Here is a 144,179-nt window from a genome sequence, read left to right on the forward strand (position 1 = left end):
AAGTTATGACTTTTACCAGCTTATTTTTGTGTCTGCTAAGCAGAAATTATTGCAGCATTTCCTAAGATGCCTGGAATGGTAAATATTCTTTTTGAACTCATGCTGCCAGCCATACCTTTCTTTCTCTTCAGCTACCATGGAATCAGAGTTCTAAATAAAGAGCTTACATGTGTTTTCAAACAGCCAAATTCACCTCTGTTTATTTCACCTCCAGGAATATTCTTTGGTTGGAAGCTCTGTGAGTTTCATTTACTGGTTTCTCAGTTAAGTCAGACAACGACATACTTCCAAGGTGGCCTTTGGGAAGAATTCAAATAGAGCTGCTTCAAATTCTTTTCAGAAGTAGACGGCATAAATACATATATTTTTGATAACAACTATGGAAGAGTTGTGGTATTATATCATTTTTGGAATGAAGTGGGATATAAATAAACAGATAGCTATGCAGAGTTCCATCCCAGATATTTGTTTACAAGGAAAAGGGTGGATCCCTCCAATTCATCCTCTTTATTGTAACCAGTGTTACTTTCCTAAAGTGAGAAACTGATCCTGTCTCTGCTCTGCCTCCCATTCTTCCAAGCCTCTCTTCCTCTACCAGTCCACACTTCTTACATCCATTTACAAAGCCTGGGGTCCTCTATAACTTCCCAGACTCTCCTCTCACCAGTCACATGCACCTTCTATTCCTACGTAGTGACATGGATTGATAGTGCAAATGACCTCAGTTCCCCACCCCTCTACACCATTTGCAATGTGACTGTGCAGCAGTGACTTATTTTCCCCCTCTGTGAATCTGCACTGGCTTACTGACTTGCTTTGCCTTATGGAAGGTGATGGTGTGCTGGTTCTAAATCAAGTCCTCAGGGGGCCTTATGCTGTCTCTTAGAACCCTGCCTCCACCATGAAAACAAGTCCAGTCCAACTTGGTGGAGGAGGAGAGTTCACACAGAGCAGTGACAAGTCATCCTGACTGAGGCCATCTTAAACCCGCCAGCTCCCAGCTTCAGGCCAGTTGATCACAGATTCAAGAGAGAACTCAGCTTAGATCAGCAGACTACAACCAGATCAGCAGAAGCATCCAGCCTATTCACAGATACATGAGAAAGAATGAATGATTGTTGTTCAGCAGCCGGATTTGAGATGGTTTTTTACACAACTTTTTGTGGCAAAAAGATAACTGATACATACACCAAACTACCTATAGTTCCTGAACAAAAATATTCTTTCACCCTATCACTCCTTTTAAAGATGCTATTATCTCTACATGGAATAAGTCTCAATTCAGTCCATAGTCATTAATATGTCACCCATATTCCCCAGTGTTTTTCTCCTGGGGAATTTATCTGCCAGGGACAACCCTACTTGGATATCAAGATCTTGCAGCTTGGAATCCCCCTTCAAACCAGCAATAGTGTGGAGAACTGAAATCGCCCTTATTCCTCCTCCTCCTCTCTCTCACCTCACAGCTACTCACTCTCTCCTCTATGCTGCTTAGTACTTTGCACCTATATGCATTCTGGCAGTTGTCACATTATTTTGCATTTATTTTACATCTTTGTCTCTTCCACTGACAGTAAGCTCTTTGAGAGGAGAGACCATACCATGTATTTTGGAGTAGTCAGGGCCTGAGACAGGCACTGCTCACATTTGCATGACTGCATTAATTTTCTACTCACTGTGAGTTTGTTTCTTATCAATGAATCTCTGTACTCATAAATAAATGGAATATAACTCTACATAAGTGAAGACAATATTTAAGTTTATTTTCAATCAGGTGCCAGGTACTATGGTAGCACGAAGGAAATAAAAAATAAATAATAATTAAGTCCTTTATTAAAAGGATGGGTTAAGGTCATCATAAAGATTTGCAGGTTTGGGCCAGGTACAGTGGCTCATACCTGTAATCCCAGCACTTTGGGAGGCCAAGGCAGGAGGATTGTTTGAGCCCAGGAGTTTGAGCCCACACTGTCTCTACAAAAAAATTTAAAAATTTATCCTGGTAGGGCGTGGTGATGTGCTCCTGTATTCCCAGCTACTCAGGAGGCTGAGATGGGAGGATCACTTGAGCTCAGAAGGTTGAGGCTGCAGTGAACCATGATCATGCCACTGCACTCAGCCTGGGTGTCAGACAGAGACCCTGTTTCAAAAATGAAAAGGAAGATTTGTGGGTTAGGTAACCCCCCACATGATTTGGTTTATCCAATTCTTACTTCATTCAGAAACCAAAAGGTATATTCTATTTGGAACTCATACATTTAAGAAGGAGGATATGAGGCAGAAAGATTCAGGCAATTCTGTCTTGGCAAAAATGTTTGATTCCTATATAGAATTCCTCTCAAAGAACAGATCTTATGACCAGGAGAGATGACTTGCTAAATTCATAAAGTGGATTAAATTTACTTCAATATTACAATGTACTGTCTTCTTTTTTATAATAACCATGCTAGGCAGGTTATTTTGGATGTGTGGAATAAAGACTATCAGGATAGTTCAAGTGACAGGGGAATTATAAGAATTCTCAGTCTAAGGCTGACAGGACCTTATTTGAATAAATCTGAGGAAAGGAACCATAGGACAGATGTATCACAGGGAAGGGAACTGGAAAGGTGACAGCTTATATGATTTGTCATCAGCAACAGGAATTCACATGCCATTAACTCAGCTCCGATCCACCCTCGTGGTTCCACCCACCATTACTTCCTCTCTTCCTCCCTGCCTCAAGGTCTCTGCTTACACCTAAATTAGAAGTCTCATGACTTTGGCCCAGCCTGCCTCATGGCCTCTCTCACTATGGCTGATCAGCTTCTGCTCTTGTGTTAGAGTACTGATTCCTTGCATGTTTCTAAATTCTAATTGCTAAGAGAAATAACATGACGGCATAACTATTTCACATTGGGCTAAGGCTTCCCGCATCAGGTATCCTAACAAGCTATGGGCCAGCCATGAGATTGGCTACCTTCCTCCTCTGGAAGGGAACACTGTGTCAGCACAAGACTGAAGAGTGAAATTTACACTTTCTCTGGGGCCTTTAATACACACCATTAGCTTAGCCTTTGTTTCAAAGACAAGAACTGTAACAAAAATTTTTAAGATCCTGATTGGTTGGCTTTTTCTGAAATAGACTCTTTATACCAGTAGTTTTAGTTCACAGTGAAATTGAGCAGAAAGTATTATAAAAAGTCCTTGTATGCCCTCTCCCCCTACACGTGCACAGGTCCCCAACTGTCAGCCTCCTTCACCAGAGTGATTCATCTGTTAAAATCAATGAATGCACATTGACACACTATTATCATCCAAAATCCATAATTTACATTAGGGTTCACTCCTGCAATTGCACGTTCTATGGGTTTTGACAAATGTGTGACATGTATCTACCATTATAGTACCTTACAGAGTAGTTTTACTGCCCTAAAAATCCCCTGTGCCCTGCCAATTCACCCTTCTCTTCTGCCAACCCCTGGCAACCATTGATCTTTTTACCATTTCAATAGTTTTTCCTTTTCCAGACTGTTGTATGGTTGGTAGTTGGATCATACAGTATGTAGCCCTTTATATTGGTTTCTTTCACTTAGTAATATGAATTTAAATTTCCTCTGTGTCTTTTTATGCCTTGATAGCTCATTTCTTTTTAGTGCTAAATAATAGACCCTTGTCAGGATGTTCCACAATTTATGCATCCACCTGCTAAAGGCACATCTTGGTTGCTTCCAAGTTTGGGCAATTATGACAAAACTGCTATAAATGTTCATGTACAGATTTTTGTGTAGACACAAGTTTTCAACAAATTTGGGTAAATACCAAGGAGCACAACTGTCAGGTCATATCGTAAGAGTTTATTTAATTTTGTAAGAAACTGCCAAACTGTCTTCCAAATTGTTGACTTCAAAACGTTCTGCTCTCAAACACTAATACTTTCTTCTCTGAATGTTAGAATTGGCAATCACATAAAATAATTTGGCTATGTTCTAATCAGACACAAAAATCCTCTTCTATTGCCTTTCTTACCTCTTCTTGTTCTTCACCACAATCTTCCCAATCTCTATACCTTACCTACCACTCATTTACCATCCAAGATTGGGATTGTAGAGAAAATGAGGCTACAGGCTTGAGCCTCTTCAACTGCTTAACATCTCCTAGATGCAAAATTACTTGTCTCTTTGCCTCTTTGCATTATCTCCTTTCACTTTGTCACACACACACACACACACACACACACACACACACACACTCCACAGCTCTTCTCCAACCAAACATAATCCATCCATCTGAACTCTGAACCTCAATCTTACACACATATTTTTCTACAGTTTACTTTTCATGTCTTAACAATTTCCTTTTCATCTATTTCCTCTCAGCATGTAAACAAGCTTACTTCACTTACATCTGAAAACAAGAAGCCAAACAAAGGCCTCCTATCACCCTGCCATAACTCTCTCTTCCCTTCTCTCTTCTTTCCTTTATAGCAGCAGTGGGTCTATCCTGTTAACTTGCTCCCTTACCATCCAGTTTCCTGCACCCGTTTTTGACTTTTTTACACTTTTGCACCCCTACTCCTCTGAATTTGTGTTCTGTAAGGTCAACAGTTATCTACTAAAAGCATAGCCTAATGAATACTTTTCAGCTTTGCTCTGGCTCTCTTCCCATTATTTCGAGTGCTTATTTTGACTTATTTCCCAATTTTTACCCACTCCTACCCTTTGATCTCATCTATTGATTTGGCTCTCCTGGCTCTCCTGGTTCCTATATATTTATGTTACAGACTCTTCTTCTCTTGCTCTTTCTTCTCCTCGAGGGTTCAAGACAGCTGCTTAGACCTAGCTATGATCCTACAGGATTGACCCGCATTGCTGACACTCCAGCCTAGCACACCCAAGCCCCACTGATGGGTGGTAGGACACCTCAACTCTCTATTATCTCATCAGATTACTTCAACTCCCACTTACATACTGAAGAATCACAAATTTATGTCTCTAGATGTCTCTTAGAAACATCCACCAGTATGTCTCACAAGAACTTCAAATTTCACACGTCCCAAACTGATCACCTCATCTTAACTCCATATGTGTGTGCCTCCTCCAATATTCTCTTTCTTTATAAACGGATTTCTTGTCATTCAAACCAGTTATGTTTTTGCTTCAGTAGTGCTATAGTCTGAATGTATCCACTCAAAATTCCTGTTGCAATTTAATTGCCAATGTGATAGTATTAAGAGGTGGGGCCTTCAGGAGGTGATTAAGGTATGAAGGTAGATCCTTCATGAATGGGATTAATGACCTTATAAAAGAGGTACAAAGAAACTGTTAGCCTTTTCAGTCATGAGAGGACACAGAAAAGGCACTCTCCGTGAGGAACAGGCCCTCACAAGACATTAAATCTGCTGGTACCTTGATCTTGGACTTTCTAGCCTCTGGAACTATAAGAAAATACACTTCTATTATTTTTATTACCTGGTCTAAGATATTTTGTTATAGTAGCAGGAACAGCCTAAGGCAAATAGTGTTAGTGCTATTACAATTGTCTCCTATGATTTTCTCTAAACTTAACCCTCCCCAATTCATCCCCTAATGCACTGCCAGTTGTACACTAACAAACAAACCTGATCGACACTTTCTTATTCAGAAATCTTTGCTAGCCCTCTGCTACCCAAAGAATAAAGCATACGCTGCTTGAAGGAAAGTGAGTCCTCCATTATCTGGCCCTTCTCTGCCTCTCCAGCTTCATCACTTGCCAAGGTCACTTTCACACTTTATGCTCCAGAAATATTAAATTATTTATAAACATGTGCTGTGGATGACATTTGTCATTTTGGAAGCTATATTATTCAAGCTCTAATATTATGAAACCTTACTAATTTTTTTAACAGGAAAAATGTAACATAAGAATTAGTTAAATGGGTGCTGGGTTCTAAAGAAGAAAAAGGTGACAACTGAGGTGACACAGAGATAATAACTGTGGGAGCATTTGCCACCTCTGTGCTTGGAGCAGCAAATGGAAGAGGTTGGCCTTATGAGAACCTGAAAGCTTAGGGAGAAAGCCCTGTAGAGTTGGAACCCAAACATCTTAGGAGAAAGGACAGCCCCCTTGGTGTGTTAGTAGCTCATAAGGGAGTCACCACTGAGCTAAGGCCCAGGTCACTGAAGATGGAGCACGGGCTGTTTGGAGTTAGCCTCTCAAGGTAGGATGTGGGGAATTATGAGGTTGGTTCTTGGAATATGGGAAGAAACTCCAGACTGGAATCGACTGCCCCAGACAGGGTGAATAGTCATTCCTGGGGAGAGCCTGACAGGCACATGGAGCAAATGAAGAAGGAACAAGTTTCTCCCCTCTCCCCTAGCCTTCTCATCTCCTTCTAGTGGCCCCCTATTGGCAGAATCTGACAGCGGGCCAATTGGCAATGGAGGAATGTGGTTCCCACAGTCCCAGCCCCAGTGCCACTAAGCAGAGAGCAAAGAGACAATTGCTTAATGACCAGCATCCAGACAACTTTTGTATGTGAAGAAACATCAAGACTAGTAGAAAGTGGAGCCCTGCATCTCATCCTGAAAGACGAAGGAGGTGGGAGGCTGCTACTCCCTTTCTGAGCTCCCTGTAGCTAGAGGACCTATGTTCAGCCAGAGAAAGGTCTCCTCTGAGACATTATTCCTAGAGTGAATGATGCAGTCAAGAGGGGACAGTGCAGAATTCATTTCAGTTGTGACTCTGGCAGCAGAAGAGTCTAATATTAAGGGGGAGTGGTCTCAGAACAGGCAGTAATGGTGACCAGCAACAGAGGGCCACTCATGGCAGGATTGCAAGTGGCGGCAGCCAGGGTCCATCTCTACCAGCTCTGGCCATCCAGTCTGTCCTGGTTCTTCCTTTATTATGAGTATGATTCTTTAGACTTCCAGAGGGTTTGGGAGCTACACAATATTCCTTCAATATATCACCTTTCTGCTTAACTAGCATCATTTTCTAGTGCTTGAATATACATAGATATAAGTAATAATAGAGGGATCTGAAATGACTTTTTCCTTTTTCATGAGCCTCTATAATCCCAGGGTAGAGAAAAGAGTCTGTTCGCAGGCCATTTATGGACACTCTTCTGTGTAATTGGCTGATCTCTCTCTTCCCCTCCTAACCCTCATAGTGCTATTATTGAATGCCCAGTACAGGCTTTGGCAGCCAACTGTGGGTGGCTCTGGAACCTGTCCAGGGCTGGCAGCTTCCTTCTCTTTTTTACAAATCTGATTTCTCGAATCTCTATGACACCCCATGCGGGAGGCTTCCTAGAGTACAAAGCTGGTCTCTGTGCCAGAACATGTGAGCATGCTCTGCAGGCTACTTCAGAACAGAGCTTAAACCTCTGCGCATTGACACTCCTAAGCCAGTGGGTTAAGAAGACTGATAGCCTTTTAAACTCAGGAGAGAGTTCTAAGGGGCAAATGCCATAAGGTCATTCACTGACCAAGCGCTTATTAAACATTTACTATGGGCCCAGAACTCTGTCCCCCGCTCCCTATTTGACTGTGAATATGCTTAATGGATTCACCACCCTCTTCTTACTATGCTAGTGCTCTCTGCTTCTGGTTTCTCTAGGAAGAGCAGAGCCATCTATAAAGACTGGTCAGAAGTGAGTTAGAGTTCATTTTTGCCCCTTCCAATTATGGAATCTATATCTAAGCTTACTGACCTTTGAGACTTGTTGAGAGTTTACCAGTCACAAAGAGACTCCAGAGGACTGAAACTAGAGAAATTAAGAAATTGTACAGGTTTTGGCAGGTCTTCTAGTACTAATTTTGTAATTTTGTGAACAATAGTCAAAATCCTTCCAATATTATACTTTGGTGAATTTACATGGGATCCCATATAAATAGATGGTTATAGTCACTTTATAAGTCATTCGCATCAAAAATATTTCTTGTGTCCCAACCTAAAATGAAGCATAGAGTTACAGGAAAAGTAGAGTTGACAACTTCTTTATTTGTTCCCTTTGCTGTCTCTAGAGCAGAGCTCCACAATAAATTTTTCCATAACTGAATTATAATAATGTATTTGCATTCTTGTCCCTTCCACTTCTCTGCACCTCACTGAGGACCAACTCAGGGTCTGATTCACCTTCATGTATCAAGCACTTGGACCGGTGCCTGAGACAATAAATGGTTTGTGAACACATAAATAAAAACATCTTGAGAAACAAAAGAGGTAAAGAGAGAACTACAGAAAGCTCACACATGGTGCAATTGGGAAACTACTGTAAGGTGAGTAGTAATGTATGAGATGATAGTCTGGATTTTTGAGCATGAGGGTTGGGAGAATTTCAGGTAAGAAAAAAAAAAACATTTAAGGTTAAAATGGTCTATGCAGGGTTTCATGGAAGAAAGCATTGAGGTGGACCTTAAGGGATAGGATTTGAAATGACAGAATAAAAGCATTTTTCGTAGAAAGGCAAATAAGACTATAGAATGGAAATTTATAGAAGATATCAATGATTGTATTATAAGTTTGCTGAGTAGAGTAGTGAATGAAAGCGGCTTTCTGTTGCTTGAAATCTCCCTCCACATTTTTTTTGTAAATAGTCCACCTGTTCTTCAAAGTAATGTGTGTAACTCACTCTCCTTCCTCAGCTGACCCAGACTGACTCTTGTTACCTCCCATAAAATTATTCCTGCACATTATTTTCTTGTCCCATTTGATACTTAAAATATACTACAGTGAAATGGTGAAAAGAAAGTCCCCAAAATTGACATTTCAATATTAGCTCTTCAACTGACTGGTTTGGTGACTTTGACTAATCGTTAAGCCTCCCGGGGACTCTGTCTGCTAGACAATTTCTAAGATCCTTTGCAAAATAAGAGTCTAAAATTTGTCTTTTTGGCCCTTTGGCATCAAAAGGAGAAAATATCAGACAGAGCCTTCAGTCTGACCAGTTTCAGAAACTCATATGCATTTTCTAACCCAATCCATGTCTTGTCCTGGTTGAGGAGGTCTTCTGTGGCCTTCTCTAGCTACACAAAGTATTCATATAGAAATTGAATCTCAAGTCAGACTGCCTTGCTTTGAATTCAATGCTATTACTTTCTAAGTGTTTAAATTGATCAAACTGCTTAACCTTTCTATGCACAAAATAGGGCTATCAGAGTACCTATTCCATAAGTTTGTTGCAAAGATTAAAAGAGATAATCCATAAAGAATTTAGCACAAGTATTCTCAAAGGACAAGCAGAATGAAGTTATTTTCTCCCTCTCTTCCAGTTTGCTGAAACACTGCTGCAAGAATCATGACTGCCCCTAGCAGCCATTTGAGCCATTAACATTGCTGTACCTGGCGTAGTATAAGCTGATCTTGCCCACATTCTCGGTCCTTCAACTTCCAAGCTAATTTCTAGGTGTCATTCAATAAGAAATGTTTAGCTTCCTCCACAGGTAGTGATGGTCAGAAGAAATAAGATTAACATATATATATTCAACCCTAGGTTCAAGTTCTCCCATCACTAAATGTAGCAGTGTTCCTGACATGTACTAACGTTGTATTGCTCTATCTCTAAAGATCTTTGAGTTAATCAGTTACTAATCAACGAGGCTGAGGAGTGGATGACTTAATTTTGTAGGCAAAGAAAAAACTATACATTTCTTCAGAGACTAATGAACAAGGAAGTGATACTTTAGGACAAGCGAACAGGCATTGTGGTACAAGAGGTACTGAATCTGGGGAAAGAAGAGATTTTTGTTCCCAAATGTGTGTGTTCCTTATGGAATTTAGATGTATTATATTTAGAAACACTTTGGAAAAATAAGATCTCATCCAGGTGTCAAAATCTAATTAATAGAGTTCTGCTCTCAGAAACAATTCAAAAGGAAGGGAGGAATATATAGAAGGAGGGAGTTTCAGAGGGAGGGAAAGACCCAAGAGATGCTTGGTTTGTTTTTTTAATTTTTTAATAATTGCCTGAATAGAAGTTATAAACAGAAATGCTAGTTTCTGACCTAAACATATTTTAAATAATAAGATTTTCATGTATGCCTAGGTTCTAGAATCCACAATAGTATTTTAAAATCTGTAGAGTGAATTTTCAAATGACTGTTTTAATGGCATCTCACTTAAAGAGGAGCAAACAGACTGAAATTTTGAACTAGTATGTTTCATCTTCAGTAACTTGTCAAGGAGGCACCCAGTAGGTAATGTGCATTCTGGAAACTAAAGCCAAAACAGTTGAATTTGGTAAGGAAATACGTTCTTAGCAACTATCCAAAATGAGCAAAGCAAAGTTTCATTTTCCTCAACCAATAATGGGAAAATGAATAAAAATAAACTATTATGCAAAAAAGTTCTGGAAAATAATAAAGTCATTTTTCCCAAATATAGCACATTTTAAAAAAATTGAATTCACCCTTTGAAAAAACACACAGGCTGAATGCAGTGGCTCACACCTGTAATATCAGCACTATGAGGGGCTGGGGTGGGTGGATCACTTGAGCCCAAGAGCTTGAGACAAGTCTGGGCAACATGGTGAAACCCCATCTCTATGAAAAATGCAAAAAATTGGCCAGGCATGGTGACGTGCACCTGTGGTCCCAGCTACTCGGGAGGATGAGGCAGGAGGATCACCTGAGCCCCGGAGACTGAGATTGCAGTCAGCCAAGATCACATCACTGCCCTTGAGCCAGAGCAACAGAAAGAGACTCTGTCTCAAAAAAATAAAAAAATAAAGAAAACACACAACTTTAATTCCTGAAACTTCCCTAATCGCCCTTCAATTAAATTTCTATTCAACTGATCAAAGAATACAAGTTTTATTATTCATAAATTCAAGAATATATGTTGCTTTATTGTGGTTGTTTTCTCATAATTATAGTGAACTAAATGAGGAAATATAGCTCCAGTGTTAAATATAAAATATTATTTTCATATTATATAGGAAACATAAACTTAATTCAATTCAGAATGAAGTACACACTTAAATATGTATGATTTCACATATGATCATTTAATTTTTAATAAGAATTTATATTCATATTTTACTTTTTTATATCTAAAAGTAATATGAAGCTGTTTATATCATCTCATAACTCAATATATGCATATTTATCTTATAAATTATATTCCTTATTCACGCTCATCTTTTCTTCTTCCCCCTGAGGAGAGACTGTATGAGAAGAAAGCATTCAAAAGAGAGAAGGAACAATGGCTTTTCAGGAAGAAGAGAAAGAAACCTGATTGGTAAGAAAAAAGCCCAGGGTGGGCTGGTGCTCTCAGCTTCCTATTGGAGAGGCACAGCACTGATTTCTAAGAAGATTTTGAGAGAGGGCAATTGTCAGACAGAAATTCCTACAGACCTATAAAATAACCTGACATACAAATGCTGCAAGCATGTGTCAGAGTAATTATGTTGAGGTGAGCCAAACTTAAGACAAAAGATTCTGAAGAGGTGGTAGGTACACTAAATAAAATAAGAATTTGCTTCCATAATTTCCCACTCAAGTTGCTTTATTTTTATTGACATCCGTATTTCTCCCAGTTTGCTATTTGGTTTTTGTACAATTAACTTAAGGTGTTTTTGCCTTGACAGAATTTTTATGCAGTCGACTTCATCAATCTTTTCTTTTGAATATGGATTCTTAATCATAGTTTAAAAGTGTTTTCCTATACCTAGATTATAGAAGAATTCATCCATCCTTTAGTACTTTCATGGATTCTTTCTTTTTTTCTGTTGTTCATGTGTGAGAGGTGAGAAAATGATCTGATTGTATCTTTTGTCAAATGACTTAACTCTTTTTTTAAAATTTATTTTATTTATTTTATTTTTTTTGAGACAAGGTCTCACTCTGTAGCCCAGGCTGGAGTTCAGTGGCATGATCTCGGCTCAGTGCAACCTCAACCTTTTGGCTCTAGCGATCCTCCCACCCTTGCCTCCATAGTAGATGGGACTACAGGCGCATGTCACCACACCCAGCTAACTCTTTGTATTTTTTGTAAAGACAGGGCTTCCTCATGTTGCCCAAACTTGCTGGTCTCAAACTTCTGGGCTCAGGTGATCTGCCTGCCTTGCCTCTCAAAGTGCTGGGATTACAGGCATGAGCAACTGCACCTAGCCAACTTTCTTCTTTTCCCAGCAATTTATTTAAAAGTCTATCCTTAGTCCAGTAATTTGAGACATTACTTTCATTAATATTAAATTTCCATGTTTACTTTGATCTATTTCTAGACTTTTTATTGTATTTCACTAGTCTGTCTGCCTACTCATGTGACAGACCCTACAGTGCTAATTACAGAGGCTTTCTAGCACGTTTTAATAGATGGTAAAGAAAGTCTCCTCATAGCTTTTTTTTTTTTTTCCAGTATTTTACGGGTTATTCTGGTTTTAAGATTCCATTAAAGTTACAAACTAACGTAGAGAGAAATGACATCTTTATGATTGAGTCATCTTACCCAAAATTAATGGATATCTCTTCTTTTTTTAATTTTTTTGAGACGGAGTCTCACTTTGTTGCCCAGGCTGGAGTGCCGTGGCGCGATCTTGGCTCACTGCAAGCTCCGCCTCCTGGGTTCACGCCATTCTCTTGCCTCAGCCTCCCGAGTAGCTGGGACAACAAGCAGGCACCCGCCACCATGCCCGGCTAATTTCTTTTTGTATTTTTAGTACAGACACGGTTTCACCATGTTAGCCAAGATGGCCATGATCTCCTGACCTCGTGATCCGCCCGCCTCGGCCTTCCAAAGTGCTGGAATTACAGGCGTGAACCACCGCACCCGGCCTCTGTTCAGTTTTAAATATTTATCTTCTTTTGCTATGTAAATGAAGTTTTCTGTATCATTTTATCTTTTAGCTTGCTATTTTTATTTTGTATATAAATGCTATTTCTACATATTAATTTTAAATCCTGCTACATTACTGAATTGTTTTATTATCTGAATCCATGGACATTCATTTGAAAGCTACATACTACAGACATTGTGACAGATGACATTGCCTAATTGAGGATGCTGTACTTTGGTAAAGGGTATGTGATGTTATTTAGAGTTGAAGGAAAATAATCTACAACAATGTTGAGCCTTAAAAATCTGTTTGTTTCAAGAAGAAATCAGCGTACTTCCTGATTTTAAAACGGTCTATGAAGAAATGGTAATGAAACCAGTGTGATACTGCTAAAAGAATAGACATCTATACCAAATAAATAGAATTGAGAGTCTAGGTATAAAACCATACATTTACAGAATGGACAAATGGAAGCCAGGGCCAGAAAGGAAATTATGATCTGCTGCATAGTTCTGACTTTCAGAAAGGGGCGACCAAGTTGGCCGGGTGCAGTGGCCCACACCTGTAATCTTAACACTCTGGGAGGCCGAGGGTGGTGGTGGATTACCTCAAGTCAGGAGTTCAAGACCAGCGTGGCCAACAGGGCAAAACCCCATCTCTACTAAAAAATACAAATAATTAGCCAGGTGTGGTGGCCAGCGCTTGTAATCCCAGCTACTGGGGAGGCTGAGGCAGGAGAATCACTTGAACCCACGAGGCAGGCTGCAGTGAGCCAAGATGGTGCCACTGCACTCCAGCTAGGCAACAGGGCAAGACTCCAACTCAAAAATAAAAATAAAAAAGGAAAGAGCAAGTTGATCAGTTCCCAACTACATAATCTTTTTATCTGCCACTAAACTCTTGAAAGTCTAAAAGAAATTTTATAAAAAGAGCTATTGAAGAATATAACATGAATATTCCATAATATGCATATTTATGGTAATAGTTACAATTATAATTCTCCCAAATTACTTAAACTTGAAATATACAGTGTCTTATTAACTTGTATTACATCAGATTTCAGGAGATTGTTGAAGGTAAGGAAAGAATTATGTGAGAATCACTAAATTTATGAACAAAATGAAAATTTGTAGGAGTTGTTTAATCTCTAAATGGACTCTGGCCTCAAAATTGTGATTGTGAAAAACTGCCATTCTTCATCAAATATTTGAGACAGAAAAACTAGTGAAGCACAAAAGTCATGCATGCAAACGTACAGTCTTTATATTTAAAAAAAAAATAGTAGCCACAGTTTATTGAGAACTTGCTAGGTTCTAAATGTTGTGTTAGTACTTTAAAACGTATATTACTGAAGCCTCACAAGCACCTAATGCAGTTGCTGTTTATAGTCACTACTTTACAGATAAGGAAACTAAATGTGAGAAGCAGTGGGAGTTTTGTCAATGGTCCACAACGACAGCTAGTCCATGGTTGAGCTTGTTACTTTAGCAGATGACTTGCTTTCACAAAGCAGGGCTCCCAATAATTAATATTTCTCGACATGTTACCAAAGAATGAAATAACTGAAAATGTAAAATTGTGTATATAAAAGAGGAACATTTTCACCATATTGCTTATCTTAGATTGCTTTAATTTATTATTTATCTTCTAAAAGATTTGGCTGACCCTTTTTCACCTGTCTCTCTTTTGTCAGAAGTAAACTCAGTGTTATATAAAAATATGATCACATTTCCCAAAAGGCAAGGTAGTCAGAAAAAGCCAGTGATGATGACATGATACTGGACCTTAAATATAGCCTTAAGCCAGACTTAAATTTCAGGTGGAGTCACTTGTCTGCCGAGAGAAATGCCATCATTGCTGATAAAGATTTTTAGACCCTAGCTTCAGAGTCCTGAGTTCTGAGTGATAGTTCCAAATGGGCAGTTAAAATCTGAGATCAGAGCCTAGTGTGAATTCTATCAAGTCATGGCACTGAGTCCACGAGCAAGATTGATTGTACATTTGCAGACCTGGCAGCTTTTGAGATGATGATTTGGGGTAATCAACTTTCACCTCTTCCTTTCCTCTGAGATTTGTGGAGAACATATTTAGTTTTGGAGGTGTTTCTGTTTTGTTTTGTTTTGTTTTTTGTTTTCTTACAGAAGAAGGATGCTTAGGTTTAGTGACACTCTAACTTCAGAACTAATTCAGAAAATCACACTAAAGTCTTTAATATGTTTGCATAATAACATATATTTAAAGCATTATAATTACAAAAAAAGTAGGATAAATCACCTTCTGGGTATTTATAACCAACTTTAGACTAAAGTAAAAGCTCAACATACAGTGTGCAAATTATTTAGATTCTCTGTTTCTTCTCCTGTGGTTTCTACCTGGCTTTCGGCTTGTTGTTAAATGCTGCATAGAGTAGAAGAAAATAGCTTTGCAGGTATTATTTTTAAAAAGAAGAGAACTTGAAGTTAACTTGATTGCATTCTAAGTATTTATGGATTAAATTTTCTATGTGCTGGTTGCCTATTCCTGTTAACCTCTGAAGAAGTTTAGAGAGACTTCATTAAGCATATATCTAAACTTGTGTTCTAAAATATAAATAAATTTATATAAAGATGTATTTTACTGAACACACACATTCCCTTTAAGAAATCAACAGGGAAGTCACTAAAATATATGGAAAAAAATCATTGGATTGAGTCAGAGTCCTTTTTTATTTTTGGTGAAAAAGGGATCAGTAATCTCCAACATCAAGACTCCTACTGTCTTGATATTGAAACTTTTCCTGTCCTTTGAATGTCTGCCTCAGTCCTAGACCAATGCATTGTCATTACCCCTAACAAGTGCAGTTGTCTACGGCTCTCAAATATTGCCCAGGTCAAATTGTCTCAGCCTAGCTTATGTCCCCTCTAGTGACCTTCAGCCAGCCTGGTCCTGGCATTTACATAAGAACAGGATATTAAAACATTCCCTGTGCATGTTTGAAGTTGATACTCACTGCACAGTTATTTCAGAAACTTTTTAGAACAACTGCTCTATCTTTAAAGTGTCTGCAGACAGGTGTTATAAATGGGCCATCCAAGAATGTCAGAAACCATCAAAGCATTATTTGCAAAGTCAAATCACTCTAGTGATGTTATTCATTTAACACAGTCTTAAAGTTTGCAGGTCGTCTAGTCCAGCTCTCTATCTAATTCAATAATTTCTTTCTCCAGCATTCGTGGAAGGGGGCCTGAGGGGAAAGAGCACACGATATTTGTGAAGTCAGAAGGCCTGGGCCTGAGTCCAACTCCAGTTCATTCTACCTCTGTGTAAGCAAAATACAAACCCTCTGAACCTCAATTGAACATGTTAAGTACTTGGGTACATAGTAAGTGCTTAATACATAATTTTGAATGAATAAATATGACAACAACATCAGTCTCTCGAAGTTGTACTTGTAATTTTCCAAATCATTCTCTTCCTCTCAACTGTGCATTTGCATATCCTATATTCTGCCTGGGATTGCCTTTGCACCATTTCACCTGGTTAACTAGTACCTGTCCGGAGAAATCTCTCCTGACAAGAGCCTCCTACCCCAGGCACCTGAAGCCTGTCTAAGGTACCCTCTTTAAACATTCTGTGCTTATCGAATTAATCATGTGTTACAATCACTTGTCTCTACCTATGTCTGCCTCCCAAGCTGTGAGTTTCTTGAGGACAGGGACTATGTTTTATTCCTTTATTTATGTACTTTCTGCAGGTGCAGAAGGTCAAGTTAATCACATCTCTCAGTTCAGGGGAAATTGCCATTATTCCTGGGAAAGTCCCTTTCTTCTTTTCCCCCTTTGTTATATTACTTTTTAACTTATTCTTTTTTGTATCCCCATAACCATCTCCCATTTTTCTCCCCTACACAAGCATCCATTATAATGCAATTATATGTATCTTTTTGTTTGCATGTATTTTCTAAATGAGCTATGTTGTTCTATATAGCTATGTCTTCCTTGATTTTAATGAATTGACATATTTTTGTACCAACACTTGTTTCCTGACTGGCACATCTTTAATTTTCAATAAATGTCTGTGGAATTACAAAGGAATAAGTTTAAAATGTGGTCACTGAATTTACTGTGAATCTGGCTTAGAAAGAAAAGTGTGAAATAAAGTATGTGAAATTGATGTACAAATAGTATATTACATTACAAGAGTTACTAGTAACTAGTAATCTTTTAGCTTTTTCTAATGTAATTTGAATGGCCGGAAACTCACTAGTTCACAAGAGAGTACATGGTAATCTAAAACAGGGATCCTCAACCTTTTTGGCACCAGGGACAAGTTTCATGTAAGATAATTTTTCCACAGACCGACGTGGGGGCGGAAATAATTTTGGGATGATTCAAGCAGATTACATGTATTGTGCACTTTATTTCTATTGTTATTACATTATAATATATAATGAAATAATTGTACAACTCACTGTAATGTAGAATCAGTAGGAGCCCTGAGCTTGATTTCCTGCAACTAGAAGTTTCCATCTGGTGGTGCGGAGAGACAGTGACAGATCATCAGGCATTAGATTCTCATAAGGAGCACACAAACTAGATCTCTTGCTTGCACAGTTCTCAATAGGGTTCATACTCCTATGAGAACGTAATGCCACTGCTGATCTGACATGAAGTAGAGCTCAGGCATTAATGTGAGTGATGGGGAGCAGCTGTAAATACAGATGAAGCTTCCCTCGCTGGCCTGCCACTCACCCCCTGCTGTACAGCCCTGTTCCTAACAGGCTAGGGACCTGTACTGTGACCTGTTAGATCAGGGGACTCCTGATCTAAAACACAAAATTTGTATCATTCATTCTTAGTGAACCAATGCTGGCTATTGGTGATTACCTCCATCTTTTGGTTTGTAATGTTTATGAGGGTATTTATGCACAGAAATAGTCTCTTAGTCTACAATATAGGGTTTTCTTTTCTTTCTTATTCTGTTTTTCTTTTTTTTTTCTTTTTTTTTTTTCCTGTAATTGTGCTGTCTTGACCCAGTTTGAAGCCCTGGCTGAAGGCTGATAAATTCCCTTTCTCCAGCAGCTGAGTAATTCCACACCTTGAAGACTTTCCTTATCATGCTCTCACACTCACATCTGCCCTAATCTGCCCTGGGACCTAGCACCAAACAACTAGGGACAGTCCCTAAACCCCAGGGCCCACCAAAATTATTTAAATCATCCAATCCACAGAGAGCCTATGAAACCAAGCTAGCCCCACCCTGTGTGCCATACGTAACCTGCCTCCTGTAGCTTGCAGTTACTCAGTTACTCGGTCCCCGACACAACTCCTGTAAGTGTCCACCATCAAAAGTCTTCAAATCTTATAAACAATTGGTACTGTGAGCAGGAAGGTGTGGCCATGATTGTGGACTCTTGGGTAGCTCCTTGCGGGGGCAGGGTGCAGGGTGTGAGGGTCTGCTCTTGGCTTACTCATTGGCTCCAGACCTGCACCAGCACAACTAGGGATGCAACTGCTGCCTGTTGGTGAGCTGCACTTTAGCTGGTGCTGCTGTGCCTGCCGGTGGTTTCCAAGTCTCTCCTTATCCACATTCCTGTGTTGGAACATTAAAAATGATCAGTGCTGAGTGGCTAAACTCCAAAGCTATACACTAGTACAGCGGGGGCCCACCTTAGACCATTAGGAGTGATGAGCCACTTGAGCTGCCCTTTGCAGGGTCTGCATTCCCCATGCTTCTGCTCATAGCCTGTGTTTGGCAGAAGCCTATTCCAGGAGTCTGTAACTTCTTTGGAAGCAGTGTTTCTTTATTATTATGTAGGGCAGAATCCTGTTTGTCTGAGTGTTTCAGGTAAACTCTTGTGGAGGAAAGTGTTGTTTGGGCCCTCCCACAATACAGAAATGGCACCCCGGTCTCATTGTCAACTGGACCAATTTAACCAATTACTATAAAGGAACTATAAAGGAACATAGAAATTGGTTAAATTGGAGGGCTTCCTACAGACTAATACTGGAGTTACAGCCTCAGCCATAGATATATTAATTGGCAAACAACCCAACACCCTATTAACCATATGCACTCAAATCAGGCCATATGATTTAAAACCTGTGTACAGCAGAACCCCTCTCATCACATGTCTAGAAAAACCAGGGACTGTTGAAGCTTTTATATTCAGCTTCCTTTATTTTTATTAATTTCATTTTATTTTAAGTTCTGGGACACAGGTGTAGGATATGCAGGTTTGTTACATAGGCAAACCTGTGCCATGGTGGTTTGCTGCACCTATCAACCCATCACCTAGGTATTAAGCCCCACATTCATTAGCTATTTATCCTTATGCTCTCCCTCCCCCTGCCATCACCCCTGAGAAAGGCCCCAGTGTGTGCTGTTCCCCTCCCTGTGTCCACGTGTTCTCATTGTTCAGCTCCCACTTGTAAGTGAGAGCATGAGGTGTTTGGTTTTCTGTTCCTGTATTAGTTTGCTGAGGATAATGGCTTTGAGCTCCAGGATGCAAAATCAATGTACAAAAATCACAAGCATTCCTATACACCAACAGTAGACAAGCAGAGAGTCAAATCATGAATGAACTCTCATTCACAATTGCTGCAAAGAGAATAAAATACCTAGGAATACAGCTAACAAGGAAAGTGAAGGACCTCTTCAAAGAGAACTAAAAACCACTGCTCAATGAAATCTGAGAGGACACAAACAAATGGGAAATCATTCCATGCTCATGGATGGGAAGAATCAATACCATGAAAATGGCCAAAATGCCCAAAATGATTTACAGATTTAATGCTATTCCCATCAAGCTACCATTGACTTTCTTCACAAAACTAGAAAAAACTACTTTAAAAGTAATGTGGAACCAAAAAAGAGCCCATATAGCCAAGACAATCCTAAGCAAAAAGAACAAAGATGGAGGCATTACATTACCCTACTTCAAACTATACTACAAGTTTACAGTAACCAAAGCAGCATGGTACTGGTACAAAGACAGATACATAGACCAATGGAATAGAATAGCAATCTCAGGAATAAGACTGCACATCTACAACCATCTGATCTTTGACAAACCTGACAAAAACAAGTAATGGGGAAATGATTCCTTATTTAGTAAGTGGTGCTGGGAGAACTGGCTAGCCATATGCAGAAAATTGAAACTGAACCCCTTCCTCACATCTTACACAAAAATTAACTCAAGATGAATTAAAGACTTCGATGTAAAACGCAAAAGTAAAAAAAAAAAAAAAAACCAGAAGAAAATCCAGGCAATACTATTCATAACATAGACATAGGCAAAGATTTCATGACAAAAATGTCAAAAGCAATTGCAACAAAAGCAAAAATTGACAAATGGGATCTAATTAAACTAAAGAGCTTCTGCACAGCAAAAGGAGCTATCATTAGAGCAAACAGGCAACCTACAGAGTGGAAGAAAATTTTTGCAATCTATCTATCTGACAAAGGTCTAGTATCCAGAATCTTCAAGGAACTCAAACAAGTTTATAAGAAAAAAAATGAAGAACCCCATTAAAAAGTGGGCAAAGCCCATTAACAAACACTTCTCAAAAGAAGACATATATGTGGTCAAGAAACATAAAAAAAGCTCAACATCACTGATCATTACAGGAATGCACATCAAAACCACAATGAGATATGATCTCACAACTGTCAGAATGGTGATTATTAAAAAGTCAAGAAACAACAGATGCTGGCGAGGCTATGGAGAAATAGGAGTGCTTTTCCACTGTTGGTGAGAATGTAAATTAGTTCCACTATTGTGGAAGACATTGTAGCAATGCCTTAAAGACCTAGAACCAGAAATAGCATTTGACACAGCAATCTCATTACTGGGTATATACACCCAAAAGAATATAAATTATTCTATTATAAAGATACATGCTTATGTATGTTCATTGCAGCACTATTCACAATAACAAAGATGTGGAATCAACCCAAATGCCCATCAATGATAGACTATAAAGAAAATGTGGTACATATACACCATGGAATACTATGCCGCCATAAAAAGGAACAAGATCCTGTCCTTTGTAGGGACATTTAGCTGCCTTTAATTGAGACTTTGATTGTACCATTCAGATTCTGGCACTTTGGTCCAATTATAGCAGTATTCTGGATGTCAGCATCTTTGCTAGCTGTGCACCCACAAAGCCTTTGACTTAAAAGACATTTGCGAATCAAGCTCCCAGGACCCAACAATGTATTCAAATTCTACAAATGACTCAGCCTCATTATAACACCACAGAGCCACAAAAATATGGCCCACATCAACCCTAGTGGGTATCCATTTGGGAAGGATACCCTAGTCCGACACTGCCCTAGCTCAAGACCACGCCATTAAAGATGACATGCCCCTGCCTCCCAACCAACTATGAGCAGTGCCAACTACACCAGCATATGGAATGTCTTGCCATTCACAGGAGACCAGAGGGTCTTGGTTTTCCAGTAGCTGGTTACACTGCTGACTTCTGTTTTAAAAAAGCAAGACCCACAAAACTGGAGTAATTTTCCAGACTTTACAGACACCTATAAAACTCTAAGTTCTGCTCCCTGTGATTGTAATTCCACTCTATACCAGGTTAAGCCCTTATGAGACCAAGTCCAATGCCTCCTTAATGCTTCTAAGATTCGGGTTCCTGCTAATCCCACCCACTTCTCCTGTCTAAAGGGTAACCTAACTGAAGTATCTACCCTGTGTGCTCTCCTAGGATTAAAAGGAGCATCTGCTGGTCTCCCACTGTCAAACCATTTATTCCCTTCCATCCTCTTCCCCTTCCCTTTCCCATTGTCAGTACCCCGACTCCCACCCGCATCTCTTCCATCCTAACAGCATCTTCACCTCTTGCCCTCTAAAAGACTACATAAGTAAAATTCAAACCCACTGCCCCAGCTTCTCTGATATTTATACGGACATCCAAAATACAAACACATTTGACTGAAGTAGACTCTTCTGCACTGACTATCCATAACTCATCACCCTGCTTCCACATATCCCACACCACACATTTACCCAACTGATAATTTCCCCAGAGATGAAAAATACTGAGAAATGAAAACCACTTCCAAACGGCCTTTTCTCCTGTATTGTGGTGCCCCCTCATGGCAAGTGGCAATTGCACTCATATTTCCTCAATACATACCACAGATGGGCTACCCAATGAACAACTGCATATTCTCACCTTATGCCCAACAAAAGCCACTGTCTTCCTCCAGTCCCATTCTTTAGTAATTTCCCTTTACCTAAATCAAAGTACAATTTTCCAATCTAAAGGTAATGCCACAAAACTATATTGTGTCCCAACAAACAAGGGTGTTTATCCCCTCTCCTTTGCCCTTCCATTACTCTGAAACTGGAAGCCACGAGATGCATTCTGGCCTCTCTTGGCATTCCTATTTATATAAATGTTAATTATTCTTTCCCCACCCAGCCAAATGTCATTGATGTGCCACATTCGTACCTATAATACTGGGACTCACCACTGCTCTGAGACTTGCTGCAATGGCCACAAGGACCATTGCTTTAGCATAACAGTCAAAAATAATTGACGCTACCCTACAAATGTCCAAAATTCTAGTATATCATATTTCTAAATTACAGCAAATATTAGTTCTGCTAGACCAGGGAGCTTTGGCAAAAATGTTTTTTGACAGTAAATTTGTCCTTGATTATATATTAACTAGTCAAAGAGGTGTTCGTAACATTATTAGAGCTTCTGGTTGTAGGTGGGTTAACACCACCAGTCAAGAGGTCATTCTAACAGAAAGCCTGGATCACAAAACCATCACCCTGAAAAAACATGCCTTACATATTTAACACACTCTGAAATCCAGTCAAAATATGACTAAAGGCCCTTGCCATGACTGATGTATTCTCCCGGCCAACACCAAACAAATGGGAGCCTGGTTACAAGTCAGCCTTCAGGGACTTGTCACATTTCTACTTGGTTTCTTCCTTGTTATTGTCATAATAAAATGTTTTCTATGCTGTTTGGTGCAACTTAGGCCTTATTCTGTAGAAGTCTCCTCTACTATTCAGGCCACTCAAATACCCCAAATAATTGAGTTCAAAATCGACATCAAGATATAAAGGAGTCAGTGACTAAATATATTTTATATATGGTATTTTTATTGATTATTGTGCTGTCTTGACCTAGTATGGAGGCCTCTGCTAGAGGCTGGTCAGTTTCCTCTCTTGAGCAGCTGATTAAATCCACACCCCAACCACTTCCCTTATCAGGTTCTCACACTCCGGGGCCACTATGTACCCACTCTAATCACCACAGGGCCAGATATCAGACAATTAAGGACAGCACCCATGCCCCAAAGCCTGCCAAAATTATGCAAATTATTCAACCTAGCTAACCCCACCCTTTTTGCTGTACATAAGCTGCCCTTTCCCCCTCCAGCTTGTGGGTTCCTCAGGTGCAACCCCCTCCGTGGTCCTCTGTGGCAGCCTTCTCTCATTTGGAGCTGTAAGTAACAAAGACTTCTGCCTTTCATCTAGCTGAGCATGGAAGTGTTTTGTCCGACTGTCAAAAGAATCTTTAAATCTTATAAAATACAGTCCTACCTACATCTTAATTACTATTCAATGAATGAAAGCTGTAAAGTTTAAAAAGCCTTTATAGTTTTTCTAAGCCTTTTTTATTTATCAAGCAGATATCTGTAAATCTGAAAAGGATAATATAAATTACCTTTTTTTTTTTTTTGAGACAGAGTCTTACTTGGCAGCCTAGGCTGGAGCACGGTGGCACCATCTCTGTTAACTGTAACCTCTGCATCCCAGGTTCAAGTGATTCTCCTGCCTCAGCCTCCCGAGTAGCTGGGATTACAGGCACATGCCACCACACCTGGCTAATTATTGTATTTTTAGTCGAGGGGATTTCACCGTGTTTGCAAGGCTGGTCTCGAACTACTGACCTCAGGTGATCTGCCCTCCTCAGCCTCCCAAAGTGCTGGGACTACTGCAGGCATGACCCACTGCACCCGGCCAATATAAATTACCATTTAAACTTATTCCATGACTAATGTTCAATTTGACGTTAATTCCCCTAAACAATTAATGCAACTGATAGACTTGGTTAATTAAGTTCCTTTAAATATTATATATTATATCAATTACAAATTTATTCTACCTGAATCTCTCAAACATTTCAAATGCCTGACACATTAGTATCTTTTATACATCTTGCAAGTTTACAAAAGGAGGGAGGGGGTTCTAATAATTAAAGCAATTCCAGTAAAAGTAATAAACCAAATGTATGCAGTAGTAAGTTATGTTCTCTTGAACATTCAAACACTGTGTATAGACTGAAGAAAATGCTCTTGTACTTTAAAATTGAAATTATATGGCTCATATATCTGATTTTCTATTATATCAGGTTATATTAAATGCTTCAAGTAACTTAACAAACAATCTTTCATAGGTTATCTCAAGGATTAAATAATTAAATTTCTAAAGTTAATACAAATGTGTTAATACTGTGGATTTGACTAACTTCAACATTCTTATAGTTATTTCTCTCTTCTCCCAGTATTGTAAAGCCACTTATGCAAATAAAGAGAATAGAAAGATGTATGATCTGATTGGGCTGAGGATACTGTATCAGAGAATCAAGGCCAGGGTTGAAGTGTCAGTTAAAGAACTTGAGAGAGGGTCAGGGACCTAATTAGGTACCACACATGCCCAGGGTGCCTCTACACAACCCAAAAGTCAATCTGCTGGACATCTCCTTGAGGTAACAGAGCTTTCCAAACTCACAATGTTTCATGCAGTCTAGTATATCATGTGTATCCTTACCTAGTTTTATTTTATTTATTTATTTATTTATTTATTTATTTATTTATTTTTGAGACAGTGTCTCTGTCGCCAGGCTGGAGTGCAGTGGTGTGATCTCGGCTCACTGTAACCTCTGCCTCCTGGGTTCAAGCGATTCTCTTGCCTCAGTCTCCCGAGTAGCTGGGACTACAGGCATGTGACACCACGCCTGTCTAATTTTTGTATTTTTAGTAGAGACAGGGTTTCACTATGTTGGCCAGGATTGTCTCAATCTCTTGACCTCTGATGATCCGCCTGCCTCGGCCTCCCAAAGTGCTAGGATTATAGGTGTGAGGCACCGTGCCCGGCCCCCTTACCCAATTTTTAAAGTTACCTCTTTTATAACTTTTTTGTTTTTTTGAGACAGAATCTCACTCTGTCAACCAGGTTGGAGTGTAGTGGCACGATCTCTGCTCACTGCAACCTCTGCCTCCCGGTTCAAGCAATTCTCATGTCTCAGCCTCCCAAGTAGCTGGGATTACAAGTATGCACCACCACGCCCAGCCAATTTTTGTATTTTTAGTAGAGATGGGGTTTCACCATGTTGGCCAGGCTGGTCCCAAACTCCTGACCTCAAGCGATCCACCAGCCTGGACCTCCCAAAGTACTGGGATTAAAGGCATGAGCCACCATGCCCAGCTTCTTTTATAACTTATAACTGTGTAATCTGATAGTTGAAATTCCCTCTGTAGGATATTATTCAGTACTGGACTGAATTTAATCTCTTTATTGCCTGATTGGAGTCAACTTGCGTTTTACATGTTATATATCCAGTTCAATATCAAGAATCCTTTTGTCATTTTATTGACCATTCCCTACGTGATTAACAGTATTTACTGAATACTGTATCTTAGAATATTACCCACATTTGCATCAAGCTCATGATCTATAGCTCACCTACATCGACCATTCTATTTTTGAAATTTGGGATAGCAATTGCCAGGATACAGTTGTTCTGCCTGAGTCTTCACTGCACCTCAAGTTATTTTGAGGTTCATCCATCTTATCTGAACTTTCTCTGTGCTCTGGATTTTATTTCTCTCCAAGAGACACAAACTCATTTAGAGCATGTAGATCTTCAGTTGGGATGTTTCTGCCTATTTTATTCCTTGTTTCTATCATGCCAACATTTGTTCTAATCTTTCTATTTGTTCTATATTTTTTTTTCAAAAGAAAAGGAAAAAAACAGGTATTTTAGGCACCACTGGTCAGTGTAGGGCCGGTGGGTGGGACATGGCATTAGATGTGCTAGTTGAGCAGAGCTGTGCTGTTAATTTTCTGAAAGTGGTAACAAAATACATAAAATAAAACAGTGCAATGCCAGGACAGGCCAGCATGAGATAGGTGAGTTCTTCCCTCCGAAGCCTTCCTTCCAGGCTGTTTTATGTGTCTTTCCTTAGTGTGTCCTTCCTGTCTAATTAGGTTTCTCTCGTTGCCCTTGTCCTAATGTTTTACAGTTATCTAAGGTGGAATAGCACAGTGGAGAGAACCAAAAATGTTGGAGTGAGACAGACTTAGGCAGAGGTGGCAATATTGTAAAAATAATGATGCTTAAGATGTAAGACTATTCATTGCTTGATTTACTTCCAAGATCCCAGAAGGGCACAAGAAATGTGTTCACACAATCATATGTTTTAAATAAAATTTGCAAAAGATATTTAACCACAATCAGTCAACCCCATTATCATTTTACTCTGACTGTCCGGCATCATATTTCCTGTATCAGGTGGTATTGGAGGGTCTGTGGGCATTTTTGAGACCCAAATGGGGGAAGTTGAGTTGAGAATAATTTCAGTTTGGCTTTAGTGGGACATATTTATGTGGGTGTCAGTCATATCTGTATATTGATAATTTATTGCTAGCCATTCAGGGTAGCATCCACTATGCCAAAACAAATATGCAGGGCCAGAAGTCATATCAAAAAGTGAAAGTGTGCTTCCTAATGGCTCCCAGGTTCAGAAATTTGTAGGTTATTGAAGAGAAGCAGACGGTGAAATGCACAGAGAAAAAGCTAATCCAGGGAAATTAATTTCAATCATCCAGTGTGTAAAGCTGCAGACAGAGAATTTGGTTTTAGAATTTGACCAGAAAACCTAGTTAAGACAGGTTCTGTCAGGAATGTATCTGATAATGTCTTATGCACAATTAAAACCACATCATACGTTACAAAATTTTTTTGATGAAAATAGTACAAAATTAAAGAATCCTGTGTATTAAGACGCAAACCTATAGCAGTACTTCAAATGTGTGTGAAATTTTATGAATCCCAGTATTAATAAGAACAAACAAATTTTAATCAACTGTGCTTGAAATAAGACTGAAATATCTTTCTATTCTCTCTACAGAAAATAATATAAAATTTTTGTTATATGAAGAGATAATCCAGAATTATAAAATTAAAATATAGATAAAAGCTATTAGAGAATTGTGTCTGGCAGTGGCTGAATATAAAATATTGTTTTTTTGATTATGTGATATTTTTGATATTTAACTTTGTAAAATATTTGATTTATTATAAATCATTTTCTTGTTCTAAATAGATATTCACTTTTGTCACTAATTTTATTATTAATTTTGTATTCTTTTTGTGGTAAAATTAAATTTACTACTTTAAACATTTTAAGGTATACAGGTCTGTGGCATTAAGTACATTGATGTTGCTGTGCAACACACATCGTGCATCATCTCCATAACTTTTTCATCTTTCCAAATGGAAACTCCATATTCATTAAACAATAAACCCCACTCCTTCCTTCCCCGAGCTCTGGCAGCAATTACTCTATTTTCTAGCTCGATAAATTTGACTATTCTAGTTATCACATATAAGTGGAATCACACAGTATTTGCCCTTTCGTATATGGCTTATTTCACTTAGCATAGTGTCTTCAATCTTCATCCATATTGCAGCATGTATCATTTCTTTTTAAGGCTGAATAATATTCCCTTGTATATACAGTAGTCCCCCTTATCTGTGAGGATACGTTGCAAGACAATACATGAAACCATGGCTAGTACCGAACCCTATAAACACTATGTTTTTTTTCCTTATACAAACACACCTATGATAAAGTTTAAATTATAAATTAGGAATAGGAAGAGATTAACAACAATAACTAAAAATAAAATAGAACAACTATAACAATATATCATAATAAAAGTTATGTGAATGTAGTCTCTCTCTCTCAAAATATTGCATTGTACCGTACTTACCTTTCTTGTGATGGGAGATGCTGTGATGTCTCTGTGATGAGATGACAGGAGGTGAATGATGTAAGCATTGTGATGTAGCCATAGGCTACTACTGATCTTCCTTATTCCTGAATCTGTGTAACCAGCCCTTTTCGGTGTGGTGTCACTCATTTCTTGCTTGCTGAAGTCTTCGCAGATGCTCAGTGCTTTCTGGTGCAACAGGTTGTTATCAAAACATGTTTTCTATTCATGTCTTCCACCCACCCATTTAATGTCTTTTCCATCTTAACGAAACACCCATCTTCCACTGTAGCTGTAACTTTTACAGTTTGAGTTGCAACAGCAACACTAGCATGAATTTCTTTTTCCTCCTTCACAATTGCCTGGATAGAAGATTTGTTCTTACCATAGATCTTAGCAACCTCAGTATATGACTTTTTTCCTTTCCTTATTAAGCCAAGAGCTTTCAAATTTTCACTTAAAGGAAGGACTGATGGCTTCTCTTTGGCCTATCCAAATTACCAGCATCACAAGTCTTGGGCTTTGGGACCATTATGAAGTAAAATAAAGGTTACTTGAACACAAGCACTGCAACATGGCAACAGCAAATCTGATAACTGAGAAGGCTACTAAGTGACTAAGGGGAGGGCAGTGTGTACAGAGGCGATACGATGGACAAAGGGAAGATTCACGGCCCCATCAGGATGGAGTGGGATGCTGTGAGATGTCATCACAATACTCAGAATGGCATGCAATTGAAAACGTATTAATTATTTCTGGAGGTTTCCATTTAATAATTTTGGACGGTGGTGGATCATACATAACTGAAACAGAGGAAAGCAAAGCTTTGGTTAAGGGGGAAACTACTGTATATATAGTACCACATTTTGTTTATTCATTCATCTGACGATAAATACTGGGTTTGTTTCCACCTTTGGACTATTGTGAATAACGCTGCTATGAATACAGGTGTACAAATATCTGTAGAAGCCCCTGTTCTCAGTTCTTTCAGATATATACTCAGAAGTGGAATGCTGGACCATAAGGTAGTTCTGTGTTTAATTCTTTGAGGAATCACTATACTGCTTTCCACAATGGCGACAGCTCTTTACATTCCCACCAGAAATGCACAAGGGTTCTCATTTCTCCACATCATCACCAACACTAGTTTTCTGCTGTATTTTTGTCTGGCTGGTTTTCTTTTTGTTTCGTAGTAGCCATCTGATGAGTACAAAGTGCATTCTTTTTTAAAGAGGGCCTCCCAAAAACCTGGGTCTTCTCTGTACTCACGTCTGAATTTTAGTTCTACATGGCATATGGTCCATCGTCCATGATTTTGTTTCCTCGCTTGTAAAATGAGGATAAAAATAAACATGACTCTAGGATTGTTTTAAAGATTTGGTGAAATAATATATGTGAAACCATTAGCACGTAGTCTACACTTAAAAAGTAGCAATCCCTTTCATTATTATTTACTTACTTGTCTTTCTCCTGTACAACATTATGAGCTCCTCACTCATTTTCTATCCTCAACACCCAGCATAGGACCTGACATATACTTGGTGTTTAATGGATGTTTGATGGTTGAGCTTAAAATCATCCATAGAAGACAGGCCACAATTCTTTTAGTCACAATGCATATAGAAGTTCAAAAGTTCCTCAGTGAAGAGGAACTGAAAGTAAATATCAGAACCTTGCTGCTCTGTGATTCACTGAGTGCAATCAAGTCTTTATCAACACAGTAAAACCTTTACTGTTCTCATTCTCTAAAGTAGCTTCACTCACGCTCAGCAAATGATTTTATTTTTCTCATTAAGTTGTAAATCATATTACCTCTCTGGGTATTGCTTTAGACAAATATTTGTATTGGGTGGACCCTACCTGACTACTGCTGACAAGATTCTGGTGCACCAAAGGGCAAGAAAGTTTCAATGGCATGTGATTTAGGATGCTGCCCCAGCAGGGCTGATTTCTGCTTAGGTGTACTACACATGGCATTAAAGCCTGCAATATTCAGAGACCCCATTCTTTGGGGGTTGCCTTAGGATTCATGAAAGCCCAGAAACTGTATGCAAAATTGTGAGCATGTGTGTATACGCACACACACCTGAGAATATGTGCACTTTCAAAGGAAACAAACCTAACTTTTGTCATAATTTCAAAGGAATGCATGACCAAAAGAATTAAGACTAACAGACCTAGAAAGCCTAGGGTGGCAGAATCATTATCAAGCCAGAGGCTTACCTTTAGGAAAAGAAACAGGTCTTGAAAAAATTTGTGGTATGAGTTCAGATCTTTAGGGGAGCTAGAACCCTCAATTACTAGGACCAAGGCACAGAATCAGCTAACCAAACTCCAAGGATGAAGAGTCATTGGAGTTGGCAGGGCAATTTAAATCTCCTTTAAACTCCCTCTACCTGCACATAAGTTAGATCCAGAATCTGTGGATCCATCCTAAAGATGGCAGTAGTCATTATAGCTGGGAGCTATTCAGAGAGGCATTCAAATATCACAGTGTGTCATATGTTAAATGCAGACAACCAAAGGTGATAGAATTATGACATCAAATTTAAAATTCTTAGAAGTATCCAGAATAGTATGAAAATGTAAATTTAGCACTTCTAAGATCCATTTAAACACAATGGCAAATTATATTTTAACCTATTTTGTGTCTTAATCTGATAAGAAGAAATTTGAAATTGTGCATCTTTTAATACAGGACTGAATAAAATAATTTCTGAGAAAAGTCAATAAAAATAAATATTAGCTGAGAAAAGAAAATCTAAGACATAAATTTAAAATGGTGTATCCATACATACTTATACTACAGGTTGTCATACATTTTGACAGTACTTGTAATTTTTAGAAAATTGAAATTACTTTGTATTTACTCTCTGTAAATAAAAAGCATCTCTACTGAGACATGGTTACTGAGTTCCATATTTACAGAAATGAGCTAGAATGTTTTACTCTCTAACTACAATAAAATCACCCAAGGTGATCATAAAGTTCCCATATCTCTTTCTAAAAAATAAAAATAAAATAGAACAAAGCTAAAAGATTTTAAAACTTTAAAAAAAAATCCAAGGTCTTAGTACTATTAAAAAATGCCTAAGTTTAGAGAGTTTTGATTCAATTTCCTCTTAATTTCACTCTTCCCATGATAACCAGTCACTACCATTTGTATCCCCAGAGGTTTGAATGAAGTCTGACAAAAGTTTACTTCAATTGATTTCCTGCCATTCTGAGATAGGCTGAGACTGTCAAAGTGAAGGAAAAACAGTACAAATAAACATATAAAATACAAGAAGCATAAATCTTTATGGGCTTATAAATTACAGGTATTAATATACAACAATCACTAGTTCTCTAGAACAGTCCTAACCTATTCTATGGCTGTGCCATCTAGCCCTTAATGACAGGGTTCAGCTTCAAAGAGAGCTGGTTCAACATCCCCCCATTTCAGTTCCTGGCCTGATTCCGAAAGGTTTGGTGTCATGTTATTTCTCACTACAGAGGAAAAAGTTTGCTGGACACATTAAACCCTACGTAGCCAAATTCCAGGGATCTTATTTGGTCATATATTACTTGGCTACTTGTTGAACTGTAATCCTATCCTCTACATACAAGTCCAGGACTATAACAGTTTCTTAATCATAAGTAAAAGTAATTTCCAATTAATAAGAAACAGACTAACATGGGTAACAGGCATAAGGGATGAATGGAGAACATCAAGATTAACCCACCATAGTGCCAGGGTTCCCATTCATTTCCCCTTCAGGTAGCCATTTGGAGTACACTTTTAAAAGAGAACCCTGTTCACATGCTTTCTCTTAAGTAATGTTAAGAAATGTTCCTAGGTGTCCTGATCTGCCACTGAGCTACAGCCTTCAAACTCAAACTGCAAGGGAAGCTTTTTTTGAGCCTCCCTGGAAGAAACCCATGACCCCAAAATCCTTCCCTCGAAACTCTGTCCAGAGGCTTGGTACTGCTTCAAGTAGAAAATCTGATTTGGTTTCTGGGAAGGAGGACCTGTTGGAAAGTTACAAGATTGACATGACAGTGACAAGTCTGGAACCTCCTGGCTCTGATGCACAGTGCTTGAACTTCTTTAGAAATGAAGCATTGCCCCCAAGATAGTATAAAGTTACAGTTATCTAAAGTTTTCTCTCTTTTTTTTTTACCTGTTTCTCTTTCTCCAAAAAAAAGTTTAATTTTAAGAACAATGAAAAATCAATCTTGAACAATTATAGGGAAACTCAAAAGAGCACACTGTGCATTTCAGCTACTTCAGTCACAATGAAACAATCATTAAAAAGATATTATGTTTCACACAAAGAAAATGTGAAAAAAAAACCCTCCATATTGTTAAAGCAATCATGTACCACAACTAAAGACAGGTAGAATTTTTAAATTTTAAATTTGGCCAGGTGCGGTGGCTCACACCTGTAATCTCAGCACTTTGGGAGGCAGAGAAAGGCAGATCACGAGGTCAGGAGTTCAAGACCAGCCTAGCCAACATGGTGAAACCTCATCTCTACTAAAAATACAAAAAAATTACCGGGGCATGGTGGCACACTCCTCTAGTCCCAGCTACTCAGGAGACTGAGGCATGAGAATCGCTTGAACCTGGGAGGCAGAGTTTGTGGTGAGCCGAGATTGTGCCACTGCACTCCAGCCTGGCAACAGAGTGAGATTCTGCCTCAAAATAATAATTATTATTATTTTATTTTATTTTTTAATTTTAAAATTACAAATGATTCGTAAACATTCTGTCCTCTCTTCTTTCAATATTTTATTTATATTCTAATATGTATAACTAGCTGGAAAATTGTACAGTTCATATTCTTTTATAAGTAATGAAAAGAAAATAAGTGAGATTTAATATATATAAATAATTTTCTTTATTCTTTAATGCTTTTTATTTATTTAGTGCTTTTGTTTTATACAACATACAAAATACTACCGCAGCACATGTAGTGTAATAGACAGCTTAGTCGTAATCTTACTTTTCAAAAAATTGTATATAATACATAATCTCAACCCCAGTATCAGATATCACTTGTGTACATCTTACCTTTATTCCTATTCTTGCTTCTGGAAATCTTAGCCATTTCTGGCAAAGGGTATACAAGGAATATTTCTAAAGCAGTGGCTCTCTAAGTGTGTTCCTCAGAGCAGCAGTATCAGCATCACCTGGGACTTGCTAGAAATGCAGATTCTCAGCTTCCATCCCAGACCTACTGAATCAGAAACTCTGAAGGTGAGGCTGGGCAATCTGTGTTTTAACAAAGCCCTCTGATGCACAGAAATGTTTCAGAACCACTCAATTAAAGGAACCACAAGGCAAAGATTTTTTACATGCTTCAGAACTTATCCCTAGCTTTGTTTTTCTCTTTTCAATCATTTAATTTAGATGTTTTCTCTTATGCCACAGAGTTGAGTGAGATTCCCCTGACTCCCTTGGTTTTTTTCAAACAAGTACATTTCTTTTCCTCTTAGGAGTATAATCATCACGTAGATCGTACAAAATAAAATAACTTCTCCATGTGTTCATCTGCTTAGGAGATTTCCAATTTTATAAGGCAATAAAATAGTATTCAAAAGGGGGCACAATAGCTATATTGACATGTCAGTAGACATGTAGAAACTACAGAAATGGTTCTTTTCCTCTTATAAACTTTTTTTATTGGTTAAAACAAGATTTTATTAAAATATTGGCTTATTCTTAGGCAAGAAATTTTTAATTTTTAAATTCTATAATCTGTCTCTTGGAAATTCTTCAGATTAATATCTCAAAATCTTATAAACTTTTAAATATGAGGTTAAGAAAAAATTTAAATAATTTTATTACAAAAATGATATATGTTCTTTGCAACTATCAAACAATACAGATGTAAATCAAGTAACAATTAACAATCTGTCATCTTTTATAGTCATAGTCTCTTCAAGGCAACAAATGTTACCAGATTGGTGTTTCTTTCTAATCTCTCTTCACTGAATGCATAAGTGTGTAGATGCAAAACAATTTTATATGTAAAATCAGGATCATATTATGCCATTGCTCTTCAATTCACTTTTTACACTTAAAGTATCACAAATGCACTTGTCTAGTATCACTATTTAATTCCATTCCCCTTTAGGTTATTTTGAAATGCCTGCTCTTATAAACATTGATTCAGTTAGCATCCTTGCACATTTATTTCCAATTACTCTTGTTAATTTTTCAATTTCACAGACTCCTAAACGGGGAATATTTGAATCTAACTCTATGTCCATTTATAATTTAATTAAGTGATGCAAATGAATTATTGGAGTACTTCATGTTTCTACAGGAATATTATCAATCTTTTGAATTTTGCCTCCCATTCCCATGGTCTCTCATTGTTTTGATCTACGTTTCTCTAAACAGTGGTCACATAGATGATCTTTTCTCACACTGTTGGCCATTGGCTATTTTGTGAGCAAAAGGTTAAAAGTCTTCCTTGGAGGCTAAGGGGGAAAAGTGACATTTTGAAGCTCAGGGTGAGAAACAGCATGATGGGTAGCACACAGTAACTCACACCTGTAATCCTAACACTTTGGGAGGCTGAAGTGGGAGGATCACTTGAGCTCAGGAGTTTGAAACCAGCCTGGGCAACATAGCGGGACCTCATCTCTACAAAAAAATCGTAAAAAAAAAAAAAAAAGAAAGAGCATGGTGGGGCTTCTCTCCTCCTTAACTGTGTGGATTAACCATAGTTCTTCTCAAAGTTGCAGTTCCTCTCCAGGGCTGCTAATGTTAGCCTGCAGAAGCAAGCTGTACATAGGACATTGGCAAAGGCAATTTTTCTCCAAAGACCGAGAGACATCTACTGGGTTTCACTGACTGCACTCACTCAGGGAGCCAAGGGTTCTGAGTTCCTTATCCCAGGGCAAAACATCAACACTGTACCTAGAGGAGACACTGCCCTCTGCCTGGGTCTATAAAAGCCTTCATTATTTTGGAGGTCCCTAGGCCTTGCTTATTCTACTGATTGACTCTCGCCAGCAGGGCACTAGCAAAAAGAGGGGGGTCATGGATATGCAAGGAAATTGTCATCTGTCCCAATATTTTGTATTTTCTTCATGTGTATGGCCACAGTTGTTCTCCCTGAACTTAAAAATAAATTAACAAGCCCAGGCTATACTGAAGGTGAGGAGGAGATGATTTTAAAATAAGTTTTAAAGGGAATCAACCATTTATAAATTTATTTAGAATATAACACAAGCAAAGTGCATAAAATGATTTACCAGTTCTTCCAAATGCTCATTTTAAAGCAAAAGCCCTGTGTACGAACGAGTGCAGAACACTGTGGCACAAAGTCCGTCTTTGGCTTCCCCAGCCTGCAATGTGAGAGATTCCTTTTACCATAATAATATTAGGGAGGCTCTGTCCAGCCAAGCAGTGCTCACTTTCTTAAGTCATAGAGGTTTATCATGTCAGGCAAAGTCCAGAATCATTTAATCTCACCTTTCATCATCCATTATGGTAGAGACGGAGCTACCTACTTCTAGATTTATGTGCCTGTAATTTTTTCATGTTGTTCTGAAATGAAGTGCCTGTTAAGTTTACTCCCCAGATAATCCTTTGTTTCTGGAAGTTCATGGAAGTCACCCTTTGTCATCATTAATGTAATATTGTCTCACAAGCAGGTATTATAACTCAATTCTGAGATTCCCTCACCCTTTTATATACCGGTGAAGCCATAACTAATTACTCTGCTTCATATAGCTCAGCTGTATCTCCAACCAGGGCCTGAGGCCTCCTCTTAAGCCCCTACCCCATCTGACCACCCACCTCCCCATCTCATCCTGGACCTCTTGCCCACAGAGGGAGAGCAGAGGGCTGCCTCCAGAGCCAAGAGACAGCTGTTGCTGCCAGTACCGTCTAGAAGCTGAACACCCACACCCACCCTCAGCACCTTTCTCTCCACATGCCCCTCGGCTGGCACTGCAGGGTGGATAATGCTCAAGTTAATTTGATACTCCCAGCCCTGTCAGAGTTATGAGCTATTAAAAATTGAAACTTATTTATTCTCCAGGTAGGTTTCACATTTCTGGTACTAAGACGAGGTCATGTCTTAGGGAAAGAAATGGTATCTCTTTCCTGAAAATAGTGTACTAAGATTCTGGCACCTTTTCCAGCATGAGATTTTTCATAGCTCAGTGGGTATTATAGCAGTGTAGCTTGATTAAAAATTCTGTTACTCTAGTTCCAGATGGTTTTTATTTTGGATGTGTTCAAAGTGTTTGTTCACCACATCACTAATGTTCCCTAGAAATAAATTAACAAAATCAATTCACTTGCTTATTCATTCCAATATTTAACAAAAGTTTTTGATTATCTACTGAAGAGGATGGAAGATTCCTAGGATTGATAAAATTCAGACTCTGATTTTAAGAGTCTTACTACCCATCTGGTGGAGAGACAAGTATACACATAAATACAACCAAGGTTTCAACGTGTGAGTGCTGTCATAAGAAAGATGTAAAACAAACTCTATGGCAATGCAAAGATGAAAGACTTTATTCAAGAAACACCTATCATCTGAGATGTATTTTTGATGATAGGTTAGATTTTCACAAGTGGATATGTGTGTTTGGGACAAGAGATGGGCATTTCACATTAAAGAACAGCACATCACAAAGTGTGAAGGTAAAGAGAGAAAGACACAGAATAAATTTGTGGTTAATAGCCAGGTGCAGTGGCTCACGCCTGTAATTCCAGCATTTTGGGAGGCCAAGGTGGGCAGATCGCTTGAGCCCAGGAGCTCAAGACCAGCCTGGGCAACATGGTGAGACCCTGTCTCTATTTAAAAAAAAAAGAAAAGAAAAAAGAAAAGAAAGGAAAGGAAAGGAAAGGAATTTGGGGACAACATATAGTCCTGCTTTACTGAAAAATAAACAGCATAAAGGAAACTATTGAAATAAAAATCTGGAAAAGTAGATCTGAGGCCCTTGCCTGCTAGGTGGTGGTGTTTGACTTTTATGCAAAGCACTGTGAAGCTGTTGAAAATTCCCTGACCATGAATGAGCTGACTGGAACAGGGCTTCAGGGCTATCATTCTTGCAGTAGGTCTTTAGCTGGATATGAGGGAGCAAAGGCTTAGACAATGAGATCAGTTAGGATGTGATTTGATGTCAGCAGGTAAGAGGCAATGGTGATGAAAGGAGAAGGAAGGAAAGAACACCAGAGGGGTTGTGAAGATAGAATTGGCAGCATTTACCACGAGAGCCTAAGGAAAGGGAAGGAGACACAGATAACTCCAAACAAGTGGGCCTAGACCCTTACCTTTGATAAGGATGGCAACAGTAACCAACACACTGGAGGCAGGAAGGGAACAATCACCAATTCATTTGGAGGCAGGAAGAGCTCAGAGTGTGGGCAAGTCACTCAGGTGGTGCTCCCTTCAGCAGAAAGGCTGTATAGATGAGTGTTTAGTTAAAGAACTGACATTTTCACAGATATGCCTTGAAAATATGTAAATCTGTATTTCTTAAATGGTTAGCAAGCGGAGCCCTCAACAGCATTTATCACCTGCATGAACAGAATTATTTATTGTGCTGTGCTCCTGTGAATGGTATTCCAGGAATTGGAAAGATGCGGACAATGTTTTGTTTTAAAATTAACTCTTAAAGAACTGGAATTTCTCTCATTAGTAGTAAAAGCAACAAGAGGTTGCCAAAAGCAAAAGTGTTGAGAAAGAAACATGTTTCCTTTACTTTTTCTTTAAATTATAAGTGAATGGACATGACACAAAACAGCAACCATGATGACTGAGCAAACCTATGTAGACTTAACAGCCCTTATAAAACTCACATCACCCTGACTTGTTTTCGTGCTATTGTGCCACAAGGGAATTGCAGGCAAACAGTTCACATAGATGACTATATTGATAATCATTCTGCCAAACTACACATCTTTAGTTCTTTTTAATTGCTTCTTCTCATGTATCTATTGCTAATATCAGCACTGATATTTTCATCAAAATAATATATGATAAGTTATCTGCCTAAAAATTTCAATAGAATCAATAGAATCGATGGATGACTCTTTTCTGCTACATCAACTACAGCCAATTGAATGATATCCATCAATATCCAGAGAATGATAAGCTTTAGTAATGAAACTATTTGTACATTTTATTATTTCAACCATCACTAACTCCCCTTGCTCTCCCCCTACACACCACAATTATACTCCCAATTTTGCTTTTTAGAAAGCAAAATCCCTGAATCTTTTTCAGCTCTCAGTGAAGCTAATTTCCTTGAATCCCAAACCCTCAAAACATGCCAATTCAATTACACCCAGGGCCAAAAATCATCTTTTATTTCCTGTTTGGCCTGTTTCCTCCTCAATACCCCAACCACCACCACCTTCAAACGCCACCATCACTAAACGAGTCCTTGAGAAGTTTCCCCTTGCTTTCTACCTGTAGTAGGCTAAATAACTGGCCCCAGTGATGTCCACATCTTAATCCCCAGAATCTTTGAAAATGTCTTACACAACACAAGGGACTTCACCGACGTGATTAAATGAAGGATCTGGAGATGGGAGATTATTCTGATTCATCCAGATGGGCCTGATATAATCACAAAGATTCTTATAAGAAGGAGGAAGAAAAGAGGAAGGAGAGAAGATTTTACACTGCTTCCTTTGAGGATGGAGAAGGGATCATAAGCCAAGGACTGTAGGAGGCATATAGAAACTGGAAAAGACAACAAAACAAATTCTCCCCTAGAGACTGCAGAAGGAATGCAACCTTGCCAACCCCTTGATTTTAGCCCCAAAAACATATTTTGCATTTGTGACTGCCAGAAGTGTCAGGAGAATAAATTTGTATTGTAAGAGGCTAAACTTTTGGTGATTTGTTTCAGCAGCAGTAGAAAACTACTATATTACCTCTCTGTATGGTCTGCCATAAACTCAATACCATAAAGTTGTGGATTGCCTGCCCAGAGAAGGTAACTTGCATGATCGATGTGTACCTTCAGATGATAGTAGCTGGTGAATTGGTGCTAATAGCACTGGTCCAGTGAAGAAAGGATGAGGTGCAATCCACATGGAGTTTCCACATAGTAAGCCCCACTGAGTGTTAGACATCAAGCTCAATACTTCACGTCTGTTATTTTATTTTATTTTATTTTATTTTATTTATTTTATTTTTTGACAGAGTCTTGCTCTGAGTCTTGCTCTGTCACCTAGAGGGCATCTCACATTGCACCTAGGGAATGCAGTGGTGTGATGGCTCACTGCAACCTCTGCCTCCTGGGTTCAAGTGATTCTCATGTCTCGGCTTCCCATGTAGGTGAGATTACAGGTGCCTGCCACCATGCCCAGCTAACTTGTGTGTTTTTAGTAGAGAGAGGGTTTCGTCGTGTTGGCCAGGCTGTTCTCAAACTCCTGGCATTAAGCAATCATTCTGCTTCGGCTTCCTAAAGTGCTGAGATTACAGGTGTGAGCCATGGTGCCTGGCCACATCTGATATCTCTTTAACATTTTCTTCTTTATTATCTTTTCAAATGTATTTGACACATACAGTGCTTATCTTCTTGGGTATCTGGTGGTCTTCATAAACTCATTATTTGATGATTTGGGGGAGTCCTAAATTCCTAAACTGGACAATCTTTCCTTAAAGAGATCAGTAGCCAGTGGTCATCAGCAACCATGGACCAGTTCAGCTCCCTTGAGAGTGTCTGAGCAGAAGAGTCACAGATTCAGATTTCCCCTCCCAGTGGCCTGAGCCTCAGAGTTATTATTGGCATCCACTCTCAGGATGGGACACCATGTGCCTCTAAGGTCCAGTTCTCAGTTTTGGGGGGGTTTGCTTTGTGTTTAGAGGGAAAAGGTGCATTTCCTGAAAGGATCAATTACTTCTTGCAGAACCCACATTCTCTCCAGGAGTGTGGTCTCCCCAGGGCCTGGTGGTTCTGCAAGAGAGAAATGGTTGATGGCAGATGGTGGTGCAAAAGTAGATGATTTAAATTACGTTTAGGAGAAAGAAGCTATTAAACTTGCTGCTGATTTGATAAATAGATTTTGTGAAAGGAAATATTCAAAGAGGACTCCTAGGTTTCTTCCTTAAGAAATAGGGATGGTATAATGCCATTTACAGTTACCAGAGATGAGAAACAAGAGTTATGCTTGTATCATTTTTAATTGTTTATTCATATATTTATTTATTTATTTAGAGACAGGGGGTGTCGCCCAGGCTGGAGTGCAGTGCTGTGAACACAGCTTACTGCAGCTTTGACCTCCCAGGCTCAAGCAATCCTTCTGCCTCAGTCCCCCAAGTAGCTGGGACTACAGGCACATGCCACCACGCCTGGCTAATTTTTGCGTTTTTTAGTAGAGATGGGGTTTTGCCATGTTGCCCAGGCTGGTCTGGAATTCCTGAGCTCAAGTGATACTCCTGCCTTGACCTCCCAAAGTGCTAGGATTATGGGCCTGAGCCACTACACCCAGCCAATGCTTGTGTTGTTTTCTAAAAAGGTTTTACTGTTGAGTGCCCAGGCCATTTTAAAAATTTTTTACCTTTTAGATTGACAAGGAAAGGTCAGCAGTGTCTTTAGTTTCACATTTAGGCCTACTTTCAGGGAAAACTGGTATTTCATCTTCTCATAAATAAAATCTGGCTGGCTTGATTTTTCTATTTCAGATATGAAAAATTACTAGATATTTCAAGCAAGTTAGGGTTAGAGGAGGTAAAAGACTACAAAATCTCATATTTTATCTTTCTAGAAGGATTTATGGAAGAAGGGCTATGGAATTTGTTCCCAAAGACTGGCTAACAAAGATTCAATGGGACTTGAACCGTTCTTTCTATATGTTCATAGCTTTCTTTTTCAGTGTCTTCTTTTTAACCAAATGCTACAACCAGAAAACATAATTTGTCTGGAACATCAGCACATGTTTTCCATGGTCTTCCAGGGAATTTAGTCTCCTTATTGGTAAATCATACACAATACCAATAAGTGGGTTTTAAGCTCCGGGACTCAGGTATCAGGGTATCTGGATGTCCCAGAGTATATCAAAGAGGCCAGTGCACAGAGATAAGATACATGCCTACATTTTTAGGTGCATTAGTGGAATAAGCCTTTGTTATAACACCTACCAAGTTATCAACAATATGTGAAAGACTGTTGCAAGCAGCTTCTTCTGTGCTCTTGCACAAACAAAGATAAACAGAAAATAACCGTTGATGAAATTAGTCTTTTGTTTCTCCAGCTGCCCTGTCCTGTCTCATGTCATTTCCATGCAGGGCTTCCTTTTTATTCAAGGTTCAGTGTCTCTTCTTCCAAACCCTCTCCACCAATTAACACAAGAAGGGTCCTGATATCATCATTTACAAGTGGTTGAATCTTATTTTTCATTCGTTAGCAGTTCCAGGTCTTTCTATTTTTAAGAGTTACTTGAATTTCCCTAGGACTCATCCACCAAACGAAGTCACTGACTCATAGATCTGGCCTGCAGGAATAGATTCTCCCCATACTCCACTCCAGTCAAAACCCACCATGTTAATTCTTGGATGTTTCATGTGCTCAGAAACAAGTCTGCTCATGTTCTTCCATCTGGCCTTCCAGTTATGGCCTTTCTTGTCTCAAAAGCTATTTTTAAAGGGCACTTCCTCTCTACCTTGGCTTCTGAAAACCATTAAGAGAATATGGCTTTGCTGAGTAGGGTACAGTGTGTGGGTGCCTTCCCAACTGCACAGCATCAAGGTACAGAGCGACACTTCATTTCTTTCAGTTCTCACTGTGTTCAACGTCCTATGTTGTACTTGGTGAACTAATGGGCTAAAATTTTTGCAAATTACCACCTAAGCCTTCACACAACTTTGCTTTGGCCTTTGATCTCACCAAAATCACCTTGAAAAGAGTTCCTTTTGTTTCTCCCTGCCATATTTGCTTCATTTAAAAATAATAATAATAAATTATTGATACCATTAAAGCTTTAATCTAGGTTTCCCATTTTCTTGCTTTATTTTTTCCTTCCTGGAGGCAACTATGATCACCTGAACAGGTAGTTATTTTTCTCGAGTGTATTGTTCATGTGATTGCTACGTAGTCTGAATTTGTAAGTTACATGTTGCATTGCTATGCATATTTTTAAACATTATAAAATTGGTATTATGCTATATACATTGTTCTCCAATTTAACTTTTCTTGATTATGTTTTTGAGAATTATGTATGTTGAGCATATAGTTCTGTTTATACTCTACTGTATAACAATGCCACAGTGTACTTGTCTATTTTCCTGTTGCTGATATGTAAGCGGTTTCTAGTTTTTAGCTACTAATGACTATGCTTCAATAAGTATTTTTCCTTTTAAATGGATTTGAAGCAATAGTAAGTGTGGAAAACTTATTAGGTTGGTGCAAAAGGGTAATTATGGTTTCTGCCATTATGTTCAATGGCAATTACCCTTGTACACCAACCAGATAGAATAAGGATGTGTTGTTCTTCAGAGCTCATACTTAGTTATGGTTGTGGCAGAGGGTCATCTACAATTTGGCAGAAGAGTAGTAAGAAGAAAAAGTTGCTTTCCTGGAATATCGCTTTCTTTCCTTTTATCTTCTCCCTAACTCTAACACAACTTTTCACCTCCTCTCTTTCTGCCACCAAAACTCTCATATATTGCCAACCCAGAGCCCATCCAGATCTTATATTGGAAATAGCTTGCTTTTGGAATTAGGAAGACCTAAGTTAAAATGCCGCCTCCACTTCTGTGAAAGTTTGGACAAAGCTATATAGATCATTTAAACTTCATTTTTCTCATCTGTAAAAATTTGAGTGATATTAATTACATTATACTGGTATTGTGAGGATTAAGAGACAATATCCAGGAACTTATGGTGGACTGCACTCTTCCCATAGAAAGATAAGGTATATCTCCTCCTCTTGAATTTCAGGGCAGAGCCCGGTAAATGGGCCTCTCCATGTAATTGCTCCAGCAGAATAATTAGCTTTCTAAACAGATGCTCAGGCCTCCCAGAGAGTGTTCCTAAAGAAGGGAAGTAGAGGCTACCAGTCTGATAAGGCCTAAGCCTGGGAACTGGTGCCGGGTCTCTTCCACCATATCCCATTACTCAAAGCAGCAAAAGATATCTGGAATAGCCTCCTAACTGATCTTTTCAGTAATAAGTCTTCCCTTCCTTCAAACCTGTTAATTTCCATTGTGTTTAACATACAGTAACTTGACGTGTGTAAGGTTCTGAATGATTGTTTTGCTTTCTAAACCATCTAATACTACCTTCGCCTGCTCTCTATGCCTCGGCTCTGTTTCAGGTTTTTTGCACATAGCAGACCACCCAAAAACTCAGTGGCTTAGAGTGACAACTTTTTTTTCTTCTCACTGTTACGGGGTTGATGGGTGGATATTTCTATTTGTTTTACCTGGACTTACTCACTGAGCGCATTTCAGCTGGGTGGCTGAATTTCAGCTGGGACAGCTGGAATGCCAGCACCTTGCTCTCCAAGTGGTATTTCCTCTTGAAGGAGACCAGACCAAGCAGGACTTTCTCACATGGCTCATCTGTGTTCTGAACAAGCACGTATCAAGCCTTCGCTTGTGTTGTTCGCTGATGTCCCATTGGCCAAATAAGTCATGTGGCCGTGCCCTGAGTGAGTAAGGGAGGAGACTACATAAGGGCATGGATAACAGAAGGCAGGATTCATTGGAGGCCATTAGCATCAACAAGACCCAAATGCCTCATTTTATTTCCTAGAATGCACCGGGCCCTTTTTTGCTGTTGCTCCTTGTTTAAGTCCCTCATAAACTATAATGCTAATGAAGATAGAGTTGTTTCTGTATGTTTCTTGGATATTTTCATAGATCTATACTTAGTTGACATTCAAAAACAATTGCTAAATGAATAAATAAATGAATTCACATAGTCACTAGCGCAGGTCATGAACACATGACCACAGATGCTCAGGGTGAGACAGGTTCCTATGTCCAGTTCCTCATGGGCCCAGACTACATTTGCCTGTCTCTCAGTTGGGACCAACCCACTGTGCAAGTTCTTTCTACCCTCCTGGGGGTTTCATTTCAAGGGTTCCTTGGACTCTTTGGAGCTTCCCTGACTCTGAGCTGAGAACAGTTGCTATCCTGTCCAGCCTAATAGGTTTCAATAAATGTTAAGTCCCAGAGACAAAGCTTTGGGGCCTTGCCCCTTTTCCTTTTAGGAAGTCTGCTGGAATTCATATACAAAATTTCTACCCGTTTTCCCTGCTACTTTCAAATTTGAAATAATAAAAGAAGAGATTTTATTCTATTTCATTAGATACCACCTCTCATGAACAATGATAGCAGCTATCAATCATAGTGTAAGTACCAGGTAACTAGACACCTGGCCTATATTATCATTAACCCTCACCACAATCCTGCAAGATAGGATTCTTTTCCCCATTTTCAGATAAGGAAACAGAGGCTTATAGAGGTGAAATAATTTCCACAATAAATCCGAGGATTAAAAGGTAGATCAGGTGTTCAGGCCTACTTGAGTCCAGATCTGATGATCTTCCTACCAGACATGTTGCCTTTGTGTTGACCCGCTCCACAGTGGGGATAAAAATACAGCTCCACTGTCTCTTATCTCCAGCTCTGAAATCCAAAAATTTCTGAAAACCAAAACTGTTCCTGAAAACACATGACCTGATGTGACCTGAACTCATCTGTGGGCCTAACCTGACCTGACACGAAGCTATTTTTAGTCTTTATTTATTCCATGTACTATGACTATTCATACATTTGCTCCAAAAATAGTAACGTGTTCAATTACAGGGTACTCCCCCAGACCCTGATAAGGGCATTCATATATAGTGTTTGTGTTGTATTGCTTTCCAAAAATCTGAGAAATTCTGAATTCTGAAACACATGTGGCCCCAGGGTTTTCAGGTGTGCAACTGGGATTCTGTAATAATAAATTATGTTTGTGAATGGTTTTAGAGCTCACAGAGTTTTTAAGGGTTGAGGAAATTTTATTTTGTTTTCCTCTAGAACACAAAGAGTACTTTAGGAGATTTATCTGCACCTTATTTTCTTATTCTTCCATAAAGCAGCTTTATTCCTGATTTCAGGCTATTAATCATACTTGATCCCAACAGAAGTCTCAAGTTATTTCTTCTTGCAGAAAGACATTTAGTTTTAAGGTTAAGTGAAATGAAAAAAAAGGAAAGCACTTTTCAGAAGCACTGGTATTCACTTCAGTTAAAATAACTAAATTTTTAATTTCCTAAAATAATGGCTTAGAATAGCACTAAAGTGAATACACTAAATGGATCCAACCATTAAAACGTATTCTAAAAATAGTGAATAAATATTTTTAAATGTAAGAAAACAATTATAATAAGAGTACCTTGCATTTATTAATTTGCAATTTATAAAACATTTTCACCTACCTGATCTCCTATACAATAATTATTATTATTATCATTATAGGAAAGTTGCCATTCACTGAGTGCTATCTTTTCATGAGACACTTTATATATACTATTTACTTATCCTCACAACTGTTTAAGGTTGTTATTATTATTTCTACCTCACAAACAAGAAAATTGAAGCTCAATGAGGCTGACATATTTGCTTCCAATTGCACAAATAGAAGGTTAGAGTGAGTACATGAGAAAAGCTGTGTGTAGAAGGCATTTACTTCTTGGTATTTTATTCTTACCAACATATGACAACATTCAATGTGTTTTTAATTTCAAGGTTCCTGATTGTCATGGAAAAAACTCTTGGGCTGGAGGCACAAAAAGTAGGATCAAATATCAACACTGCCACCCTGACTTCTGGCAAGTGACAAAATATTTCAACTTCAATCTCCTCATTTGTGAAATGAAGGACATTATATTCAGTCCGCACGTTGTCATGGGAATTATGTCAAATACTAGAAGGAATAAATGCTAGTAAAGGAAGCCAAGAAAGTCATGGCAGGCTGAGGTTCTTGATCTTTCAATAAGAAGAAGAAAAAAAAACTAGACCTGCCATTTATCACTGATCAAAATGGCTTGGTTCACACAGTAAGTTTAGCTTCAAGTTACATTAAAACAAAATAAATAAAATACACTTAATCACTTTTTTAAAATAAAAAATATATACTTTTAAAGTAAAAATTTAAATCTGGGCCAAGCACAGTGGCTCATGCCTATAATGCCCCTACTTTGAGAGGCCAAGACAAGAGGATTCCTGGAGCCCAGGAGTTCAAGACCAGCCTGAGCAACATAGCAAGACTCTGTCTCTACTGAAAGTAAAAAAAAAAAAAAAAGGAACTAGACATAGTGGCATGCACCTGTAGTCCCAGCTGCTGGGGAGGCTGAGGCGGGAGGATCGCTAGAGCCCAGGACCTGGATGCTGCAGTGATCTGCACCCAGCCTGGATGACAGAGCAAGACCCTGTCTTTTAAAAATTTGTTTTTAATTTTTAAATGAAAAAATAACTGCACAGGTAAATTTGGTTGCTTTCTCACTAAGCTTTAAAGTTTCTTTCTTTGTATATTCACCTTCATACCTCAGTTAGAGAAAAACAATTTTGGGGTGATGTTTCTCAGTGTTCATGTGTACCATTTCTTCCTTTGCAGCTACAGTTTTTCTCGCACAGCAGTCAGTGATCTCAGTGCTCTGATTGGCTGCATTTCTCTCAACCTCTGGTTCAAGCAGTCACTTGACCCTGCACTCAACTAGTGGTCAGTATCAGGCCATGAAAAAGGGTGAGATAAGAGGGTCCTGGAGTAGAAGCTGGGCTGAGCTGGGAGGAAGGGGGTGGGCAGAGCAGGGACATGCATCCTGACACAGGCAGCAGTCAGTGGCTGTGAAATAAGACCAACCGCAGGTCAAAGGCAAGGTCACAGTCTAGATTGGAAAACTGGGGCTAAGGTCCAGAGAGCTGAGTTGCTCCAGATGGCACAGGACAGAACGGAAAGCAGGCATACAGGTACAGGTTGGACATTCAAGCTAACCTAAATCTAGCTTCCAGAAAAGACAGGCTCATACATATCTATTCCAGGATGTAACTAAGGTATGCTCCCTTGGTTTTAAGACTGTGCTCACAAACTTGTTTTCTCTCTTTATATCAAACACAAAAGTTGTCCTGTAGAGCTATTTATAAGGACAATGAGACTGCTCCTGCCTCCCCACCACCACACACACCTTTCAATCAGAAGCTGGTTCGCCACCTTGAAAGATCTCTCTTCTCTGTTGTGTCAGTGACTTCCACTGGTGACTCCATCTTGAATCTGCTATCAATCATGTAAAAGTCATCCTTGTTCTATGAGCTATTTGTTTTCCTTTACTTTGTATATGTATGAGGAAACAGATATTTTTTAAAGCACTCTAAAAATAGATCATCCCAACAAGATTTTGTCTTAGCACTTTTTCTGGAAGGAAGAATGGACTTCTCTGTTAAAAAGTGGTACTCTGGGGTGTATCTAAGAGATGAATTTCCTTCCATTCAACTTTCCCTTTAAAGAAAGCTGTTACCTTTGCCTCTCTCTAGATATGTTTTTCCTTATGTTAAAAAAAAAAAAAAGAAAAAAAGAAAGAAAAATGGGCCAGGCACAGTAGTTCACACCTATAATCCAAGCATTTTGGGAGGCCAAGGTGGGCGGATCACTTGAGGTCAGGAGTTTGAGACCAGCCTGGCCAACATGGTGAAACCCCATCCCTACTAAAAATACAAAAAAAAAAAAAAAAATAGCTGGATGTGTTGGCACGGGCCTGTAATCCCAGCTACTTGGGAGGCTGAGCTGGGAGGATCTCTTGAACCCAGGAGGCAGAGGTTGCAGTGAGCCGAGATCCAAGTCACTGCACTCCAGCCTGGGTGACAGAGTAAGACTCTGTCTCAAAAAAAGAAAAGAAATAAAAAAGTATGTATTACCTTTCCCTCCCTGTCAGGATAGTTATTAGAATCTAAGCAGTGAGAAGTCATTGAGAAGAACAAAAATCTGTGTATTTATTTATAAGGTATTCATATTACTAGGCCCCTTTTCCTGTATCCAGGGCAAGTCCTCTCCATATACAAGAAAATGTACCATTCATTTCAACTTTGTTTATAACAATGAGAAATAACCTAAATGCCCGTTGATTGAGGAATGGCTAAATAAACAATGGCAATCCATAAAAAGAACATTGCAAAGCCAAATAAAAAAATACTCTTTGTATAATGGCCAAATTCCAAGATAATGAGTTAAGGAAAAAAAGTAAAACAAAACATGTAAAACAAAAAGAAAAAAAATTACTCTTTGTATAGTAATAGGGCCAAATTCTAATGTATTAAGGGGAAAAAGTAAGGGACAAAAGAAGCATATACAGTATGTATTATTTGTATTTTTTTCAAAAGAGCAAAATAATACATGCAGTTATACCCGTGTATATGCATCAAATATCTCTTTAAATGTATGAAATAAATTGATAACTTTAGTTTTCACTGGGACAGAAAATGGGAGAAGATTGTTTTTTACTTTCTACCCTTTTATACCTTTGAATTTGAAACCACATGAACATAGTACCCGTCCAACAAAATTAAATTAAGATCATAAATAAAAATATCCCTGAGTGATTTTTCACAATGTGTGAGAAACTCAAGATGCAAATGCTACCCAAGTGAGCTGAGTTGCAAGTTTATAGCCTCATGTTAGTTATTAGTGTAGCACAAGATTACTGGCTCATGTTCTTCTTGCTTTCACTTTTCTCCCACTTAAACCAGATATTTCTCCTCAAATTTTTGACCACTGGAGAGCACACAGTGCCCTTTGTTTCTGGCTCAAAGCAGCCTGTACTCTCCCCTCTGGGACGTGGGTCCTTCGGCAGTATTCTTCTCAGGCCTAAACTCTCAGCCTCTGGTCTAAGCAGTCACTTGAGCCTGAACTCAACTAGTGGTCAGCATCAGATCATGGAATAGGATGGTGTAAGAGGTCCTGGATTAGAAGCTAGGTTGAGTTTGTGACCAGTCTGTCTAACTTGGCAAAACCCCGTCTCTATTAAAAATACAAAAATTAGCCAAGCATGGTGGCACATGCTTGTAGTCCCAGCTACCTGCAGGCTGAGGCACAAGAATCGCTTGAATCTGGGAGGCAGAGGTTGCAGTGAGCTGAGATCACACCACTGCACTCCAGCCTGGGCAACAGAGTGAGATTATGTCTCAAAAAAAAAAAAAAATGGAGCTGGGGGCTGAGCTGGCAGGAAGGGGATGGGCAGAGCAGGGGCATGCATCCTGACACAGGCAGCAGTCAGTGGCTGTGAAATAATACCAACCACAGGTCAAAGGCAAGGTCACAGTCTAGATTGGAAAACTGGGGCTAAGGTCCAGAGAGCTGAGTTGCTCCAGATGGCACAGGACAGAATGGAAAGCAGGCATACGGGTGTTGGTTGGACATTCAAGCTAACCTAAATCTAGCTTCCAGAAAAGACAGGCTCACACATATCTATTCAGGATGTTACTAAGGTATGCCCCCTCAAATGGTTTTAGCACTTTTCCTGCTGAGGATGTAGAGAGAGGGAGCCAGGATTCTGCAAGTGCCACTTTTAACATGTAGCGGGGCCAAATGTGATTCTCTCCCCTCCCACACTCAGTGCTGTCTAGCCCAAATTTTACACCCTAAGAAGCCATGGATCATTTAGTTCAAAACACACTGTCTTCATCCACCCCTTGAGGTTAGGTTGAATGATTTGGGTGCAGACCTGGTGTTTAAGGAGACAGATTGGTGACATTAATGGTAATATGCAACTATGAGTTACAAAATCAACCCATAGCTAATTTCAACAACCAGAAGTTGTGGTGCCTGAGACAGTGCCCAACTGCCATGGTACCATTTGTTTTGTTCCTTGTTCATATTATGATGACGGGATTAAGTTGTGCTCGAATCAGCTTCATCGAGACACTGCAGTTCAAGTCTTTCCTCAGTAGCTGCATTTTAATTCTACTGGGTTTAATAACAATACTAAAAATCTTTATGGTATATCATTTAATCATCGACCTTTGCATTACTTCAACAGCAGCCTTACAAGTAACAAAGAATCAATCCTGTGCTTGCCTCTAGGTTTTCCACAGAGGTAGTGAAAAGAACTGGATTTTCAAGTTCACTTTGCAAGAGGCAAGTAGGAAGGAGACTGAAAGCTGCTCGTAAATCAGTAAATCAGTTGCTTTAGGCAGGACACCTGCCCTGTCAGTCTCAGCTACATCCAAATGGAAAAGTGGGTGATCTAGGATTACCCTCAGGTGATGCCAATGGCCAAGGCACTAAAAGGTCACATCTATTACTGCTGGCATTTCTCTCCCCACTGGGCTGTTTTTTGAGTGGATGTCATACTCATCTCATACAGAAGGCATGTCCATCATGCTAGAGCAGTGCTGTCAATGTTGGATCTAATAAAATACACTCTATTTTTCTTTTCTGCAAACTTCATTATACCTAGCTGCTGCTAAAAGATGATTCCTTTTTTCCTTGCCACTCCAACATTACACTTTAGGGACATGAATCCTTAAGCAAAGTTTCATTTGCCACCTCTGATTTTAAAGTTAAAATGAGCCTTTTAAAAACATTAACCAAAATAAATGGCACAGTGAGTGCCATACCCAGAAGTGGCTACATAAAACCACTACATAAACAGTCAATGCTCCCTTGAAAGAAGTCACTGGGCTTTACTAAGAATATCATGTTCACCAGCAAACAATTTGTCAAGTGTGTAGTATCAGAAGTTGGGGGAGGACTAGAAACACAATCTTAACACACAAAAATAAATGTGGATAAAAAAGTGTAGTAACAGCTGTTGCCAGCTGCAAGCAACCACGCAGTAAAATGCTGTCCAACTCTGCAGGGGACTGTATGAGGACTCTTGGAGCCTGAGATAGGAGTGACAAAAGATCGCATTGTAAGAACATCAAACGTGAACCCTGGCTAGCAAGCTAGGAATTACCAATAGGAGGAATTGAGAACATTGCCAAGAATTCTTCTTCCCCAGATCAAATCACTGCATGAAATCAGCCCTATTTGTTCTAAGAAGTCCACATTCATAAGCTTCATTTTAACTGAGCTTGGTTCTTAGCCTATAAGGCCCATAAGAACTCCTCTGGAATCTGCGGATCTCCATTTTAAAAGCATTATTGACATGAACCTGGGGAGGTGTTTTTCCTGGAGTTCTTTCTCACCAGACTGGTGCTGGCTGCCTCCTGGGTGATGACGGAAAACTGAGGCACTTGCCAACATGTCATCCCCTCATTTTGCAACCCTCAGGCAGTTGCACAAAGGCTATGTGGAACTTTACCAACTAGTTAAAGCAGAGTCTGGGACAGTCTTAAAGGAATTAGGACTACTGCAATGTCCAAGTGTTGCATATTAAGGAACTCCATCACAGGGACAGATAAACTAGGTGCAAGGTGATGCAATTAAGAGCCTTTCCTTCAACACCTCTTCACTCATAACCCTGGGGTTTTGAAATGCAGAGCCTTTCAAGTCACACTTGAAAACTGTTGCCTAAGCAGCCTCTCCAGAGTTTTCTGATTCCAGAAGCTAAAAGAGCCCTAAGAAACCACAGGAGAAGCTGCCCTGCACTCCTTCTGTGGGAGTCACTGAGGACAGAAGAGTTACTCGATATCAAAGATCTTTAAGAGGCCTGAAAATTCTTCACTTACTTAGAGCTAAACCCATCTTAGAAATCTGCTTATTGTATATGTTTAGGTAACTCTCATTTGCCTGGAGCAACTTGAAAAAAAATTTTTTAGAAAGTAAAACAGGAAATTCAGAATAAGACATGGCCTTGACCAGCTAAATTAATTGCCCAAGTAACCTTTTGCATAAAGGAAACAGGATCAGGAAGGACTTTCATTCAAACCTTGCTATTTTGCCTTTAGCTAAGAGGACAGGATTCTTTTCTGAAATTTTTCTGTGAAGACCCTAATAAATAATTTTGCTTTTTTCTCCTTCCTATTCTAGAAATAGAAGGGAGGAGGACCTATTTTGTTCCATCCTGTAGGCTGATCCTTTACACTTAGGACTGGAAGAAATAAAGTAGATTTTTGTGGAAATATAGAATATGCATTCACCAGCTACATTGGAATCAGGAAGCATAAATCACAAGTAGCTTGGTCTCTCCACAGAAATGTGGAAATGGTAGGCCCTGAAAGAGCCTCAGTAGGGATGCATGTGATAGCTTCGTGGGCTGGGCAGACTAGCTGTGGAGATGCAAAAACCACAGCATGCAGCATGCATTCTCTCCAAAGATGGTCCATACCCCATCACCAGCACCCATGGACAAAATCAAGCCAAAGTTATGGGGTCTGTTTTAGGGAAACTACAACGACTGTTTTGAGGTAATAGCTTCCCATGTGACTAAACTCTTTTGTGATAATAAAGTAAAAAGTAATGAAAAAAAGTTATTGTTAGTTTGATTTTATAATTTATCATAGTGGGAAGAATTCTTGACCCAGAGTTTAAAGACTTGACATTCCACTTTTAACAGTTTCATCTGACTTTGGACAAGTGGCTTAATTTTCTCATCTGTGAAAGCCTCTTTCTTCCTTTTGAAATGGAAATACTGATATTTGTTTTTCTCAGCCTCTGAATTTCTTAAAAGTTATAAATTAAGATCATGTGATTAAAAAAAGTACTGGAGTAAAATGGTCTCATTCTATTGGGCTATTCTAAAAGAAACTATTTATATTTTTTTCTTTAAAAGCACCTGTTGTGTCCTTAGTGTAGAAGCTAAAAATAAAAAGATTTTTTAAAAATCAGAAAGCACTTGTAATCATTCCGTTTATTCCTTCCCCACTTATTAGAAAAACTCCAGGGTGAGGGGGTCAGATTATGTCCCTTGATTTCAAGGCTGAGCAGCTAATGTACATCATCAAATCCTTGGAAGCTCAGACATAGCCATGTGTCCTCCTTAACACCTGGCTGCATTTAAGTTTCAACCATAGCCCACACAGTTTTCTATTAGTAGTAGCACACTCAGTAAAAAATAAAAGCCATCTTTTACTGTGCATCTGCTATGTGCAATTAATCATTAATCCTCATTTAGAAAATATTTTTAGGTATTTTATACTTATTAACCCAGGTTTATCACAAAGAAACAGCATTACTCAAAGAAATTGGGTTAGACAGATTTAAAAAATTTTACCGTTAATGCTAATTCTTAAAAATAACTCTGAAGCAAAAGACAGTCTAGAGACTAAAGGAACATTGTAGATACTACTTCATCCTCATTCTATGTCTTTGTTTGCTCTTTTAAGATCAGTAAAGAGGACCTCTGTAATGTACTTTTTCTGTGAACCCTGCCCTTGAGTAATGAGTCGTTCTGAAAATCATTAGTTCAAATAGTGCACTTGCCACTTTTCTTTGGTAGATCTACTAAGACAAAGATCAGATAAAAGTAAATTAAAATGACAATCTCCTGCAGGCAACAATTGGTATTTCCATTACTAGAAGGCATTTAGTTATTGTATCTGTCTTTACTTAATCATGGCTCTGACTTGAGCATTTGATTTAAAAACTACTGCAGAGCAAGTCACCACCCTGTATTTAGCATACTGACTTAATAGTTAAAAGGGTATCACAAAAAATGAATGAAAAAAAAATTTATTCACTGGGGTTAGGTACTAGTAAAAGCATTAAAAATTCAAGAAATCTTATGGGGGAAATCTAATTTAGAAAAACAGTGAGTAGTTTTTGAAGTGGCTGTTGAAGTGAATATTAATTCAGTATTCTTCCTAAAGGAGAAAGCATGTCAAGAAAACAGCATTTAGGATTTTTAAAAATGTTTCTGAAAGTCGACAAATATGTTTTTAATATATTACCTGGAAATGTTTGTTAAAAACATAGATTCCCAGGTCTTGCATGCAGAGATTTTGATTCAGTAGTGTTATAATTATACATCACTTCAGTATAAATAACTTGTGTTCATATAATCTAATGCCTAATAGGAATGCTTGATAGTGTCCTAATCAGGACCTGCCCTCTTCAGAGGTGGCTACTTAGCTATTTGTAGTGAAATCAACACCTAAAGTTTTGTTATTTACTATAAAAGGTGTTAGAAAGAATTTTGTACAATTAGAGGTATCAAGAGTAGTAACTGCGAAGGAAAAATTTTCTGGACCCAGAAAATGTCTTGTATGAACAAGACATAGGAGTGGAGAAGCCCAGCACTAAAATGTCTTTGATGGACTATGTGAGGTCTAAGCCCCACTGAACTCATCTGCCTGACCCAAAAGAGGTCTTGATGTCATTGACGTCTGTTTGGAGTGAGCTTTTCATGCAAGGTGCTGGTTGGTGATCCTCACTTGCAGCCAGCCTGCCTGAAATTACAGGCAAGACATATGACTATTTTCTGGCTGTTTGCTTATAACACATGTACACTTGGGAAATTTGATTGTTGAAGACTTGCTTTCACTGAAATACACCTCTTGGTAATTAGATTGTGAGGATGGAGCCATCTAACTCCCAGATACCTCTAACAAAGCTACCAATACTTACTAAAAGAGCTTATTTGTTGATCATCTAAACTGGCCAAGGCCATTCACAAAAATAAAGGATTGGTTGAGACACACACATTGTGTTTTAATATCACTTCAGGTGACTCTGAAGCAGGTGATTTACAAACCGTACACTGGGAACCACTGGATTAAGAAAAGACATGTCATTACAAATGTATTTTAGAAATCTAGTCTTTGATAAAAGGATTTAAGAGCTGATTTCAGGAGTAATAAGACATTTTTTTAATCTTAAAATGATTTTAGGTAGCTAGAACCCCCAAACAGATGCATGAAGGATGTTACTAGAAGGTAACTAATAGAACTGACTTTCACCTCCCTTAATATTTACACTTGAGAACTTATCTCTTTTCATATTTACACATAAGATTTAGTTTAATCTACAGCAAACATGTATCTATGTAGCAAGTGTTTGAATTTCAGGCCACATGCAATATTTGAACTATTTTGTTTTATATCATCATCTATTTGCCTGAGAGTTAAAATCAAACTCTTTTTTTTTTTTGAGGCTTATGTCGACCATTTATATTTGTGCAGAATTTTATTATTTATTTATTTATTTATTTATTTTGAGACGGAGTTTCACTCTTGTTGCCCAGGCTGGAGTGCAGCGGTGCAGTCTCGGCTCACTGCAACCTCTGGCTCCCGGGTTCAAGCGATTCTCCTGCCTCAGCCTCCTGAGTAGCTGGGATTACAGGTGCCTGCCACCATACCTGGCTAATTTTTTGTATTTTAGTAGAGACGGGATTTCATGATGTTGGCCAGGCTGGTCTCAAACTCCTGACCTCAGGTGATCCACCTGTCTCAGTTTCCCAAGGTGCTGGGATTACAGGCATGAGCCACCACGCCTGGCAGAATTTTATGCTTTATAAATCATTAATGAATGTTATTTTCTTTTTAGGTGAAAAATGTTACTTAATAGTGTCATCATCTGTTCTACAAGACTCATTAATTTCGCAAATAGTTATAGAAGACAAGATACAAATAGTATATTCTCAATTTTAAAAATAAATACAGGGATAGTACTATTAACCTGCCCAAGTTATCCATTCATGCAGTAGAAGAGATTCCTAATTATTAACATAAAAGTTCACTAGACATTCTCTGAATATACAGTGTGTCTTTCTAGCTGGTAATTTCAATAAGCATGACAGTCAATGAGATATACTTAAAATTTAATATTTTCAAAAGCATGAAATTGTAGGACATTGTGAATGCCTCTATGCTGTGTATTAAAATGATTACATATAAAGAGTTGACTTGGTTGTTAATAAAAAACACCTATTAGCAGATTTAACAACTGTGTTAAAAATAAAATATTCCAAGACAGGAAATAAAAGGTTGAAACTTTTCTTTAGTTACAGCAATAAAAGCCATAAAAGTGATGGATTTTTGAAATTTATATGTCAAATTTCAAACTATATTTGAAGAGTTAGATTTTGACACTTACAAAGTGTCATAAACTTGACACTTACAAAGATCAGTGTTCTCATTCTCCCAGTAATGACTGACAGACACAGACGGGTCACTTCATTCCTCCCATTAATAGAACTGAGAGGGGAAAGGCTTTTTCCTTAATCCAAAAACAAACATGAGTATAGCAAATCTCATTCACATGCCCAAATATCAATGTACCACACAACCTGAGTTCAGACCAGTGCACTTGGGTAAGCATAGTCCCTGATAACATTCTGTTCTTCTACATCTTTAAAAATATACAATAGTTTAAATTAAAAATGACCATTTAATTATTCTCTCTATAAGTGTCTATTGAGCGCCACTGTTTTCCAGGCATATTATAGGTGAAGAGAACATGGTGGTGAAGAAAATGATCAAGGCTTTATCATATCATAGAGACGCCATTTTAGAGATCGTTATAGACATTAAGCAAGTAAATTAATTTCACAATACAAACAAGATGTGACAAATGCTATGAAAGAAATAAGACAGAATGCTATCATGGAGTGACTGGGAAAAGGAGGACATGTGAATTTGGAGTTCAGGAAAGTCATTTCTAAGCAGGAGATATTTGAGGCTATACAAAGGTCTGGGTACAGAGTAATCTGGACAGCAGCACAGCAAGCACAAAGGTCCTAAAATGGGAACAAGCTCGGTATGGATGGAGACAAATACAAACCCTGGAAGGAATAAAGCTACCAACACAGCTTTGTTACAGGTGATGAGAAAGCCCAACTGAGAGAAAACGATAGCTGTGAAATCCAGATAACCCATCCTGCCACTTCAGTTGATTAATCAGAATTTCTAGTTGTCTCAATGCAGAAATGTCTAGGCTAACATCACCATTTTCCATGACCCACTTCTCCACTGGAAATAAGATTTATCTTGCCACCCCAAATGATACCATTTCTGGAGGGGCAGGGAATTTAGGAGGCAATGTGAGAGTCAGGCCAAATTTAATAGTCAACAATGACACTTATTTTCACAATATATAATTCCTCATTTTAGGGAAAATATGAATCCCAGGAAAGCCACTTATTGTTGTGGAACTCTAAGCATTGTAGAGCAGCTATGGCTTTTTGGAATTTGGTCCTGCCAAGGTGTGGATTTTTCCTTTCAGTGGCATTTAGCAGATCTCCTCCGTAACTAGGCACGGATGGCACTCTTTTTCACTTTTTGTTCCTTTTATACCAGAGTTATTTTCTAAGTACAAATTTAAATTTGAAACTCAACATAATTTATTTGCTTCCAGAAGAGTTCATGTTTTTAATTTTTAAATATTAAAATAAAAATTAGATGAAAAGTATCAAAGGAACTAGAAGAACAAAAGCTAAAATAAGAAATACTAAGGCTCTCAAATACAATTTAAAACTGACTTAAATATATACTTAAAAACACTGAAGAAATGCTTTTTTGAAAAACATTTTAGGTTACTAAAAAATCTTTAGGTGAAATTAATTGGTGTTAATAAATAAATGTAATAATCTAATATATATATTATATATGTATAAATTCAAATTATATTATATACTATATATAATATATAATTATATACTATATATAATATATAATTATATACTATATATAATATATAATTATATACTATATAATATATAATTATATACTATATATAATGTATAATTATATACTATATATAATATATAATTATATACTATATATAATATATAATTATATACTATATATAATATATAATTATATTATATATCTAAATTTAAGAGTTATATATAAAATTTAAAAGTATATATATATATATATACACTTTTAGTTTAGAAGAGCAGAGTCTGTGTAGATTAAACTCCTTCTTGGTAGGCAAAAGTAACCCAAAGATCATTCTGGAAAAGTATACTGGGAGGAGGCTGTTGGTGAAAGTGAAGTGAATACAAAACTAAATATCTTGAATTTGGCATAGATTCAGCTGAGAGAAGCAAAATTTGTAAGCAGAAAAAGAAGGATAAAGGTAAATGGGAAGGGTGTTTGGACTTATAAAGGCTCATTAAACTTTATATCCTTTCTCTAAATAATTTGCTGCCAGTACAGTAACACACCCTGGGTACACAATAAAATAAAAGGTGATAATAGTGAGGGTCCAGTGTCATTCTGCACCTAAAACTTTAAATAAATTCCCATTCCATATGGATGTTAAAGCATTTATGTGACGAATCATCGCATAATTGTGTAGTGAAAGGGGGTTGCTGTTTTTCAAATCTGTTGATTAATAGAGTAGTTCAAGCTAAAGTTACTTTTTACAAAGTATACAATATTAGGAGGTAAATTACCTGGCAGGGGGTAGCCTGCTCCTGTCATTCCATGAGCTTCTGGAGTGAAGAAAGCCCAAGGACGAAGCTGACTCTTGGTCATCTTGAGCCAAACCAAGCTACATCACCTAATCCAATCCTCCAGAAAATAGAATCAACTGGAGGTCAGTGGACAATTGTTGACAGTGGAACGCTAAGCAAATGTATTAGCTTTGGAATTACACAGATCTAGGTTTAAACCCTAGGCTTATGGGATATAAGCAGCCACTTGCAAGTTTTGTAACCCTGAGGTGTCTTCACCTCTCTAAGCCTCAATTTTTTTTTAATGTAAAACTCAATTTTTTTTCTTTTTTCAGAAACAGAGTGTCACTATGTTGCCCAAGCTGGTCTGGACCTCCTAGGCTCAAGAGATCCTCCCACCTCAGCCTAAAACACAGATTTTAATGCCCAATTTTGGTACAATAAGAATTAAATAAATTAATGCACGTAAAGTTTTTAGCACAGCAGTTGATCCCTATTGGGCCTTCAATAAACAGTACTTTGAAAAAAAAAGGAATTCCCTTTTAAACAATACCTTCTTATGTTTACTAAAGCCATAGAATGGGAGCTTGAGCCTCTTCCCACTCTGTGGATGTTCATGACCACAGCCCACTCTGCATATGAGATAATGAACCATCACTAACTGCAAAGGAGCAAACAACGTGTCTCCAGTCAGCCTTGGTGAAAATTGCTCGTGATCCCTCTCTTCTTTCAGGGGTTGCAGCAGCTCAGACAATCCTTACCGTGTGAAAGGAGGAATACTGTCATGGCATGAAAAAAGCATCACTATGGAAGCTTATTTTTCTGGTTTTCTTTTCTTTGAGCATGTTTAGAGCTTTGAACATGTAGAACTGGCCAGAGTCTGGCACATCCTAATCAGTTTTCTTTGCCTTCCTGAAAAGTCCTGTGTACCTTCTCATCATTCAGTTGGCATCAGTTCTCATCTTGGTCCAGGCTTAACTTGGACTTAAGAGTATTGTGAGCATAGGAGGGGAATTAGTGTGGCATTTGGTGGAGGTATAGTGAAGAAGGGAACTGGATTAGGAGGCTGAAGTCTTGGCTTCTTGGCTTGTTGCCAGTTGTGGCAAAGTACTTCAACATTTCTCAATTACAAATGCTAATTCTTACTATACAGCATTTGTATGTACGTGTGATGTGAAATAAAATAATAAGAAAGGGGTTTATAAATTATATAGAGCTATTTAAAAATAAGACTTTTATTCTAGTAGACCTATTTGATTTATAAAATAAATATTGTGTTATATTTAACTTTAATATTAATAAAATCTTCTCCATTTATGAATTCCAATATTACTCCAAAATGGACTTTATTCTTACCCTGCATATCTATAAAATGTGCCATTATAAATAACATATATTACAAATGATTAGTAATTTAATTATCTGATTTTAAATTAACATTAAGATACTAGTTCAGATCAGCCTGTAAACACACAAATTATTCTCCTGATAAATTACTTTTGCTTATACTGCTTAAGTAACTAACAAAGGTAGAGTTGGAAATCTTGAGTGTACAAAATATTTTTCGTTTAGAAAATCTAAAGAATTACATATTATAATATTAAGCCATATCTTCTGCTAACATGAGTGAAACAGGACTTGGCTTTATAAAATCTAGGATTTGATAATTCTCTTTTACAATATAAGAAAATTAAGCAATTGAAACTAACATAGCCCTTGTAGAATTTTTTACAACACCTTTTTTTAGATATGTGTACTTCCTGATAAGCAGAGATGATGAAATAATGGCCTATTAAAAGCAAATAAGTTTCTATAAAAATGCCCAAGCATGGATTTAAGGCATCTCCTGCATGCACAGTTGCAGTTAATTATTCCAGGTATTATTTTTGTTTTCAGGAAAAGAAAACTCAGTAGAAGATAATGGCAAGTCCAGACTGGGGATATGATGACAAAAATGGTAAGAGTTCTCCTGTTTATATAGATCAAAATGATAGCTTGTTCCCATTTCCAACAGAAGAGATATTAAGCATTTAAAGTAATTGTACAGCCATAGGTTAATTGTTGAACTGTCTGCCTTAAATAATTATACTATCTTTGCACATATTCTTAGCATTGTCTTTTGGGGCACGGCTGACTACAAAACATGTTTGATATGTATATACAGGCATACCTCAGAGATACTGAAGTTGCAATTGCAGACCTCTATCATTAAGCAAATATCAGAAGAAAGCAAGTCACATAAAATTTGGAGTTTCCCAGGGCATTTACAAGTTATGTTTACACTATGCTGTTGTCTATTAAGTGTGCAATAGCATGTTTAAAAAATCTACATACTCTAATTAAAAATACTTTATTGCTGAAGTATGCTAGTGATCATCTCAGCCTTCAGAAGTATTAATTTTTTTTCTTTGACACAGAGTCTTGCTCTGTCGCCCAGGCTAGAGTGCAATGGCATGATCTAGGCTCACTGCAACCTCTGCCTCCCAGGTTCAAGTGATTCTCCTGCCTCAGCCTCCAGAGTAGCTGGGACTACAGGTGCCCACCACCACGCCTAGCTAATTTTTTTGTATTTTTAGTAGAGATGGGGTTCCACCATGTTAGCCAGGATGCTCTCGATCTCCTGACTTCATGATCTGCCCTCCTTGGCCTCCCAATGTGCTGGGATTACAGGCATGAGCCACTGCACTCAGCCAAGTATTAATCTTTTTGATGGTGGAGGGTCTTGCCTCAATGTGGATGACTGCTGACTGATCAGGATAGTGGTTGCTGAAGGTTGGGAAGGCTCAAAGTTATCCATGTCTTTGGAATCAACTTCTTCCAAACTCCTGTTAGTGTTGATAACTTGACCTTCTCCCATGAATTACAAATGTTCATGCAGAATGGTGAATCCTTTCCAGACAACTTCCATTTCCTTTACTCAGATCCATCATAAAAAAAAAATTATTATCTATGGGAACTACAGCCTTACAAAGTATATTCTTAAATAAGATTTGAAAGTTGAAATTACTCCTTGATCCATAGACTGCAGAATAGATGCTGTGTTAGCAGGCATGCACATAACATCAATCTCCTTGTACATCTCCATCAGAGCTCCTGGGTGACCACGTGCTTTGTCAATGAGCAGTGATATTTTGAAAGGAATCTTCTTTTACTGAGGAGTAGAGCTCAACAGTGGACTTGAAAATAGTCAGTAAACCAGGCTGTAAACAAATGTGCTGTCATTCAGGCTTTGTTGTTCCTTTTATAGAGCACAGGCAGAGTAGATTGAGCATAATTCTTAAGGGTCCTAGGATTTTCAGAATGTTAAATGAGTGTTGGCTTCAACTTAAAGTCAACAGCTGCATTTGACCCTAACAAAAGAGTCAGGCTGTTTTTAAAAATTTTGAAACCATGCATTGACTTCTCCTTTCAAGCTATGAAAGTCCTAGATGCTATCTTTTTCCAAAAGAAGGCTGTTTTTTCTACTCTGAAAACCTGTTGTTTAGTGTAGTCACCTTCATTGGTTATCTTAGCTAGATCTTCTGTATAACTGTCTGTGGCTTCTGTATCAGCACTTGCCACATCACCTCACACTTTCATGTTATGGAGATGGCATTTTTCTTTAAATCTCATGAACCAACCTCCACTAGCTTCTAACTTTTCTTCTGCAGCTTCTTTGCCTTTCTCAGTCTTCACAGAATTAAAGAGAGCTATAGCCTTGCTCTGATTAGGATTTGGCTTAAGGGAATGTGGTTGTTGGTTTGATCTTCTATCCAAACTACTCAAACTTTCTCTATATCAGCAATAATGCTGCTTTGCTTTCTTATCATTTGTGTGTGCACTGGTGTAGCACCTTTAATTTTCTCCAAGAGCTTTTCTTTTGCATTCATGACTTGGCTAACTGGCACAAGAGGTCTAGTTTTTGGCCTGTCTCAACTCTTGACATGCCTTCCTCACTGAGCTTAATCATTTCTAGCTTTTGATTTAAAGTGAGAAACATGTGACTCTTCCTCTCACTGGAGTACTTACTTACAGGTCTTTGTAGGGTTATTAAACAGATTAATTTCCATATTCTTGTCTCAGGGAATAGGGAGACTTACAGAGAGGGAGATAGATGGGGAATAGCCAGTCAGTAAAGTAGTTAAAACACACACAACATTTACAGATTAAGTTCATCATCTTACTTGGACATGGTTTATGGTGCCACAACACTATTATAATAGTAACATCAAAGATCTCCATGATAGATATATGAACAATTAAAAAGTTTAAAATATTGTGAGAATTACAAAATGTGACACAGAGACATGAAATAAACACATGCTGTTGAAAATATGCCCCTAATAAGCTTGCTTGATGCAAGGTTGCTACAAATCTTCAGTTTGTAAAAAATGCAATATCTGCAAAGCACAATAAAGTGAAGTGCAACAAAATGAGGTAAGCTTGTATTAGAAATCTATTGCTAATAATAAAATATGTATGGTCTGATTCTATAGACTATAAGTATACATCTATATTAGTAGTATTGACAAATACACTATTTTATAGTACAACGTAGAAAAGGGGCCTGGTGCAGTGGCTCATGCTTGTAATCCCAGCACTTTGGGAGACCGAGGCAGGTGGATCACTTGAAGTCAGGAATTCAAGACAAGCCTGGAAAACTTAATGAAATCCCATTTCTACTAAAAATACAAAAAAAAATGGCCAGGCATGGTGGCATGTGCCTGTAATCCCAGCTACTTGGAAAACTGAGGCATGAGAATCGCTTGAGCTTGGGAGGCGGAGGTTGCAGTGAGCCGAGAGCGCATCACTGCACTCCAGCCTGGGTGACAGAGCAAGGCTCTGTCAGAAAAAAAAAAAGAAAGAGAGAGAGAGAAAGAAAGAAAGAATGAATGAAAGAAAGAGAGAGAGAGAAAGAAAGAAAGAAAAGAAAGAAAGAAAGAAAGAAAGCAAAAAAAAGAAAGAGAAAAAGAGAGAGAGTAAGAAAGAAAGAAAAGGGACATTTTCAAACACAGAATTTCTATTAATCTTAAGAGAATATCATTTAATACACTTAAATAAACCCTAATCTAATAAGGAAACAGGTAACTATACTCCTAAAACTTGGAATCAAGCATTTGATAAAGCATTGATTTTACACGTGTTTGTCCTGGTAGGTCCTGAACAATGGAGCAAGCTGTATCCCATTGCCAATGGAAATAACCAGTCCCCTGTTGACATTAAAACCAGTGAAGCCAAACATGACACCTCTCTGAAACCTATTAGTGTCTCCTACAACCCAGCCACAGCCAAAGAAATTATCAATGTGGGACATTCCTTCCATGTAAATTTTGAGGACAACGATAACCGATCAGGTGAGCTGAAGGACCCTTCTGATATTTTTTTTCTTACAGTCTACTGGGGAAATTTAAAAAACAGTACTCGAAAAATATGACACCCATTCTAAGTCTTTTGTGCTTGTGTGCAGCATTCTGTAATCTACTGAGGCATCTCGGACTTCTGGAAAACTCCCAGGTGGTAAAGAAAATTTTTGGAACTCCCAGCTCTCTATTTTCAGTCTTTCTTTTCAAAGTCACCATCACGTCTCTTCTCGTCATTCCAGTATCTGTATGCTCACTTCACTGTCTCTGAATAAACAGCATTTATCCAGAAAGGTCTTGTGAACAAGTCATTACAAATAGAACAACTAAAAAGAAAAATATTTTCTAATTGGGATGAGTATGAATGAGCACAGTAGAAAAGAAAAACAAAGCAGTAACTGAATTATCCTTATACTCCAGAATCTGGAACAAATTTTGCTACAGAGTTAGCTTTTCATGAAGTTTTATTGAATATTTTATTAAATGACAATTCCATAAAACAGTTCTACAGATTTAAAATGCTAAATTTGTTTACTAGTTTCTGAGGCCTATATTTTAGGCACCTTGTGGCTATGTCCATTATTAATATTAGATTAGGTCTGGTATTATGTGCATTTAACTAATATTATCATTGGATAGTCTCTCCAAACAAAGTTTTATAAGTGCCCCTCTGCCCCACTGGTACTCTCTCTTGGTCCCTGGGCAGGGATTCTCAACAAAGTTGTCAAGATATACTGTTGTGTCTTCATCAGTTACATAGTAGGTGATGAATGGTTCATTACTCAAAATAAACTACTAAAGATTTTTGATGCATACTGTCTTTGTTGAAAGAATGAAGGAATAAACTTGCAAATTAAAGGAGATTCAAGGACAGCCCTGTAATGATGTAATTCACTCACATGGCAATATGCTTTCTAGGAGTTAGAAACAGGTAAAATTGTAGCTCGTGTGCTGGGAAATGTGTATAATTCATGGAATATCTCATCAATGCCACAGTCAAGGGTGCACCATACATATGACTGTCATCCTCATGGATGTGGGGGAAAACAAGATGAAAGTCTAGGCACTAATGTTTGTTTTCACTTCTACTCAACACAATTTAGTGTTAGTTTATATTAAATGCAAAGATAAGCTAGAGTTTGTGGAGCATCAGGCTAACAATCGGTTCCCTTTTCTTCCAGTGCTGAAAGGTGGACCTCTCTCCGACAGCTATAGGCTTTTTCAGTTCCATTTTCACTGGGGCAGTACAAATGAGCATGGTTCAGAACATACAGTGGATGGAGTCAAATATTCTGCCGAGGTAATGTAATTTAGTAAGTGAGAGATAATTACCCTGAGAGTACTCCCAGAAGCAGCTTCTCCCTTCTCTTCTAAGACAACATCATAATGACTCCAAAGGAATGGGTATTCCAGTAAGGAACTCCCAGGTTCCATTAAAATCAAGCACAGACACATAATGTTTGGCAAGAGAGGGAAAATTTTCATGTGGAAAGAGGCAGCTAAACTACTGAGCCCAAGATTCACCTTTCCCTGAGAATGCCTCAAAAACTGTTACTTTGATATCAAAGCTAGATTCAAAGGGTGGCACTGCTCTCCTTTAAAGCTGTAACCCCAAATGGAACACACCACCATTTCCTCTTTATTTAAATGTTCAAGTTTGGATACACCAGCAGTATCGTTGTGGCCAAGCCAGGACAATTCAATGAGACTCTACTAAGAGCAATGGTCATAGCAATGGTCACTGAACAGCATACACCTAGATGAGGGTCTGAGCTTCCCTGGCTCTTAACTTGCTCTCACATGGAAGCTTGTGATTTATTTCAGGACATTATTATCAGTATATCCAAAGAAAAATGGAGACATGTACACCAAACTGTCAACAGAGGGTCTGGGAGATTAAAATGGGAGAAATTTTGCTCTTTACTTTAGATGTATGAATTATATAATACATGTGTACCCATATATGCAGGTTGACTTTTTAGTTTTATTTTCATCAGATGAATTCTATAATATATATAATTTTGCAATCTGCTTTTTTTCTATTTACTCAATTATCATGACAATTTTTAAAAATCAGAAGATTGAATTCCACCTTTTTTACTGTCACCATAGTATTTCATTTGGGTGAATGCATCAGAATTTATTTAACTGCCTTCTATTGATGAACAATCACAACATATGATTTTTGTTATATTGGTTTCTTTTGCTTTTATTTAAAAATGCTTCAGTGAATATATCGGTACATATATCTTGTGCACTAGTGAAAGTAATTATGTAGGACAGATTTTTACAGGGAAGACTGCTACGTTACAAAGTATGTGTATCTTTTATTATGATAGAATATCAGCAGATTGTATACAAATAAAACTTGCTTTACCTTGTGTTGTAAAGCATGACTAACACCTTTCAATGCACAGAAATCTGTTAATTGGGTTTTCCCCTCCATAAAATTGAATGCAGATTAAAATGAAATGGACTAAGAGCCTAAATTAGTATTATCTTTTTGGAAGGATTGTTGGTAGTATCCAAGAAAATTAAATTAGTGACTCTCTCATCTAAATTGAGAAAAATCAATATAATCCATGCTAGATATGAGAGACAGCCACAAAGTTTAGCATATGATTAAATTCAGTTCAATAAACCCTCTTGGGATACCTATAAGACAATAGGTTTGAGAGGCAGTGCAGCCTGTTGCTTAAGAATGCAAGTACCCAGCTGACTGCCAGGGTTTGAATCAAAGCTCGACCACTTACTAGCTGTACAACTTCGAACAAATCACTCTACACTCCAATATTCCTATATAGAGAATCTAGATAATATAGCATTAGTATCTATCTTAATAATTGTTGACAGCATGAAAAGAGTCAACCCATACAGAGCACACTTAGACCAGCACCTTTCATGTTGCATGTGCTGAATAATGTTACTTAACATTTCCATAGAGACACAAGCAAACGCTTTTCAAGCAGGGAAGTATAGGCATAAATTATTGTGATTAAATATAGCAGTAAATGGCAGTATGACTATTCACAAAGAAGCATGGGAATACAGATGTAAGAATAATTAATTACAAGAAGGGACAGAATCTACACTGGCATGGTCAGAGGAAATTGCAATAAGTGATCCCTCTTAATAAACTGTCTTAATCATTCTTTTTTCATTCATCAGATATTCATTGAACACCTGCAATATGCCAGATACCGTCTTTATTTATTTTTTGTTGTTATTTATTTATTTATTTTTTAGAAAGAGTCTTGCTCTCTTGCCCAGGCTGGAGTCCAGAGGCACGATCTCGGCTCACTGCAACCTCCTATTCTCAGGTTCAAGTGATTCTCCTACCTCGGCCTCTTGAGTAGCTGAGATTACAGGCATGTGCCACCACACCCGGCTAATTTTGTATTTTTAGTAGAGATGGAGTTTCACCACGTTGGTCAGGCTGATCTCAAACTCCTGACCTCATAATCTGCCCGCCTCGGCCTCCCACAGTGCTGGAATTACAGGCGGGAGATACTGTTTTTAAAAAGTACTTGCTATCAGAACTTGCATTTGATAGGGAAAATAAAAATTTCAGAGGCAGGAAGGCAGGAAAGAAGGGAGGGAGGGAGGAAGGAAGTGAGGGAGGAAGAAAGGGAAGGAGGGAGGAAGGAAGGGAGGGAGGGAGGAAGGGAGGAAGGAGAACAGGAAGGAGAGAGATTAAATAAGTGATATGGATAGAACTGTTTTTATTTGTGGTGGTTACTTTATATTGGATGAGCAGAAAAGAATTAAGGAGTGGCATTTGAGTTCAACCCTAATTCAAGACAAAAGTCTGCTATTTGAAGATCATGGGGAAGGAAATTCCAGAGAAAGTTAGAAGCTAATGCAAAGGCTCAAAGTTGTGAACATGTGACAAAGTATAATCTGTAAGATGTGAATGTTAATAGGTGGGGAAAGTAAGAAATGAATGATAATTGTTGTACTTATTGATTGAGCAATTTAAAAACCTTATCCTAAGAAGGTAAAATTAAGCAGGTATGGCAAGAAGAAAATCTAGAGTTCTATTTTGGCCAGATTAAGTCTGAAATATCTATTAGACATCCATGTAGAGATATCAAGAATAAATCAAGAATACGTATATACATACTTGGATGTACAAATCTAGAGTTTGCAGAGACATTAAGCTGGAGATATTTATTTGAGAGGTGTTTGGAAAGGACACTAATGTGCCCGAAAGAATCTGTTCTTGGCCAAGACTCCCAGGTACTCCAGGAACCCTTTCTCATAAATTTACTATAAAGTACCTCATGTGAGAGAAAATTACTTCAATTATTTTCTCAAAAACTAGTTAGTCATATTTCCTGATCTTTTCATAACAAAGAGAGATACATTTAAAGGCGTAATATTAAATAACAGTATCATAGGAAAGGACATTTTGCTTACTGCTTCCAGGTTTTGTAATCTCTACTTGGCACACAGATAACCCTTCCTACGAGTGAGAACATAACTCTTCTAATCCACTGGATAAAGGTTCACATAAGTTTTATGTGTCTAAGCCAAGATACATCATCATATGGTAACAAGTTAACTTATAACTTACCTTTTTTCATCACACTGGTATAAATAATTAATTAACCATAGTATCATTTTTAGCTTCACGTAGCTCACTGGAATTCTGCAAAGTACTCCAGCCTTGCTGAAGCTGTCTCAAAGGCTGATGGTTTGGCAGTTATTGGTGTTTTGATGAAGGTGAGTTACAGATAATTACACAGCTCTGCTTCCACTGTCTTACCAATTAGACCTCAAAATAGAAGGATATAAGGTAACATATATTTTAGAAATTCTTATTTTAAAGTTTCCATTTAACTGATGACTACAGGTGAACAAATAGTTCCCTAGTATTTTATTGCTTGGTTTTATCTCTGCCCTCTTAAAGAGAGAAATGAGTTTCAGGTGGAGGTGAGATAGAACGGTGTTCATAGGGAAAAAGGAATTTCTATTTTCCATCTCTTCCAAATTCCTCTTCCTCTAAACTTCCTACATCATATATTCTGAAATTTATTAATTTAATATCTCATCAGGAAAGAAATATTATTAAATATTAATAAGGAAACCTAAAATCATAGATTCAGAAATTTATCAATTTAATATCTCATTAGGAAAGAAATAGTAAGAGAATTTTTTCTTGCAAAGAACATTCAATTGATTTTTTAAATGGCAGATGTTGTTCAAATCCTCTATAGAAGAATCCCTAAAAAGTTCCACGAAAAAGTTATTATTAAATTGGGTATGCCTGGGTAACCAAGCAACTCTTGAAATTATAGCACCTCTACTTAACCTTTACTGAGCACTTACAATATGCCAAATACTGTAGTAATGAAAACTAATATAACAGACCAAAATAAGAGATTTGTTTTTGTGTCAGTTTTGATAAATTACTAGATTTTGCCCTGTATAACTTTGAACATATTGCCAATAATTAAGTTTAAATCAAGCTTTTAGTTTGCTACTTTATCTGTAGGTACATATTATAAACAATTTATAGAGTACAAAGTTCCTCAAAGACACACAGCTTGAAAAATTTCCCCTTCTAAAGCAGAGAGAAAATACCTTACCTCTTGTCAGTTGTTAATTGGAAAAAAATTCAAAACTTAGTTAAGCAGTGTTCGATTGATAATAATCTTTATCGCATACTTTATTTTCTTAAATCTCCAGGTTGGTGAGGCCAACCCAAAGCTGCAGAAAGTACTTGATGCCCTCCAAGCAATTAAAACCAAGGTAAACACACTAAGTAGTTTAAATCAGAGATCAAGAATTTACAGATCTATGGAAATCATTTAATGAAGTATTAAAACTGGGGAGTAGGAAGGCCATAGCAAAAGCTACCAGCTGAAAATCAAGGTGCTACTTCAATACTGCCTACCTCTGAGAAAGTCTCTAATGCAGGGAATTGTTTTGGTTTTTTGTTTTTCATAGTTATGGTTTATTTATTTCAGCAGAATATGGCCTGTAGAAAACCAGATTACATAGCCATTTAAATTTGCTTGAAAAACTGTATCTAACAAAATTGTAATTTTCCATTTCATAAATAAAGATATCTCTAGTTTTTTAGCAGTACAAAAATTCAGAAGTAAAGGGCATTCTTTTGAGATATGATTGATATACAATCTTTGATAACCATAAGTCTTGTCAACTCAAAAAAACATGGATTTTTTCATATACACAAACAGCTTTATTGTTTTAATGGTAAGCAGTTAAACCATAAATCAGAGATTTGTCATGTTTTGCAGCATGGAGAACTGTCATATATTTGTGTAAAATAAATCTGATTTATGCTGATTCTAGAAAAGATTAAACTTAAATGAGTGTCTTATAAAGTATAAATGACAGAAGATAAAAAATAAGCCCTCAACTCAAGAGTTATCAAAAAAAAATGAAAAGAAAATATAAGGAAATAATTAGTGAAGATAAAAGCAGAAAAGAATAAAATAAGAAAGAAAAATGATGGCTGGGTGTGGTGGCTCATGCCTGTAATCCCTGCACTTTGGGAGGCCGAGGCGGGTAGATTGCTTGAGGTCAGGAGCTCAAGACCAGCCTGGCCAACATAGTGAAATCCTGTCTCTACTAAAAATACAAAAAATTCGCTGGGCGTGGTGGTGCACACATGTAGTCCTGGCTACTCAGGAGATTGAGGCAGGAGAATCGCTTGAACCCAGGAGGTGGAGGTTGCAGTGGGCCAAGATTGTGCCACTGCACTCCAGCCTGGGTAACAGAGTAAGACTTCATCTTAAATAAATAAATAAATAAATTTTAAAAAGAAAAATGATGACTAAGTAAGGGGTAAAATTTTATCAATAAATTGAAAAGTTTATTCTTTGGAAGAACAACAAAAAAGTCAGACTTTGGGGAAGCTGGATAAAGAGAAAAAAAGCAGTACATATGAAACATTATTAGAAATAAATAGGTTGTGACTAAAGATATAGAAGAGAATTTTAAGAGACAAAATTTTTTATAACATTATGGCAGTAAATTTTAAAATTTAGATAAAATGGATAATTTTCCAAGAAAATGTGAAGTAAAGGCATTGACTCAAAAGGAGTTAGAATACCTAAATAGACTGAGAACCTAAAAGTAAATTTAAACAGTAGTCAAAATGTATCTATTAAACAAAAAGACTAGGCCCAGACCACTTCATGGAAAAGGGTTACTCAACTTTTAAGAAACAATCATGCCAGTGTTAACTAAACTGCCCAGATGAAGGAACAGACAGAAAACTTCCCATCAATTTAATGGAATCTGATACCAAAACCGGGTATGAAAACTACAAAACAGACAAACAAAACAAAAAACATAGGATAAACTTTCTTAGGAATGTAGCTAAAGGAAATCCTAAAATTTATTATAACAAATCAAATTCAACAGTGTATTAAAAGAGTAGTTTCTGAACTCGTAGAGTTTCTGAACTAGTATTTTTGGGAAAATACAAGAATGACTCAATATTAGAAAATCTTAAATTAATTCATTATATTAACTAGTTAAAGATGAAGAAAACCTCATGATCAACTTGTTAAATGCTTAAAATCATTTGATAAATGTTAATGCCCTTTCTTTAGGATGAAACAAAATGAAAGAAAACTGTCTGAAAACTTATTGAATTTGATAAAGAATTTACCTAGAAACTTGTATCAACATTTAACTTCATAGTGAAACACTTGAAGCATTTTCATTTCAATCAGGGACAAGACCAAGGTGCCACTGTGACCATCACAATTGAAAATTATAATAAGGGTCCTAGTCAGTGCAACAAAATAATGAAAGAGTACATATTATGATAGATATTGAAATAGCAAAAAAAAAACTATCATTGTGTGCAGTTGATATCATCACTAACATCCACCTGAAAACTCCAGAAGAATCATCTAAAATGCAGAATGCATAAAAGATTAGCATACAAATATCAGTATATTTCCTATACACCAGTAATAATCAGAAAAGATGATAGGAATAAATAGAATAAAACTAAAACAACCAATATGCATGTCAATAAAGATTTTTCCATTGAAATAGAATCTGGCATCATTCCTAGAGAAAAAACAAAAGCTTTATACTAGAAATTAAATATGTTTTAAAGATGTAGATTGTAAAAAAGGTTTTTGAATCTTTGCTTATCTGCAACCAAATGAAGAAGGAAACGTCTTGGTCAAAAACTTACATATAACACATTTTTCATCTTTTTTTCTTCTGTTGATATTGTTGTTTATATCCACAAACACACCAGTCATTAAATACTAAATAGTAGAAAAATCAATGACTCTTAGCTAAAATCTCTAAATAATGTATAACAAGATAATATAGCATATATATGTCACATATATTCATATTAAGTATTTTATATCATGCTGTAATGATGTATTCTTTTCTTCCAGGGCAAACAAGCCCCATTCACAAATTTTGACCCCTCTACTCTCCTTCCTTCATCCCTGGATTTCTGGACCTACCCTGGCTCTCTGACTCATCCTCCTCTTTATGAGAGTGTAACTTGGATCATCTTTAAGGAGAGCATCAGTGCCAGCTCAGAGCAGGTAGAGCTATGAATGAATGGGAACTGGGAATGCGTAGCAGGAATATTACTTTAATTGATAGTATCAGTGAGAGAGATTATTATTTCAGTCAGCTTTGTGAGAAGTTCATTTTTCCTCCCAACTTAAAAATATTAATTTGGGGACATAGGTTTATTAAACTATCCAAAAATGCATTATAATACTTTTTTTTGCCTTTGGCAGAAAAAAAAAATGACTCCCACCACTCTTTCCTCCTTAATAAGGAAAAGTCCAACCTTGTTAAATATCTTCTTAAGCATTTCAGAAATAAAGGAAAAACTGTGACTGGACATTTCAATAAGACTTTGGGGAATTGTGGCTCCCAGCTGGCATACCTTGATAGTTGGCAAAATATTTTCATTCCTTTTGTGGAGTTTAAACTTTTAAATATTCAACAAAATATCTCACTAACTGTTGTTTATAATGGTGATTATAGTATCATTCGTTGCTCAACCACGTTTATTAGGTGCCTTACATATATTTTATTAGCCGATTCTCATAACAAACCTACAGGACAAGCATTGCAGCCTGTTGCTAACTGACATTTAATGAGCACATGCTATATGTCAAGCATCATTCTAAGGGCTTTGCGTGTATTAACTCATTTAATCTTCACAACAACACAGTGAAGTAAGTACTATATGGAAACTAAGGTACCAAGCTAATAAGTCACTCACCCAATGTACCCCCAGCTGAAATTGAAAAGTTGATACTTTAACCCAGTTATCAATAATTAAAGCAAAATGCCTGGTTCAAAGGAATGAATATAAAGGATTTGGGGCTTACTCTCTTCCTATTAGTGATATTACTGCAATTTCTAACTCAGTTTTCTAAATATCAGTGGTTGGTAATCCTGTAAATAAAATGCTTTATGTAACTTTAAAAACTTTGTATTTTAAAAATATTTTATCCTTCCAGCTGGCACAATTCCGCAGTCTTCTATCAAATGTTGAAGGTGATAACGCTGTCCCCATTCAGCACAACAACCGCCCAACCCAACCTCTGAAGGGCAGAACAGTGAGAGCTTCATTTTGATGAGTCTGAGAAGAAGCTTGTCCTTCCTCAAGAACACAGCCCTGCTTCTGACATAATCCAGTAAAATAATAATTTTTAAGAAATAAATTTATTTCAATATTAGCAAGACAGCATGCCTTCAAATCAATCTGTAAAACTAAGAAACTTAAATTTTAGTTCTTACTGCTTAATTCAAATAATAATTAGTAAGCTAGCAAATAGTAATCTGTAAGCATAAGCTTATGCTTAAATTCAAGTTTAGTTTGAGGAATTCTTTAAAATTACAACTAAGTGATTTGTATGTCTATTTTTTCCAGTTTATTTGAACCAATAAAATAATTTTATCTCTTTCTTTCTATTGTGCAGTTTCTAAAACCATTAAGTTTCTACTCCATTTACATTCAAAAATCTTAAATACTTTACTTGCAAGAGTATTTTGCCTCAAATATAACAACCTAGGAGCAGCTGGAGATGAAATATTGAGAAATTAGTTTGCTTACGCCTGAAGACAAAAATACAGCTGAGATGACAACTGGATTTAATATCGTTATGCTGGCCCAACATTGCCACCATTTGTGTTGTCTGTGATCAAAATGATTATCTTTTATATAGGAAGATGATGCTTCTAGATATTGCTTTCACTTCTTCTCCCCACGTTAGCAAGGACAATGCTTCTCTGCCATTATTACAACTAGTTAGATTGCATGGAGAATCTTTACTTTAAAATTAGAAGAAAAGTCACAAGTGAATGGTTTATAAAAATGCTAAAGAAGTCATTTGTGCTTAGAATCCTATAGAAACATCATGCAATCTTTTAGTCAGATGTGCACTTCACCTTATGCTATTTTTATCTTTAATTGACACACAATAATTGTACATATTTATGGAGTACAGTGTGGTGTTTTTTGTTTGTTTGTTTTTTGAGACAAGGTCTCACTCTGCCAGTCAGAGGGAATGCGATGGTGGGATCATAGCTCACTGCAGCCTCAAACCCCTGGGCTCAAGGGATCCTCTCACCTCAGCCTCTTGAGTAGCTGGGACTAGAGATGCATGTCACCATGCCAGCCTAATTTTTAAATTTTTTTTGTAGAGACATGGTCTCTCTATGTTGCCCAGGCTAGAAGTGTGATATTTTGATTCATGTATACAATGTGTAATGATCAAATCAGGGTAATTAGCATATCCATCACCTTAAACATTTATCATTTCTTTGTGTTGAGAATATTCAAAATCCTTTCCTCCAGCTATTTTAAAATATACAATAAAGTATTGTTTATTATAGTCACCCTATTATGCTGTAAAACACTAGAACTTATTCCTCCTATTTTGCCGAAGCCATATCTACATCCAGAATTCTACAAATCCTGTGTCCGGTGTTTAATCTTGTGATTTACTTTAGTTATCTCATTTGAACTAGTAGAGACCAAGCCCAGTTGTTCATTTCTGTACGTTTTAGTAAAATTACTTTAAAAACATTAAGCAGATTCTTCACTGCCCTAATAAGCCTTTCTGCAAAGGCTGTGTTTGTTTTACACCTAAAAACCATACTAAGAGACTTCTTTTGAAATATTTGACTTGGGGCCTAGAATTTAGGTGAATCCTCTTTATTAAAATGTAATTTGTTTTTATTTTATTTTTAATCAAAATTGATTTGTTTTTCTACACAAAGGTGGGAAATTTAGAATTTATTAATTGAAAAAAATAAATACAAATATAATGGAGTCAACTAACACATTAGCTCTGCCCCCAAATGCAATCTCTAAATATAAAATACTTTATTTGCAAAGGAATCCAACTGTGTATGATACTCTGTAATTGTCAAATACTGAGAAAGCCTGCAACACTTATACCTGGCCTAGGATCCTATTACTTCACATGAGTTGTATTGATAGGATTTTAATTACAAAGTTATAAAAGTCTCTCAAAAGGTGAGACCCAAAGAAAGAGAGATATGAGCTGAAGTTGAGAAACACATTTGCAAAAGATGTTCATTTGAAAACATTTTCTGAAAAGAAATTAAACAATTTAGAAATAAGTTTCACAGGAAGGATCTGAAAAACAATTGACCTGATGGTCCATATATTTTTTAAGAAGGTTAAAATGGATTCCAGCATTTGGATATAAGTCTGTAAGTCTTATTATGGACAGGGCAAAGATGTGACAAAAAATACATGATGACCATCAAACATTATCCCTAACGCAAATGCCAAATGGGGAGCATGTTTCCCCTTACTGCCTCTGCCAGAATTTCATATATTTGGCAGAACTCATGAGATGCATTATTAATTTCTCTGAAGTAGCTGATAAAAACAGCTCTTGAGAGAAGGTATGAAAACTAGGCACTGGATCATCTGAGAGTGTAACTCATATGTGTCACTGACTCACCCTCCTCTTGTATGTCCTCATCCTTTGTCAACTTACGTAAAGAATTTAAACATCCTGCAAGGATTCTCTGGTTTTTCCATGATGTTTGGCAGCTGACCTTCTTTATACCACATCTATTGGCATCTAGAATGATAAGCCAGCTGGTGAGGCCCAGCGTGGGCTCAAGGATAAAGAGTGCTCCTACTCCATGCTGTTTTCTGTCTTTTCACTTGCCCTTCAGAAACACCCTGATGTACCCTTATCACTATGGCACCCTTCTGCTGAATTGTGAGTCCAAGTAGAACAAAATATTTTCTACTTTGTTCATTTAAGTAAAGTTTAGCAAAATGACTCAAAATACATTAAATTCATCATAATAGGAATTAGGGCAAAGGAAAGAAAGAAAAAGAAATATTTTCATTAAATTTAATTTCCTTACATGACTCAAAAGAGCAGATATCTATTTATTATAACTCTAGGAACTCCCTATCCTTGGTCCTTCTCTGTTTTGTGGTGGCAGATTCCTACCAATATGTGATTAAAGCTATGAAACTTCTCTCCCTTACCAAAAATGTTACATAATCAAATATAGCCAAAATTTTGCACTGAGTCTTAGAATGTTTAGAAACTCAGCCTTTTGCTTCCTTCCCCATCACAAAGTCGTTCCTGGACCTCAGGAAAAGACACACCTGCTCTAAACTATTTAAAAAGTTAAAAATGGACTCCAAGTCTCTCTTGATCTTGCATCCTAGTGTAATATTTATTTTTGCTTTTCTGTGTCATCCTTTATAACACATACCTACAAATGGAGTGACAGTATATTTCTGATATCATTCATGAATTATCTTTTTTTTTCTTTCTCCTCTAAAAATATTACTTTGGGTTAATATAAGGTTTCATTGTAGAAGAGATATAAAAAGATTTTTTTCAAAAAGAGAACCCAAACCTTAGTGAATTGTTTATTAGTAGGTAATAAAAGATTACAAATGAGAATAAAAGGGCATAGAAGAAAAAGTTTGATTGAGGAAGATATCATTGGATAAATAAAGGGCCAAAATCATTTTAAAAGCCATCAATATTCTCTGCATCCAAGACCATGAAAGCATAAGGAAATACTTATTTTATAAGCATTATCTTCTTGATTATCTGTAAACCCCAAATGTTTATTTACCCACTCATCTTCATGAGACACTGCACAGATTTTCTTATTACTCTTAATAGATTTACCAATTCCTAATCTCAGTAAATACACAAAGAGATAGGCAGACAGACAGACATAGCTACTGTATACATGAGTATATCTACTTCAGCAAAATGGAACTATGGATGTAGGTATTTAACCAATTAACAAAAGGTAGCTGATTTTGTGTTCCTAGACTTAAAGCTAAGGAAAAAAATAAACAGAATAAAAAATATTTTAATAGAAATATAACATGCTTGAAAGAAATGTGGAGAAGTAGCCATAGGATTCTTGTACAAAATCTTGCTTTCAATAAAGAAGTAAGTTATAAGGAGTAACCTTAGAGTCTTAAAAATATGTGCACACTATCACCATGTACCAAAACAGTGAACTGGTGAACAAAGGGATTGTGTTTGAGGACTTTAGAATGCTCAGATCACAGGTGCACTTCCTAGATGTTGTGGGAAGTCAGGGACCCCGAACGGAGGGACCAGCTGGAGCCATGACAGAGGAACATAAATTGTGAAGATTTCATTTTAATACAGACATTTATCAGTTCCCAAATAATACTTTTATAATTTCTTACGCTTGTTTTACTTTAATCTCTTAATCCTGTTATCTTCATAAACTGAGGATGTACATCACCTCATGACCACTGTGATAATTGTGTTAACTGTACAAACTGATTGTAAAACATGTGTGTTTGAACAATATGAAATCAGTGCACCTTGAAAAAGAACAGAATAACAGCGATTTTTAGGGAACAAGGGAAGACAACCATAAGGTCTGACTGCCTGCAGGATCGGGCAAAAAGAGCCATATTTTTCTTCTTGCAGACAGCCTATAAACGGACGTGCAAGTAGGGAAGGTATCGTAAAACTATTTTCCTAGCAAAGAATATTAATATTAATACCCTGGGAAAGGAATGCATTCCTGGGGGGAGGTCTATAAATGACCACTCTGGGAATGTCTGTCTTGTGCAGTTGAGATAAGGACTGAGATACTGCAGTACCCTCAGGCTTACTAGGGTGGGGAAAATCTCCACCCTGGTAAATTTGTGGTCAGACCGGTTCTCTTCTCTCAAACCCTATTTTCTGTTGTTTAAGATGTTTATCAAGACAATATGTGCACCGCTGAACATAGACCCTTAACAGTAGTTCTGCTTTTGCCCTTTGCCTTGTGATCTTTGTTGGACCCTTATCAGTGCTTTTGCCCTTTGTCCCGTTCCCTCAGAAGCCTGTGATCTTTGTTAGACCTTTATTAGTAGTTCTGCTTTTTGCCCTTTGAAGCATGTGATCTTTGTACCTACTACCTGTTCTTACATCCCCTCCCCTTTTGAAACCCTTAATAAAAAAACTTGCTGGTTTGAGGCTCAGGTGGGCATTGCAGTCCTACCAATATGTGATGTCACCTCCAGCAGCCCAGCTCTAAAATTCCTCTCTTTGTACTCTTTCTCTTTGTTTCTCAGCCAGCTGACACTTATGGAAAATAGAAAGAACCTACGTTGAAATATTGGGGGCAGGTTCCCCCAATAACTAGAGTTTTCTCACAATGGCATCTTGTATGCTAATCCCCTAACTATGAGAAGACAGAAATAGCAGTTATGTTACAGAGGAACAAACTTTAAATGGCTTTATTTTTTTCTCTCAAAAACTAGAGTATATCTATCCCAAGTCATTAATAAATATTTTAATACCCCTTACAGGTAGAAGCATGTTATGCTATTTGGGTATGTTACCTTCTACTATGTTATTAGATTATCTAAATCACCAGCAGAAGCAAACATGCATAACAGAATCATACTCTGCTAGAATAACATTTATCTACTTAAAAAAAATAGTTAGAACCTGATCTCATATATCAAAATATGTCCAAGACGGGTTAAATTTTTCAAGGAAATCATTAATATGCTAGAAAATACATAAATATTTAAATAATATCTGGTAGGAGAATTTTATTCAAAAACACCAAAGGCAAACCCAGGAAATGGCAGAATAATTGATTGAACTGTGAAAAATTAAATATGTTGGTAAAAGCAGCAACAATAAAAAAATTCAATAAAAAGGAAAATGACAACTGGGAATAATGTTTCAATATAAATGGCATCTACAGGAACAATGTCCTCACTATGTAAAAAGCTTTCACAAGTTTTAACATAAAAATTGAATTTCCAAGAGAAAATGTCAAGAAGACATAAAGAGGCAATTTAGTAAAGAAGAAATACAAATAATAAATAAATACATTTTTAAATGACCCAACTTAAAGAAGTACAGATTAAAATAATGCTCTATCAATCTTTACATTCTTTAAATCACTAAAGATTTTTAAATAATACACAGTGCTGTCAATGATGCAAAGAAATAAGAACTGTCATAAGTTGCTGAGAAGAGCATAAATTGGTACCATCTGTTCACTATTAATACAAAGGGTGTGTTCCAGAAGAAGTCTTATTATAAAAAATCATGTAACAAAAAACCATAGGTTCAATGTAAAAAAAAAAAGAGTTAAGTGGCAAAATTTTAAACTTGCTATAATAAGGTTTGCTTATCCATAACTTTGGCTTCAAAGGCTATGTAACCTTTTATCAGGTTTATGATCTTAAATTTACATTTTTATGCAAGACTGTTTCAAATGCCCACGTCCAATGCCTATTTGATATTTCCATTTAGATGGCACAAGAACATCTCAAACTATTCAAAACATGGGTCATGATGCTCTCTCAAAGCTGGTTCCCACCAGCCCCACTGTGCACAGAAATGATGAGGCAGGAGGAGCTTCCTGTAGCTCAGGGACTGCTTGTCATGGTGGAAATCCATAAATCATGGCCCTAATCAATGTCACCACTGAGACTGATGTGACCCCTTCCTTCTAATTTTTCAAACATAATACTTTTCTTATCATTATCCTCCTCATTTTTTGTATTATCAAGAGCAGTGTTCTTGGACTAAACTTCCTATGTCACAAGCTACCTCCTACATTTTTCTTTTACAGCAATGATGATACCTACCACATGAAGAAACAGATGTATTTCTAGTCCCAGTTCCATATTCCCAGGAAAAGGACCCCAGCTGGCTTGGATGGGACCCAGCTATGGTCCTATCAACTGTGGTTGGAAATGGGGTGGAGATCCCACTGAATTCACTGACATTTAGGAAGATAGGTTGCAGGAGCAGATGCAGCTTACAGGCCATTGTGAACCAGGTGGAAACTTTAAAATGTGTTACCACTTCTTTAAAGATGAGAGAGGAAAAAGATTGGGCTAGGAGTAAAGTTAGGTGAATCTAGATAAAGTTTAGAACTGGGCTCATTTGAGAAACACACTTCCAATTCTGAAATCTGAATTTTCCCTGAAATTTCTAATGATAGAACCCTAGTATGTCAATTGAATATCAAAAACAGCATTTTCCTTCCACCCACCATATGAACTGAATAGCAGGTCAGGAAGTTATTTTTATTTTGTAAATACTAGAGCTAATCATTAAGCCATTTCCAGGAAAATAAATCCCTATACTAATCAGAAAATTAACTGTGTTAGTCAGAAAATCAACTCAAAAAGAAATCTAAGCTTTCAGGTGGAACATGGATTAAACAGCAGCATTTGTTACTTCTGCAGAAACGAAGAGTCTCAGAAAGCTCTGCAGCTTAAATAACATGTAAAAGAATATAAATGGAAGTTCCTGGAAACATTTATTGCTTCCTTAGATAGCTAAGATTCAACAAGAGATAAAGAAGTTGTACCTAGAGAAATATTTTAGAGTTGAGAGATCTCTCAGGTATTTATTTTCTTTCTAAAATTGAGAAAAGATTTTTTTTTTGTATTTTTGTACATTGGCAATGTTCAAGAAGAGTATATAAACTTTAAATTCCTTATTTCAGCAGAAATATAATTTTCTGTTGCACTGAAGGAGAAGTTAACAAAGACTCAATTCCAGAGACCACCCACAAGCCAAGCATTAAGTGCTTGGGAAATGGCACCAATTTTATTAAAAACTTGGGAAATCCATAGTTCTGCCAAAAGGATAGCTCACGTTTTGCTTTACTTTCTGATGATTTTCCTTGGCATATTTTTCCCCTTGATTTTACTGGACAAAGCAAACAGAAACGGAAGCTCATCCATCTCCCCATTCACTCTCATCCCTATTTCAAGTCATTATTTCACTCCGAATTACTTACAGTGACTCTGAAACCTTTCACCTAACTGAGCCCCTGAGCTTTTGATTAAAATTTTACCTCCTCAGGGTCATCTCCCCTAACCAGAGTTGTCAGGCCCATCATTATGTTTTCTCACAGTACCCTGTGCTTCTCCTCAATGGTACTTAGTACAGTTATAATTTGTGTAATTACTCATTTAGTGTTGGTTAATCCTGCTAGGCTGTAAATTCTATGAGATCAGTGATGGTGCCTGGTGTCTTCCTTTCTATATTTCCAGTAATTACACAATGTCTGATACACAGTAGGTGTTCAACAGACTTTTTTTAATTTTAATTTTAATTTTTTGAGACAAAGTCTCACCCTGTCGCTAGGCTGGAGTGTAGTGGTGCAATCTCAGCTCAGGACAACCTCCGCCTCTCGGGTTCAAGCAATTCTCCTGCCTCAGCCTCTGGAGTAGCTGAGACTACAGGTGCTCACCACCATGCCAAGCTAATTTTTGTATATTTAGTAGAAACAGGGTTTCTCCATGTTGGCCAGGCTGGTCTCGAACTCCTGACCTCAGGTGATCCACTTGCCTCGGCCTCCCAAATTGCTGGGATTACAGGCATGAGCCACTGCAAGCCTGGCCTCAATAGACTTTTGACAAATGAGTGAACAGAATTTCCTGGCCAGTAATCTATAATCCACAATTGACTCCCAAACCTGGGAAATAAAAATTACCTGAGGAATTTTGGGGGTTTTGTTAAGTACAGTTTCCGAAGTCACCTTAATATTCTCACTCTAGAGATCTGGGCTGATTCGGTATCTTTCTCCAAGATACTCAAGTGATTTTAATAACCTGCTATGGTTTGGAGCCCTCCCCTCACCCCCATCTTTCTCTTTCTCTCCTTACTCACACACATACACACACACATACACATACTCTCATGCATGCACGCACACATGGTTATGGCTCTCCACTGTCTTCCCAAGGTAAGTACAGGTTCCCTAAATTTCATAATATGTATTCCATCTACCTTGACCTTGTAAGACTAATCTCCCACTTATTTGCTATTTGTACATTAAGCCTGACAAACCCATTTGACATTCTCTAGACATATCTTGCTTCTCTGTCTCTACTCATGTTCTTCTCTTCTCCAATGGTCTCTTACTTCTTCAGTCAAAATCCTGGCCATACTTTCATGTTGATTTCAAATGCCACTCCTCTAGAAAGTTCCCACAGCTGGATAAAAGCCTTTCCCAGCATAGCACTCCCCCCAGGACATCAGATGAGCATCTACCTAAGCTTTTTCCCTTTGTCATGTTTCATAATTTTGATGCACTTGATTTCTCTCTTCTTTTTTTCTTGTTTTGGAGACCAGCAGGATTGAATTTGCATCAAGCAGTGTAGTTGATCTAGCTATAATAAGGCATATGATAAACATATAAAAAGACCCTATCTTCTTTTAGAGATAGGGTCTCACTCTGTCACCCAGGCTGGAATGCAGTGGTGCGATCGTAGCTCACTGCAGCATCAAACCTGGGTTCAAGAGATCCTCCTGCCGCTACTTCCCAAATAGCTATATCTCTTCTTTTAGATAATAGAATGCAAAAAGAGCAGATGAGAGGAAAAAATTAAGGAAGGCAGTGATTCATCTTATCATTCATGTTTGAATCTCTTGAAGAACTTGAGAAGTTAAAGCATACAGTGGGCACTCAATGTATTTGACTTGAACAGAGATGTAGCTGTTCTCACCATAAAAAAAGAATAATACGGGCTGGGCACGGTGGCTCACGACTGTAATCTCAACACTTTGGGAGGCCAAGGCAGGCGGATCACGAGGTCAGGAGTTCAAGACCAGCCTGGCCAACATGGTGAAACCCTGTCTCTACTAAAAAATACAAAAAAAAAGCTGGGTGTGATGGTGGGTGCCTGTAATCCCAGTTACTCAGGAGTCTGAGGCAGGAGAATCACTTGAATCCAGGAGGCAGAGGTTGCAGTGAGCGGAGATCGTGCCACTGCACTCCAGCCCGGGAGTTTCAAGAAAAAAAACAGAATAATACGTTGTGTGAAAAAACAAGCACAGAAAGCCAATATGACAGCTGATTTCTATGCAGGAAAAAAATTTAAGAGTAAATATGCATTAGAAAAGTGATACTCTAATTCTATCTTTACTATTCAAACATTTACTAGGTATTTCACCATGTGGAAAACATTACATTAATATATAGCAGGTAAATGAATAAGACCCTGATCCTACTAATGAGAATCTTACACATTCTAATTTTATTCTATGTCTTTATTTTTTCAACCATTTACTATGCATTTACCACCTAGAAAGCACTACCCTCATGCTGCAGGGCATACAGCAACAAATAAGAATAGACCCTGTCATAAAGGACCTTACAATCCTATTGGGGGAGACTTAAATAACTGTAAGTCAAATTGGAATTAAATGCATACTATAATATGTACACAACCAAATGCTAGGAAGGCAGAGGAATAATTATTTAACTTCAACTTCCTGTTGCTATTTATCCAGCAAGGTTTTTCTACTGGTGTATGAGCTACAAATTTGCCTCTCTTCCAGGATACAATCAATCTGCTCAACAAATTGGAATGCTATAGAAGGGTTTGAAAGCTGTTGTTGGCCGTTTCTCCTGGGATGAGGAATACACAAGAAGAATAGGCCTAACTTAAGAAGATTAGATACCATTGAAGAAAAACCATCTTGTCATACAAACTAAAATATGTAAAAGATAATGCAACAGACAAAAAGTGGTAAGTCCATGTTAAAAATTCAGACACAAGATAATGGTGTGCCCTGGAAAAAAAGCCAAGACCAGCTGGATAATACAGAATGTAGACACAAAATCGAGTCCCAGTCCCAAAGTTGGGATTGAGGAACCAGACTTCAATTTCTGTATTTAAAAAAAAATAGATAAAAGTGTGTTATTGTCCATATTTTAGACAACCTTGGTTAACAATTCCTGGACTCAGATACACAGAATTGGACAGAAGCAGTTATTAGAACCACATCACATGGTCAATAGCAGTAGGAGGGTTGGCTAGGTGTGGAGTTCCTAGTTGTTAGGGCAGGCTTCTCAAATCCCTTTGTTTAAGCTCAGGTTATATTTTGGATTGAGTTTGCATCAAGTAGTGTAGTCGACCCAGCTATGAAAAGGCGTAAATAAGGAGGGCTTTTAAAAAGAGATATAAGAACCACATAGTCCCTTTTCCTGCCATTATCAGATTTCCAAGCCAAGTTCAAGCTACATTTATTATAAATCTGCCCCCAACATGTTTTGAAAGGTTATTTGAAATCAAATAGAGCAAACCAAATCTAAAGTTGTGTTAGGTTAAACCTGATTTTAAAATAAATGATTCAGCACTTTAAAGAACAAAGGAAACATTCTGTGAAGTTACAGTCTATTTGGAAAATTTTAAAAGGATTCCAAATGTTCCCCACTGGGCAATGTGGACAAAGAATCTTATGAAAGGTAACTGAACGGCAGGTTTTTTTCTGTGTACAGAAAACTTGTTGATGAGCATTGTACATTATATCACAGTTATCTATGACCTGACGGACCCATGAGATGAACTTGGACCCGAGGAGCTCATAATGGGAATGAACACAGCTGTGTAACAGTAACAGACCAGCTTCACTGAGAACTTTGTGGCACCACTCTGTTGGAATGAATCTTTTCTTAGTGGTAAGAATGTACCCACTTTGCAATTCAAAGTATTGAAACAATGTATGCAAATCAACCACAGTTAACAAGGGTATGTGATAGTGTAGTTAAAATGCTGGAGGCACTGGAAATGAGCAAACTTCACCCAAACAACATTTATTAAACAACTAAAATGTGCCACCCTCATGCAGACATCCAGACTCTCAACTTATCCCGGATCCCTCTTAACTTCCCTCATCATTTCCAAGTCCACTAACACATCATTATTAAAGTCATCCTTGCTTCTTGCAGGGATACTCACCACCCTAATTGGTGCCTCTGCCTCTATGGTTGCCCTTCTCTTAATTATACTCCCCCATCCAGGGTTCAATATAATCAACTATTTCCCTGTATAAAACCCTTTATGTTCCTCTTTGATTTAGGACAAACTCCGAGTTCCTTAAAATGGCTCTTGAGACCTCTGGGATGTGTCCTAACTTATCTCTCCTGCTTCACCTCGCAGTACTTCCCTCAAGCAACCTGTGCTCCAGCCACACAGATATGTCTGCAGTTCCTTTAACAGATTACATCACTACATACCTCAGTGCCTTTGCACAGTCAGTAACATGTCTCACGGTGCTATATCTTCTTCAAGACGCAACTAAATATCTGTCTCATTCTAAAAAATTCTTTGGTCCCATAAGAAATAGTTACACAGACCCTTAGACCTAACCCTGCACTTCAGAGGACCTCACACATCATAAACAAACAAAAATAAATTTCTTGAGGAACATATAAACATAACTGTCTTTTTGGATCTGATGCTCAGACTGGCACAGCAGAACTCATAACCCTAAATATCTGTTGTCATGACTAAAATGATTCAGTCCCAAGGAAATACCTCTCTCCAAGTCTTTAGTCCTATGTCCTTGAAACAAAAGGCCACTGTGTTTGAACAAGGCAAGGTTTTGTGGGTTCTGCCACTGCCAATACTGGAGATGGAGACTGCTGCAGGGTATGGGGAGGATTTAAGCAGTAATAGCACTTAGGCAAGAGAGAGGACACAGTAATCATTTTCCTCAAACAGCATATGTGCAATAGATTCTTACAAAATAAACTGTTATTCCCAGTTCTCAGAAGAGAGAGCCAAGTACACATTTTCTTGTCTATGTGCTCAAATTTATGGTTCCAGAGATACTCAAAAATGAATGAGTATTCATAGCAGTTGCATATGGCAGCTGAGGAACATTTCGAAATTTTAAGCAATTCGTATTACTCTTAAATGTGCATGTAAGTTGGTCTAGATGTAACATGTGTGACACATCAATCCAATTGGCAACTAGATGGACATTGATTGCTAGAATTAGGAATTGTTTTATTTTTATAAAAATACTAAGGAATTAAATTTTCAAAAAATTGAATTATAAATTTCAGGTTTAACTAATTTTTCTAAATTTCTTATTTAATACTTTTATATCATACATTTTATTTTTAATAGATGATATAAAAATAAATTTTTAAAAAAATATGAAAATGACAAATTTTTAATTTTGTGTATTGTTTTATTTTACTTCATATATTTATTGAGACAAAGTCTCTGTTGCCCAGGCTGGGTTCCACTGGCATGATCTTGGCTCACTGCAACCTCTGTCTCCCATGTTCAAGCAAGTCTCGTGCCTCAGCCTCCTGAGTAGCTGGGATAACAGGTATGCAACCACCACGCCCAGCTAATTTTTGTATTTTTAGTTGAAACAGGGTTTCATCATGTTGGCCAGGCTGGCCTCGAACTCCTGTCCTCAAGTGATCTGCCCTCCTCAGCCTTCCAAAGTGCTGTGATTATAGGCGTGAGCCACCACATCTGGCAAAATTTGATTTTAAAATGTTAAAATTATATGCATTGTGAACACAAGTATATTTTAGGTATTTACATTATTACTGTCAACAGTACACAAATTATGTAAAAATCTCGATTATAAATTATAATTCACTATTTTGCTAAAATTAAGGCCAGAAAAATATATTTGTGAAATAAATAAAATTTATTTATGAATTATTTTATTACTCACCTAAACATTACCAAATATTCAATTGAATACACAGATTTATCCACGAATATTTAAATCAGTTGTATTTGACACTGTACTGACTTTTGGTCACAAAAAAACATAACTTTACATGTATTTTTAATTTTGTCATTATAAGAGTAGCTGTGTAAAAGTTGATTTATAATGTTTAAGTTATTGGGCATATGTAATGCGTGTGTCCATGTGTACCTCTCCCACAGTCCCTCAAATGTGGAGGTTAGAACTTCCAATAAACTTTCTCTCCACTGTGCTTACATAGCCCACTGCACATGTCTTCTACATTGTATTATAGTTATTTGTTCACAAGTTTTTTTTTACCACTAAACTATGATCTTGTCAAGGGTGGAGACATCTTTATCTTTATAATACAAGTGCCTAGGACATTTTCTGACACATGGTAGGAGTTAAATACATTGGTTGAATTAATATATAAATAAAACAAGGAGCATTGTTTAAGAATATGAATTATTGGCTGGGCACGGTGGCTCATGCCTGTAATCTCAGCACTTTGGTAGGCTGAGACAGGCAGATTACCTGAGGTCAGGAGTTCAAGACCAGCCTGACCAAAATGGAGAAACCCCATCTCTACCAAAAATACAAAATTAGCCAGGCGTGGTGACGCCTGCTTGTAATCCTAGCTACTCGGGAGGCTGAGGCAGGATAATCACTTGAACCCAGGAGGCGGAGGTTCCAGTGAGCTGAGATTATGCCATTACACTCCAGCCTGAGAAACAAGAGCAAAACTCCGTCTCAAAAAATTAAAAATGAGTTATTGAGCCTAATGGCTCAGGTTGCTAGCCTGGTTCTGGTATTGTCTTTTAACCTCGAATAGTTATCTTAAACTCTCAGCCCCTTGGTTTCCTCATCTATAAAAGAGATGTAATAAAATTGCCTACCTTACAAGGTTATGAAGATTGAAGTATTAAATGAAAAAATTAGTTAATTAATATTTACAAAGACTTAGAACTGTGACTGCACATTGGGTAGTATTTTCTAAATAAATACCTAAATGAAATCAAGCAATATTTGTTTAGGCTTAACTAGAAATCATATCTTATTTCATCATCACACCAACCCTGTGAATTATGTACAATTCTTATCCTTATTTTACAGATGAGAAAATTGAGGTTCAGAGAGCTCTAGCTGCTTCTGTAGAAGGCCACATAGCTGGAGAGTAGCAAAGCCAGAATGAGAATTCCAATATTTGTGGAGGTGGTGTTTGAACCCTTAACTGCCAAAAAAACTTTCTTTCAAGATACACTTTAAAGATATATATGTATCTATAAATTATTAAAACAGGCACAGTGGCTCATGCCTGTAATCCCAGCACTTTGGGAGGCTGAGGTGCGTGGATCACTTGAGGTCAGGAGTTCGAGATTAGCCTGGCCAACATGGTGAAACCCCGTCTCCACTAAAATGACAAAAATTAGCTGGATGTGGTGGTATGTGCCTGTAATTCCAGCTACTCAGGAGGCTGAGGCAGGAGAATAGCTTGAACCTGGGAGGCAGAGGTTGCAATGCACAAAGATTGGGTGACTGCACTCCAGCTTGAGCAAAACAGCAAGACTCAGTCTCAAAAATAAATAAATTATTAAAACATAGTACTCTTTCCTAGAGCCAAATTATGTTTAATTTTTCCGAAGTTGTCATAATGTTCTAAAATTTTGAAGAAAAATGTGTTTTGCATCTAAACAGCAAAACTGTAGATGAGCAATAAGTCAATAAAGAGTATATATTTGATTGCTTAATATGTCTAAAAGCAATGAGCATAAATATGTATGTCACTAGCTGTTAGAAATACAATATGCTCCTCAGATATTGCAGCATTTTATAAGCACTCATATTTATTCTATGGTACAGAAAGTACATGAGAATTATAGATACCTGCCTGATTTTAAATATTGAAATTAAATCACTTATCTCTGGTCATTTTTGGAGCAGAAACAATAATACTTCTTTCTTCCTGGAATAAAATATTACTAAATGACTTCACAGGACTTGAGGGTATTTCCACTGTCTTTTATGTTATCAAGTTTATCAATGTTTCATGAGATGATCTCTACCTTCAAGAACTGTGTAATCTAATAAAATAAAATTAACAAGCACAGTTTCATAAGCCACACTGTTAACAAGGCCAGAAATGACAGAGATTTAAGTTTACAAACCTCGGGATGTTGTGTAATTCTGTGTTTACCTAGGCAGCTTAAACTCGACAGTATAGTCAGAAAAACATACTAAGAAATAGATTAAATGGTAATGGAGGAATCAGCATGTAAAGAAAGATGGTAAATCTCTTGCTCTGCTGAAGCAGGAACAGTACTTATAAGTAAATTTGATCAAGACGGCAATGTCATACTAGAAATGTCATAGATCTCTACTAAATCCATACAGAGATAATTAACCAACAGGAAAAAATGAAACAAGGCCAGGTGTGGTGGCTCACGCCTGTAATCCCAGCACTTTGGAAGGCCAAGGCGAGCAGATCACCTGAGGTCAGGAGTTCGAGACCAGCCTGGCCAACATGGTAAAACCCCGTCTCTACTAAAAATACAAAAATCAGCTGGGCATGCTGGTGGGCGCCAGTAATTCCAGCTACTCAGGAGGCTGAGGCAGCAGAATCGCTTGAACTCAGGAGGCAGACGTTGCAGTGAGCCAAGATCAGGCCATTACACTCTAGCTTAGGCAACAAGAGCCAAACTCTGTTCCAAAAAAAAAAAAAGAAAGAAAAAGAAAAGAAAAGAAAAAAATTAAACAGGCAACGGGCTGCTAGCATTCAAAGAATAGATAACATGGACAGAGAGATTCCAAGATCACAGTTCCTGAAATGTAATATATTCTTCCTGCCTCAAGCTGTTGCCTTTGTATTCTCTGCACATACTTTGTACTCTTTATATAAATGCATTATATAGTTCTTAATAATTCATTTGATGCACATAAGCACAAATAGAAACATTAACTTTTAGGGTGAGCTATTAAAAAGAAAAAGAAAAAAAGAAAGCAATAGATGTTCCTATGTTACTCTGCTTCCCAGCATGTATAACACTAATAATTACTAATTGATGTTTGAGATTCCCATGAGGTCAGGGACTTCATCATTTTATTATCATATTCTAACTGCTTTACATATAGTAGCTACTCAATAAACATTTGTTCACTGATACAGACAATTCATTTGTCAATAAGACAAGCTTGTTTTGTTTTTGTTCTGAGTGAAATTTTGTTGTTCTTAGAGGAAGGAAAAAGAAGCAGACTTATGAGAATAATATAAACAATGTCAACCAGAATTATAAAATCAGAATGCAAGGCTTACATAGACAATGCACTGGATTTTTTATTATTATTAACTTATAAAATCTTCCACTTCCTAACCTGTATTTGTGGAACAAGTCCACTTAAAGTAACATGACCAGCAAAGAAAAGGATAGATAAGAGTTGGACAAGATGGGAGGAGGAAAAACTGGTTAGTGCAAAGGCTGACCAGTTTTAAAGGTTAGTGCGTTCTGAACATCATTTTCCTATGTGCAAATTGGTGATACTTTTTGAAGTATTCTGGAGCAACATTGTTTTTTACAGAATATTTTGAGGGACCACATATAAAAGACCAGATGCAGAGTTTATATCCAACAAATGTTTGTTGAATCTATTAAATAGAAATATTGTCTGGCCAGGCACAGTGACTCATGACTGTAATCCCAGCATTTTAGAAGGCCGAGACAGGTGGATCACTTGAGGTCAGGAGTTTGAGACCAGCCTGGCCAACATGGTGAAACCTTGTCTCTACGAAAAATACAAAAATCAGCCAGGTAGTGGTGGTGCACACCTGTAGTAACAGCTACTCGGGAGGCTGAGGCAAGAGAATCACTTGAACCCAGAATGCAGAGGTTGCAGTGAGCCAAGACCATGCCACTGTACTTCAGCATGGGCAACAGAACGAGACTCCATCAAAAAAAAAAAAAAAAAAAGAAAGAAAGAGAGAAAGAAAGAAAAAGAAAGAAAGAAGGAAAGAAAAGAAAAAAATATTGTCTTTTAGAAGAGGTACTTTTAAGAGAAAACGAGAAAGTTGTTTCAGGTTTAGATGAGAACTAGGGTATAGGAAACTTCAAGAACCCACTTAAAAGATATTGCTAAGGGATTTCCCAAATCCCTCTACCTGAAAAAAGTAGTTCAATTGATTTTCTATTTACTGGGTTGAAGCTATTCTTGCATACTCTTAACCTGACTGAGTAAACAACCCAATTCTTTGTGCATGGTTTCAATTTTTCACTTGTGTTTATTTATTTTGAGACAGAGTTTCACACTTGTTGCCCAGGCTGGAGTGCAATGGCGCCGTCTTGGCTCACTGCAACGTCTGCCTCCTGGGTTCAAGTGATTCTCCTGCCTCAGCCTCCCAAGTTTGGGATTACAGGTGCCCACCACCATGCCCAGCAAATTTTTTGTATTTTTAGTAGAGATGGGGTTTCACCATGTTTGTCAGGCTGGTCTGAAACTCCTGACCTCAGGTAATCTGCCTGCCTCGGCCTCCCAAAGTGCTGAGATTACAGATGTGAGCCATCTGGCCTGGCCTGTGGTTTCAATTTTTAAACATATTTCTCAATCTGTGACCCAATGCTTTTTAGATCTGTTCTAATTTCTTTCAGGATCTTGTTAGTGGGAGTCTCCAGAGAAACAGACTTAGGGGTGGAACAACTGCTCAGCCTTGCCTGTCATGGGATGATGTTTCAGAAGTAACTTCAAAAATTAACTTTTGATCCAGGCATGGTGGTGTGCGGCTGTAGTCCCAGCTACTCAGGAGGCTAAGGCAGGAGGATCACTTGGTCCCAGGAGTTTGAGGCTGTACTGAGGCATGAACCTGCCTGTGAATAGCTACTGCACTCCACCATGGGTGCCATAGCAAGATTCCATCTCTAAAAGAAATTCGTTGATTTTTAAAAATCTGTATTTCACTCTGTAGTATAACAATTTGAAAATACAGTATTATTATTTTATTTATATCTTAAAAATGAATGTATAGATGAACTAAGGAATATTGAGTTCCATCCTTACCACAGAGCATTATTGACGGCATAATTGGTGTTAGTCATCTGCTCCTGTGAGTCCCCATGATGCCTATAGACTATGGGAGCCAAGTATGTAAAGTGTCAGTGTGGAAAATAAAATTTGGATGTTTTATTGACAAAGCAACTGAAAGATTATACCCTACTCAAATTAACACCGAGCAAATGCTTTTGTAGTGCATTAAAGTCACCGTAGCATTATTTGCTTACTTCCTGAATGAATAAGTCATCCATAAGAACAAATTCTGTTGGCAAGAGATAAATTCTTATCTAGCAAAGTTGTTAAAAGCTGGTAGTAATCACACTGAGCTCTGAATTTAGGTGGTCATTGTTGCATTGAATGCTCTGGCATGGAAACACTACCCTGATAATCCCCGAGCTAAAAAAAAGACCCAGAACACAAAAGGCATCCCGACGGCAGGAACTGCCAACATGATCCTCTCTGTGACCAAACCAGTAAGATGTGTCATTGCTGAACCATCTTCATCTCTAGTCTCACATCAGCATTTGCTGCCTCATAGAATTGTATCTTGCTGGTCTTCTCTAAGGAGAATTTAGAATACTTTTTTTTAAAGGACTCCCAGAATGTCATGTTACTGTTCTGAAAATGTGAAGATAGGGGGTATGATTCTGCATTTGTACAGGGGAAGGAGCCCTCTTTATTACCAGAATTGTGAAGTTGCCACCATCTGATATTTTCCAGGAAGTGTGGGTGAAGAATGTGAGTTTATTGTATGAAAATTAGAAAATACAAATAATGCTTAAGAATGAATAAAGATCTCCCTCAATCCTTCTGTCCAAAGACCACTACTGAGATATTGATATATAATCTTCCAGACATATATGTATGGATGTATAGATAGAGATAGAGAGACAGTTGAAGATACAGAGGTAGATATATAGATACAGATAGATATATAGAGAGATATACAGATTGATAAAAATATATAGATAGATAATTACAAATTGAGACCTTATTCTTCTGTAATTCACTTCTTTTGTCAATAATTTGTGAATATTCTTTCATGTGAATTAATAATTTCTACAATGTAATGAAAATTTTTACTTACATTAAATTTACAATTTAATGAGAAAATAGTATTCTAGTAAATGGGTAAGCCATAATTTATTTAACAAATCTCTTTCTGTTGGACATTTAGATGGTTGTCAATTTTTTTGATAGACAACTTCATAGTAATCATCTTGCATAATATGCACATAAATATTGGCACATTGCTTTGATTTTTTCTCTTGACATAAATTACAGAAGGTGAAATGGCATGCATATTGTCAAGCTACTGGTGCATAATTTCTTTTGAAAGTTAAATCTGGTGTCACAGAGACAGTGAAGTATGCTCTCCCATCATGGGGTCACTTTTGCTGTTGCTCAGGGATAACCAATCAAATATAGGATCTAAGATTTTAATAAAGAGCATCTCCTTGGGAAAAAAAACACGATTTTTTTTTCTTTTTGAGTGGAACTTCAGGTTTCCTAAATCTCACAGGCTAGTTTTACCAGATCCACTGGGCCAATGTACTGTGTAATTATGTCTGATCTACTGTGGCAGTTCAAGGCGGGCTGGGGAAGTGGATTTCCCATCCTTATCAGGGTTGCAGGAGCTACCTCTCTGCCCTAGAGAAAAAAAGAGGGGGCATGATCACCCTACCTCAAATGGGGTTTAGGGAATCCAAATCTATTTTCTCTCGATAATGAGGCCACAAGACAGAGATATGATGACTTTGAAGCATGGCTCCTCCAGTCTTGGCTGATATTCAGAGTGTACCTGCTTTGCTGTTATCATTTCCTCCATTACTTTTCCATCCATACGCCCATGTTTTCTTTCCCTTACATAATTTTTACATTCCTTTATAGCCATATAACTCCTTATGTACACTGCTATCTTGCCTTCTTTTATATACCACATGCATTTCCCTATTGCACAAAATTTCTCCATCTATAGTTTCTTCCCTGTTCCTGAGTCTCTTCCTAGATGACCTGGTTATCTAAACTAGGACAAGAGCTAGAACACTAGTGATTGGGGAGTGGTAGTAAACATCCAAAAGTGATTTTACATGCACAAAACTAGGGAAAATTAAAAGATAGAAAGGGTCCAACTTCAATGTTATAGAAAGATGATGTGAATGGTTTTTATTCATTGTAACCGAAATTCTCAGCAACTGCTATAAATGTGTAAGTTCATTTACACAAAACCACAATAAGATACCATTAGATATTAACAACTAGTATGATGGTGTTGGGAAGGATGTGGAGAAAGTGGAACCCTCATACGTTGCTGGTGGGAATTAAAAATAATGCAGCCATAGGAAAATGGTTTGGTAGTCCCTCAAAAAGTAAACACTACCATATGACTCGGCAATTCCACTCCTAGCTAGCCAAAGAATTGAAAGCAGCATTATTCACAATAGCCAAAACGGGGAAAAAACCCTACGGGTCCATTAACAGATGAATGGATAAACAAAATACGCTATGTGCATACAAAGGAATATCATAATACAGCCATAAAAAGGAAGGAAGTTCTGGCACATGCTAGCTACAACGTGGATGGACCTTGAAAACGAACCAAATAAACAAGCCAAACACAAAAGGACAAATATTGTATGACTCCACTTATATGAAATATCTAAAATAGAGAAATTCATAAAGGCAAAAAGTAGATTAGAGGTTACCATGGGCTGAAGGAAGGGTGGAATGGGGAATAACTGCTAAATGATTACGGAGTTTCTGTTTGGAGTTGTAAAAATGTTTCTTAACTTCTTACCTGTAGTTGCCTTAACTTCTTACCTGCAGTTTTTCTTATGTAAAATGAGAGAATACAAATCAGGATTGGTGTGAAGATTAACTGAAATATTTCATAAAGTGATCAGTAAATGTTAATTCTAAGCAATTAACTGAAACAGTGCGAATCAACTTCCACCATGAGAATTTGTGTGATCTTTTCAAGATTTTCCAGGGAGAGGCTGAAGATTTTATTTTCTCCTTATTCCAGAAGAACTATTAATTCCCTTCTATTAAGGCCCACTACTGAATGGGAGTTGCCTACAAATAGATCATTCCCATGAAGAGCCACAACCAGCTGTTCATTGCATCCTTGTTCTATAAGTTAGACTCAAGATGTCTGGTCAGGGCTTTTTAATTATTATCACAATGCATTGTTGTATGTTTTCTATTGCTTCCATAACAGTTTACTACAAACTTAGTGGCTTAAAACAACACAACTTTATTATCTTATAGTTCCCTAGGTGAGAAGTTCTACATGGCTTGGCTCTTACTGCATGAAAAGCAACTGTCAGCAGGGCTCAGGTCCTGCCACCAAAAAGGTGGCTCTGAGATCAAATCTGTTTCTCTGACTTTTTCAGCTTTAGAAAGGCCACTCACATTCTTTGGGTCATGGCCCACTTCTTCCATCTTCAAAGTGCACACTCTCTGTGACCTCACTTGTGTTATCACCATTCCTTTCTCCAATCCCAGCCAGGAAAGATTCTCTGCATTTAAAGATGTATGTGATTACATTGAGTCTGCCTGGATGATCCAGGATAATCTCCCATCTCTAAGTCTATACCTTTATTCACATCTCTGAAGTTCCTGTTGCCATGTTAGGTAATATAGTCACAGGTTCTGGGGATTCGAATGTCAGCATCTTTCAGGGCCATTATTCTGTCCCCCACAATTTCAAACAGTTCAAAGATCTTTTATAAAAGGGAGGATATCCACCTATGTGCAATGCCCATTCTGAGCGTGTTTCTTGGGGCCTTTGTCCTATATCCATTCCAAAAAGCTCTCTCATCTCAGACATAACACCTAGTTTATATAACTCTTAGTGTAAGTCACAGTCTTTAATTATCAAGCCAAAACTTATCTTTATTGTCATTACTCAGGTCAACTTCTATAGACATGTACATCATAGATGAACAGACTAATTTTTCAATGTGCCTATTACTCTTCTGTGCTAAATGATAGCAAAAGGCATCAGATTTTTTTCCAGAAGTTGTACTGAACTTCTGGAAAGCTGAGAGGAAAGAGAAGAGAGATAATACATTAATTTAAATGGTTCAAATTAATATCATAGGAGGACTGATATATTGATAAATACTATTTTTATGCTTTGAATAGCTCATCATTGCTTTGCTAAAAATATTCATAAGAAACTCCTCTGATTCTCCACTACATCATGTATCTAGTAGTTTTGCATTTCTATAACTGGAGTCAATACTCACTCTCATATCCCAAAAGAGACAAATAGCACACCTTCTCCTATCATAGGGCTGACATTTGTTTCCATGATATCTTGAAGGCCACCCATCTTACAGGATACATCATTATTCATTAAATTCAATGCTGTATTATCTTCATAATCTTAAAAATAACTCACTCTCAAGAAATGAGTAAAGAAAACTAATAATACAGATTTTAAAAATTCTAAAATGTCTCCAGGGTTCCATGCTATTTTAGAGCATCAGCTCTACAGAATGCAGGTGTTAACTGATGCCATTTGTGAGAAAAACATTTGATTTCCAAAATAGGATCCAGTGTTTTGAGTTGAATTCATTTTATTTCCTCTCGGCTTTTTTCTTTTCTTTTTTTTTTTTTTTTTTTCCGGATGGTTGAATGTCTTCCTGCCTGGAGGCAAGGGCTGAACTACCTGACCTCTTGATGTCTCCTCTAGTCTTACCATTCTTTGCATCTGCATTTTCCTCCTTGTATAATAGAAGAATGATTGTTGTCTCTGCACACATTCTTTTACAGTAACCTCTGACCTTTATAAAATGTCAGTTGACTACCTCAGGTTTTCTCTTTACATGTCATGGTTCATTAATAACTGGGACTCCTTGTCTCACTTGGCCAGACTAGAGGAAGGCTCTAGCAAGCACTCACTCCAAGCCTGAAATCAAAGATTGATACAAAACTCTTTCTTGGTTATCTTGCCAAACTCTTCTTTATCTTCTCACTTTATCAGAAGGCCAAGGATGTTTATGGAGATACCATTGCTTTGCTGCTAGTACTGTGGATTCCTGGAATAGCAGAGAATCTCAGCCGAGTTCTGGCAGGAAAGGGAGCAGCTTCTCTGCGTTTATGTGTATTCCTAGCCCACTGTTCTTTTCCCTGGCAGTGCAGTCTACTGTGGGGGTGGCTGTCTCTGGTAGAAAAAAAAAGTCTAAATTCCAACACATCTATCAGAAACACCCAGGATTTATACCCTTGCAGTAGAGGAAAGATGACTTATTCTTAAACCTATTTTTTCTGAATAGTACAAACCAGAAATTAGATATACTTTATATGTTTTTCTACTTTTGCTTTTAAAATACCACTCTCCACCTTAATTTCATGCAGAAAGAAATCCAAATGTAAGCATAGTTTTCTATTTTATAAAATAAATTGATGAATATTTCCATACTATATATCTATCTCCCTCACGAGACTGTGGGCCGCTTCAAGTCAAGGACAATGTCTTATTCATCTTCGATACCAGTGCCCATAACAGTGTCTTGTGTGTAGTAGGAACTCAGTAAAGGGTGGTCGAATAAATAAATAACAAATATGGTGAAGCAACTATTATTTACTTTTTTTATTAATTTAACAGTGACCATATCCATTTATAAATGAATGAGTTTATTCCAAAGTATTAAACAAGCATCTCTTATGTGTCTGGCACTGCTATTTCTGGGGATACAAACATGTAATAGACACCCCCTTGTTCTAAGGAACCCCGGTCTACCAGCAATGGGGGACGCAAATACAAAGAACTGCATAACAAGGTGGGCAGTGCTATGAACAAAACACAACAGAGCAGAGTTGAAAAAGCTCTTCATTCTGCTCAATGGAGAGATGGCCAAAGAAGATTCAGATGCTATCTTTATGCTGGTCCTTAAAGGAGAGAGCAATCTGCTTTCTTTCAGGAAAGGGAATTTCATAGAAGGGAAGAAAGCACGCACAAGAGCAAAGGAAGAGAAAAACAGAGCTGGCTTAGAGAATGGCAAGGTTGTCTGGAGAGATCAGAGCAAAGGGGGCTGGCCAGGGAATGGGAAGAAATGAGGTGGAAAATGGGGTTGGAGCTAGAGAGTGAAAGAAAGCTCTTGAAGGCAGGAGTAAAGGGTTTGGACTCTGCTCTGTTGTCAATGTAACCCTCATCAAAGGAATGTGGCCAGGGAAAAATACCACCAGCTCTGCGTTCTAGCAATGATGAGTATAGTGATGAGGGAGTCAGACTGAATGAAGCAAGAGAGTGGGAAGGTTATGACAATAAAGGCCTGAACTAGGGTGATGGGTGTGAAGAAGAGTTTCTTCTTCCAAAGAGACCCTCATATCGCATAGACAATTTCCAGGTTCCTTCATAGGACCTGAGTGTGAATGTGTGAATTCAGGGTATCCTATGGCCTCATTAATCCAATCCCTACTGACTATAGAGCCAGGCCTAAAAGCCAACTTTTCTGTGCTAAAAGGTAAACTATGACTTTTAACAGTTAAAATCCTAGTGTCTTCTTGAACCCATATTTAATAAAGACAGACGTATTCTGACCTTGTTTGCTCCAACCTTAATGTTGGCATCCATGTGACACCATAGACTGAATGTCTCTGCTTCATGAGAAGAGAGATTAGCACTAGCAGGGCAGTGTGTGACATCCTTCAACCATTCGCCACCACCCTGCCATGGGTGATGTCATGTGGAGGTGAGAAATTTGTACAATTGCTCCTTGTCCTCTCTGCTGAGCTTGCAGGCGGGTTTATATGTTTGACTAAGCAAACTAGCACTTTTGGATAGAAAGTAGCCTTAGCCTTCATAATATAAAGGACATTATAAATTACTCAAATCTGGCCAGGCGCAGTGGCTCACGCCTGTAATCCCATCACTTTGGGAGGCCAAGGCAGGTGGATCACGAGGTTAGGAGTTCAAGACCAGTCTCGCCAAGGTGGTGAACCCTATCTCTACTAAAACTGTAAAAATTAGCCAGGCGTGGTGGCAGGCGCCTGTAATCCCAGCTACTTGGGAGGCCGAGGCAGGAGAATCGCTTGAACCTGGGCAGCAGAGGTTGCAGTGAGCCAAGATTCCGCCACTGCACTCCAGCCTGGGTGACAGAGCAAGACCCCGTCACCAAAAAAAAAAAAAAAAAAAAAAAAAAAAAAAAAAAAAAAAAATTACACATATCTGAGATTTACAAGCACAATTTACTAATGCATTATCCAACTTATAAAAAGTGATACTAATTACCAAAATTGTATTAGAGCAACATACATTAGAGACTAATTTCTTTTAATTTCCAAAAAGCAAAATAGTAAGAGTTATTGCTGGTAAAGGGTGAAAATATGAGTGAGTTTTTTTCTCTTTCGTTTTTTCTTTGTCCTTGGTAATGTGATATTTTAAAACCATTACCTGCAGAAAATAAATACATTACCATTTCCTCCAACACAGCCTTGTGAATAAGCAGCACTAATTAAATTCTGCCCTATTTAAATTTCAGAGTGAAGAAATCCTCTGAAAAAGTCTAGTTCCCCAAATTGCAGCCCCTCAAGGATGGCTCTCAAGATTCCAAGAGGACCAGTGTCTCTTCCCTTTTCTGTGATCCCTGAATAGCTTTTTAAATTGGCTCTTGAAGTTTTTTGTTTTTGTTTGTTTGTTTGTTTGTTTTTATCTTGACAGGCTTCTCATTCACAACTAACCTTTTTTTCTCACTAATTTTCCAGCCACCTACTATAGCACATTCTGTGAGCTAAAATTTGGTGCCAACAATTGGGCTTGGCCAGTCAGCCTCACCTGGAACACGGTAGACAAGCTACCTTTAAATTAGGATGATCCAAATACACTAATTTACACTGCTAGGTTTTATATTGTTTTATTTTTTGTCTTTTATTTGTGTAGGGTTTTTTGGTTTGTTTTTTCAAAGCCATCACTGTTGGGTTGCGATAAACAGCAAATACACGTGCATTGCAATTGTAAATTGACTTAGCCAGGGCGATTTGTCAATGCTGCTTAACATGCTTATAAATGTTCATACTCTCTGGGCCTAAATCAGTGCCCGGAAATTTAAAGTAAGGAAACAATTGAAAGGAGAAACAAAAATAGTGTGTGTACGAAGCTGCCCATAGAGATATTTTCCATAACAATAAAAAATGGAACTAACCTAGTGGTTCATTAAAATAATTCTAAATTACAGTCTAACTCATGATATTTAAACTATTTTGATGATGGGATCCTTTCTTTAATGAATAGTATGCATACACTAAATATGCAAATTGATTTTAACTGCTTTATTGTTTAAAGAGCAATTGCTCTAGACAAAGCAAGAGGGTAGGGTTAAGAACCAAGACTGGCCTGTTTGTGCTCTTGACCTGTATCCCTCCTGGCTCCAAACCAGCTCTGAGAATTCTGAGGGCACTGTGGAGCACAACATAATTCCTGTTGTCACTAAAAATAAGTGTTCAGTCACATTAAAAAAGTATTTACAAGACAACATTCATAAAGTTATGCTAAATGAGAAGAGTGGAACATGTGTACTATACATACATAAAACTATATAAAATATGCATAATTAAGAAGATCAGAAAGACATTGGCTAGATGAACATAATTAGCCTTATCTTACTATGTTGTTTTAGAAACATATCACTCTACTTAATGAAAACTAGTTTTATCAAACCCACTAACTAGCCCAAATGCTTTAGGTAATTAACCTGGCCTTCGTCAGCATTCTCATCTGTAAAATGGGAATAACTGTAGTACCTGTATCATGGGGTTATAGTGAGCCTCAAATGAATTGATTTGTGAACAGTGCTTAAAAGAGTGCCTCCACAAATTTTAGCTGTCATTAGTAACATGATCATTGTCTTACACTCACTTGCAAATGTTTGAAGTAAAGTGGGAAACAAGAGAAAAATTTAGATTTATTTAGCTGCCCATCTCTTTACTCTTTTTGCTCAGCAAAGTAAATGCCTGCCCTGCTCCTGGGCTAAGACTCTCTGCAGCAGTCAGTCAACTACGGTGAACGGCGAGTATGTGTGCTTCTAAATCCCCACCATCACCTCTCTTTTCAATACTTGATAAAAAGTAGTATTTCTCGTCTCAAACTTCTAATGCAATTAACAAAATCAGTAAAAGTTGAAATTGCATTTCTCCTGCATATATCCTGAATATGGGAATTTTGACTTTTAGCTATATATTTTTATTAATCTGATGTTCTATACACATAGAGACTGGGGGAAATATTTCAAAGAAGGCTTCAACATTTGAATAAACTGACTAAATATTTCATGGGAGGAAAAAGATCCATATTTACCTAATGTTATCCGTCATGTGAACACAAGATCTGTAGGCTGTTTTGTCTCTTACTGTTTTTCTTCCTCCTGTTATTTAGCTGTTGGTTAACAACCCTTTTCCATCTCCTCCTCCATACTCTAATTTCTGGGCTGACTCCATTGTTTCAGCCTTACAGCAGAAGCAGAATCTTTTTAAATATAGTATCACTACTTATTTTTGTATCAACTTTAATTGGTTAAATCAGCAGATCATACTGGCTTAATTGATGTCTAAGTACATTGATTTAAGCCTTACAATTTCTCTAAGGTTAACTCACTTTTAATATAACATTTAAAGAAATGCATCAAGGCTTGTGTTCTTAAGAAGGTAATCTCTACTTTCCCTTTTTCTCCCACCCCCACCACCTTGTTTTTATTAGAACTTTTTTTAAAATTTAATTTTAAGTTCCAGGGTATATGTGCAGGATGTGCAGGTTTGTTACATAGGTAAATGTGTGCCATGGTGGTTTGCTGCAACTGTCAACCCATCACCTAGGTATTAAGCCCAGCTTGCATTAGCTATTTTTCCTAATGCTCTCCCTCCCCCTACCCCATCCCCCACTGACAGGCCCCAATGTGTGTTGTTCCCGTCCCTGTGTCCATGTGTTCTCATCATTCAGCTCCCACTTATAAGTGAGAACATGCAGTGTTTGGTTTTCTGTTCCTGTATTAGTTTGCTGAGGATGATGGCTTCCAGCTCCATCCACGTCCCTCCAAAGGACAGGATCTCGTTCCTTTTTATGGCTGCGTAGTATTCCATGATGTATATGTACCATATATTTTCTTTATCCAGTCTATCACTGATGGGCATTTGGGTTGATTCCATGTCTTTGCTATTGTGAATAGTGCTGCAATGAACATATGTGTGCATGTATCTTTGTAACAGAATGATTTCTATTCCTTTGGCTATATACCCAAATGGGTATATAATGGGATTGCTGGGCCAAATGGTATTTCTGGTTCTAGGTCTTTGAGGAATTACCACACCATCTTCCGCAATGGTTGAACTAATTTACATTCCCACCAACAGTGTAAAAGCGTTCCTATTTCTCTGCAACCTCACCAGCATCTGTTGTTTCTTGGCTTTTTAATAATTGCCATTCTGACTGGCGTGAGATGGTATCTCATTGTAGTTTTGATTTGCATTTACCTAATGATCAGTGATGTTGAGCTTTTCCTCATATGTTTGCTGGCTGCATAAATGTCTTCTTTAGAGAAGTATCTGTTCATGTTCTTTGTCCACTTTTTAATGGGGTTGTTTTTTCCTTGCAAATTTGTTTAAGTTCCTTGTAGATTCTGGATATTCGACCTTTGTAAGACGGATAGATTGCAAAAATTTTCTCCCATTCTGTAGGTTGTCTGTTCGCTCTGATGATAGTTTCTTTTGCTGTGCAGAAGCTCTTTAGTTCAGTTAGATCTCAGTTGTCAATTTTTGCTTTTGTTGCAACTGCTAGAACTTTTTCTACCCTCTGTTTGAAAAGTACTAAACATCAGCAGTGACACCTAGTGTCTGGACCGAGAAAAGGAATCTGGAACTACTAGATTGTTCTTACTTATATCTCCCCTGTTGATAGATTATGCACATTCAAACAATAGCAGCTAACACTTATTGAGTGTGCCAGGCACTACGATAATTCCTTTAGGTGTCTCATCCTGTATAAGATGCACAACAAATTTATTATATGGATAATATTATTATTCTCGTTTTTATGAGTTAGATAAGCAAGACCTCAAGATGTTAAGAAACTTGCCCTCCAGCCTGGGCAACATGGCAAAACCCTGTCACTTCAAAAAACAATTAGTCCAGTGTAGCAGTGGGCAGCTGTGGTCCCAGCTGCTCGGGAGACTGATGTGGGAGGATCACTTGAGCCTAGCAGGTCGAGGCTGCAATGAGCCAAGGTTGTGCCACTGCACTCCTGCCTGGGTGACAGAGCAAGACCTTATAAAAAAAAAAAAAATAAAAAGGAAAGGAAAAGAAGAAACTTTTCCATTCTAACAAGCCATCGCACTTTATCCTCTGTCATTCAGGTGAGAATTAGTACTTCCCTCATGGCCACTGTCCTTAATCTAAATCTAAAAATATGTGGAAAGTCATGCTCATATTGGGCCTTAGGTGATTCAGTTGTGGGTGGGTAGGGCCAGCAATCCCAAAGGTGTATCCAAATTTTTTCTTATATGAAAAAGCAATAACCTGAGTTCTCTAGAAACTCAAGGCTAGAAAATTCTAATCACATTCCCATAACTTTTCATGAACAAAATAAGTGTTTTACTTTCTCTAATGCTAGGAATATCCTCTGAAGAATGGAGTCTTGTGTGGATGACTGGGTAGATAAGGTACCACAGGGGAAAAAGCTAGACTGGGCAAGGTTGTAGATTGCTTTTAATGAAATCTTTGAGGCTTCAAGGCAGGGATGTGGTCTTGACCCAGCAGAAAACCTGGAGTTGAATAAGGAATGAAGAAAGAACACGAGCTAAACTTCAAAGAATCCCAACTTCACTGGGAATCTCGACAAGAATGGAGCATGCCAAAGAGAAAGTCAGGGAGGAAAGATTAACACAGGGGCCCTTTGTAAGAAAGCTTTTGATTAAAAAGCTTTTAATTAATGGGTCTTTGAAATCCACTGGCTGATCAAAACTGCTGAAGACCCTTGATCTAGTCCATCCCACCTGCACAGAAGAACAGTGTTCACAGAAGAGACTCTATGCCACTTGTGGAAAACTTAGAACAAGATTACACATTTATAGAAGTATAGGTGAAGAGTAATCCAATGTTCAAGCAGCCTTGGCATTAGGAAATTTTAATCCAAACCTGCTTTCACCCGAGGCCACTTCTTATTTTATGCCTAGCAGAGGTAGACTGCAAAGGGCTGAGCACATCAAATGTTTACTGCTAATGAATACTTCTCTGCCTTCTCTTCCCTAGCAGCAGCAAAAGCAAGGCCCAGTGGATTCAGTTTGGGACCCAGAGGATTAACAGTGCCCAGAGCAGGTGGCAGAGTTGCTCCCACAGGGAATGGTGGCCAAGTGATGCACCTGGAAGGTAGGAGGAGGAGAGAGGGAGGTGAGGACAAAAGAGAAGAAATTATGAGACACCAACTGCAAACTGACTTGACTCACTCATCACCACAAATGAGACACTCTTTGGGAATATTTAGAAATAATTAGGAGAAGGAGACTTCGGAAGAGGCTGAAATCTTGCACTAGCAGGTGGGAGTAAAGTAATGGTCATGGTGCCCCATTGCCTCATCCACTACCAGGTAGTGCAAATCAGCCTTTCTGATGCGACACCACCACCTGGTGGTTAAGATGAGGTACAAGTCACTGCTGTCTCTGCACCTTCCTTTTTCCTTTTTAGAGAGATTAATGCTCACATAATTGTTTCCTCTTAAGTCTTCTTTAATTCCTGTTAAATACTCCTTCTCCTTTACTGCATATTCTCCCTTTCAAGTACTGACTAGTTACTGCAAGAACATTTTATTTTATTCTCTCCATCCTCTCCCTCACTCCCTTTCTCTGTTTCTCAACCTAGCATGTTGTTCTGGAAGATAAGATGCCCATAATGAAGAGACTACCTGAGTATTGGGAAATATGGCATCTATCATATTGTGAGTAAGGATCTTCACTATGAATCAGTTACTTGAAAGTAAGATTTATATTGTTGAACATTGCATGAAAACTTTTAGGAAGATTTCAAAGTACTACTGAAAACAGTTTGTGAATATATGCATGTGCATAGGTGCATTAACGTCTTAAAAACTGCAATATCTTTTAAGCGTTTTTTTAAGGAACACCCATGAACTCAATATAACATGAAAGCTGACATATAATTATAGATTTACACCCAATCTTCTATAGATGCACACAACTTATCCGGAAAATTAAGGATTATATTGTCAATGTATATGTTAGTTCAAATGTGCATGAAAAAATATTTATTGGTTAATTAAATAAACACCTATTGATGTCTATCATGAATCAAACATGGTTTAGTTGCTAGAAACTCTGATTAAGAAAATGAATACCACAACCTTAAGGAGTTTACATTCTTCTAAGAGAGACTGATGTTTAAAAATAAATAATATTATGTTAATGATGTTGTAAATGCCATGAAAAATAATAAATCAGAGTAAGGGGAAAGAAAGTAACAGGGCTGCTACTTAGAAAGTATGGTCAGGGAAGGGCTCTTTGAAGAGGTGACATTTGAATGAATGAGCAAGTGATTCACGTGAGTATCTGAGGAAGATCATTGCAGGCAAAGAGAATATCCACTGTAAAGACTTGAACAGGCCTGGCAGAGGAAGAACAAGGAGGGTGTCAAGACTGAAGAGTGGTGGGTGGGACAGCGGGAGAGAATGGGGGCAGGAGCCGCAAGAGCACAGATCACAGAGTACTCTATATGCCATCATAGGCACAGCAGATTTTGTTCTGAGTCATGGGAAGTCACTGCAGTGTGGAGCTCAATGGACTGAAGCACTCTGACCTGCTTTTTCAAAGAATCACCCTGGCTGCTGTGTGAACAATGTAGGGGGTAAAGAGTGGAGCAGAGAGACCAGTTGAGAGCCATATTTTAAGAGTAGCATCCACAGGACTTGCTAGCAGATTCAATCTGGGTGTGAGCGAAAGAGAGTATGGAGATGACTGTGAGTTTTGTGTAGCTAGTGGTGCCATTTACTGAGATGGAGCATCCTTGGGAAGGGAAGTTTGCAGACACAACAAGGGGATGGGAAGCAGAAATGGGGGATCTGGACATGCTAATGTTGACGTGTCTGTCAGACATTCCATGGAGCAGTCTTATAGGCAGTTGGGTATATGAGTTCCAAGTTCAGGGGAAAGATTGGGAATGGATATATATATCTGACATACGCTGATACGCACACACACACACATATATATAGTATATATATTTGAATATATACATGTATATGAATACATACACATATATGATATATAGTATATATATCTGAATATATATATACATATATATGATATACATATACACACACACACACACACATATATATATCAACCATGTTTTTAAATGTCATTTAAAGTCATGGGGCTAGAAAAAAATATTACCCAGGAAGTGAGTGAAGTAGAGAGAGAACAGACCGGAAAGGAACAGCTGGTGAGGAGGGAGGAAACCAGGACATTCATCTCAGAAGGCAAGTGAAGAGATAGAAACATGACATACATCCATGTCTAGTAAATAATTAAATTCATGATTAGGCATTCACTATTTCTCTGATTCTGTGTCAAGCACTGAAGAGGAATGGAAATGGGCAAGGGTGAAAAAGCATAGATAAATTTTTGTTTTGATTTATAACTTAGTTACAAAGTATTTCATATGTAAGCTTACCTACATGAAATTACTACAGAACAAGAGTATGTAATTAAGTTTCACCCTTTGAAAGATGCTACCTGACCTAATGATAAGCTGACACATTCACAAGAAATATGAACCGTCTATAGACTCATTCAAGCATACTGAAATAGATATAGCTGAGATCTTTATCTTAAAAAAAGGTTAAAATGAAATATGTCCTCCTAGCCTTTTCAATCTTACTGATTTTTAACAAGCATACACTTTCATTACATATGACAAAAAGTCTTTGCTTGAATACAAATGAAGCATGTTCTCATAACAAATAAAACAAACAGAGCTCTCTTCTTCTCTTCCTTAATGTTGGTTGAGAAGCCAGATTTGGATTTGCTTTTTCTTAATAAACTCATTTACATAAAAGAATATTTGGAGCTCAAATTTCGAATTCTTGTGATGAGTGAGCAAGCTCAGCTGATCATTGGATGATCAGCTTCTCGATGCTTCTGGATGGCTGCAAAGCACAACAGAACCTTTCATTATCTGGGGAAGGAGCATTTCAAGCTTGTGTTTATCCAGGCTCCAATCTCTAAGAGGAAAAACACAGAAAGTATATCCACTATACAGGAAATAAGAGAAGGAAATAGATGAGGGTGTAGGAATTGTTGTTTTACTTGATCTCAGGATGTCTGAGTGACAGATGGAATAACCCAGCATAGCATAGTCTTTATGCCAAGAGAAAGAGGCACTGCTAGACACACAGTATTTGGGTGGCCCCTTGGGACCAGGGCTGCCGGAGTTTCATGGATCCCAAAGATTTTTGTTATACAATAACCCTGAAAATTGTCTTTAAAAGTCATTATACCTGTAAAACTTCTACTTAGTGACAAAACTATGATTAGTCTTACTTATATTTATCTCAGTCAGTGCCTTCTGTCTGCATCGCTGTATTTCTCTTCTTGCTTTTCATCCTAGCTGGCTGAGAAAACATTGCATCTACCTGTGTCAAATGCTAACACAGGTTTCCTAGAAGAAAATTCCTATAAAAATAAAACCAGATAAAATAAACAGATTATATTGAGTTTTGGGGGCTATGCTGTCTCATCGTCTTTAATTACAACACTTTGTTTTCTTTTTATATATTCAATAAGTAGTTTTAAACAACATCATTGTGGCTGGGCGCGGTGGCTCATGCCTGTAATCCCAGCACTTTGGGAGGCTGAGGTGGGCAGATCACGAGATCAGGAGATCGAGACCTTCCTGGCTAACATGTTGAAACCCTGTCTCTACTAAAAATACAAAAAAATTAGCCGGGCGTGGTGGTGGGCACCTGTAGTCCCAGCTACTCAGGAGGCTGAGGCAGGAGAATGGCATGAACCTGGGAGGCAGAGCTTGCAGTGAGCCGAGATCCCGTCCCTGCACTCCAGCCTGGGTGACAGAACGAGACTCCATCACACACACACACACACAAAAACAAATATCATTATGTAGTCCTTGGGGGCTATACCGAGACTTTCCCACAAGAACTTAAGAATAAGTAAAATGAGCTTAAAATTTTATATTACATTTTTGCTCTCTCAGAGTTGGACTTTGCAATATATACCTTATGAATAAGAACCAAAATATAAACACACTCCTCAAAGGTCAGAGTGGCTTCAGATTTGAAAATCTTACTTGAGTGCATGTGTTAATATGTCCAATATAAGGATGTGCCAACTAGGGAAATGGTGGATTTATCACACAATAGAAAACTGAAAACCACAGAAGCACATATTGCTAGTTTATCCAAATATATTCCAGTGTTTAAGAAAACATTAGTCAACAGGCCAAGTATTTTAGTCCTTTCAGCAAAACTATGCATATTTTGGAGAAAATGCTGGGAAGTACAGCCAACAAAATTCTATTATTATGTCCCACTTTGAAAATCATTCTTTAGACAGGTTGGATGTTTCAGACAATTTCTTTCTCCTATTTGTCTTATTTTTTCTGAGATCCATACTCACCAAGTAAACGTCTTATATAATTTGGTTTCCTGTGTATGGTGGACTTCCTAGTGGTGCTCAAGAAATATTCTTTGAATGAATGTTCATGTCTGATTAGTGTTCCAGCTAATGTAAGACTCATATCACTCATTATAAATTAATAACTTGACTTTTTATCTTATATTTCAGACTTGTGAACTCACTTATGGTATGTCTGCCCATGAGAAAGGGACATCGTGCTGACAAATTAGGTTTCTGATTTTGCAGAGCTGAGGGCTTGACTCTATACCTAGAGGACTTCATCAAACTCCTGAGACTCCCTAGGGAAATAGCCATCTGGTCTACTCCTGGCCACATATGCCTATTGCAGTGCTATAATCCAGCAAAAAAAAAAAAAAAAAAAAAAAAAAAAAAACCTAAAGTGTAACAAATCTGTCAAGATAGATTCCTGCTCTTTTCCAAGAGAAGAGGAAAGAACTGCAAGGTAGGGCCTTGGAGATGTAAATGCCTACAGGTAGAAGAGAAGGCATGAGAAGAAGTGGGAGGCCAATACGTGTAAAAGTTGAGACTGGGAAAGAGCGTGGCAAAGAAACTTGAAGTTCGTGGTCAGAATCATTTAGAAATACGCAAGAAAATAGAAGGCACTAGGGACAGGTTTTCAAAACCAAATGCTTAGAATGGGAGGGGTGGCAGTTTGTTAGGAAGAAAACCAGATAGGGAATTTTTGTGGATAGAACCCAGGGAACTGCTTGGCCAGGGCCTTAAGAGACTATACAATAAGTTGTTGAGACTTGAATTCAAGGAATTAACTCAAACACAATGAAAATTATATTGTCCCTTCAGCATCTAAACAGGAATTAACATAGATCCCTTGGCTTTAGACTTGATGGGAGGAAGTAAAGGGGCAAGGAAGGGATAACAGTAAAAGTGAGGAAGGGCCATAAAGGAAGAGGGAACCTAGGAGTGCCTGGAATAGGGTGACGAGTGCTGTGTCTAATAGTGTGAGACAGTGTGAATATTATTACCTTTTGGTATCTGGGTAATATATTTGTGTATGTGTACATGGTGTTATTACAGCATATGCCACTCTGCTCAGTAGAATTGATCACTACTTTAGAGGAAAGGAGTGCTGGGAAGAACAAGTGGTAGGACACTGAATCATGGGGCTTGCTTTACAGGAGTGCTGCTTTTTTTTTTTTTTGACATGGAGTCTTGCTCTGTCGTCCAGGCTGGAGTGCAGTGGCACAATCTTGGCTCACTGCAACCTCTGCCTCCCAGGTTCAAGCGATTATCCTGTCTCAGCCTCAAAAGTAGCTGGGATTACAGGCGCATACCACCACACCCAGCTAATTTTTGTTGTTGTTGTATTTTTAGTAGAGATGGGGTCTCACCATGTTAGCCAGACTGGTCTCGAACTCTTGACCTCAAGTGATCCACCCGCCTTGGCCTCTCAAAGTGCTGGGATTACAGATGTGAGCCACGGTGACTGGCCATGGGAGTAGTTCTTAATCCTTCTGGTCTCAGGACCCTTTTCACTCTTAAGAGTTACTGAAGATCCCAAAGAGCTTTTGTTTATGTGGATTATATCTGTTGATATTTACTGAATTGGAAATTTAAACAGAAGATTTAAAGTATTTCTTTATTAATTCATTTAAAGGTAATAAATTCATATAATGAATAATAAATTAGCATAAACAACAAATTTTGTGTAAATAATATTTTACCAGAAAAGGTATTATAAAAAGAGATATTTACATTTTTTATAAATCCCTTAATGTCTGGCTAGATAGAAGACAGCTGGATTTTTATAGCTGTTTCTGCATTCAATCTGCTGTGATAGGCTCTTTTGTTTCACTGCATGAAGGAAATCCAGACTCACACAGATATGTAGCTTGAAAAATGGAGGAGGAAGTTAGTAGCTTTTTCAGATAATTGTGTATATTTGTCTTCAGTACTACACCAAAACCTAACAAGTAGCGGTTTATTTTTTTTTGAGAAGGAGTCTCAGCTCTTGTCACCCAGGCTGGAGTGCAATGACGCGATCACGGCTCACTACAACCTCCGCCGCCCGGGTTCAAGCGATTCTCCTGCCTCAGCCTCCCAAGTAGCTGGGATTACAGCTGTCCGCCACTATACCCAGCTAATTTTTGGAATTTTAGTAGAGACAGGGTTTCACCATGTTGGCCAGGCTGGTCTCAAACTCTTGACCTCAGGTGATCCATCTGCCTCAGCCTCCCAAAGCGCTGGGATTACAGGCGTGAGCCACAGTGCCCGGCCACAAGTGATGGTTTCTTAAAACCATATGAATAAACTTTATGAATAAACCACAGGAATAAAGTTTTCATACTTGTTCCAGTAAAATCTGTTGTTCTATATTGAATTTTGGATAGATAGATTTTTCTGTGCATGCCTGTGTAACATCATGCACTGGTCATTTAGAAAATATCAGTCCACCCAGTTGGCCATATCTTCAAAATACTAACACAATACATTATAAAATATCTCCCAGAGATCACATTTATTCAAATAACCAGTGGTCTAATTAGAAATGTCTCTATTCCTTGAAAAGCAGGCAAGCTGACAGAGGCAGATACAAAGTTTCCAAAATCCAAATTTTCTCTTGAAAAATCTTATTTTACTACTGCCCACAAATACTTTAGCTTGTTTTTCTTGAAGTGACAACCTCACTTTGTTCATTTCCAAGAAAATATTTACCAGTTACCCAAGTCTGAATATCCATAGTTTGTCAGTTTATCTGTCAAATAAAAAGGGTGCTCTCCAAAAAAAAAAAAAAAAAAATGGCTAATTCAGTTTGCTATTCAGACAATCACAGAAGTGCTTCCCTAAAGGTAATCGTTATACTTCAATATGCAGCAGAAGTTCTTCATATGGGTTTTCCATTTCTTGACACCAAATATTAAAAGAATGTAGACTCAGGGTTGGGATTTAATGAAATTAGTAATTTTTACTTAGGAAAAAGAACATTCTTGAAAGAAACTAATATTTTAAAACTGCGATTGGACAGTGGTGAAGACAATAATGACTACTAGTATTGTTTACTGCCACAGCCTTGATTTATGTAAGAAACCATCAACCCTTTTGTACCAGCAGTGCAAATGCCAAAACAGTTATTAAAAAATGCAAATAACACTTGGTACTATTATAAAATAGTGTTGACCTCACTGACTCCGTGAAAGTGTCTTAAGGACCCCTAGGAGTTTGCCAATCCTACTTTGAGAACTGCTGGTCTACTGCACTGGCTGTGAAAGAAATTGTCCTAGTTGTCCAGATGATGGCAGCAGAAGATTTTACTCAGAGGAGAGATGCGATAACCTTAGCCAGAACAAAAAAGGGCAACACTTGGTTAGAAATCCTGGGGAGAATGGGTGCCATGCCTCACTTCTGTAATCCCAACAGGAGGCTGAGGCAGGTGGATCACCTGAGGTCAGGAGTTCAAGACCAGCCTTGCTAACATGGTGAAACCCCATCTCTACTAAAAATACAAAAATTAGCTGGGTGTGGTGATGCATGCCTGTAGTTCCAGTTAATTGAACCTGGGGTGCAGAGGTTGCTGTAAGCTGAATTGTGGCATTGCACTCCAGCCTGGGTGACAGAGTGAGAACCTTTCTCAAAAAAAAAAAACAAAAAAAACCGAGATCATCCTGGGGAGAGAGGTTACCTATTTAGTCACAATGCAATCTACCCTGCCACATCTTGGAGTAATTTCACAATTGATAAACTGGCACGTCCTGAGGGAATGAATTGCTTGAGTTTTTAGATGAATAATCTATGGACACTTGCTATTTATTGAGGCAGATAGGTTGCAGAATATGCTCATTTTACATGTGATCAGAGTGCTTATCCATGTGTTCATTCATCAGGGTTTTCAACAAATACTTCCTGAACCACCTGCAAGTACAAGGTACTGTGAATAGCAAGCATGATCATTCTGTGCTGGTTGCTAGACAAGTTCAAAGAAGGCTAAGAGAGATGAGGATGAAATCTAACAGATGTGTCTCTGCCATCTTGGAACTTGAGAGAGGCCAGCAGGAGACAGGCCACAATGCTCAGAACCCAGTGTCCACATGTGAGTCCCACATGGGACACCAACAGGATTGGGTCATCCAGTAGCTCTGTCCTGCTGAAATGCCAAGTTTGCAATTCCAGGTTTAGCTCCTAGGTCTGACAATCCCTATTCTCCCTCATGCCAGTTAATCACTTTATCAAAGCATTAGCAGGAAAAAAAACATTAAATCTTGTGCCTTATTGAAATGCTGACTCTACTTTTGGCTTGAGAAACATCCCTTAATCGAATGACAGTTATTTCCTGGAAACTCTGAATTATCTTATGAATTTTATTCTTTTCTGGCCTATTTCAAGCCACTTTTTCAGGCCTAAATAGATATTTGTTGCTTTTGCCGTGCAGAATATTTTCCCAATCTTTGGGTCCTGGCCCCCATTTTCTTCCACTGCAGTGTCCCTCTCAACCCCACCACTCTTAGTCTGCTCAGTGTTTAAAGAAGCTGACTCCTCCTGCTGCCCTGAGCCAATGTTCTCTCCATTGACCACGAGGACTTGATGGAGGATGGGCATGTGACTCCATCCCGGCCAGTGAGAATTCAAGCCAGACATTTTTTGAAGTTTTCAGACATAAAAGCCCTCCTTTACCTTCTATAAGGTGTCTTATAGAAGGTGGTATATGTACAGAGGTACAGGCATCCATCTAACAACATGAGGGGGAAGTCTCACTGCTAATGGAGCCCACAGAAGTTGGGGGTCAGCCAAGGAGTAGAGAGACTGAGACCTGATTGTAGGCCCTGGCTTTGCCATGATGAACGCCAGCTTTACCTCTGGACTTTTCAGTTGTGTGAATCAATAAATTGAGGCGGGAGCCTCCTGCTCTTGCTAATCTCTTGGTTGCCTCAATGTCCTCTGTTTGGTTTCTCAGCATCTTTCATCACTTGTATAATTAATTGGTTGGGCATGGTGGCTCACACCTGTAATCCCAGCATTTTGGGAGGCCAATTCAGGAAGACTGCTTGAGGCCAGGAGTTCAAGACCAGTCTAGATAACATAGCAAGACCCCACCTCTATCAGAAAAAAATTAGCCAGACATGGTGGTATACATCTATAGTCCCAGCTACTTGGGAGGCTGAGTGGGAGGATCACCTGAGCCCAGGAATCTGAGGCTGCAGGGAGCCATGTTTGAGTCACTGCACTCCAGCTTGGGTGACAGAGCAAGACCTTTCTCTAAATGAATAAATAAATAAATTATATTATTTGTTTTAGCTATTTTGAGCTGAGTTCCTATTATGCTCAAACAAAAGAGTCCTCACTGATACATGTCCCTGTCCCCAGACACTAGGTACAAAACCATACAGGGAACCAAAGAACTCAATTTCTAAATATAGCACACTTGGAAATCTTCATGCCTTTGTTATTTTTTCCAGAACTAATAATTTCTTCATTTTCTTCATGTTCCCACAGCACTCTATAGATGCTTAAAATTAAGAAAACTAATATTTTGTATTGAGGCATTTTGTTTTTATACTTGCCTTGGACGTTTTCAGCTGTTTAAGAGCAGGAATAACATCTTAATCATCTTTATATCTCTAACCCCTAGCATTATATTTAGCATCTAACATGTCCAATTAATGGTGGTCAAATAAAATTTACAGAGTGGGAGAGAAGTATAACATTGATTTTCTCTCTCTGGAGACTTCCACCCCAGCATCACAGTCTTTTGTTTGACCTAATAATGGAGGTTCCCAGCACTGGTGTCTTGTCTGGTTTTAAGCCCATATGTTCTCAGATTCAATCCTAGACTTTTCCACTCATCTGTTCTGTATCACAAAGGGGATGGCCTTTCATGTATCTGGCTTCTGGCAAGGTTCCATCCATAGGTACTAATGGAAATTTAGTGGATACAACAAAGGGAGAATCCAGAGTATTTCTCCCCTCCTTTCTGCCTCAAGTAAGATCTTGGATAATAACTGTGTCTTTAAAAAAATAACCAGATCCTACTACTCAGGCATACTTTCATTTCATATTAGCTGTTCCACAGCTCCTAGGCTCTAGGAACACTACCTCCTCCTATGGAAGGCAGGAGCCTACTGCTCTTGCTAATCTCTTGGTTGCCTCACTGTCCTCTGTTTGGTTTCTCAGCATCTTTCATCACTTGTATAATTAATCCGAAGTATTTACACCCTCTGTTTGGAATACTGAGTGGTTTCTGTCTTCTTTTTGGAAGCTGACTGATACTATGTCATCTATTTTTTTTTAATGCCAGTATCATTTAATTATGTGTTTGTGTCTGGAGCCTTTAGACACATAATACAGTTATGTGTCTCCTTCATAACACAGTTATTTCCAGGAGTCCTTGTTAAAATACAAAATCTTTGTGTAACATATTTTTCCTAAGTCATGCCTTCCATAAATAACTTACGGCTGAGTTATGGTTCATCAAACCCACACAGTTTCTGCAACTCTCACTCTTTGAGCACAGCTAAGATAAACTGACCATTCTCTTCACCTAGAAGAGCTATATTGGAAGCAAATTCACTTGAAACAAGGAAGTTTAATGTACCCACTTTCTTCTGCTGGGTAACTTATTCTGGCAGAAGTGGTGAAGCAAGAAAATGCTGAAGATCTTCAGGCAGGAAGACTGCTCTCAGCCCACGACAGAGATGGGGGTACTTGGTTGGTATAATTTCTCTTTAGGAAGGAAAAGGCAGGTTTCTAGCCACACCAGAGAAATCGCCAATTAATTTGACTCAAAAAAGAATGATTTCTATTCACCAAAATCGAGTATTTACTATACATCAGTCATGGTGTAAGGTATTACGGTACAGTAAGCACATAGGCAAAACTTTGAAGTGGTTCAAGTTCACCTTGATTATCCAAACACTCAGATCATTCACTCTTGTATCAAGCTAACTTTCCTTCTGTCAGAGTCTTCGGTCCTACCAAAACTTGACATATGAAGATCAGTTACACTCAAGTGCAAATCACTGCTGGTAACCTGGAAAATTATCCTGAGTGGAGTTTGCATTTCAATGGGTATTGAAACCTTAACATAAAGGATTTAGTCTTCTTCAGTAAAATGTGAAAGTGCTTGGTGAGGTAGTTATCTGAGGGCCAGGATGCCTTCCCATCCTCTCAAATAAGACCACTTTTTCTTGACCTATATTTTCTGTAGCCCCACTCACAAGGTACTGAAAGCCTTTCACAAAATATCTCATTGCAATACCATTTTTGATAGAATGTGTATAAGTAAAGCTAGATTCTCAGTAACCTTGTTAGAAAAACAAAAAAGGAAATATTTCAAAGCATAATCTTACTCTTACCCCAACCTCCCCTTCCCTCCCCTACCCCTCCCCTCCCCTCTTCCCCCCTCTTCCCCTCCCCTCCCCTCCCCTCCCCTACCCTTCCCGAAAATTTAGTCTGATATCTATAAGATAGAGCCAAGCAAGGTGGACACTGCAGGATGACAGGAAGGACAAGGCAGCCTAGCCCAGGACACCAGAACCCAAGCTGAGTGAGACAGGCATATGTGCAGTGTGAGGGTAAGAGGTGAAGTAGTAATGAGGTATTTGCTACACACAGAAGAATGAGCCAAATCAGAAACCATGTTGGGGATAATGGAAGCCAGGTTTCTCACTGTTGGAGAAGGAAATTACAAATATAGAAATGGAGAAAACTAGAATGAACACTGCAGTCTTGGATTAGAATTAGAGATATGAGTGTGAAATCATGTTTTAATATAGATAAGTGTAGACATGTAGATGTTTATTTGTGCGTATACATTCTCAACCACTGTTTATCAAGAGGGCCTCAGAGTAGCAATGTTCCAATAGCAATGAGCTCGCCCAAATCTTGGTTTCCTCAATACTATTTTCTACTAAAAGAAACCAGGGCTCCTTGGTTCTAGGGCTGGGGAAAGAAAGGCATAGAATGAGCCAGGAACATAGGATATCTGCCAGAAAGTAAGGACATAGGGACACGACAAAAGGACACACAAGTCAGCTTGAAGGTGCTCCTGCTTGGCAAATCAACAAAAAATTTGAGTATCAGAATAAATAATGATAATAACAGATTACAGCCTGTTAAATAAAACAGGTATCTCTAAATCTATGCTGGAAATAAATGAATAAATTACAGGTATAATGAGGAACAGAATATTTACATGCTCTGAAAAGAATCCCTTCCCAACAAACATTTACAAAGGACAAAATAACTTTACAACAGAGACATCTAGCAGACATCATCTGATATAGTTTGGCTATGTCCCCACCCAAACCTCATCTTGAATTGTAGCTCCCATGATTCCCACGTGTTATGGGAGAGACCCAGTGGGAGGTAATTGAATCATGAGGGCGGTTTCCCCCATAGTGTTCTCACGGTAGTGAATAAGTCTTAGGAGATCTCATGGTTTCATAAGGGGAAACCGCTTTTGCTTGATTTTCATTCTCTCTCTTGCCTGCCACCAGGTAAGATGTGCCTTTTGCCTTCTGCCATGATTGTGAGGCCTCTCCAGTTACGTGGAACTGTGAGTCCATTAAACCTTTTTTTCTTTAGAAATTACTCAGTCTCAAGTATGTCTTTATCAGCAGTGGGAAAATAGACTAATGCACCATCTTAATCAAATGGCAAAATGAACATACTCCATAAGAGCCAGATCAAAGTTGGGTGCCTGATTGGATGGATGCAAGGAGAAGTGCACAGCACCACTTTTGTGATATTCCTGCCAGCAACACTAAATCTGAATCTAATCACAAAACACTGAACAAACTCAAAATGGAAACATTCTATAAAATAGCTGACCTATAATCTTCAAAAGTGTCAAGCTCACAAAAACCAAGGAAAGACTGGGAAACAGGTCCTAACTGAAGGAAACATGCAAACTAAATGGACGAGTTATTCTTGAATGGATTGGGTGGTTAATAATAAAGCCATGCTAATCTCATGGTTGTTTCAGCTGTATTATGATTATGTAGGACAATGCCCTAGCTTGTAGGAAATACACACTAAAGTTTGTGAAATGACGAGGAATCAGACTGGCAAATTACTTTCAAACAATTCAATGGGAAAAACAGTTTTTTTGCGCTGTGTATTTTTTCTGTGAGTTTGAAATTATTTTCTAAATTAAAAGTGTAAAATGTGGCCGGGTATAGTGGCTTACACTGTCCTCCCAGCACTTTGGGAGGCTGCGGCAAGAGAGTCAATTGAGCCAGAAGTTCAAGGCCAGCCTGAGCAACATAGTGAGAGCCTTTGTCTCTACAAAAAATACAAAAATTAGCCAGGAGTAGTGGCTCACACCTGTAGTCCCAGCAACTAGGGAGGCTCAGTTGGGAGGACTGTTTGAGCCCAGAAGATCAAGGCTGCAGTGAGCAGCCTGTCACCACTGCATTCCAGCCTGGGTGACAGAGGGAGACCCTGTCTCAAAAGAAAAGTAAAAAAGAAGTGTAAAATGCAATCTCATTGTACGTAATGCGCATACACGGCCCTGATACAGTTGAAAGCTTGTCTCATTTTCTTTATTGTGGTTTAATCCAATTTAAATTAAAATATGAAATGCTTAACAATCATAAAATCAATATATGCTGTGGTAAACAAAAGAGATCTATACTAGTATTTACAACTCTTTAATTTGTTTAAAAAGGAGGTAATATAACCTTTTTAACACACATTTAAACCTTTTGCCTCTAGGAGATATATCAATTAACACACAATATTCAAGGAAATCAGTGCTGTATAGATATTTTTGGTCTATTAAGGTGCAATTTATAATACAGAACTGACAAAATACTGAAGCAGAAACCATAAGTTACAAAGTAGTTACTCTCACAGACAGTAATTAGAACCCCTGTCCTACATGCCTCTCCAGATATAGCAACTTACATTCTTCCAGAAAACAGGTTCTTTCCCTGACTAGGAAATTCACATGTCTTTCCAAACTAAACAAACACTTTTCCACTCAACCCTGGTTTTTAAAAACCATTAGAACTTTTGGGTTTACAAGTTACAACTAATTAGCATTCCTTTAAAAAGAAACTATTTTCAAAAGATAATGTATTTTACATGTTATATTAACTTACAGTGCATTTGATTTCAAGCAGAGAGATAATTACTAAAGACATCAAATAAAATTTTTTAAATATTTAATTCATTAAATAATTGCTACAGATCAATCTTCTAAAAGCCTTAAACTACACACTGAGGGGAAAAGAACATTGACCAAAGTATTAGCTTCACTCTTCAGGAGCTCACCTTATGCAACAGTGTCCATCACTGTTACACAATTTGCTGATACTCAGCTATTCTATCAACATTACAGAATAAGTTCAATTATTAAAATCTACATTCAAGCCAGGCGTGGTGGCTCATGCCTGCAATTCCAGCAATTTGAGAGGCTGAGGCAGGCAGATCACTTGAGGTCAGGAGTTTGAGACCAGCCTGGCCAACATTGCAAAATCCCATCTCTACTAAAAATACAAAAATTAGCCAAGTATGGTGGCATGTGCCTGTAATCCCAACCACTCAAGAGGCTGAGGCAGGAGAATCCTTTGAACCCGGGAGGTGGAGGTTGCAGTGAGCCACGACCATGCCACTGTACTCCAGCCTTGGTGACAGTGTAAGACTCCATCCAAAAAAAAAAAACTACATCCAGAGGAAGAGAGATGTAAGAAACAAATCATCAAAATCAAGGAAACTCAGGTAAAGTTATGTCAGGAGATGACAAAAGTGTAGCATGTGTTCAAGTCTTAAATGTGGTTATTAAGTTAATGCTTAGTGTCCCTCCGATTGTAACAGAAAGGGCAAAAGAAACACCACTCTTATCCCCCACCAAAAACAAACAAAAATAAAAGATAATAGGTTAAAATTAAGATCAAGCTCCACCTGATAAAATTAAGAGACTGAGGGACATGTATAAAAAGAAAAGTGAGTTTTGCCATGGAAATGGGTTGAAGGGTTTACGGACCCATTATATACTTATATGAGACTGAAGTAATTTTTTCCACAAATTGACAGAACAATGACCCACACAAAATTGCTTCCTGCTTTGCTGCCAAAACACCAGGCAAAAATGGGCAACATGTTCTTCATGTCTGAGGGCAGCTCTGACTGCACTGATACTATGTCATATGTTAGTTTCAAACCATGTTAATGTCATAAACTGGCAGGCATTGCATCTTGTCAATTATTAGCCAGTTCATTATTAACATTACTGAGTGAATATTATATATGGTATAATTCATTACAGTGTAAATAGCCATTTATATCCTGGGAAATTCCTCACCAAGACTATATGGAATATTGTTGATCAGTGGAGGAGACCCATTAAGTAGTTTTATCCCATTGCCCTTAACTCTTATATTGTTCATTTTATTAAAGGTATCATGCAATGAGAGATAGCAATATAATCACTGCAAAAATTATCCTTATAGGAAAACATAACCTACTTTTTATGAATTGGAATAACAAAATATTAAGCAGAATCACTTGTTACAAAAAAAGCATCACAATCCTATCATTTGAGATATAAGTTTCCACCTAACATCATTGAGAGCTGTGACTAATACAGTCTCTATGGCAAGGTAAAATTTTTAATACGTTCTAAAGTTTGCAATGTTAACTATATTTTCACACAGGTTGAAGTTGGCATATTTCATGGGTTTTAATATATGTCGAACAATGCTTACTGTGAATATCCATGAGTGCAAATAAGAAACAGATAAGTTAGCAAAGAGATCTGGGTCAGTTGGGCTTGATGGCCCATGCCTGAAATCCCAGCACTTTGAGAGGCCAAGGCAGGAGGCTTAGTTTAGGGCAGGAGCTAGAGACCAGCCTGGGCAACATAGCAAGACTGCATTTCTTAAAAAAAATAAATTAATTAAAATTAGCCAGGCATGCTGGTGCATGCCTGTGGTCCTATGTACTCTGGAGGCTGAGGTGGGAGGATCACTTGAGTCCAGGAGATGGAGGCTGCAATTAGCCAAGATTGTACCACTGCAATCCAGCCTAGGTGACAGAGTGAGACTCTATCACTAAAAAAATAAAAAAAAATTAAAGAGAGAGAGAGACAGATCTGGTTTTCTTTGTGACACTGAGGCTCATAGTAAAATGTTTCCTATAAATTAGAATTCCACAAAGGAGATGTTGGCAGATACTTTTGTGCTTTGATTTGTTTCATTGTCTCTCCACAGCCATGTTTGGGGGAGTTCACTGGTGACAATTTTTAATGGAAAGAGGCTCTCACTTTGCGGCCCTTCAGAGGCTGTGGTGGGCGGTGATTGCTCACTAGAAAAGCTGCTGCTTCACCCTCTGCTGTGCACAGGAGACTGCGAAATTTGGCCAGCTGTAGAAGAAGAAAAGAGTTAGCTTCAGCATAGAAATTCCCACCAATATTAACGAATTACCCTGCATAAAGAATTAAGATACATCTATAACCAGGAACAAAAAATACTGCAATGAAAATTTTCTGTTACATGTCATATATAATAAAACAACTCTTTTGCTAAATTCTCATCACTGTACAAATACCTACGGGTTCCAAAATTAAATGTATAAGCATTTTTAATTTAAGACCAGCCTGGCCAACAAGAGGAAACATCTAGAGTGTGGTTTATTTCTTATTTTCTTATTTTCTTATTCCTAAAGAGGAAATATTTAGAAATCAGAGAAAGTTTTTCAATGTTTTTCAATCTATAAACACACACACATACATACATTTTATGACAAAAATGAACTCAACTATATATGCTGTTTTGAAACCTAATTTTTTCACTTAGTATATATCCTAGCCATCTTTGCATGCCAATACATATCAACCTACATCACTATTTTTTGTTGCTGAAAACTTTTCTATTATAAATATGTTTTATAAATTTTTAACAATCCCTTGGTGGCTTAATATTATTTATTAAGATTTAGTACAGGTCTAAAGTGAAGTTGGAAAAATTAAAACTAATTTTATCTTCTCAAAAATATGCACCAAAATTATACTGTCAATTAATAAAAGAAAATCTTTGGTGTTTGTTTTATTTTGATGAAGACAAATTATTAGGAATGAGAACCTACATTCTCTAAATTTTGTTAACCATCTAATCTCAGAGTCAAGCAAATTCACATCCTTTAGGTTTTCATCAAATACCTGATGCCTAAAATGTTTCTTGTACAGTACTAACCAGGACAGGGGCAGAGGAGAGAGAGGTCCTTTATAAGAAATAGGCAACAGTTTATAACCATGCTCTATGGCAATAGGATCAACCATCATATATACAAGCAACCATGTTTTCCACATGTGGTATTTTGAGGGTTTTGTTTGTTTGTTTGTTTTTTGAGACAGAGTCTCGCTGTGTCACCAGGCTGGAGTGCAATGGCAGGATCTCAGCTCACTGCAACCTCCACCTCCCAGGTTCAAGCAATTCTCCTGCCTCAGCCTCCCAAGTAGCTGGGACTGACTACAGGCACGTGCCACCATGCCCAGCTAATTTTTGTATTTTTAGTAGAGATGGGGTTTCACCATGTTGGCCAGGATGCTCTCGATCTCTTGACCTCATGATCCGCCCTCCTCAGCCTCCCAAAGTGATGGGATTACAGGCGGGAGCCACCGCACCCGGCCATTTTGAGGTTTTTTTTTTTAAGTACAGATATGGGAAGGAGACAAGTGTTTACAACGTACTATTACTCATGTTTCATTAGACCAGATCATCATAGCTAAAACCACATGAGGCTGAAGAGAATCTCTGGTCAAGTCAAATAGCAGAGGCTAATAAAATCTAACCTCTGAGACCATAGGAAAGATACCTAGCCTTCTGCAGATCATGACAATCCAGGTCTGTCTGGAGTGGTCATTCCAGGTGGCTGTGCAGGAATTCTGAGTCCTGAATTAAAGCATGAGTCCACAGGCCTCATCAAGCAACCTGCCTCCACAGTGATACCGCTGAGTCTTCTGAAGATATTGGCTTTATTTTTCTCCCACAACCCTAGCTCCTGCCCCTCTGGGAGTTCAACCCCTCTGAAAGTTGATCATGGCTCCCTGTCCCAGAAGCACTTTCAGCTCACCAGTCTAGAATTGGATCTGACTTCAGCTCCTTCTCTGACCAGCCTGTGTATTTTGGTAAGAGTCCCTAGACCTGTCCTGATATCTCGCCAAACCCCTTCCCCTTATAACTGGGTCTCACAATCATTTAGCCCAGCTAGGTCGACCCTGTATTTGCCAGTCCTCATTCAGATTTGCTTCTGTTGGCTCTGGGTGTCCTCCAATACTGCCCTGGCCTTAAAATGCACATCTCTGGCTGGTTCCCACCAGTCTTGTCCCCTTATGTGGTTCCAGGCCTTATTCAGGCAGCAAAGCTGCACCTCTGTCACTAAAGCTGACTCAGAACCTACAGGTTCCCAGTAGAAATGTTCCCAGTTCAGCCTTGAGGCTGAAGCACGTATGACCTGTTTTGCTGGTTTCCTTGACTCTAATGCTGAAATTGTAATTTCATTGTGTAGCAACTCCAATAAGCTAAAATACTCTTCTATGGTTCTGTAAACAGCTTTATGCCACTCTCATGCTCAAACCTCTTTGATAGCACTCCACTGCCTGCCAAAATTGAGTAATAATAAAAATAAGTTCTGTTATGGAACATAATGGACTGGGCACTGTGTTAAGTGCTTTACATTACCTCAGTCAAAATACCCCTGTCAATAATATATAATTATCCCCTTTTACAGATGAGAAACTTGAGAGGTAGCTGAGAAGTTTCAATAAATAAGCCATCTTGACAAGCCATGCACTAACCACAGAGAAACTTGTTTTCTGTTTCCTTATTTTCCCCTATCCTTTTAATTTACTTTTTATTATGTAAATGTTCAAAAGTACACAAAGGTAGAAAAAGCAACATCATAAATCACCAGGAATCCACGACCTAGCTTCAACACACAGCCAATTTTTCCATCCGTTCTCCCACCAAAGCTCTTTTTCCATTTGCCATCCTACCCAAACTAGGCTATTTTTAAGCAAATTCCAAACATCGTCTCATTTTAGTGTAAACATTTCCAAATACATCCCTATAATACATCACAGTTCTAACATTTTTGTAGGCACCCAAAACAAATGTGTCAGCATGGCTTCCAAGCCCCTTGCCCACGCAGTTCTAACTAACCTTCCTAGATGGATCTATTACGTGCACACGCATGTCTCACTCTAAGCCAGTTTTGGGAGGGGTGGTCCCAAAGCATCTGAATGAAAATACTTTTGAGTTCATTCTTAAAAATTCAGATCCCTGGACCCTACCCCAAACTTGTGAACTGGAATTTCTAATAAGGCCCAAGGAATCACTTTTTTTTTTTTTTGAGATAGAGTCTCGCTCTGTCACCCAGGCTGGATTGCAGTGGCATAATCTCGACTCACTGCAACCTCCGCCTCCTGGGTTCAAGCGATTCTCATGCCTCAGCGTCTGGAGTAGCTGAGGTTACAGGCAGGCGACACCACGCCCAGCTAATTTTTTTTTTTTTAAGTGGAGACAGGGTTGCGCTATGTTGGCCAGACTGGTCTTGAACTCCTGGCCTCAAGTGATCCTCCCGCCTCAGCCTTTCAAACTGCTGGGTGAAAGATTCTCCCCAGGGCCTGAAAGTTTAAGGGAATGAATAACTTCTCCCTCCTCAGGCCCAGTCCCAAGGTGCAAGGCCACTTGCTCCAGCAGTGTGCATCACCAAGATAGCAGAAGCAGGAAGAGAGCTGGCTGGGAGACACATACCCTCTGAAGACTGAGAGGGAGGCTGTCCGTGTACTATGCAGCAGTCACGTCAGACTGGGACACTTCTGTTTACAGAGGACTATAAAACCTCTGCCCCATCCTCACTTGGGGCTGATGCCATTTTAGGCCTCAGCCCGTCTGCACCACGGCGCTCAATAAAACCTCGTGTTGCTCCACACCACCTCGTGTTCTGTTGGTGTGCTCTTGGGGTTCGAAGTGATACAAGAGCCTTGCATCTGGTATCAGTACCCGCCCTACTGTCCACAGCAGCCCCTCTGAGCTGCTGTGAGTGTTACTGTGTCTGGAATTGGCGGATTCTTGGTCTCACTGACTTCAAGAATGAAGCTGCGGACCCTCGCCCTGAGTGTTACAGTTCCTAAACGCAGCGTGTGATGTTTGGATGTGCTCGGAGTTTCTTCCTTCTGGTGGGTTTGTGGTCTCGCTGGCTTCAGGAGTGAAGCTACAGACCTTTGCGGTGAGTGTTACAGCTCATAAAGGCAGTGTGGACCCAAAGAGTGAGCAGCAGCAAGATTTATTGCAAAGAGCAAAAGAACAAAGCTTTCACAGTGTGGAAGGGGACCCCAGCGGGGTTGCCATTGTGGGCTCCAGCAGCCTGCTTTTATTCTCTTATCTGGCCCCACCCACATCCTGCTGATTGGTCCATTTTACAGAGAGCCGAGTGGTCTATTTTGACAGGGCACTGATTGGTGCCTTTACAATCCCTGAGCTAGACACAAAGGTTCTCCAAGTCCCCACCAGAGTAGCTAGATACAGAGTGCTGATTTGTGCATTCACAAACCGTGAGCTAGACACAGGGTGCTCATTGGTGTGTTTACAAACCTTGAGCTAGATACAGAGTGCCAATTGGTGTATTTACAATCCCTTAGCTAGACATAAATGCTCTCCAAGTCCCCACCAGACTCAGGAGCCCAGCTGGCTTCACCCAGTGGATGCTGCACCAGGGCCGCAGGTGGAGCTCCCTGCCAGTCCCAGAGCCATGAGCCAGCACTCCTCAGCCCCTGGGTGGTCGATGGGACCGGGCACCGTGGAGCAGGGGGTGGTGCTTCTCGGGGAGGCTCGGCCGCACAGGAGCCCACGGAGGTTGGGGGGAGGCTCAGGCATGGCAGGCTGCAGGTCCCGAGCCCTGCCCTGCGGGAAGGCAGCTAAGGCCTGGTGAAAAATTGAGCACAGTAGCTGCTGGCCCAGGTGCTAAGCCCCTCACTGCCCGGGGTAGGCGGGCCTGCCCACCGCTGCGGGGCCCACCGAGTCCACGCCCACCCGCAACTGGCGCTGGAACACAAGCACCGCCGGCAGCCCCAGTTGCCGCCCACGCCTCTCACTCCACACCTCCCAGCAAGCTGAGGGAGCCAGCTCCGGCCTTGGCCAGCCCAGAAAGGGGCCCCCACAGTGCAGCCACAGGCTGAAGGGCTCCTCAAGTGCCGCCAAAGTGGGAGCCCAGGCAGAGGAGGCGCGTAGAGTGAGCAGGGGCTGCGAGGACTGCCAGCACACTGTCACCTCTCATTATCAGTCTTTCCACTATGGAGGAAAAATACGACAATCCTTTACTTACTATACTTATATAGAAAAATCCTGTTATGGAATCTTAATCAAGGAATGTGTTGAATCAGGGAAAAGTTAATATAAAGTAAAAAATCTAGGAGTATCTGGCAGTCGTAATGGGACTATTTGTCCAAAAGGTAAGCAGTGGCTTTGCTTCACCACAAATGGACAATGGGGAGTAAAAACTCAAGTGCTAGAGGATACAAGGAGAGAACAGATTATAGCCAAAACAAAAGCCAACAACTCCTCTCCAAAATCACCCGTGGCATTTCCATCCCTTTATACAAAACTACAAGCAGACGTATCACTTCCCAAGGCAGGAAAAAACTTGTTTGTAGATCTAGGGGAACGCACCGTCCTTACCATGAATGTGTCCAATTGCTAGGTATGCAGGGAAGCCCGTATGAGTCAACAGTGGCCATGGTATGGGATAGACAATCCCCCTTACTTACTAGCATCCCAAAACTCCAGCCTCACTTTCACTCCTCAGGAATGCGCACAGTCCTGGACACTTCCAGTAACAGGGACGGTGTGCATATCCCGCAAGTGGAATGATAAAACTCATCATGCCATAGGTGAAAGCCCCTGTCACCAAACCCTAACAGTCAACGCCTCCACAGCAGAGGGGTGGCCAAAATTACCCCACGGAGCTTGGTCTCCTTCTAACTTAAGCTACCTCAATTATGTCTTGTCAAAAAAGGCCTGATACTGTACAAACACCACAACCCTTATGAGGCATACCCCAGCCTAAGTGCACTGTGGGACAATCCTATGAACACCAGCCTCCAATGGATTGCCTCTGACGGATTCCTTTGGATATGTGGAACCCAGGCATACTCATGGCTACCTTATCCCTAGCAAGGTACTTGCTTCCTAGGCACAATTAAACCTGGATTCTTTTTACTTTCAAAGCAGGCGGGCAACATCCTCGGAGTCCCTGTGTATAACCTAGCCAGAGAAAAACAATCCTTGGAGGTAGAAGGGAGCCAAAGATGGCAAGAGGACGAGTGGCCTCCGCAACGGATCATGGAATATTACGGTCCTGCCACTTGGGCTGAGGATGGTTCATGGGGGTTATTGCACTTCCATATATATGCTAAATAGAACAATTAGACTACCAGCTGTTCTAAAGATAATCACTAACCAAACCACCTCAGCCCTAGAAATGCTCTCGTAACAAAACAGGCTACCACTAGACTACTTACTAGCAGAAGAAGGTGGGGTCTATGGTAAGTTTAATATCTCTAATTGCTGTCTTAACATAGATGATAACGGAAAAGCGGTTCTAGAAATCGCTTCAAACATCAGAAAAGTAGCCCATGTATCAGTACAAACCTGGAAGGGATGGGACCCAACAAACCTTCTAGGAGGGTGGTTCTCTAATTTAGGAGGATTTAAAATACTGGTAGGGACAGTAATCTTCATCACTGGGTTCCTCTTGTTTCTCCCCTGTGTTATCCCACTAGCCACCAAACAATCCAGATGATGCTCCTGCTACAGCGACATGATGGATACGAACCCTTCTCTCAAGAATACCCCAAAAATTAAGTTTTTCTTTTTCCAAGGTGCTCACGCCACCCCTATGTCATGCCTGAAGTAGTTATTGAGAAAGTCATCGCTTTTCCTTTTTTCTATAACCAAATAGACAGGAATGAAAGATTCTCCCTGGGTCCTGAAAGCTGGGCAGGGGGTGAATAACTCCTCCCTCCTTTGGCTCAGTCCCAAGGCACAAGGCCACTGGTGCCAGCAGTGTGCATCAGCAAGATAGCAGAAGCAGGAAGAGAGCTGGCCGGAAGACACATACCCTCTGAAGACCGAGACGGAGGCCGTCCAGGTACTACGCAGCAGTTACATCAGACTGAGACACTTCTTGTTTACAGGAGACTATAAAACCCCTGCCTGCCCTGTCCTCACTTGGGGCTGACGCCATTTTAGACCTCAGCCCGTCTGCACCCAGGCATTCATTAAAACAGCCGGTTGCTCCACACCACCTCGTGTTGTCTGTTGGCGCGCTCTTGGGGTTTGAAACAATACAAGAGCCTTGCATCCCTGGGTGCAGATGGGCTGAGGCCTATGGCGTCAGTCCCAAGTGAGGACAGGGCAGGAGTTTTACAGTTCTCTGTAAACAGGAAGTGTCCCAGTCTGATCTGACTGCTACATAGTACCCAGACTGCCTCCCTGTAGATCTTCAGGGGGTATGTGTCTTCCCGCCAGCTCTCTTCCTGCTTCTGCTATCTTGCTGACGCACGCTGCTGGAGCAAGTGGCCTTGGGCCTTGGGACTGGGCCTGAGGAGGGAAATGTTATTCATTCCCTTAAGCTTTCAGGCCCCGGGGAGATTCTTTCAGTGGGATTACAGGAGTGAGCCACTGCGCCCAGCCTGAGAAAGAGCTGTTATCCAGACTATATAAAGAACTCTTGCACACAACCCAATGTAAAAATGGACAGATAATCTGAACAGATACTTAACAAAAGGAGATACATACATAGCCAATAAGCATATAAAAAATGTTCAAAATCATTGGTCACTAGATAAATGCAAATTAAAATCACACACATACCCACTAGAATACCTAAAGTTAGAAAAACTGACAATGCCAAATGCTTGCAGGGGTATGAAGCAACTAGAAATCTCATATGTTGTTGGTGGGAATTTAATATGACACAGCCACTTTAGAAAACAATATAGTAGTAATTTACTCAGCTGGGCACAGTGGCTCTTGCCTGTAATTCCAGCATTTTGGGGGGCCAAGGTGGGCAAATCACTTGAAGTCGGGAGTTTGAGACCAGCATGGCTAACATGATGAAATCCTGTCTCTACTAAAAATACAAAAATTAGCTGGGTGTGGTGGCGAGTGCCTGTAATCCCAGCTACTCAGGAGCCTGAGGTAGGACAATCTTTTAAACCCGGGAGGTGGTGGTTACAGTGAACCAAGATCACACCACTGCACTCCAGCCTGGGCAACAATGCGAGACTCCTTCAGAAAAAAAAAGGAAAAGAAAACAATATAATAGTACTTTACAAAATTAAACAAACATGACCTAGTAATTCCAGTCCTAGGTATTGACACAAGACATATACAAATGTGTCCACACAAAAGTGAGCAAATTACTCCTAATATGCATATATGGATTGCTATTATTCATAATGGCCAAAAATTGAAAGCAAGCCAAATGTCCATCAACTGTGAAATATATTTTTTAAAAATATAATATATCCATACCATGGAATATTACACAGTAATAAAAATTAATGAAATGGGTCAGGTACCATGGGTCACACCTGTAATCCCAGCACTTTGGGAGGCCGAGATGGGTAGATCACTTGAGGCCAGGAGTCCAAGACCAGCCCAGCCAACATGGTGAAACCCCATCTCTACTAAAAATACAAAAATTGGCCGGGCGTGGTGATGCATGCCTGCAGTTCCAGCTACTCAGGAGGCTGAGGCAGCAGAATCACTTGAACATGGGAGGCAGAGGTTGCAGTGAGCCAAGATCTCGCCACTCCACTCCAGCCTGGGCAACAGAGCCAGACTCTGTCTCAGGAAAAAAATAAAATAAAATGGGTGAATCTTAAAAAGATTATACCAGTAAAAGAACTCAAACACAAAAATCTACTGTATGACTCATTTAAATTCTAGTGACAGCACATCAGTAGTTGCCTAGGACTATGGTGAAGAAGGTAAAGGACTGCAAAAGAGCACCAGAAAATTTTTGGCTGAGATCTCTATCTTTTATTTATTTATTTTGAGATATAGTCTTGCTCTGTTACCCAGGCTGGAGTACAGCGGCACAATCTGGGCTCACTTCAACCTTGCCTCCCAGGTTCAAGCGATTCTCCTGCCTCGGCCTCCTGAGTAGCTGGGATTACAGGCACGCACCACCATGCATGGCTAATTTTTGTATTTTTAGTAGAGATGGGGTTTTACCATGTTCACCAGGCTGGTCTCGAACTCCAGACCTTAGGTGATCCACCCGCCTTGGCCTCCCAAAATGCTAGGATTAGAGCTGTGAGCCACCGCGGTGGTTGAGAACTGTATCTTGATTGTAGTAGTTGTAGCATGTCTATATACAGTTACCAAAATCAGCAACCACACACTTAAAATTCATGAGTTTCACTGCATGCAAATAATATCATAATAAACAAAAGAGGGTTGTTTTTCTTTAAAAGGAGAGTAGAAACAAAGCCAAGTATTTTGCACATTGAATTTCAGCTAAGTAACCCAATTTTGATGATTTAGGATAACCCAAAGAGACTTGGCAAGAGAAGCTGTCCCTCCAGAGAAAATGACAGACTTGTCTTCAAAAGGATCAGAAAATAGTACATTTATCACTCACTGGCATGGCAGTTAAGAATTTAGTCCTCAATGAGTGACTCGGAGAGAGAAAAATGGACTTAAATCAAGAAAAAGAAAATGATTTCCAATTTCATCCATGTCCCTACAAAGGACATGAACTCATCATTTTTTATGGCTGCATAGTATTCCATGGTGTATATGTGCCACATTTTCTTAATCCAGTCTATCATTGTTGGACATTTGGGTTGGTTCCAAGTCTTTGCTATTGTGAATAATGCCGCAATAAACATACGTGTGCATGTGTCTTTATAGCAGCATGATTTATAGTCCTTTGGGTATATACCCAGTAATGGGATGGCTGGGTCGAATGGAATTTCTAGTTCTAGATCCCTGAGGAATCGCCACACTGAATTCCACAAGGGTTGAACTAGTTTACAGTCCCACCAACAGTGTAAAAGTGTTCCTATTTCTCCACATCCTCTCCAGCACTAATCATCATTCTCAGTAAACTATCGCAAGAACAAAAAACCAAACACCGCATATTCTCACTCATAGGTGGGAATTGAACAATGAGAACACATGGACACAGGAAGGGGAACATCACACTCTGGGGACTGTTGTGGGGTGGGGGGAGGGGGGAGGGATAGCATTGGGAGATATACCTAATGCGAGATGACGAGTTGGTGGGTGCAGCGCACCAGCATGGCACATGTATACATATGTAACTAACATGCACATTGCGCACATGTACCATAAAACCTAAAGTATAATAATAATAATAATAATAATAAAAGAAAAAAAAATAGAAGTACATAAGGATACTGTGAAGAACAACATAGACTAAAGAGTCTAGCAATTAATTTCTATTTTTTATACATTTGCATTTCCATTTTATTAGGACAACTATCTATACTTTCACTTTTACAGCTACAATAAATAGCTTTAAATAAATGGAAATTTTTATCACTGAAAAAAAAAAAAAAAAAAAAAAGAAAAAGAAAATGAAAAACATCTGATTTGCCCCTTAGGTCAAACTGTGACTTGGCAAGAAATTGTGGAGAAAACCCTAGGAAAAAATCCGGAAAACACTACACTTAGTATTCATATCTCCTTAGGCATTTCTTGATTGTGACAGTATCTCAGACTTACCTTGTTTTTGATGACCTTGGCAGTTTTAACGACCTTGAGAATACTGACTATTTTATAGAATGTCCCCTGACTGGGTTTTGCCTGGTATTTTTTCATGGTTAGACTGGGACTGAATTTTTTTTCTTTTGCTTTATTCTTTAACTTTTAAAACTACCACAATATCAGATTTTAATAAATTGAATTGTTACTCAAATAACTTTCTCAATTTGGTTAAAAACTAAAATACGTGAAAGTGTTCCTACTATAGGAGATTTAAGTCAATGCTCCAAAGTGAATTAACAATCACTTCAGAGCTCTAAAACACAGCTATTATTTTATATACTGCTCTGCATAAAAGCCACATTGATAATAGTAATCCATTGAGCCTCAGATAAGACAAAGTAGTGAATCCTCAGCTAGGCACTCACAATTCCTAAACTTGCAGGTAGATATTTTTAATAAGGTTAACTTTATTATTTTTAAGGAACTAAACTATATATTTTGATATATTCTCTTCCAAATCACTGGTGGATTGAAAACAAAAAACAAAACTAAACAAAAAGTTATTTTCCAAGTGGCTTTAAGAAATAACAGCATCCTTGAGATAGAGGGAAAACATGATTCCCTTATTAACTACCTTGATGCTATAGTTTATTCATTCTTAATATTATTCAGTTCAAATTTAATAAAGAAATATAAAAGTAAACCATTTAGCATGTGACAGGGAGAAAAATGAATTTCCTTATTAAGGACTCTGAATCAGTAACAGGTCATTTTTCTCATGATACAATGATAGAAAAAATTCACAGGAGTTTTCATGTCAGTCAAGCTCTGGATTTCTATACAGACCTTTGTAAAATGTTTTAAAAATGTATGCACTAGGTTATTATTTGCCTTTAATCCTAGAGACAAGGTCAACAAGGAGAAACACCCAACAAAAGGAAGGATGTGTTCAGTGTCCCAAGGGGAAATGCTGCCTGAAATGATCTCGGTAAAGGTGGGCCAGCTCTGGTATCATTAGGAGGAAAAATAAACAGGTAGGCAGGTGGGCAAGCCCAGTACATGTGTACTTTATTAGCTGCAAAAATTACTAGACTATGTTCATGCTAAGATATTGCACCTAATTCAAAAAGAACAACAAAAACAAAACCAGTGAAGAAGCACAGCATCCAAGAACACACAGCATCCACCCATCAGATTGGCCAGCCCCATGGTTCAGCGCTCCAAGCACAGTTTCTGAACGTTAAAGACTGGATATCCTGGCTAGGTGCAGTGGCTCATGCCTGTAGTCCTAGCACTTTGGGAGGCCGAAGCAGAAGGATCATTTGAGGCCAGAAGTGGATCACTTCAAGACCAATCAGAGCAATAATGCAAGACCCTGTCTATACAAAATTTATCAAAAAAAAAAGCCAGGCATGGTGGCATGCACCTGTAGTTCAAGCTACGTGGGAGGCTGAGGCAGGAAGACGAATGGCTTGAGCCCAGGAGTTCAAGGTTGGGGTGAGGTATGGTTGCACCGACTCCACACCAGCATGGCTGACAAACTGGGTATCCTGAGTCTAGCAGACTCTTGGCCTACAGGGGAAGCTCCATAAGTTTTTAACAGAAGAATGAGTGAGTAGATGTCTACACCGAAAGAGCCTCCCCACAGCCTCTCTGCAAACGCTTAAGCATTAAGCCCCTCAGACAGCCCAACAAAAGTTTTTGTCAACAAATGCCAAAAGATCAACAATTCCTTCTCTCCCTCTCATTCCCCTCCCCTTTCTCTCTCTTTCCTCTTCTTATAATTATAGTAAGAACACTTAAATGCGATCCATCCTCTTAACAAAAAAAAATTTTTTGAGACAAAGTCTTGCTCTGGAATGCAGCAGCATGATCCTGACTCACTGCAGCATCCACCTCTTGGGTTCGAGCAATCCTCTCACCTCAACCCCTTGAGTAGCTGGGACTATAGGCACGCATCACCACACCTGGCTACTTTTTGTATTTTTCGTAGAGACAGGGTTTTACCCAGGCTGGTCTCGAACTCCAGGACTCAAGCGATCCACCCACCTCAGCCTCCCAAAGTGCTGAGATTACAGGCAGGATCCACTGTGCCCAGCCTACCCACTTAACTAGCTTTTAAGCGTACAAAACAACAACTTCTTACACTTAGCAGGCACACATTTCTTAGGGCACTGCACCAATCACTGTCCTCAAGTTTCACTTGGAAATTTGTAGAAGCAGGTGTGGGGACTAAGGTCAGAAAGAAAAATGTCACCTTCTATAAGTAGCCTCTCTCTGATTTTTTTGTTTGTATCTCAGCCTGTTTATATCCCCATTTTTTGTTTGTTATCTCAGCCTGTTTATATCCCCATATCAAACAAACAGCAACAAAACAAAAGCAAATGATTATAGTGCTCAAAATGATGCTTCACTTTCATCAGTGTTGCTATGTACATTTCTAAGAAGTGGCAAATAAATCATCTAATCACAGGTCAAATATGAAAGGGACATAGATCTCATCTAGCCCAACCACCCATCTGATGAATAAAGGGAAAACACAGACTTCAAAACACAGCAGAAATTAAGGGCAGGGTTGAAAAAAAAAAAAAAAAAGCCCAGTTTCCTCTGAGGGAATCAGTATCAACCTGGAAGAGATGATGTACCTGTTGAGAGCTGATGTTTATAGGTTGCTTTAAAACAATCCATGTGACACTCTCAAGAAGAGGTGGAACTGTAAGAGAACCAGGATATGTCCAGTAGTCCCAGGATGGTGGAAGCAGAGATAATGGGTCAAAATTTGTGAATCGAGTTTGTTTACCCTGGGGGAACATACAGAATTCCCACAAATTACAATGGGATAGCTTTACATAGACTTCAAAAAACATACATCCATGCACATCCATTATAATTCCATCAACAATATAGAATATCTGCATCTAGAATTATCTAATATCTTCCTTTAGTATCTTTAAAAAAGCATCTATCCTCATCTTAAAAATTTTAGATAAAGTAACATATAGATTTATTTAAGAAGCATAAGGTTTGTTTTAATATAAGTGGTCCCTCAAATGTGTTACAATTAAAGTCTTACTCTAATATAATACCAGAGACTAATTGTGCATAAGTATATTTATTCATGTTTATTTTAGGTAATTTAAGACCTTTACATTCAAAAGATAAATGGTAATAGGTTACTTCTGCTTTTTTTCATCAAGTATGTTGCAAACGTCAAAGCAGGCAGCGTATGTCTAAGTCTTTCAAGGGAGCTAAGAGACTGTGGAAGAGAAAAGAAATATGTTAATTATTAACAAATAGTAATTCATTTTACCTTTTCTTTAATGGAATCCAAAATGTCAGTAATCTTTTGCAGTCGGGAATTAGGTTCACCAATCTAAAAACATGAAATTTCAAAGGAAAGGGTTACTGTAGCAGATCAAGTCTGAATCACTCAATTTCAGCCACTATTTTAAAATTATTTTTTAAAAAAAAACCTTAGCCAGCACAGAACATACAGTGATTGTTCTATAACAAAGCTTCTCTTTTACCTGCAGGCCGTATCATGCCAGAAGGATCTGAACAACAAGATAATATTACAGGGTTCCTGTACTGAACTTTCAGCTTAGTCCCAAAACTAATAGTAACAGCTTAATATTTGTTAAGTTTTATCAGTGTTTAAGATGTAGGTTAACTTGAGAGAAACTTTGCATAAGACAGTCTAACAAATAACCTGTACTACTAAGCTAGATGTAACAGTCAGCCCCTCAATTCAAATGGACAATGGTGGCATCAAAATACTAGATGCAAACATGTCACACTTGCAGCCTAAAATGATTTGAGGTCCCAAATCAAGGGAATATATCATCATAAGCAAACTCATCATAAATTATAGATACACAAATGACCCTCTTTTCATTATTACAGATATTCTGAATCTACCTGAAGGTTTTAAAGCACGCGGATCCTGCCGCAACCACCCCTACTTGGTGTCCAAAGGCAAGGAATTGTTGCCATCCACGAAGCATTCTCTGTTCATGAGTTACAACACATGGAGAGTATGGGGTGTGACAAAGGGGCACGCCTACAAGAATGTGGAGGCAGAGGGAGGTGAGAAGCCCAACCTGTTCCCAGGTATGATGACAATAATTGTCTAACCACACGTGAATATTAGATTAAAGGAAATACAATAAAATTTTTTTAAAAACCAGTGAGCACATTGGGACATGTCATTGTGGTGAGATGAGTGTTTCAAGAATCAGGAGCTTGAACTTTATTCTGTCCTCAATAGTATACAATTAGGAAGAGCCCAGAATAAATGTTTTCTTCCAGTATCTCAGTTGTTATTTCTGCTGCTATTCTTGATGTTGATGCTGGTATTGTTATTCACATAAAAATGATCAATGGACAATAAGAAGACTTATAAGACAATGCTCCTAAATGAATATATAATTTTTAAATATTCATTTCAAAAGGAAAATGCTACACCTAAAATGAATTTACTATTAAATAAGATGGTTGAATGTCTACATCGTGACTGAAGCTCTTTCTTCAACAAGGCTGATCATTTAAAATGAAAACAGTAGATTCTTACCTGTAAAAACACTCCCAAGACAGCCAGTCCATCTGGTTCATGAGCTGCCTCAACAAAGCTGGGGTATTTGTCTGAATTCCAATGAACAACATGGAGCTGAAAGGGAGATATACAACATAGTAGGAATGTTTTGTTAGACATCCTGAAAAACATAAATGCAAATAAAACATTTACAAATTTTCTGGTGCTGTACACTTATGTATAATGTATTTATCACAAGAATCTTGGACAGAATCCTCTTATTTATTTTTGTCCAAAAGTGAAAGTTCATGCAGTGAAGGATCACAGTCACTTAACTAGCCTGTGGTGCACTATATTAAAGACTATATAGAATGCCTTGAGCATCCTAGCCGGACATGGTAGTACATGACTGTAGTCCCAGCTACTTAGGAGGCTGAGGCAGGAGAATCACTTGAACCCAGGAGGTGGAGGTTGCAGTGAGCTGAGATTGTGCCACTGCACTCCAGCCTGAGTGACAGAGCGAGACTTCGTCTCAGAAAATAAATAAATTTTTTAAAAAGCCTTGAACATCCTTCACAGCCCCTCCAGCCCTAACAAACTCCAGCCATTGCTCCCAAGTAACTGGAGACTCCTCCATGTCTTCCACAGATGAGACTGCAATGGAAGAGCCTCAGATCAGATCCCAGCCGGCAGTAAAGTCCATGGAAGAGGCCTGAGCTCACAGGTGGGTGCAGAAGTCAACCTCCTACACGGTAGGTTTTCCAGGACAATCCCGCTACCAAGGACAGTGAGGCTGTTTCTAAAACTGCCCAGTTAAATGTTTACTACCTGTCATTTTAAGACTATTTATGGCTTGAAAACACAAAGTCTCCTTTTCTTCTTAAGTAGCATTCAAACTTTTTTATTAAGAGCATTTTAAATTGGCAAATCATAACTGTATACATTTATGGGACACAATGTAATGTTTTAATATATGTGTAAATGTGGAATGATTAAATCAAACTAATTAACATATTTGTCATCTCACACATAAAAATGCTTATCATTTTGATACATTTACCACGTTCTATGAATATGTTTAGATACTTTGCTGAGAGCAAGTTTCAATGGGGGAAAAAGAGGTAGAATACGGGAGGGTAGCTGGTGCTACTAAGGAGGGGGATAAAACAAGGGGGAAGGGAAAGAGGTGGGGGGCCTGGAACTCTGGAAAACAGACTTCACCTACCCCTTACAACTCTACTCATATGCAAGTGGCCTTATGCAACACCAAAAGGTATCCTAAATGTTTTACCATTGCAAGCAATACAGTATCTCGAACACACCCACAAGGGTGAAAGATTTCAGAATAATGATAAAGGAGAAAACACTTTTGGGGAGTCTTCCCCAAAAGGACAAACTGAGATAGAAGCCAAAGGGCAATGCGACATGCCCAAAAGATTTAGCTACGATCATAAATGGTGATCAAGCCATGGTGTCCAAGGACCTGATATGAGGGAATGCTTCAGACAAGATCTCCTTCTAATGAATCCCTTTTGTTTATCAGGGAGGAAATTCTTATGTGAGCCTTCATGCCCAAATCATCTTTCTAGCTGACTGTTACAGAGAGGATTTAGCATATTCAAATACATGTTTATCCCATCCTTTAAATATAACTCTATGTCTTACAGGCAATTTATACGAGATAATTTCTGGATAGATAACAATTATCATAAACAGTCAACTATAAAACAGTGCACCATCCACAAACGATCAAGGAAGACTGTGCAATATCAGGCTAGTAATATAAAAGTGGATTCCTGTAGTGCCATGTTCCAAGTTGGTGTGAGATAGTTGGGGGAGGAAAGAAACCTGAAAACACCAAGTGATGAAACAGAATTCATTTGGCTCACATGAGACAGATGACATTCACTGTCAGGGAAGGGCTGATAAGGATGTTAAAATTGTTTTAAGTGGCTCCGTGCCAATGCACCAGTTCTCTCAGTAAGAGATGAGACCAAAGAGAGAAAGATATAGAATGACTTCGTTAGGATCGCAACCAGAACTGATCAAAAAATGAATGTGTAACTAAAGAGAGATGAATGGATATATATATATATATATCCTATATATAACCACCCTTCTGCTAGATAAAAGTACAACTATTTAAACTATGATGGGAAACTAGGCCAAGAAAATATTTTTCTTTCTCTCCTACACACCTTAACTGGCAACAATACCTTCACAGAGGAACTGATACCACTTCTATTAGCATTTATATTGTAATTAAAACATTAAAAAATAGCAAACTCACATTTCCTGACTAACAATAACTAGAGCAGTGATTTGAGCTGAATGACAAGAAATTGTAACCACTACAAAAATGAAAATTAGATTCTTCCCTACTGGCAACTAATTTCTAAATAATAATATTAAAATTTAGCAGCTTCAAATTGCGTATTAGTGGTATGCAGAATATACTGCCAAATACTATGTCAAAAATCCATGATGAATGTTGAAATCAGTTTCATTATTAGCTGCATATTTAAAATGCTTGCTATATAGTCTGCCTAAACTTTCATTAGATAAAGTTCCAAACACAGAATGGATGATTAGCCTAGTTTTGTAGATGCCTAACGTTTGGGATTAAACTTTTCTTGATTTAGATCACTTTAATCTCTCTGTAATATTATAAACCATCATATTAGGCCTAAAATTAAAGTTGTATATGTTGCAACTTTAAATGTCTTTTTTCTTTCTTTCACTTCTTCTTTTTACTCACAAGGGAACATAACTTGATGATGATCATGAACTTCGTACAAAAGTGGCTGGAAAAACTAATCAACTCTTTGGAATCACGGAGCCGAGCACAAAGGGGTTCTTTTGAATGTGAAACCAAATGCAAGGACTCCCAAATGCCCCCATCTCCAGCCTTGACCTTTTCTTAAACTGGAAGTTTTTATCCAATAGCCTACTTGAACATGAGCCTAGAATGCCTAACAGACATCTCAAACTTAACCTGTCTAAAACAGAGAGTGAATTCCTCTCTGCAACCTTCTCCTTCCCAGACTTGCACATTTCAGTAAATGGCACCACCAGCCTCTGATATGCTTACACCGAAACCTTAAGAGTGTTTCTAAACTCCTCTTTTTCCTTCCTTCAATCATGACATCTTTTTCATCAGCAAACCCTATTGACTTTATCTCCCAAACATCAAAGATTTGTCCAGCTCTCTTCATCTCCACCACCCCCAGAGTCCAAATTACTGTCACTGCTCACTTGAATGACTTCCATAACCTTCTAGTTTTTCTCCCTACATCAACATTTGCCTGACAACAGCCTCCTCTCCACCCAGCAGCTAGTTATATTTTGTAAAATATAAAGCAGAACATGTCATTCCCCGATCAAAACCTTCCATTGTCTTCCTCCCACTGCATTACAGATAAACTTCAGACTGCTTACAATCCCCAACAGCACCCGATGTGGTATGGTCCCTGCCTGCCTCTCTGGGACAGAGCACATAACTTTTCCTTTCTCATTAACTCCAATCCTAATAGGCCAATGACTTTCTCCTCTTGAACATGCCAGCCTCACTCCCTGCCTTAGAGCACTTGTGCTTGCTGCTCCACTTCCTGGAATGCTCTCTCTAGATTTTTCTCATAGTGCTTTCTTCTTATCATTCAGTCTCAATTCATGTATCACCTCAAAGAAGCTTTTCCTAAGCCCTCAGCCCCTCTACCAAATCACATGGTGTTGTTCCCATCAAAGAACTTACCATGCACCATTTATTTATTTGTTTATTGTCTACCTCTCCCACCCCACCAACCCTGAGGTTTGACCCAGACTTTCTCTATCTGCATTTCCTATCTCAACCCAGAAACCTGGATCCTGCGCTCCCTCACTCTCAAACCCACCAAATGACAAATGCCACTAAAGCTGCCACTGCCAGCCAGCCAGCCTCCACCTGCACTCTCATTTATTGCCTGGAACTTTCCCCAAAAGTTTCCTCCAAAGCTCCCCTTAGCCACTCCTGCTTCCATCCAATCTATTCTCAAACACTAGTTGAATTATTTTTGAAATGCAAATATCACCACTTTCCAATGCAAAGCCTTTCAGTGGCTTCCCATTGCACTTAGAATCACCTTCATAAATCTTACCAGGACTTACCTCAGTAAGATCAGGCCCTTCCCAGCCTCTCCAACTTTGCCTCTGACAACTCTCCCCTTCATTCTCCATGCTCTAACTACACTGTTAAAGGCCATACTGTTTTTCAAATGTGTGATCCTCCTTCCCAACCCACGTCCTCACACATGATTTTATGCAAAACCACTGCTGTCTCCCCACTTGACCTGGTTCCCTCCCCTTCATCCAAACCAGGTTTTAAGTTAAACCAGGTTTAACTTAAAACGGATGCCTATCCCACAGGACAGCATTTTCTGACCTCAAATATGTGTGAGGCTGCACTCCTTTCAGGGTAAGCATCAGTAAGCTGTGTAAAGATTAGGAGCATGGTTGATTCTCAATGAATTCTTACTGAGTGAAAGAATGAATGAATATATAAGCCAATGAAATAAGAAGCAATCATCCCTCCTTGGCCTCCTGAAGTGCTGGGATTACAGGCACGAGCCACTGCACCCAACCTTGGAATTGTACACTGTTCTTTAACATGCATTCAAGGCTATTTCTTATTTCATTGACAGAGTCTGGCCACCTTGCCTAGGCTGGTCTGAAACTCCTGGGCTGGGATTACAGGCATGAGCCACTGCACCCACCCTTGGAATTGCATACTGTTCTTTAATATGCATTCAAGGAGTTTCAGACCAGCCTAGGCAAGATGGCCAGACTCTGTCTCTACAAAAAATAAAAAATAATTACCCAGATGTGGTGGTGCCCACCTGTGGTCCCAGTTGCTCTGGAGGCTAAGGTGGGAGGATCCCTTGAACCCAGGAGGTCAAAGCTACAGTGAGCCATGTTTGTACTGTGGCACTCTAGCCTGGGCAACAGATCGACAGCCTATCTCAAAGAAAAAGAAAGAGAAAAGAAAATCTATTCCAAGCTTTATCCACAAAGCTTTATCTTTCAATGCTGGCGCTGGTCATAGTTTCTTTGTTAGATTCTCTCATATAAAAAAATATATATATATATATATATAATATATATATATATATATATACTGTCCGGGCATGGTGGCTCATGCCTGTAATCTGAGCACTTTGGGAGTCCGAGGCAGACAGATCACCTGAGGTTGGGAGTTCGAGACCAGCCTGACCAACATGGAGAAACCCTGTCTCTACTAAAAATACAAAATTAGCCAGGCATGGTGGCGCATGCCTGTAATCCTTGCTACTCGGGAGACTGAGGCAGGAGAAGCACTTGAACCAAGGAGGCGGAGGTTGCAGTGAGCTGAGATCACACCATCGCACTGTAGCCTGTGCAACAAGAGCAAAACTCGTGTCTCAAAAAAAAAAAAAAAAATACTGTTTGTTTAAAGCATGTATAAAAATATATGTCTTGAAATATACTTAAAAATTCCAAGGTACTTCCGATTTGTGTAATATTTACCTGGAGGACTCATACTTAGGTGTCTTAACATGAATTGAGTCTCCAAGGTCTCCATGTGAAACAAAAGAAGGGAAAATAATTATCTGGAATGTTGTAAGTTGTACCTAAGTTTTTTAATAAGTGAAATTTGCATTACAAATTTTTTCCATTCATAAATACATAAGTGAACCAAAGGTTTTGGTCCTTTCCTTCACTGGTTTGCTTTAAAATAAATAAAAAAAAAAAGATAATGATTTATTGCATAACAACAACAACAAAAAGTCTTTATCTACAAAAATGGCCCTTGATCTGCAGGTAAGGATTCTGAGCCTCTGATATATGTCAGGAGGACCCTTTTCAGGAAACTACTTGCTAGCTGGCAGAAAACCTAAGCTTCTCTGAGGATGTAGTACTTTCAAGTTTATTAAAGTACAAGGTGTAACCACACACAGCATTTTGACCAATTTTCCTGAGTTGCTAAGGAAAATGAGAGACCAGTGATCCAAAGCAACCAGTAATTAGTCCCGAGGGCACTTTTGACATTTAGAACATGTTATATTCAAAACATAAAACTTTATACAAATTCAGCAGTCCCACTTTCAACCTTCTTGACATAGTTTGTCCACCATCATAAAAAACTTTGTCACATAATTGTACATATAATTAACAGTTTTATTATCTTGACTCATTTCAAAAGAGTATGGGACTGTAGTATTAGAGTGGGTGTGGGGGAGTGGGCGCTGGATTTGCAGATCATTTGGTAATGTCCTCATTATTTGGATGAAGAAACTGAAGTCAAGACAATTAAAGTGATTGTCCTAAACTCAAAAAATGGCTCTTACAACTAGAACTCCTACTTTTTTCTAAGATAAATTTGTTAACTAATTAAAAATAATATATATTCAAAAAAAAAAACTTTGTATGTACATTTTATTTCTCTACCCTGAGGACAGAGAAGGTTCCATACCCTAAAGCTACTTGGCTTCAAACACAAGTGATTTAGTGGCAAAGCAAATGTTTTGGATGATAACCTTAAAGGGCAGAGGTACATGTCAATGGAAGAGTGAAACTGGAAAAAAGTTCTGATTGTCAGATTTCTCTGAACAGCAGGGCTTTATGGGGCATCTAAACTCTACAGCTCAGTAACCATGAGAACATGAAGAAAAATTGCACTTGCCTGATAACTTAGCTCTGTCTTGCCTAGGCAACTCAGAAACCAAATTATTTTCACGTGAATAGTACTGATTGAGTCATATAATTCACTTTCATCTCATGGTAAATTAGGTGTTAGTAATATTTAATCATATTAAACTTGAAGCTTATTATGCTTTGTTCTTTAACCAGAGGATTAAAAGAAGTAGAGCATTGTTTTAATCCAGATCCTCCACAGAGTATTATTAGTGAATACAATTATAAGGAAAAAGGAGTAGAAACAACTCAATGAATGCTTTGTTGTGTTATGATTTACCAATAAGCTGAATAACAGAGATTTTTATTTTATACCTGTAAATATAGAGTTTAGAAGAGTTTGTCTTTTTTTTTTTCCTCAGTGAAACTTTGCCATTTACCTATTTAAATATTACCTATTTAATGTGGTCTTTACATATTAGTGGATATTTGTATCTGGATGAAATATGACCACATTTGGACATAAGACAAATGTTTCTTTCTCTCTCTTCTCACTGGCCTTTCAGTAGATAGGAGCAATTTGTAATTTGCTATCAGACAGATCTAGATTTAAACCTGTCTCAATGCTTCCTAGCTGGATAAATTACTTAATCTCTCCAGCAACCAGTTTACTCATTTCTAAAATGGGAACATATAACCCTAAGCTCTCAGGGTTGGTTTAAGGCTTAGGAGGGCAACATTTGAAACTCTCATATTCATAAACTCTCATATTGAATGATTAAAGCAATTTCAGACACTAAGATACCTAATTGGCTCAGGATTTATTTGGAATCAGTAAAGTTGTCTCTGTACCCCTTAAATCCCACCATGTAGGAAAACTGTGAATCACAGATATGTCTGATGGCTTACCTCTGCAGCATAGCTCACTCCATCTACTATGTGCTCGGAGCCATGATCATCAGCAGACCCCCAGTGAAGGTGAAACTGCCGTAACCTGTAGCTTCCAGTGAGAGGACCACCACGCAGAACTAAACAACAACATGTTTTACATTGTTAGCAAGAAAAAAATATTTAAATAAGCTGCTCAAACCACAACATCTCCCTGAATTACTCCATACATTCATGTCCTCCAAGGAATTTTTTACAAATGTGTCATTTGCTTTGCTGACAAGAATACCACTTTTAAATATGTGTAGATTGAAAATAGAACATTTTTAAAAGCTTAAAGCATCCACAATACAGATTTTTATGGAACACCTGGGAAATCATAACAGACATGCTGGTTAGAAAGGCATAGAAATTAGGACTTCTGAAAGGTAAAGAATGCTTGTGTTTACCTGAGGATACGTCAGCCTGTCTGAATAAGGATGTGACATGCAGAGCGATCCAGTTTGAGCTTGGTAGAGCAGTGCAGCATTGTGGTTAGGGCACAGCCTTCAGCAATTAGAAGGCCTACACTCATGCTGCCTTTTCCTAATTATGTGATCTTGAACAAACTCTAACTTCTTTTTTTTTTTCTTGAGACAAGGTCTCGCCCTGTTGCCCAAGCTGATGCAATCACGGCTCATTGCAACCTCTAACTTCTGGGCTCAATTCGTCCTCCCACTTTAGCCTCCCGAGTAGCTAGAACTACAGATGTGCACCACTACACCCAGCTAATTTTTTTTTTGTTTTTGTTTTTTGTTTCTTTTGTAGAGACAGGGTCTCACTATGTTATCCAGGCTGGTCTCAAACTCCTGGCCTCAAGCGATCCTCCCAAAGTGCTATGATTACAGGCATGAGCTACCACACCTGGCCACAAACCCTAACTTCTAAGCTTTATCTTCCAAGTGTAAAAACAAGATAGTAATAGGATCTCCTCCTAATGCTGTCATTAAAACAGAAGAAAAATTGAACACAAAGCACTTATTACTACCTGACACACAGTCAACACAATCAACACAGTTTTTTTTACTGTAAAAACAGGCAAAGCAAGCATACCTTTTGTCCTTAAATTCTATATTCTTGGGGAAATGTGAAATATAGGACAAAAATAATTTTTCAAAAATCTGTCATATCTTTGTCTCTTTGACAAAGTACATTTGAGTAATTTCCTCAGTAAATATGATCTCTAAAACTATGACAATAAATCATATCTTAAGCATATAGAAAAGCTTCTTAATAGAAAACATAGTCCTAAATTGTCTCATCCTAATTAATCTTTATTGGGCATGTTTAAAGCATATGGGAGAATCAGGAAGCACTGGAAG

The 144,179-nt window shown here is 38.4% G+C and overlaps 2 protein-coding genes across 8 annotated transcripts in view; one reads left to right on the top strand and one right to left on the bottom strand.

Annotated features, from left to right (window-relative positions):
- The first annotated feature begins 23,033 nt into the window (after positions 1-23,033).
- On the top strand, positions 23,034-73,280 carry LOC129060968 (carbonic anhydrase 1-like). 7 transcript variants are annotated; one of them, XM_054561539.2, is made up of 9 exons: positions 23,157-23,205; positions 45,476-45,558; positions 59,896-59,956; positions 63,135-63,332; positions 64,520-64,638; positions 67,968-68,063; positions 69,030-69,092; positions 71,741-71,896; positions 72,833-73,280. In XM_054561539.2, the coding sequence occupies exons 3-9, from the start codon at positions 59,920-59,922 to the stop codon at positions 72,947-72,949; spliced, it is 786 nt and encodes a 261-aa protein (XP_054417514.2). In that variant the 5' UTR covers positions 23,157-23,205; positions 45,476-45,558; positions 59,896-59,919; the 3' UTR covers positions 72,950-73,280. The 7 variants fall into 7 exon arrangements, with proteins under 7 accessions (XP_054417512.2, XP_054417513.2, XP_054417514.2 ...); XM_054561538.2 differs by lacking the exon at positions 45,476-45,558 and having other exon boundaries at positions 23,148-23,205; XM_063726452.1 differs by lacking the exons at positions 23,157-23,205; positions 45,476-45,558 and adding an exon at positions 46,355-46,448.
- Positions 73,281-119,926: 46,646 nt separating this feature from the next.
- The window catches only part of LOC129060785 (carbonic anhydrase 13-like), a 36,340-nt gene continuing 12,087 nt past the window's right edge, over positions 119,927-144,179 (bottom strand). Inside the window, exons 3-7 of the mRNA XM_054561063.1 lie at positions 142,840-142,960; positions 135,325-135,420; positions 134,065-134,127; positions 133,400-133,555; positions 119,927-120,376 (exon numbers count right to left, since the gene is read on the bottom strand). Coding sequence (XP_054417038.1) covers positions 120,257-120,376; positions 133,400-133,555; positions 134,065-134,127; positions 135,325-135,420; positions 142,840-142,960 — 556 coding nt within the window. The 3' untranslated portion in view covers positions 119,927-120,256. The remainder of the gene's footprint in view (positions 120,377-133,399; positions 133,556-134,064; positions 134,128-135,324; positions 135,421-142,839; positions 142,961-144,179) is intronic.

This window comes from Pongo abelii, chromosome 7, assembly GCF_028885655.2.
Source record: "Pongo abelii isolate AG06213 chromosome 7, NHGRI_mPonAbe1-v2.0_pri, whole genome shotgun sequence".
NCBI classification, from domain to species: domain Eukaryota; kingdom Metazoa; phylum Chordata; class Mammalia; order Primates; family Hominidae; genus Pongo; species Pongo abelii.

What these genes read in the sequence shown, in the direction of transcription:
- LOC129060968 (XM_054561537.2), top strand. Translation starts at nt 23,049, where the DNA reads ATGCCCCAAAGCCTGCCAAAATTATGCAAATTATTCAACCTAGCTAAC. An exon ending in GGACAACGATAACCGATCAG is followed by an intron (nt 63,333 to 64,519) that starts GTGAGCTGAAGG and finishes CTTTTCTTCCAG; the next exon opens with TGCTGAAAGGTGGACCTCTC. An exon ending in TCCAAGCAATTAAAACCAAG is followed by an intron (nt 69,093 to 71,740) that starts GTAAACACACTA and finishes CTTTTCTTCCAG; the next exon opens with GGCAAACAAGCCCCATTCAC.